A 121,896-nucleotide genomic window follows, 5' to 3' on the forward strand; every position below is an offset into this window, starting at 1 on the left:
AATTTATATCCAGCTAAATCTGTCCCTAGTGCTGTAGCTGGGCGAGTTATTTAGTGTCCGTTCAAGCACATTTCTTGTTCTGGGTTGAAATACAATTCTCAATTTAGCAATTTCATAATTTAGTGGTTCCTGCTATATCAGAGCTCTTTGAAATCTATCCCAAAAAGGGTATATAATATTGAAGGTGCACATAGGGTCATTCAGAGTAACTTCACACACACCCGCTACTGTGTATTTCCAAGTCTAATTCTGTCACTAAATCCATACCGGTGACCCAGCGCCTAAATACTAGGCCTCAAATTTAATTCCCTCTAAATCTCTCGTTACCCACCGCTGTACTGTTGTTGCTGGGCAAGATATTTAGTGTCCGTCAAAGCACATTTTTTGTTCTGGGTTGAAGTACAATTCCCAATTTAGCAATTTCATAATTTAGTGGTTTCTGCTATATCAGAGCTATTTGAAATCTATCCCAAAAAGGGTATATAATATTGAAGGTGCACATAGGGTCATTCAGAATAACTTCACACACACCCGCTACTGTGTATTTCCAAGTCTAATTCTGTCACTAAACCCATACCTGTCACCCAGCGCCTAAATACTAGGCCTCAAATTTAAATCCCTCTAAATCTCTCGTTACCGTTGTCCTGTTGTAGCTGGGAAAGTTATTTAGTGCCCGTCAAAGCACATTTTTTGTTCTGGGTTGAAGTACAATTCCCAATTTAGCAATTTCATAATTTAGTGGTTCCTGCTATATCAGAGCTATTTGAAATCTATCCCAAAAAGGGTATATAATATTGAAGGTGCACATAGGGTCATTCAGAATAACTTCACACACACCCGCTACTGTGTATTTCCAAGTCTAATTCTGTCACTAAATCCATACCGGTGACCCAGCGCCTAAATACTAGGCCTCAAATTTAATTCCCTCTAAATCTCTCGTTACCCACCGCTGTACTGTTGTTGCTGGGCAAGATATTTAGTGTCCGTCAAAGCACATTTTTTGTTCTGGGTTGAAGTACAATTCCCAATTTAGCAATTTCATAATTTAGTGGTTTCTGCTATATCAGAGCTATTTGAAATCTATCCCTAAAAGGGTATATAATATTGAAGGTGCACATAGGGTCATTCAGAATAACTTCACACACACCCGCTACTGTGTATTTCCAAGTCTAATTCTGTCACTAAATCCATACCGGTGACCCAGCGCCTAAATACTAGGCCTCAAATTTAATTCCCTCTAAATCTCTCGTTACCCACCGGTGTACTGTTGTTGCTGGGCAAGATATTTAGTGTCCGTCAAAGCACATTTTTTGTTCTGGGTTGAAGTACAATTCCCAATTTAGCAATTTCATAATTTAGTGGTTTCTGCTATATCAGAGCTATTTGAAATCTATCCCTAAAAGGGTATATAATATTGAAGGTGCACATAGGGTCATTCAGAATAACTTCACACACACGCTTCTGTGCATTTCCAAGTCTAATTCTGTCACTAAATCCATACCGGTGACCCAGCGCCTAAATACTAGGCCTCAAATTTAAATCCCTCTAAATCTCTCGTTACCCACCACTGTACTGTTGTTGCTGGGCAAGATATTTAGTGTCCGTCAAAGCACATTTTTTGTTCTGGGTTGAAGTACAATTCCCAATTTAGCAATTTCATAATTTAGTGGTTTCTGCTATATCAGAGCTATTTGAAATCTATCCCTAAAAGGGTATATAATATTGAAGGTGCACATAGGGTCATTCAGAATAACTTCACACACACGCTTCTGTGCATTTCCAAGTCTAATTCTGTCACTAAATCCATACCGGTGACCCAGCGCCTAAATACTAGGCCTCAAATTTAAATCCCTCTAAATCTCTCGTTACCCACCGCTGTACTGTTGTTGCTGGGCAAGATATTTAGTGTCCGTCAAAGCACATTTTTTGTTCTGGGTTGAAGTACAATTCCCAATTTAGCAATTTCATAATTTAGTGGTTTCTGCTATATCAGAGCTATTTGAAATCTATCCCTAAAAGGGTATATAATATTGAAGGTGCACATAGGGTCATTCAGAATAACTTCACACACACGCTTCTGTGCATTTCCAAGTCTAATTCTGTCACTAAATCCATACCGGTGACCCAGCGCCTAAATACTAGGCCTCAAATTTAATTCCCTCTAAATCTCTCGTTACCCACCGCTGTACTGTTGTTGCTGGGCAAGATATTTAGTGTCCGTCAAAGCACATTTTTTGTTCTGGGTTGAAGTACAATTCCCAATTTAGCAATTTCATAATTTAGTGGTTTCTGCTATATCAGAGCTATTTGAAATCTATCCCTAAAAGGGTATATAATATTGAAGGTGCACATAGGGTCATTCAGAATAACTTCACACACACGCTTCTGTGCATTTCCAAGTCTAATTCTGTCACTAAATCCATACCGGTGACCCAGCGCCTAAATACTAGGCCTCAAATTTAAATCCCTCTAAATCTCTCGTTACCCACCACTGTACTGTTGTTGCTGGGCAAGATATTTAGTGTCCGTCAAAGCACATTTTTTGTTCTGGGTTGAAGTACAATTCCCAATTTAGCAATTTCATAATTTAGTGGTTTCTGCTATATCAGAGCTATTTGAAATCTATCCCTAAAAGGGTATATAATATTGAAGGTGCACATAGGGTCATTCAGAATAACTTCACACACACGCTTCTGTGCATTTCCAAGTCTAATTCTGTCACTAAATCCATACCGGTGACCCAGCGCCTAAATACTAGGCCTCAAATTTAAATCCCTCTAAATCTCTCGTTACCCACCGCTGTACTGTTGTTGCTGGGCAAGATATTTAGTGTCCGTCAAAGCACATTTTTTGTTCTGGGTTGAAGTACAATTCCCAATTTAGCAATTTCATAATTTAGTGGTTTCTGCTATATCAGAGCTATTTGAAATCTATCCCTAAAAGGGTATATAATATTGAAGGTGCACATAGGGTCATTCAGAATAACTTCACACACACGCTTCTGTGCATTTCCAAGTCTAATTCTGTCACTAAATCCATACCGGTGACCCAGCGCCTAAATACTAGGCCTCAAATTTAAATCCCTCTAAATCTCTCGTTACCCACCGCTGTACTGTTGTTGCTGGGCAAGATATTTAGTGTCCGTCAAAGCACATTTTTTGTTCTGGGTTGAAGTACAATTCCCAATTTAGCAATTTCATAATTTAGTGGTTCCTGCTATATCAGAGCTATTTGAAATCTATCCCAAAAAGGGTATATAATATTCAAGGTGCACATTGGGTCATTCAGAATAACTTCACACACACGCTTCTGTGCATTTCCAAGTCTAATTCTGTCACTAAATCCATACCGGTCACCCAGCGCCTAAATACTAGGCCTCAAATTTATATCCCGCTGAATTTGAATACAATACATTGGGCCAAATAATATATTTGTTGTTGTGGTGAACCATAACAATGAGAAAAACATCTAGTAAGGGACGCGGACGTGGACATGGTCGTGGTGGTGTTAGTGGACCCTCTGGTGCTGGGAGAGGACGTGGCCGTTCTGCCACATCCACACGTCCTAGTGTACCAACTACCTCAGGTCCCAGTAGCCGCCAGAATTTACAGCGATATATGGTGGGGCCCAATGCCGTTCTAAGGATGGTAAGGCCTGAGCAGGTACAGGCATTAGTCAATTGGGTGGCCGACAGTGGATCCAGCACGTTCACATTATCTCCCACCCAGTCTTCTGCAGAAAGCGCACAGATGGCGCCTGAAAACCAACCCCATCAGTCTGTCACATCACCCCCATGCATACCAGGGAAACTGTCTCAGCCTCAAGTTATGCAGCAGTCTCTTATGCTGTTTGAAGACTCCGCTGGCAGGGTTTCCCAAGGGCATCCACCTAGCCCTTCCCCAGCGGTGAAAGACATAGAATGCACTGACGCACAACCACTTATGTTTCCTGATGATGAGGACATGGGAATACCACCTCAGCATGTCTCTGATGATGACGAAACACAGGTGCCAACTGCTGCGTCTTTCTGCAGTGTGCAGACTGAACAGGAGGTCAGGGATCAAGACTGGGTGGAAGACGATGCAGGGGACGATGAGGTCCTAGACCCCACATGGAATGAAGGTCGTGCCACTGACTTTCACAGTTCGGAGGAAGAGGCAGTGGTGAGACCGAGCCAACAGCGTAGCAAAAGAGGGAGCAGTGGGCAAAAGCAGAACACCCGCCGCCAAGAGACTCCGCCTGCTACTGACCGCCGCCATCTGGGACCGAGCACCCCAAAGGCAGCTTCAAGGAGTTCCCTGGCATGGCACTTCTTCAAACAATGTGCTGACGACAAGACCCGAGTGGTTTGCACGCTGTGCCATCAGAGCCTGAAGCGAGGCATTAACGTTCTGAACCTGAGCACAACCTGCATGACCAGGCACCTGCATGCAAAGCATGAACTGCAGTGGAGTAAACACCTTAAAACCAAGGAAGTCACTCAGGCTCCCCCTGCTACCTCTTCTGCTGCTGCCGCCTCGGCCTATTCTGCTGCTGCCGCCTCGGCCTCTTCCTCCGCCTCTGGAGGAACGTTGGCACCTGCCGCCCAGCAAACAGGGGATGTACCACCAACACCACCACCACCACCTCCGTCACCAAGCGTCTCAACCATGTCACACGCCAGCGTTCAGCTCTCCATCTCACAAACATTTGATAGAAAGCGTAAATTCCCACCTAGCCACCCTCGATCCCTGGCCCTGAATGCCAGCATTTCTAAACTACTGGCCTATGAAATGCTGTCATTTAGGCTGGTGGACACAGACAGCTTCAAACAGCTCATGTCGCTTGCTGTCCCACAGTATGTTGTTCCCAGCCGGCACTACTTCTCCAAGAGAGCCGTGCCTTCCCTGCACAACCAAGTATCCGATAAAATCAAGTGTGCACTGCGCAACGCCATCTGTAGCAAGGTCCACCTAACCACAGATACGTGGACCAGTAAGCACGGCCAGGGACGCTATATCTCCCTAACTGCACACTGGGTAAATGTAGTGGCAGCTGGGCCCCAGGCGGAGAGCTGTTTGGCGCACGTCCTGCCGCCGCCAAGGATCGCAGGGCAACATTCTTTGCCTCCTGTTGCCACCTCCTCCTTCTCGGCTTCCTCCTCCTCTTCTTCCACCTGCTCATCCAGTCAGCCACACACCTTCACCACCAACTTCAGCACAGCCCGGGGTAAACGTCAGCAGGCCATTCTGAAACTCATATGTTTGGGGGACAGGCCCCACACCGCACAGGAGTTGTGGCGGGGTATTGAACAACAGACCGACGAGTGGTTGCTGCCGGTGAGCCTCAAGCCCGGCCTGGTGGTGTGTGATAATGGGCGAAATCTCGTTGCAGCTCTGGGACTAGCCAATTTGACGCACATCCCTTGCTTGGCGCATGTGCTGAATTTGGTGGTGCAGAAGTTCATTCACAACTACCCCGACATGTCAGAGCTGCTGCATAAAGTGCGGGCCGTCTGTTCGCGCTTCCGGCGTTCACATCCTGCCGCTGCTCGCCTGTCTGCGCTACAGCGTAACTTCGGCCTTCCCGCTCACCGCCTCATATGCGACGTGCCCACCAGGTGGAACTCCACCTTGCACATGCTGGACAGACTGTGCGAGCAGCAGCAGGCCATAGTGGAGTTTCAGCTGCAGCACGCACGGGTCAGTCGCACTACAGAACAGCACCACTTCACCACCAATGACTGGGCCTCCATGCGAGACCTGTGTGCCCTGTTGCGCTGTTTCGAGTACTCCACCAACATGGCCAGTGGCGATGACACCGTTATCAGCGTTACAATACCACTTCTATGTCTCCTTGAGAAAACACTTAGGGCGATGATGGAACAGGAGGTGGCCCAGGAGGAGGAGGAGGAGGATGAGGAAGAGGGGTCATTTTTAGCACTTTCAGGCCAGTCTCTTCGAAGTGACTCAGAGGGAGGTTTTTTGCAACAGCAGAGGCCAGGTACAAATGTGGCCAGCCAGGGCCCACTACTGGAGGACGAGGAGGACGAGGATGAGGAGGAGGTGGAGGAGGATGAGGATGAAGCATGGTCACAGCGGGGTGGCACCCAACGCAGCTCGGGTCCATCACTGGTGCGTGGCTGGGGGGAAAGGCAGGACGATGACGATACGCCTCCCACAGAGGACAGCTTGTCCTTACCCCTGGGCAGCCTGGCACACATGAGCGACTACATGCTGCAGTGCCTGCGCAACGACAGCAGAGTTGCCCACATTTTAACCTGTGCGGACTACTGGGTTGCCACCCTGCTGGATCCACGCTACAAAGACAATGTGCCCACCTTACTTCCTGCACTGGAGCGTGATAGGAAGATGCGCGAGTACAAGCGCACGTTGGTAGACGCGCTACTGAGAGCATTCCCAAATGTCACAGGGGAACAAGTGGAAGCCCAAGGCCAAGGCAGAGGAGGAGCAAGAGGTCGCCAAGGCAGCTGTGTCACGGCCAGCTCCTCTGAGGGCAGGGTTAGCATGGCAGAGATGTGGAAAACTTTTGTCAACACGCCACAGCTAACTGCACCACCACCTGATACGCAACGTGTTAGCAGGAGGCAACATTTCACTAACATGGTGGAACAGTACGTGTGCACACCCCTCCACGTACTGACTGATGGTTCGGCCCCATTCAACTTCTGGGTCTCTAAATTGTCCACGTGGCCAGAGCTAGCCTTTTATGCCTTGGAGGTGCTGGCCTGCCCGGCAGCCAGCGTTTTGTCTGAACGTGTATTCAGCACGGCAGGGGGCGTCATTACAGACAAACGCAGCCGCCTGTCTACAGCCAATGTGGACAAGCTGACGTTCATAAAAATGAACCAGGCATGGATCCCACAGGACCTGTCCGTCCCTTGTCCAGATTAGACATTAACTACCTCCCCATAACCATATATTATTGGACTCCAGGGCACTTCCTCATTCAATCCTATTTTTATTTTCATTTTACCATTATATTGCGATGCTACCCAAAGTTGAATGAACCTCTCCTCTGCCTGTGTGCTAGGCCTAAATATATGCCAATGGACTGTTGCAGTGGTGGCTGACATGAAGCCTGATTCTCTGCTATGACATGCAGACTAATTCTCTGCTGACATGAAGCCAGATTGTCTGTTACGGGACCTCTCTCCTCTGCCTGGGTGCTGGGCCTAAATTTATGACCATGGACTGTTGCAGTGGTGGCTGACGTGAAGCCTGATTCTCTGCTATGACATGCAGACTGATTCTCTGCTGACATGAAGCCAGATCGTCTGTTACGGGACCTCTCTGCTCTGCCTGTGTGCTAGGCCTAAATATATGCCAATGGACTGTTGCAGTGGTGGGTGACGTGAAGCCTCATTCTCTGCTATGACATGCAGACTGATTCTCTGCTGACATGAAGCCAGATTGTCTGTTACGGGACCTCTCTGCTCTGCCTGTGTGCTAGGCCTAAATATATGCCAATGGACTGTTGCAGTGGTGGGTGACGTGAAGCCTCATTCTCTGCTATGACATGCAGACTGATTCTCTGCTGTCATGAAGCCAGATTGTCTGTTACGGGACCTCTCTGCTCTGCCTGTGTGCTAGGCCTAAATATATGCCAATGGACTGTTGCAGTGGTGGGTGACGTGAAGCCTCATTCTCTGCTATGACATGCAGACTGATTCTCTGCTGTCATGAAGCCAGATTGTCTGTTACGGGACCTCTCTGCTCTGCCTGTGTGCTAGGCCTAAATATATGCCAATGGACTGTTGCAGTGGTGGGTGACGTGAAGCCTCATTCTCTGCTATGACATGCAGACTGATTCTCTGCTGACATGAAGCCAGATTGTCTGTTACGGGACCTCTCTGCTCTGCCTGTGTGCTAGGCCTAAATATATGCCAATGGACTGTTGCAGTGGTGGGTGACGTGAAGCCTCATTCTCTGCTATGACATGCAGACTGATTCTCTGCTGTCATGAAGCCAGATTGTCTGTTACGGGACCTCTCTGCTCTGCCTGTGTGCTAGGCCTAAATATATGCCAATGGACTGTTGCAGTGGTGGGTGACGTGAAGCCTCATTCTCTGCTATGACATGCAGACTGATTCTCTGCTGACATGAAGCCAGATTGTCTGTTACGGGACCTCTCTGCTCTGCCTGTGTGCTAGGCCTAAATATATGCCAATGGACTGTTGCAGTGGTGGGTGACGTGAAGCCTCATTCTCTGCTATGACATGCAGACTGATTCTCTGCTGTCATGAAGCCAGATTGTCTGTTACGGGACCTCTCTGCTCTGCCTGTGTGCTAGGCCTAAATATATGCCAATGGACTGTTGCAGTGGTGGGTGACGTGAAGCCTCATTCTCTGCTATGACATGCAGACTGATTCTCTGCTGACATGAAGCCAGATTGTCTGTTACGGGACCTCTCTGCTCTGCCTGTGTGCTAGGCCTAAATATATGCCAATGGACTGTTGCAGTGGTGGGTGACGTGAAGCCTCATTCTCTGCTATGACATGCAGACTGATTCTCTGCTGTCATGAAGCCAGATTGTCTGTTACGGGACCTCTCTGCTCTGCCTGTGTGCTAGGCCTAAATATATGCCAATGGACTGTTGCAGTGGTGGGTGACGTGAAGCCTCATTCTCTGCTATGACATGCAGACTGATTCTCTGCTGACATGAAGCCAGATTGTCTGTTACGGGACCTCTCTGCTCTGCCTGTGTGCTAGGCCTAAATATATGCCAATGGACTGTTGCAGTGGTGGGTGACGTGAAGCCTCATTCTCTGCTATGACATGCAGACTGATTCTCTGCTGTCATGAAGCCAGATTGTCTGTTACGGGACCTCTCTGCTCTGCCTGTGTGCTAGGCCTAAATATATGCCAATGGACTGTTGCAGTGGTGGGTGACGTGAAGCCTCATTCTCTGCTATGACATGCAGACTGATTCTCTGCTGACATGAAGCCAGATTGTCTGTTACGGGACCTCTCTGCTCTGCCTGTGTGCTAGGCCTAAATATATGCCAATGGACTGTTGCAGTGGTGGGTGACGTGAAGCCTCATTCTCTGCTATGACATGCAGACTGATTCTCTGCTGACATGAAGCCAGATCCTCTGTTACGGGAGCTCTCTCCTCTGCCTGGGTGCTGGGCCTAAATTTATGACAATTGACTGTTGCAGTGGTGGGTGACGTGAAGCCTGATTCTCTGCTATGATATGAAGACTGATTCTCTGCTGACATGAAGCCAGATTGTCTGTTACGGGACCTTTCTCCTCTGCCTGGGTTCTGGGCCTAAATTTATGAAAATTGACTCTTACAGTGGTGGGTGACGTGAAGCCTGATTCTAGGCTATGATATGAAGACTGATTCTCTGCTGACATGAAGCCAGATTGTCTGTTACGGGACCTTTCTCCTCTGCCTGGGTTCTGGGCCTAAATTTATGAAAATTGACTCTTACAGTGGTGGGTGACGTGAAGCCTGATTCTCTGCTATGATATGAAGACTGATTCTCTGCTGACATGAAGCCAGATTCTCTGTTACGGGACCTCTCTCCTCTGCCTGGGTGCTGGGCCTAAATTTATGACAATGGACTGTTGCAGTGGTGGCTGACGTGAAGCCTGATTCTCTGCTATGACATGCAGACTGATTCTCTGCTGTCATGAAGCCAGATTGTCTGTTACGGGACCTCTCTGCTCTGCCTGTGTGCTAGGCCTAAATATATGCCAATGGACTGTTGCAGTGGTGGCTGACGTGAAGCCTCATTCTCTGCTATGACATGCAGACTAATTCTCTGCTGACATGAAGCCAGATTGTCTGTTACGGGACCTCTCTCCTCTGCCTGGGTGCTGGGCCTAAATTTATGACAATGGACTGTTGCAGTGGTGGCTGACGTGAAGCCTGATTCTCTGCTATGACATGCAGACTAATTCTCTGCTGACATGAAGCCAGATTGTCTGTTACGGGACCTCTCTCCTCTGCCTGGGTGCTGGGCCTAAATATATGCCAATGGACTGTTGCAGTGGTGGCTGACGTGAAGCCTCATTCTCTGCTATGACATGCAGACTAATTCTCTGCTGTCATGAAGCCAGATTGTCTGTTACGGGACCTCTCTGCTCTGCCTGTGTGCTAGGCCTAAATATATGCCAATGGACTGTTGCAGTGGTGGGTGACGTGAAGCCTGATTCTCTGCTATGACATGCAGACTGATTCTCTGCTGACATGAAGCCAGATTGTCTGTTACGGGACCTCTCTGCTCTGCCTGTGTGCTAGGCCTAAATATATGCCAATGGACTGTTGCAGTGGTGGGTGACGTGAAGCCTCATTCTCTGCTATGACATGCAGACTGATTCTCTGCTGACATGAAGCCAGATTCTCTGTTACGGGACCTCTCTCCTCTGCCTGTGTGTGTGCTGGGCCTAAATATATGCCAATGGACTGTTGCAGTGGTGGCTGACGTGAAGCCTCATTCTCTGCTATGACATGCAGACTAATTCTCTGCTGACATGAAGACAGATTCTCTGTTACGGGACCTCCCTCCTCTGCCTGGGTGCTGGGCCTAAATATATGCCAATGGACTGTTGCAGTGGTGGCTGACGTGAAGCCTCATTCTCTGCTATGACATGCAGACTGATTCTCTGCTGACATGAAGCCAGATTCTCTGTTACGGGACCTCTCTCCTCTGCCTGTGTGTGTGCTGGGCCTAAATATATGCCAATGGACTGTTGCAGTGGTGGCTGACGTGAAGCCTCATTCTCTGCTATGACATGCAGACTGATTCTCTGCTGACATGAAGCCAGATTCTCTGTTACGGGACCTCTCTCCTCTGCCTGTGTGTGTGCTGGGCCTAAATATATGCCAATGGACTGTTGCAGTGGTGGCTGACGTGAAGCCTCATTCTCTGCTATGACATGCAGACTAATTCTCTGCTGACATGAAGACAGATTCTCTGTTACGGGACCTCCCTCCTCTGCCTGGGTGCTGGGCCTAAATATATGCCAATGGACTGTTGCAGTGGTGGCTGACGTGAAGCCTCATTCTCTGCTATGACATGCAGACTAATTCTCTGCTGACATGAAGACAGATTCTCTGTTACGGGACCTCTCTCCTCTGCCTGGGTGCCGGGGCCTAAATATCTGAGAATGGACTGTTCCAGTGGTGGGTGACGGGAAGCCAGATTCTCTGCTATGGAACCTCTCTCCAATTGATTTTGGTTAATTTTTATTTATTTAATTTTTATTTTAATTCATTTCCCTATCCACATTTGTTTGCAGGGGATTTACCTACATGTTGCTGCCTTTTGCAGCCCTCTAGCTCTTTCCTGGGCTGTTTTACAGCCTTTTTAGTGCCGAAAAGTTCGGGTCCCCATTGACTTCAATGGGGTTCGGGTTCGGGACGAAGTTCGGATCGGGTTCGGATCCCGAACCCGAACATTTCCGGGATGTTCGGCCGAACTTCTCGAACCCGAACATCCAGGTGTTCGCTCAACTCTACTCCCGACCTATGTAGAGATCTATAACTTACCTTAAGATGATTAAGGGTCATGCCTTTGTTGTATAATATAGTTATACATGGAATAGTTCACATTTATACAGATTATGGGACACATTTATTAAGACCGGAATTTCCCCACTACCCAGCTGTCTTACAATCAGACCATTTTCTACACTTAAACCGGGCATAGAAAATGATGAATGAGACGGGGCTGCCGACCCATTCCCTTCCCACGCCACACCCATTATTTTAGACCTGGCATGAGTGGGGAGAAGTTGCAGATTGCAGCACAAATGACTTTTGTGTCGCAATCTGCGCCTGAAATACGCCTAATTTTTTGTATTTCTGTTTAGTAAATGACCCCAATGTCTTCTTTTGTAGATTTGATGCTTACTGTGGTGCTCACTGTCTTAGTCAGTGTTTTCCTTTGCGTCTTACTTGGTGCCATCTGTTTCTTTCTGAGGTAAGTGAATGATGTCCTCCACACAGGAGACAATATTGTACTAGAAATCGCTTCTCTGTCTCTCACCATCATAGGTAGAAGATGGAATTGTGTTCCCTTAGAAGACACCAGGTTGTCTACCTTGTCCATGAGGGTAGAAGTATCTGAGGGTCTATATGAGAGCTCTCCACTGTCTCCCCTCCACCACATGGCCTCATTGTCTTCTATATTGGATTATTACTGATGTCTTATTATTTTCTTATTTTAGAATGAAAAAGGAAAGATACAAAGAGGAAGATGATGAACTGAAAGAAGTTCTCATTGACAAGCCAAGTGACATTCAAACAATACTGATATGGAGAAGAATGGAGGAAGGAGAAGAGGACGAAGAGGAGGATGGAACAGGAGTACATCCAACATGAAAAATTCTAATTTCCCATTTTCGGCACCATCCAGAATTTGGCTTCCTTTAATTCTTTTTTTTTTTTTCACCATTAAATAATTTTCTTCATTCCCTTAAATAAAACTATTTAAAAAATCTGATTTTATTTTTGTTGTTTGATTTTGCAGCATGTGAATAGAGGATTTTTTAAAATATTTTTTGCAGGAATGACAATGTGACAAATCTCTGCACTGAGACCTTTCACCTCTAGCTCCTCTTTTTACTGCTACCTTCCTCTTTGTGTAGATAGTTGGGTTTAGGACTTAAGGTACTTTAACACTTGCAGCAGAGGATTCCGGCAGGCAGTTCCGTCGCCGGAACTGCCTGCAGGATGTGGCAATCCGGCTCGCAAACTGATGGCATTTGTCAGACGGATCCGGATGCGGATCCGTCTGACAAATGCATTGCAACACCGGATCTGTCTCTCCAGTCATCCGGAAAAACGGATCCGGTATTTATTCTTTTTGCATTGCATGCGCAGATCGGAAATCCGGATCCGTTTTGCCGGAACACTTAATTCCGGATCCGGCACTAATACACTTCAATGTAAATTAATGCCGAATTCATAATTCTGGCAAGTGATCAGTATTTTTGGCCAGAGAGAAAACTGCAGCATGCTGCGATATTTTCTCTGTCCAAAAAAACGTATTAGGGACTGAACTGATGTATCCTGATGCATCCTGAACGGATTGCTCTCCATTCAGAATGCATTAAGATAAAACTGACCAGGTTTTTCCCCGGTATTGAGCTCCTGTGACGGAACTTAATACCGGAAAACAAAAACGATAGTGCGAAAGTACCCTTAGCTGGGTGTAGTCTGCACAGATGACATCTTCCAAGTGGTCTCTAATAGTAAATGCTGATGGTTCGCAGGTGGTATTCAAGTGTGGGCGTACATAGCAAAGGTCAGGGATGACAGAGTCTATGCATCATGATAAAAAGTATTAGTAAACAGTCTGGGTCAAATCCGAAAAGCTTAAAATAAGCCCCTTCACACATGATCAGGAGCCCAGGAACTCTGTTGCTCTTACAAGTATAGATGGCCTTGCAGTTCGCCCGGTGGTCATTTCACGGCGAACTTTGCTCGTTCGCGATTCGCCGAACATATGTCGATGTCCGGCAGCGCCATATTCTTTTGCATTACGCCGAACTTTGACCCATGACACATCCATCAGGTGAGACAGGACAGCCAATTGAGATGTTTCAGCACATGGACAAACCCCCACCCTATAAAAGAACCCGATCTGGCAGCCATTTTACATTCTGTGTTTTGCCAGTGTAGGGAGAGGTTGCTTTGTGGAGCAGGGACAGACTGTTAGGGAAATCAGACGCTAGCTAATAGGGCCATTAAAGTCCTTTTAAGGACTGGTATAGGTGTTCTATCGGTAGGTGTGATATACTGAGGGGTGTGATATACTTATAATATACTTTCTAACATAGAAAGTATATTATAGTGGATTTGTATTGTGCAGCAGGTGTGTGCGGTTCTGCTGCGATACCGCAGCTATATAGAGGGACAAGCGCTATTGGAACTAATTGCAAAAAAAAAATGATTGAGGGGTGTGATAAACTTTCTTCCACAAAATACTGATTGAGGGCTGCGATATACCTGTTGCCCCAAATAAACAAGGTGGTGTGATATAACTGTTGTGGCAAAAAATAACAATTGAGGGGTGTGATATACCTGCCTCCACAAAATACTGATTAAGGGGTTTGATATACCTGCTTCCTCAAAACAGTGATTAAGTGCTGCGATATAACTGCTTCCACAAAATACTGATTCAGGGGTTCAGTATACCTGTTTCTACCAAATATTGATTGAGGCCTGTGTGACAACAACCCGCCAATCCCGTCGTTCTATGCCACAGTTGCCAAACAGGTCTCGTCCACTAGAGACTTCTGGAGGCGAATCCACTGTGAGCACAGTAGACGTTTAAGATTGGTTGGTGTGCCCATACGTGATACAATCGCAATTGTATGTACAATCGGTAAAATAAAATGATTGATTTCGCGCTGGAAATCAAATTAATTTGCTGCCACCACTCTTCGTATTGAATCGGGGCGAAGAGACCCCGGCTAGCTAATCCTAAAGCGAAGAAGCAGTTATTTGCAACCTAGCTAACCAAGAACTGGACGTCCCTCCAAAATTGATCAAAAGACGAGAAGAAAACTGGTCTAGGAGGCTGCCAAGAGGCCTACAGGAACATTAAAGGAGCTGCAGGAATATCTGGCAAGTACTGGTTGTGTGGTACATATGACAACAATCTCCGGTATTCTTCATATGTCTGGGCTATGGGGTAGAGTGGCAAGACGAAAGCCTTTTCTTATGAAGAAAAAGATCCAAGCCAGGCTACATTTTGCAAAAAAACATCTGAAGTCTCCCAAAAGCACGTGGGAAAAGGTGTTATGGTCTGATGAAACCAAGGTTGACATTTTTGGCCATATTTCCTAAAGATATGTTTGGCGCAAAAAGCGTTTGGCGAACGCATTCCCTGAGAGCCTATCTGTGAGGTCCCCACAAGGCAGAGAAGTAAAGAGAAGTGCAGAAGATAAATTCCTGCCACAGTTACAGAGCTACTAAGCAGACGTCTTATCCTGCAAGCTCCAGATTTATAGTGCAGAAGATTTATTCCTGCCAACCATTGCCAAAACCTGCTGGGACCAAAGACCACAGCTGTATTTTGCTTGGATACCAGTTATCTTCAGTAAAGAAAAGTTTGAACTTCACCTAAAGGTCTGGACATCATTTCTGCTGCAAAATTCCTCTATTACTCCTACTATCACTATACTCAAATTTATTACAAGTGAGCCAGGAGTCCAGCCGTACCAAGGTAAAAGACTCCACTACCATACAGAGACATTATAGGCATTTACACCACTCTGGCATTCCTAACCTGGGGCGTGAGTTATAACACCTTGGAAGGGCCCTGTGATAGTACCCTGCGCACGCTGCAATTGGCGTCACAAGCAAAACATAGACTATCATCTACACCTAACCCAGTCATTGCATAATTTGGCATCAGCGTATACCTATATCCTGCTCTATTGCACATCCAAATCAACAAAGGAATGGCTTCACCAGAAAAAGGATAACGTTTTGGAATGGCCCAGCCAGAGCCCAGACCTGAATCCGATTGAAAATCTGTGGGGTGATCTGAAGAGGGCTGTGCCCAGGAGATGCCCTCGCAATCTGACAGATTTGGAGTGTTTTTGCAAAGAAGAGTGGGCAAATCTTGCCAAGTCAAAATGTGCCATGCTGATAGACTCATACCCAAAAAGACTGAGTGCTGTAATAAAAACAAAAGGTGCTTCAACAAAGTATTACCGTAGTTTAAGGGTGTGCACACTTATGCAACCACATTATTTTATTTTTATATTTTTCTTCCCTCTACCTAAAAGATTTCGGTTTGTTTTTCAATTGAGTTGTACAGTTTATAGGTCACATTAAAGGTGGAAAAAGTTCTGAAATTATTTATCTTTGTCTCATTTTTTTACATCACAGAAACCTGACCTTTTCATATCCACTGTATATATATATATATATATATACATATATATATATAAAAGCGAAAAACGGAACAGCACCTCCTGAGACAAATAGCAGGTGCAAGCTACCCGGCAATAATACAGCAAACAAATAAAGTAGCAGCACACCACTAAATGCACTAAGACTGAATAAACAGGTGAATGTATGAACAGGGTCAAATACATGACAGTAAGTATTAACACACATGCTGGGTGAGAGAAATATCTCGGCAAAAGACAACTTTTCCCATTTTTTTATACAAAGTTGACATTTGACCAAGATATTTATCTCACCCAGCATGGGTATATGTAAAATGACACCCCAAAACACATTCCCCAACTTCTCCTGAGTACGGCGATACCACATGTGTGACACTTTTTTGCAGCCTAGATGCGCAAGGGTGCCCAAATTCCTTTTAGGAGGGCATTTTTAGACATTTGGATCCCAGACTTCTTCTCACGCTTTAGGGCCCCTAAAAAGCCAGGGCAGTATAAATACCTCACATGTGACCCCATTTTGGAAAGAAGACACCCCAAGGTATTCAATGAGGGGCCTGGCGAGTTCAAAGAAAAAAAGATTTGGGGGCACAATTTTTTCTCACAAAGTCTCCCTTTCCGCTAACTTGGGACAAAAATTTAAATCTTTCATGGACTCAATATGGCCCTCAGCGAATACCTTGGGGTGTCTTCTTTCCGAAATGGGGTCACATGAGGGGTGTTTGTACTGCCCTGGCATTTGAGGGTCTCCGTAATTGAGCATACATGTAATGAGATGTTTTTTTTTCCGTTCAGCCTCTGGGCTGAAAGAAAAAATTTACGGCACAGATTTCTTCATTCACATTGATCAATGTGGATGAAAAAATCTCTGCCAAAAAAAAAAAAAGGAGGGGAAAGGAGTCTGCCAGGACATAGGAGCTCCGCCCAACATCCATACCCACTTAGCTCGTATGCCCTGGCAAACCAGATTTCTCCATTCACATCAATCGATGTGGATGAATAAATCATTGCCGGGATTTTTTTATTTGTTTATATACAAAGTGTTTGCCAAAGCATATGAACACCGCCGCCTCCTCAGCTCATATGCCTCGGCAAATGTATCTTTTACTGCAGAGGAGAAATCTCGTCTTGCAGCGCCGCAATACACCGACTTTTGTGTAATCTGACAGCAGCGCAATGCTTCTGTCAGAATGCACATCAGTGCTGCAGCTAGTCGATCGGTTGGTCCACCTAGAAGGTAAAAAAAAAAGAAAAAAACAGGCCGCAACGCAATAATTTTATTAACTTTATAATAACTTTTGAACAGAACATATAAACTTTAACTTTTTGAACTGAACGTTAACTTTTTTGCTTACTGGTGATTTTTTTTATTGATTTTTTTACCTTTATAGGACAAACCTCTCCTTCCCCATGGGACAATGTGCAAAGCGCAAATCGCCCAAAGATGTGGCGAAGTACATTATGCACTTTGTCCCAGGTGAATGGAGAGGTTTGCAGCAGCTGTGAGTGAATGGGCCCTAATAGCCCTGTGTGCCTGTCCTGTGAGATGTGATCCCTATGCTAAGTGTACCTGTGTGTGGTACTTCCGGAAACACTCTCCAAAGCATAGGGCAGGGTGGTCAGGGCAGAAATAGCGGGTGGCATGCCTTATTCCACTCCTGCTACAGACACATCTTTTTCGGGGTGACGGTTGGGTTTAGGTACCGGCAACGACACTGGTGGATGGGGCCACGGAACCTCCTGGATACAGGAGGTTCTCGATGATCTCTTCCTGAAATTTGAGGAAGGATCCTGTTCTCCCAGCCTTACTGTAGAGAACAAAACTATTACCGCATTTATCGGCGTATAACACGCACCTTCATTTTAAGAGGGAAATTTCAGGAAAAAAATGTAAATTTCAAATAAAGAACTTTGAAGCAAAATATAGGTAGCTCAGAACTTTTTTTTATTAATATTATTACCACTTATAAGGTAAATAATGTAAAAGGATGACACTTATGGGGCTCTGTGGATGACACTTATGTCATCCACAGATCCCCATAAGTGTCATCTACAGATCCCCCATCAGATGGATCAGTGTGGAGAGAGGAGGCGGGGACACTCATGGCGGGGCCCGGTGCAGTGACTCTACTCTAATACACCGGGCCCCGCAACTGTTAAACATTCAATCTGATCTCTATATCTAATTGTAGACGCACTGTACGATACTTACTGTAGTACCGGAGGTATACCATTAAGACGTCGCAGACCGGCATCTCCCTCGGTCATGCGCCGCCTGTCTCAGCTCCCTCCTGATGCGCCGCCTGCCCCAGCTCCCTCCTCATGCGCCGCCTGCCTGCTTATCTCACTTTATGAATGAACAGGCAGGCGGCGCATGACAGAGTGAGCTGGGGCAGGCGCCGCATGACAGAGGGAGCTGCGGCAGGCGCTGAGCCGTCTTAATGTTATACCTCCGGTATGTAAAAACATGGCTTCTTAACATTATATCGGCGTATAACACGCATACATCATTTGCCCCCTATTTTCAGGGGGAAAAAGTGCGTGTTATACGCCGATAAATACGGTATATACAGCCAATTGAATTAAATATACAGACACCTTCTTATACCAGCGTCTGGTGCGTCGGGAAACTAAATACGGAGACAACATCTGGTCATTGAAGTCCACCCCTCCCATGAGCAAATTATAGTCGTGGACTGAGAGGGGCTTTTCAATGACACTGGTTGCTCGCTCAATTTGGATTGTCGTGTCTGCGTGAATGGAGGAGAGCATGTAAACGTCACGCTTGTCTCTCCATTTCACCGCGAGCAGTTCTTCATTACACAAGGCAGCCCTCTCCCCCCTTGCAAGATGGGTGGTAACGAGCCGTTGGGGGAAGCCCGCGCGACTAGTTTGCGCGGTGCCACAGCAGCCAATCTGTTCTAGGAACAAATGCCTGAAGAGAGCCACACTTGTGTAGAAATTGTCCACATAAATATGGTACCCCTTGCCGAATAAGGGTGACACCAAGTCCCAGACTGTCTTCCCACTGCTCCCCAGGTAGTCAGGGCAACCGACCGGCTCCAGGGTCTGATCTTTACCCTCATAGATCCGAAATTTGTGGGTATAGCCTGTGGCCCTTTCACAGAGCTTATACAATTTGACCCCATACCGGGCGCGCTTGCTTGGGATGTATTGTTTGAAGCCAAGGCGCCCGGTAAAATGTATAAGGGACTCGTCTACGCAGATATTTTGCTCAGGGGTATACAAATCTGCAAATTTCTGGTTGAAGTGGTCTATGAGGGGCTGAATTTTGTGGAGCCGGTCAAAAGCTGGGTGGCCTCTGGGACGGGAGGTGGTGTTGTCGCTAAAGTGCAGGAAACGCAGGATGGTCTCAAATCGTGCCCTGGACATGGCAGCAGAGAACATGGGCATGTGGTGAATTGGGTTCATGGACCAATATGACCGCAATTCATGCTTTTTGGTTAGACCCATGTTGAGGAGAAGGCCCAGAAAAATGTTTAATTCGGAAACTTGGACTGGTTTCTACCGGAAAGGCTGGGCATAATAGCTTCCCGGGTTGGCAGATATAAATTGTGTGGCATACCGGTTTGTTTCTGCCACGACTATGTCCAAGAGCTCCGCAGTCAAGAACAGTTAAAAAAAAAAACAGTGCCGATCCGATCTGAGCTGTCTCAACCCGAACTCCAGACTGGGCGGTAAAAGGGGGAACTAATGGTGCGGCTGAAGTTGGGGACTGCCAATCAGGATTTGCTAGCACCTCAGGGATTCTAGGGGGTCCACGGGCCTGTCTGTGCGTGGGTGCGACGGGGTAACTACTGCACGTGCCACCGTACCAGCTTCAACTGCCCTTCTGGTGCTCGCCACTTCACCATGTTGTACGGCAGTGCTGGTACTAGGTCCAGGGAGGGCTGCGCTGCTGGTGTATGCCTCACCACGTAATCCGACAGCGCCAGCCCCACTCTGCTGCCCTTGAAGCGGATCCTGCGCAACCTGTGGTCTAGCGACACAGGGCCGGGTACGCCTGGTGGTTTCAGGGACCTCAACCTCCTCGTCCGAAGTTTGTGTCAGACTGCCACTGCTTTCTACAGGTTCATATTCTGACCCGCTAGATTCATCAGATGAGGGTTCCCATTCCTCATCCGACTGGGTCAGAAGCCTGTAGGCCTCTTCAGAAGAATACCCCGTTTGACATTTGGGCTACTAAATTTAGGGGTATTCCCTGAGACTACCCAAGAAAAAAAGCAAGCCTGTCTTACAAATGGGAGGCTAGCGAAGTACCGGAGGCCGCTGCGGTTGATAAAAAATATCAAAACTGATTTTTTTATCGCCGCAGCGCTTGTAAAGTGATTGTGCACTGATCAAAAAGAGGAGATTTTTGTGAAACTCACCTGTAAAATCTTTTTCTCGACTTTTCCATTGGGGGACACAGACCATGGGTATAGCTTAGAGGTATTAGTAGGAGGGACACTATGCAAATACAAAAGAGCTCCTCCTCCTCGGGCTATACCCCCTGACTCCACCAGGAGAAGCTCAGGCGTTGCAAAGCAGTAGGAGAAGGAGACAAGAAAAAAATAACGGAAGCCATCGGATCAAGCCTAAAAGGCCCAACCACAAATAAACTGAAAAACCCCTCCTGCAACAGGCAGAATGGGAGGGAGCTGTGTCCCCCAATGGAAAAGTCGAGAAAAAGATTTTACAGGTGAGTTTCACAAAAATCTCCTTTTCTCGTACTTTTTTCCATTGGGGGACACAGACCATGGGACGTCCTAAAGCAGTCCATGGGGTGGGAAAAACATCAGCACTGCCAGGAGGAATGTCCAACGGTCAAACAGGAACCACAGCCTGTAAAACCCTGCGGCAAAAGACAGCATCAGCCGAAGCCAGGGATGCAGCTGATAAAACTTCGTAAAGGACCGTAAGGACGACCAGGTGGCCGCCTTACACAGCTGACTCGCAGAGGCACGATTGCGCCTTGCCCAGGAAGCCTCCACCACCCTAGTGGCGTGAGCGGCAATTCGAGCCGGGGACCCTACCACGAGCGCGATAACAGCCGAGCGGATCCATCGTGCCACAGTGACCTTGGAGGCCGCCAGACCCATACGAGGTCCCTCGGGAACCACAAGGAGGAATCAGAACTGCGAACGTAAGCGGTAGCCGTTAGATACACTTCCAAGGCCCGGACGTCAGCCAGGGAGTGTAGAGCGTGTTCCTTTGAGTTTACCAGAGAAGGGTAAAAGGAGGGCAGGACAAGATCCTTGCTAAAGGTGGAAGAAGAGACCACCTTTGGCAAAAAGGAGGGAACCGGACGGAACACAACCATATCCTGGAGAAAAACCAGAAAGGGGCTCCTGGCGGGAAAGAGCGGCAAGCTCCAACACCCATCTAATGGGAGATGTGGCCAAGGAAAACCACTCTCCAGGTGAGAAAGGTCAGGGAGACCTCTCCCAGAGGTTCGAAGGGGGCCGTCTGCAGAGCAGGCAGGACCAAGTAGAGATCTCAAGGAGGCAAAAGGGGAACATACGGGAACCAAATGTGCCACCCTCTGAAGAAAAACCTTCACAGGACCCATAAGAGCAAGTCCCTTGAAAAAGGAAGGCAGCGCCGAAACCTGACCATTCAGGGAACTCAGCGACAGTCCCATCTCAAGTCCAGACTGAAGAAAAGACAGCACCATCAGGATGGAAAAGTGAAGGGGAGGGAACCCCGAGTTCTCACAAAAAGTCATGAAGGCCTACTAGGTACGATAGTAATCTGTGAGGAAGCCGGCTTCCCCTGATCATGATTCTAACCACCGAATCCGAGAATCCCCTCATCTTCAGGATGACGGTTTCAACAGCCACGCCGTTAAACGAAGAGACCGTAGATTCCGGAGGAAGAGAGGACCCTGAGACAGTAGAACCTCCCTGTCGGGAAGAAGCCATGGAGACACCAGCGCGTCCACCCCATATGCCTTCGGACCTCGGGCGCGAGCCGGAGACCTGGGAGCTTGTTGTTGAACCTATGACGAAATCAGATCCACATTGTTTCGACTTAGAAAGTCCGCAGCCCAGATGCCTATTCCCGGAAGGAATACCGCTGACCACACCGGAACGTGTGACTCCGCCCACAGCAGAATAATTATTATATATATATATATCAACAAAAAAAAAAATTTTAATTTTTTTTTTTTTTTAACCTCCCGCATCACTGTCCGGCTGCGGTCCCACCTTGATGGCTGAAGTAAGTCACTCTCAGCTCAAGGATGTTGATAGGGAAACGATTCCGTTGTCGACCAAACCCCCAGGATCGAGTGGGACCGGAGAACGCCGCCCCAGCCAGAGGCAGGCATCAGTGTTCCAGGACAAGAACGGGAGTAACGATCTTCCCGCCTTCAGGTTCATAGGGAGCCCACACCACAAAAAAAAGCTTCCTGAACCTGTAGAAAATATAAAACAGAACGCGGCACCTGCAGATGTAAGCGTACAGACCACGAGAGGTCTCATCCCAGAGGGAAAGATCTCTTGTCGCAGCGACAGAGTGTGAGAAAAAAACTGGGCATATGGTACGGCCTCGGAAGAGGCCACCACAAAACCCAGGACCCGCAGGTACTCCTGAAAGGAGAGACACGGGGAGCGCAGAAGGTGCGACACCGCAATTTGGATCCAGAAGACCTAGTAGTCTGAAAGAAAAAAATCTCTCGGTCAAGGCATCCAAAAATATCTCCAGAAGGAGAGCTTCAGGGAAGGGAGGAGAAGGATCGTGGAAGTCGATCAACCATCCGAGCTGTTACATTTGAACAGTGATCCGGACGCTGTTCCAGGTAAGGCCGCCAAGAAATGTCCTTGGTGCGAAGAAGAGCCATAAAAGGCGCTAGGATCATGGTAAAGACCCTAGGGGCAGACGCTAACCGGAAAGGGGGGGGCGACAAAAACACATAGAGTCGGTGTAACGGATCTCCTAGCACCCCGACCGGGTACCTCCGTCGATAGATGCTCCTAGTGCTTTCCGTGGACTCCAAGCACTCCACTTGACACCGTACGCCCTACAGACCCCACGAACCGCCGCAGCTTGGTTGGGGTCTCACCGTCCTCCACCCACGCTGGACCTACGACAAGGCTCCAGGCTCCAGTGGGTGAACCTCTCCTCCAGCCAGAGAGCAGGAACAGCTCTTACAAGAGCTAGTAGTTATGCCAGGGGAGTATAGCAAACCTTCAGCGTATAGAAATCCCCCAGTTTGATCAGTTATCCAAACACCAGTCTCAGCATGATGAAGGATAAAACAGGAACACTTTATTGAGGGCTACCCACCCGTATTTATGCAGGTCCCCATCTGGTGGCCACGCCCTTAGGGGACCAGAATGGAGACTGCGACACAGTACAGATATGCAGAAATTCAGGATACACAGACACAACACATCCCCACAATGCATCATGGTTTCCTCCTCTCTGCCTGGCGACACCCGAGGAGCAATCCAATTATGTCTCAGGACAAAGGGAAAACACCAATACACATGTGGGAACAACAGGACAGGAATCACCACCCAAATACACAATGGCACACCCCCACAGCAAACACAGACATTTAACATATCCCCAGATAGCTCAAGTCTGAGTGCATATCATTAGGTGAATGGCACTCAGAATGCACGAATACAATAATATTAGCTATCTGGGTGACCTCACATAACATACAATTTAACTGAACGCATAATAACATAAAACACAATTCCAAAGACAGATTTAAGCTGTGCGGCCGGCCTGTTTTCTTTAAAGTTAGTATGGGCCATAATCCTGAGGCAAGAGGCTAGCAACCAGCCCCCTCCAAAACACCGTGGCCAGTGGCGTACACACAATCCATGGGGCCCCTGTGCGAAACTGATCCATGGGCCCGGTCATCTGCCAGGGCCCAAGGGGGGGGGGGGTGCCTGGGGGGGCTGGGGGCCTAGTGTGTCCTGCTGCTGCTACCCCCCCCCCCCCAGTCATCTGCCAGGGGGGCTGTAGTGTGCCCTCCTGCTGCTGCCCCCCCCCCGGTCATCTGCCAGGGCCCAGGGGGGGGGGCTGGGGGCCTAGTGTGCCCTGCTGCTGCCGCTGCAACCATCCCCCCCCCCCCCCCAGGGTCTGGTCAGGTCCGGTCCAACCTCCCCCCCTGGCTTTTACTTACCGACTGTCGCGTTACCGGCTGGCAGGGCAGAGGAACTTCAGCTCTTCTTCTGTTCTTCCGGTCGGCGAGATCAGGCGCGTGTTCCCGCGAGACCTGCACAGGAGTTCGCACAGGTCTCGCGGGAGTTCACGGGCCCGGCGCCGGCGCTGACGTGAGTGACCGCAGGAAGGAGGAGGGAGGAAGGAGGAGGGAGGAAGGAGGAGGGAGGAAGAAAGGAAGGAGGAGGAGCGAGGGCGGGCCCGGGGGGCAACTTATGTGACAGATGGACCATGGACGCCAGACTGAGACGCAGCTGCAGCAGGGGCCCCAGGGGTCTGCAGGCGGCCGGGCCCCCTGGGGTGCCGGGCCCGGTCGCAACTGCGACCCCTGCGACCCCTATATGTACGCCACTGACCGTGGCGAGGTTGGTTTCGTCACACATCTCCCCCTTCCAGGGAAGACTAACCAGATACCTGACCTCACGGTCAGTACCTGAGTTAGTCTGGCAGTCCAACCACAACCCCATACTGGACCTGTTGAATTTTGGGGCCTGACTCTGTTCCGTATGTCCCCAGCTGTTGAGCGGGCATCTGCGACTCCTTGCTGCCTTGTGGTTCTCCAGCTTGGAGCTGTAGGTACTTGGTGGGCAGAGGCCGACTGCGCTATGCCCAGATGCCAGCTCTTCCGCTGGGGTCGCTTGTGGGGAGTCCGGCTCTGAAGAAGAGGATAGGGGAGGGCAGAGGCCGACTGCGCTCTGCCCAGAGGCCAGCTCTTCCGCTGGGGTAGCCTGTGGGAAGTCCGGCTCTGGAGTAGAGGATAGAGGAGGGCAGAGGCCGACGGCGCTCTGCCCTGATGCCAGCTCTTCCGCTGGGAAGAAATCAGTGGGTAGCACAGGCTCATCCCCTGCCCCCAGAACTCTGTTGGGAAGTAGCTGGGAAGGGGAGGGCTCGCTTACCTCCTCCTCCTGGTATCCCTGCGGAGATGGATGGGGATCTGGACCGACTGTCCAGCATCCCTGTAGGACTGGCACCGAGCCCGCGGTCTCATCTGCGCCCATGCAGAGGGGCTTGTGTTCCCCTTTTCCCGGTATCTCCGGCTGCTGGTGGAAGGTGAGGCCGGTTGCCTCTCCTCCCCAGGACTCTGGTTGCTGTAAGGCAGAGGGACCCCGCATCTCCTCCCCCTGGAACTCAGGTTGCCGCTGGGGAGAGAGACCGGTTGTCTCCTCTCCCTGTGATATGTACTGCCGCTGGAGATCTGGGCGGGCGGCCCAGCATCCCTGTAGGGCCAGTAGAGAGACCTCGGTCCCATCTCCACCTGCCATCTGTGGGTCCTCCCAGGACCAGTCTGTGAGGTCCCTCAACATTTGCGAGTCAGGATCACCTGCGTCCACACCTGGCAACTCCGGCTGCCGCTGAGGGTCTGGGCCAGCATCCCAGCATCCCGGTGGAGAGCCCTCGGTCCCTTCTCCACCTGCCTGTTGTGGTTCCTCACAGGACCAGTCTATGAGGACCCCTACCTCTGTAGCTGGTACTGAAGCAGGGGATACTTCAGTCGGGTCTTCCCAGCTGTAGGGTTGTAGGTCTGGGACTGCCACCCAGCTCTCTGGCAGTGTATATTGGGACCGAATTGAGCTGAAGAAGTATTGGTAGTCCTGCTCCAGCTCCCACTCCTTTGTGACTAGAGATGCCAGGTCTTGTCTCACCTCTCTCGCTGTAGCCCAATCATGCATAGCCTCTCTGTAGTCATAGATATCCCAGAACCGGGACCCTCCAGCATCTCTGAACTCCGGTTCTGCGAAGGCCTCAAACAACAGGCCAGGGCCATCATAATCCTCACCCTCGGGTCTGTCGTGCTCAGCCATCCAGGGAGAGTGCCGAATCACATACCACCAGAGTGCCTGGTAGGCGTCATCTAGCCAAAGCTCCTTCCATACCAGGCTCTCCAGTTCTGTCACCCACTCATTCAGGGGCTCCTCTCCCAGAAGGGGCATTCGCAGGGCCACTCGCATCTGCAACTGCTGCTCCTCACTGGGGAGACACTCGCCCCACCGACGCTGTACATCTTCCAGGGCCTTGTGCCAGACGCCTTTCCGGACTGCATCCCTCCAGTCCGGGTCATCATCCTCCTCGTAGTGGAACGCTGTTCGAAGACTAGCCGATTCCATCCTGCTGTAGCCAGGGGCGCTGTACGGATACTAGCGTTGCCCTCAATATACTCCACGAACGGTGTCTCCGAGCTGCTTCTCCTCACACTAGGACGCCATCCCACTGCTTGCCACCAATGTAACGGATCTCCTAGCACCCCGACCGGGTACCTCCGTCGATAGATGCTCCTAGTGCTTTCCGAGGACTCCAAGCACTCCACTTGACACCGTACGCCCTACAGACCCCACGAACCGCCGCAGCTTGGTTGGGGTCTCACCGTCCTCCACCCACGCTGGACCTACGACAAGGCTCCAGGCTCCAGTGGGTGAACCTCTCCTCCAGCCAGAGAGCAGGAACAGCTCTTACAAGAGCTAGTAGTTATGCCAGGGGAGTATAGCAAACCTTCAGCGTATAGCAATCCCCCAGTTTGATCAGTTATCCAAACACCAGTCTCAGCATGATGAAGGATAAAACAGGAACACTTTATTGAGGGCTACCCGCCCGTATTTATGCAGGTCCCCATCTGGTGGCCACGCCCTTAGGGGACCAGAATGGAGACTGCGACACAGTACAGATATGCAGAAATTCAGGATACACAGACACAACACATCCCCACGATGCATCATGGTTTCCTCCTCTCTGCCTGGCGACACCCGAGGAGCAATCCAATTATGTCTCAGGACAAAGGGAAAACACCAATACACATGTGGGAACAACAGGACAGGAATCACCACCCAAATACACAATGGCACACCCCCACAGCAAACACAGACATTTAACATATCCCCAGATAGCTCAAGTCTGAGTGCATATCATTAGGTGAATGGCACTCAGAATACACGAATACAATAATATTAGCTATCTGGGTGCCCTCACATAACATACAATTTAACTGAACGCATAATAACATAAAACACAATTCCAAAGACAGATTTAAGATGTGCGGCCGGCCTGTTTTCTTTAAAGTTAGTATGGGCCATAATCCTGAGGCAAGAGGCTAGCAACCAGCCCCCTCCAAAACACCGTGGCGAGGTTGGTTTCGTCACAGTCGGCCACCCATAGCAAGCGCAGGAATCGTTGTGAGATTCTGCGATCGGGCCATGCGGACAGGTGTCCCGGAAGTCTACGGAGGCGAGGAATTACCCTGGAGAAGAGAAACAATAACGGAGCGGAGGGATGCCAATCTAAACCTCCTTATCCGGAGGAAAAAATTTTGAGCAGCTCCGAATCCAGGTTCGGACGCACTGACTCCTCCTTCCTTGGAATGATTAACAGGTCTGAAAAGAAACCTGTGCCCTGTTCCTCTGGAGAAACCGGGGTAATAACCCCCCTGGTCCAGAAGGGAAGAAACTGCCATCCAGAGATCCGAGGCACGGAACGGATCCCCCGGAACGCTGGATGTAAACTTTACCTTGTAACCCGACGTTACAATTCTTAGAGCCCAGGCGTCCTGAACATGAGCCCTCCAAATCTGTGGAAGTAGCAGGGAGGCCGACTGCGCCCTTGGACACCATAACGGCTGGGGCTTGAAGGGAGGGGGGGTTCCTGCAGGAGTCCTGTAGCCCCCCAGCGACGGGGCAGCGAAAGGACTGGTACTGGAACCGGAGGACCCGGTTCGAAAGGGACGTTAGGACGTAGGTGTGGAATGTTAGAGTTCTTGCCCCCAGATAGCGGTAGAGAAAAACTCGTCCAGCTGAGCCCTAAAAAACCTGGAACCCTCAAAGGGGAGGCTAGTAAGGGGACACTTTGAGAGGCGTCAGCGTCCCACACTATCAACCCGACCTCTCTGTGCAGAATGACGAGAGGGCTACAATGCGGGTAACGAGGGAATCAATGTCCATGGAAGCCTCGCAAAGGAATTTGGAAGACTGAGACACCTGGAGAACCAAATCTGGTGTGTCAGTAGACGCATCATGTTCCGCCAGGTTCAGGTGGTGGCGCTGCAACCACACCTGGGGAGAACACTGGCCTATCGTGCCCGCCAGAGATAAATGGCTCTTGAGAGAGAATCTAGGCGCCTGTCCAGAACGTCCTGCAGAAAGGATCCGGTAAGCACAGGGAAGGCAGTGATCCTGGACACTGGGGGATCCACCCTAGGGCAGAAGACCAGCCCTCCCCACTGCTCAGTCGTAATGATCCTGTCCACAGGATGATCCTGTCCCAGGTTCTGGGTATGACCGCGGAAATCCCTCATGGATAGGAAAAAACGCGGCAACCTATGGCTTCTTGGACGGAAAACAAAAAAGGGGGGAACTCCCGCGTAGAGGAGAATCCCCTTGGAGATTACAGGTGTCCGCCAAACGTGGAGAGCTTAGGCGGAGGGACCCGCTCCATGACCTCGTCCGAGCCGGACAATCCCCCTTCAGACCTGCGCTCCTTAGGGGGGGAGAGTCGTCTGAACACATCTCTAGAAGAGGGGGGAAAACTGAGTCATCCAGGGATGGATGCTACCGCTCACGCTGCCTCTTATTAGTCAGGCGACCTCAGCGGGAACCACTGCGGGGAGACGGAGTGGTAGGGGCCACTGGATTGGCAACTGCCATACGGTCCAAAAAGGACATGGCTGCCTTGGCGACTCAGGACAAATCAGCGGCCGCGCAGGACCTGGCAGATGCCCAAGCGTGTACCGCCGGGACAGAAATAAAAAATTTTCCCCCTTTTTTTTTTATTTTTTATAAAAAAAAGGCTTAAAGTGGTTTGAACTCAGAAAGTCTGGACTGGGGCAACAGCCTTATCACTGAGCTACCAGCTTGCCTTAGGAGCTGGGTTGGGCAGGAAGGAGATCCTGTCCAGGGCCAGGGCAGGAGGCACAAAAACCAGTGGTCTAACAGGACCCATTGGAGCCTGAGAAGGTGACTAGGCTTAGGCATGATAACTATGCAAGAAATCTACAGTTGTAGTTAGAGAAAAGAAACCTTAACAGTGTCTTCTGGGCAGTGGCGGATTACAATTGGGGCGTTTGGGTCTGTAGCCCCGGGCCCGGCAGCGCTGGGGGGCCCAATGCCGACCCAAACTACGGCATGGCACAGGAGCGCATAGTTCCCTGCCCCCCGAATCACCACTATAGGCTTCAGGCCTAGCAGGCCTGAAGCCTATGCGGTAGTAAAATCCCGGGGCAGGCGGGGGTGATGACGTCATCGCGCGCCTGTGCCCGGATGCAGCACACTTACGTGTGTGCGCAGCGCACCTGCCTACCATCTACGAGTGAGCGGTGACTGGGACACAGGTAAGTATTAGCTTTTATTAATTTTGGGGGACATTACTGGGGGTCACAGGAGAATATTACTGAAGGGACAGTGGGGGGGGGGGGGGGCAAACTACTACATGTGGAGCAAACTACTACGTGGAGACAAATTACTAGTGTGGGGGAAATTAATACTGTGGGGGAAGTGTGGGGGAAAATTACTACCGTGGGGGGAATTATTACTGTGGGGGAGATGTGGAAAAATTAATACTGTGGGGGCAAACTACTATATGGGGGTAGTGTGAGGGATGTTGCTATTGGGTAGGAACTATAGGGGCATTTATATTACAGGGACATATTAGGGGACATTATTTAGGCATTATTACCTGGAGCACAATATAGGGTGTTATTATTACTGGGGGAACTCTAGGGGGCAATATAATTGCTGTAGACACTATAGGGATATTTAGGGGTCATTTATCAAACTGGTGTAATGTAGAACTGGCTTAGTTGCCCATAGCAACCAGATTCCACTATTCATTTTAGACAGCTCCTTTTGAAAATGAAAGGTGGAATCTGAGTAGTTGCTATGGGCAACTAAGCCAGTTGTGCTTTACATCAGTTTGATAAATGACCACAATTATGAGAACTCTAACGTGTCTGTGTAACAAACTCTGTAGAGACGAGATGCGGCTGAAAGAATTAGTCATGGCGTTCTGGGGCAAATGGAGGAGAAGAGGAAAGAGAAGATCTACATGACAAGAGATGTCACTGGAAGTAAGAGGTATGTGGTGCTGTATTCCATTATATGTAGAGCTGGCTCACAGTTGTATCCCATATTGTTCTGATCCTTCTGTATTTGATAAAGGATGACTTTCGGCTCCGCTGAATCCGGGAGGCTGTGTGGTGATAGGAACATCTATTGTTTCATCCAATTCAATTATGCTAATACCAAGTGTTGGGTCAACTGGGTTCTTGTGGTATTGTTTAATAAGATAAACCCCAATCTTCACACAAGCAAATCCGTCAATCCCAAGGAAATGTATGGAGGTCTAGAGATAAAGTCTCTACTCACAGCATGAGGTGGACAGGCTGTAGGACTACATAGGAATATGAGTAAATATACATATTAGGTCTCATGTACACGGTCGTAAGTGTTTTATTGTCTGTAAATGGTGCCATTTATTTTTTTATCTTCTGTAGAAATGTCCAATCCTTGTCCACAAAACACACAAGAATAAGACATGTTCTACCATTCTACAGTTATTGGAGTGACTGTAAACACATTTGTGTGATCCTCTGAGGTGGAAGCAGGTAGACACTGACCCTGTTTTATGCTTAAAGGGGTTATCCCATGACTAATGTAAAAAATCTAAATCACACATCATATAGCACATGACAACATCTTTCTAACAAAGCTAGAACCAGCCCTGTACCTCGCATGGATCCAGAAATCTCCCCATTCAATGCTCTGCTAGATTTATATCAAGCTGACTGCTCAATGGGAGTGTCCTTTCTGCTGCAGCTAAGGGGGCATGTCCATGCTCTCCCTATCACAGCTCAGTAGCCAGTTGAAGGATGAAACTGAGCATGTGTGGCCATCTCAGTGAGCAGGTCAAAGAAATAAGAAAAAAAAAACTGCAGGTGGCGCTACACAGATACATTTTATTGAATAACTCTGTGGCTATGCAAAATTTTTAATTACATATAAATACAAAAGTATTCAGACCCAGGTGCTGGTTTGAAAACTGTAGAATATTTTCTGTGAGACAACCCCTTTAAATGCTGTGGGGGGAAAAAAATGTTTCCCTCTGTAACAGCTCTTTTTTATATAAACGTAACTTTCTTTTGTAAAATGAAACGTAGGTCAGCATCCTTACACAGGACAAGTATGGATTTGCAGATGATTGCCACAATATCCTTACAGATATGGCTGAAATGTGTACTAATGGTAAATTTGTCACATGTAGAGGCACATCGCTGTGGGGTAACTAAGCCCACCACCGAGGGCCAGGCAGAAAATTGGGTATCTCGGCCAATGGTCTTCAAATTAATTGACATGATAAAGCTTATTAATTGTTTGCAAGACCCATTTAAACACAGTTTTAAACCTCTGGCCCAGGATGTATGGCCCCTGCTGGGATGGATCGGCAGTCTACCGCCTGCTTTTTCTTTCCGCAAACTCTAGGAGCCAAGATCCAGGCATTGGCAAAACCTCAGTTTGGAACCTGAGGCTGCAAAACTCTGCCCTAGACACAGCTTCTGCTGATGCTCCATAAGGGTGCAATTTCAGATTTCCTCCTCCAACGGCAAATTAGAACCTTACCTCTTTGAGCTTGCTTTAAAAATCAACATGTGCCATGCTATGAGGAGACGGTTCCCAAGCACCGTCCCCCTCCATTGTCCAATACCCAACCGTTCAGGGTCACTGGGGGGAAAAACACCACTGGTTCCCGGAGACAAGGAACTCTGGTGTGGGCTCAGCGACTGCTAGGGTCCGATTACATTTCCAGGAGAAGATTACAGGGTTTGTGCAGAAGAAATATATTAATGACCTATCCTCAGGACAGGTCATCAATATCTGATGGGCGGGGGTCTGACAACCCAGCTGATCAGCGGTTTAAAGAGGTGACGCTCCATGCGAGAGCTGCTTCCTCTTCATTACACTCAGCGGCGACTCCTTTGCAGTGGTGGCATTCAAGTGAATAGAGCGAGTACTTGTGATTACACTTCACTTCCGAGACCACGGGCAGTGGAGCACTGTCTCCTCTTCAAACAGCTGATCGGTAGGGGTGCCTGGTGTTGGACCCCCACCGCTCAGATATTGAAGACCTATTCTGTGAATAGCTCAATGTATAGCACCTACACAAACCCTTTAAGCCCCAGGGAGGAAGATGAAGCAGTCCTCTCGGCATGACTGACCTCTATTGAGTTTGAGCTAGCATCCTTTCGAACCCCCAGTACCTGAGGTCCACACAACAAGAGAATGGGAGGTCAGTACCCGGGGCCATGGAACTGTGGTCAGGACACAATGAGCAGCCATGTCCGTTTAACTACCAGGGTTGAAGATTATGCACTTAGCTAGAAAATTAAGCCACAAGCTCACAGTGTCAGGCAGCTTGAGGACCACAGCCACCCTCACTGCCTCAGTCACCGCTCCTTCCCTCTCCTCACCTAGTGTCTTTTCTATGAGCCAGGGCGCTGAACATCAACTTTATCATGACACGAGTTCCTTTTTGATAAATTTGTCATTTCTGAAAACCTTGTCATCTCTGCTCCATCCTCTTGCTGCACAGATTTAAAAACGCACCACTGGATATCTGGCTTTGTCGCTATGCAGTATTTAATGAACACTCACTCCGAAGCAATACCACCCAAACCAAAGATTATGAAAGAAGTGAAAAAAAAACACTTAATTTGGGTGTAAAATATAGAGAATTTATTTAACATCAAATGACTATTTTTATTCAGTGCCTCAAATTTATTCTCAGGCCAATCGCTATGAATAGGGCACTGAACATGGCACACCCCCGACTCACGAAGAGTCACCCCCCTGCACTCAGGAGAGGAAAACCCCCTGTGGGGGAAACCTCTAGGGAACCATGGCTGGAGGGTTGCCCTTCCCTTGGGCTTAGAAGGTTAATGCCAAAACAAGATATTTTATCAGAAGGTGCACATTTTCAATGAGACATGATAGAAATTCATTAAAGATATGACAGAAAGGACATCAAATAGTCATACATGTTAAAGAGTTAAAGAAACAGATTAGTAAGCAGTTACACAATATTAAACACTCTGTGCCAGCCTCTTACGGAGATAGCCAAATTCGACCACTCCTGGCCTTACACGTAAATTTTCAGCAGCTGGCGCTGGATGTGAGGGGGATCTGGCTGCAGCATCTGTCGACCCATTGATGGCTAGGGCTAATTTGCATGATCTGGCTGGCTAGGCGGATAGGGCTGATCTAACTGGCTAGGTGGATTGGGCTGATCTGGCTAGCTAGGCGATGGGGCTGATCTGGCTGGCTAGGCGGGCGTCCCCTTCCTCCCTCTACAGATGGTGAAGCTCCAGGTCTCCAGACACATAAAGCATGGCTCTGCAAATGGCCGTTTGTCCTTCTGTTATGGAACCTTCATCTGTGGGTACTTTATGTCATAGACTATGCATCTATGACATCAGCAGCACAATTGCCATAGTTACTACAGGGGCTTATTATTGATACCTACCTAAAACACTTTAACTATGAAGTCAGCCACAGTGGTCCCAAGTATTAACCCTTTCTTGACTGACTGGAGACTCTACAATGTACTTGTCACTAGAAAGGCCCCTAATCACTATGGCATTTAAAAGCTGCCCTAACAATAGTAAGTTAGGGAGTGTAATGACAGATTTGAGGTGTAATATGCACATCCATGCCCTTAAGTCCATTTGCTACATCTGAATTTGCACAGATTCCAGTGGACTTTTCTTTTGGTGCCAATAAGTAGCGATCTACCAAACTATCACATTATCAAGATTTTAGTATAACCAGTTTCTTATACATTGTCTTTGAAATGACCAATAACTCATCTAAAAAAAATCTGCATGGAAGCTTCCACAAAGAGTACACATTTAAAACGAATATGCATCATGATTGGTACAGAGAAGAATTAAGAGGCTCATTTATCAAAACAGGTGTAAAGTAGAACTGGCTTAGTTGCCCATAGCAACCAACCAGATTCCTCATTTCATTTTCCAAAGGAGCTGTCCAAAATAAAAGATGGAATCTGATTGGCTTAATTTATGCTATAGATTTCCACTGTATATTTCACCATTTGCAATGCGTAGATCTTTGGTAAATCCGCACCGAAATCCACTGTGGAATGTCAGCAAAATCTGCAGTAAAATTTCCATGTTGGGCAATCTTCCCCATGTGGCCATGCCATAGCAGCCAGAACTGGTAGTGTACGTGCGTATGTCCTACCAGCCCTACAACATAATGAAGGTGACATTCCAGGATCTTCTTAGAGGGTGCTGTGTCCTCTGTTATTAAAGGGCTTGTGCTATCTGGAAATTTATGGCACATTCCCAGGTTACAGTGTCTAGGTTCCTACCTCTGACACCTGCTGCTGTCTCAAGAACGGGACCCTGTCACACATGGCCAGGAAAGGGGAAAGTGGCCGACGTTGTGCTGCTCTCTCCTTTCACTTTAGTGGGGCTTAAGAAAATAGCCAAGTAGGAGAGCTCCGCTCTTTTCGGATGTGACATTATATATGGATATGCCGTTAATGGGCAGATATTTTACCCCGCAGGGCAGGCTTTTTCTATCAATCTGAAACAGTTGGTTTCCAACCACATATTTACTATGCTTTTCTGTGCTTCTATAGGAACTCGACTTTATGGATTAAACACACAGAAGTCATAGCATCACCAAAATTTATGATGCAGCGACCAAGCAGGTTCAATCACCAACAACACTGAGATGGTTAGAACAGTCTTCCTATCTGTGTGGCATGCCGGTGGAGGCCAGGCTGATAGTTAAGGCAAGAGGCTTTCAGGGTACAAGCCCCAGACCAGCGTCCCAGATGGAGAAACCAAGAGTCAACAGAGATCACAACAGTCTTCGTCTCCGTGTGCACATCCAACATGGAGGACAGATGGGCACATTTCAATATATTTCCATCCTTCACAATAGGTAAGTGAGATATACAGGTAAGTAGACCCCAACCAGGTGGAATTATCAATGGCTCTGATCCAGGGTCTTCCGACCGATGGCCTTTTCTCAGTCAAGAAGGATTTTTTTTCCCTGTGACACAAACTTGCCAAATGTGTCTAGGTTTTTGTCTTCTTCTGGATCACAAATTTTGTTTTAAACCTCTGGCCCAGGATGTATGGCCCCTGCTGGATGGATCGGCAGTCTACCTCCTGCTTTTTCCTTTCGCGAACTCTAGTAGCCAAGATACAGGCATTGGTAAAACCTTAGGGATAATTCACACGTCCGTTTTTTCTTTCCTGATCTGTTCCGTTTTTTGCTGACCAGATCTGGACCCATTCATTTTCAATGGGTCCTGAAAAAAACGGACAGCACAATGTCAGATTTTTTTTCAGGACCCATTGAAAATGAATGGGTCCAGATCTGATCCAGATCTGTTCAGCAAAAAACGGAACAGATCAGGAAAGAAACAACGGACGTGTGAATGGACCCTTAGTTTGGAACTCATATTGTTCTGATCCTTCTGTATTTGATAAAGGATGACTTTCAACTCCGCTGAATCTGGGAGGCTGTGTGGTGGTAGGAACAACTATTGTTTCATCCAATTCAATTTTGCTTATACCAGATGTTGGGTCAACTGGGCCCTTATGGTATTGTTTAATAAGATAAGCACCAATCTTCACACAAGCAAATCACTCAATCCCATGGAAATGTATGGAGGTCTAAAGATAAAATCTCTACTCACAGCATGAGGTTGACAGGCTGTAGGACTACATAGGAATGAGTAAATATACATATTAGGGCTCATGTACACGTTCGTAAGTGTTCTATTGTCTGTAAATGGCGGAGCCGCAAAAGCCGGATCCCAGCCGAGTGCATACCACCATTTATTTTCCATTCGTCTTGCTCTGCATCCCAGAAAGCACTCAAAAGCTGATTGCAGTGTTTTTGTGTGCGTCATTGGAACACAATGAAATGAAACGAGATGCATTTTGGTGCACTTTGTTCCCTTCAGTTCAGTTTTGTCCCCATTGACTATGAATGGGGACAAAACTAAAGCGTTTTCCCCATTTTTGAAATCCTATGACGGATCTCAATAGCTGAAAGTGAAAGCGCAGATGTGAAAGTATCCTAACTTTGCAAGGACACTCAGAAATGTCCTTGTGGAGTTAAATGCAACCCCCCCCCAGATGTATATAAATGGGCAGTCAACAACTGGTTAACGTTGCCCACTTTAATGAAGACAATTAACGCGATCATCTAGTTCAAGAAGAATTGCCTCTCCACTCATTTTAAGGGTCCCCGCAGGGGATTACAATAAAGTAATATGACAATATATTGTAATATGACAATATAGTCACATACAGCATGCAAAGAGCATGTAGTATTGAACATAGTAAACAACTAATTAGAATGCGAGCAGTCATATTCCAGAGATATGTGTCCTTGTCTTCTGTCTTTTGGAATGTGGGGGTGTTGATGGTAGGCTCGACGGGTCCTCAAGATATGAGATCTTCTTGTTAAAAAGTTTTTATGCGTATATAAGTATAATTTTCTCAAGCACAACAGAATATATGATTAATATGAATGAAATTAGATTACAGGCAGGCAGGGTATCAGAAAAATTTATTTCTTTAACGTTTTTCACAATTTTGATCATTACATTATCACACATATGTATTTCCCATTGATTTATAAGCTAACTATCTATCCTACCTGTCTAGAAAAGGCCCCTTAGACTGCCTGTACTGCATGAAGTATACAGATAAGCTGCATAGATCATGGGATGTTAGACATCCATTCCTGGCTGCCTCATAGTAGCCATTTCATCTGAACATTCACACATCTTTATGGAGTTGTTGACCACACACACACATATAATTATCTAACTAAAAAGATGACGACAGCCAGCCAGAGGTGCATCCCAACACAAGGACCACCCGGAGTAATCCCCGGTGAAATCACGCTTTTAGGGCATTGACTCTTCTTGTAGGAGTGGTGCTCAAACTGCTAGGGTGCATCTGTGGGACCCTCTTTCAGAGATGATGTCCTCCACCCAACTCTCAAAAAGCTGAGGGGTCTTCAGGAGAGGTGGGCAGTCGAGCTGGGCTATCAGACGGTCAACTCTGTAGCTGTGATGTCATCCTTCCTACAAAATGGACATGTCCATGCCCTTAACTAGGAATATAACATATTAATCATTTCCAGGTAATTATTGAATGTTATATCAATAGAGGAAAGCAGGAAAGTGGAAAGAAACCAGACATGAACCAAAACCCTAGATAATGATTGATACAAGAAATCAGAGTTATTCTTTCCTTTCACATTTTCTCCTCTTTTGATCATTACATTATCACTCATATATGCATTTCTCATTGATTTGTTAGCTAACTATCTGTCCTAGCTGTCTAGAAAAGGCCCCTTAAACTGCATGTACTGCATGAAGTATTTAGGTAAGCTGTATACATCATGGGATGTTAGATATCCCTTCCTGACCACCTCATAGTAAGCCATTTCATCTGAACATTAACGCTTCTTTATGGGGTTATTGACTAGCACTACACTTCATTATCTACCTAAAAGGATGACGACAGCCAGCCAGAGGTGCATCCCAACACAAGGACCACCCTGGAGTAATCCCCGGTGAAATCACGCTTTTAGGGCATTGACTCTTCTTGTAAGAGTGGTGCTCAAACTGCTAGGGTGCATCTGTGGGACCCTCTTTCAGAGATGATGTCCTCCACCCAACTCTCAAAAAGCTGAGGGGTCTTCAGGAGAGGTGGGCAGTCGAGCTGGGCTATCAGACGGTCAACTCTGTAGCTGTGATGTCATCCTTCCTACAAAATGGACATATCCACGCCCTCAACTAGGAATATAACATATTAATCATTTCCAGGCAATAATTTGAATGTTATATCAATAGAGGAGAAGCAGGAAAGTGGAAAGAAACCAGACATGAACCAAAACTCTGATAATGATTGATACAAGAAATCAGAGTTATTCTTTCCTTTCACATTTTCTCCTCTTTTGATCATTACATTATCACTCATATATGCATTTCTCATTGATTTGTTAGCTAACTATCTGTCCTAGCTGTCTAGAAAAGGCCCCTTAAACTGCATGTACTGCATGAAGTATCTAGATAAGCTGTATAGATCATGGGATGTTAGATATCCCTTCCTGACCACCTCATAGTAAGCCATTTCATCTGAACATTCCGCTTCTTTATGGGGTTATTGACAGCACTCACTTCATTATCTACCTAAAAGGATGACGACAGCCAGCCAGAGGTGCATCCCAACACAAGGACCACCCTGGAGTAATCCCCGGTGAAATCACGCTTTTAGGGCATTGACTCTTCTTGTAAGAGTGGTGCTCAAACTGCTAGGGTGCATCTGTGGGACCCTCTTTCAGAGATGATGTCCTCCACCCAACTCTCAAAAAGCTGAGGGGTCTTCAGGAGAGGTGGGCAGTCGAGCTGGGCTATCAGACGGTCAACTCTGTAGCTGTGATGTCATCCTTCCTACAAAATGGACATATCCACGCCCTCAACTAGGAATATAACATATTAATCATTTCCAGGCAATATTGAATGTTATATCAATAGAGGAGAAGCAGGAAAGTGGAAAGAAACCAGACATGAACCAAAACTCTGATAATGATTGATACAAGAAATCAGAGTTACTTCTTTCCTTTCACATTTTCTCCTCTTTTGATCATTACATTATCACTCATATATGCATTTCTCATTGATTTGTTAGCTAACTATCTGTCCTAGCTGTCTAAAAAAGGCCCCTTAAACTGCATGTACTGCATGAAGTATTTAGGTAAGCTGTATACATCATGGGATGTTAGATATCCCTTCCTGACCACCTCATAGAAGCCATTTCATCTGAACATTCCGCTTCTTTATGGGGTTATTGACAGCACTCACTTCATTATCTACCTAAAAGGATGACGACAGCCAGCCAGAGGTGCATCCCAACACAAGGATCCACCCTGGAGTAATCCCCGGTGAAATCACGCTTTTAGGGCATTGACTCTTCTTGTAAGAGTGGTGCTCAAACTGCTAGGGTGCATCTGTGGGACCCTCTTTCAGAGATGATGTCCTCCACCCAACTCTCAAAAAGCTGAGGGGTCTTCAGGAGAGGTGGGCAGTCGAGCTAGGCTATCAGACGGTCAACTCTGTAGCTGTGATGTCATCCTTCCTACAAAATGGACATATCCACGCCCTCAACTAGGAATACAACATATTAATAATTTCCAGGCAATAATTGAATGTTATATCAATAGAGGAGAAGCAGGAAAGTGGAAAGAAACCAGACATGAACCAAAACTCTGATAATGATTGATACAAGAAATCAGAGTTACTTCTTTCCTTTCACATTTTCTCCTCTTTTGATCATTACATTATCACTCATATATGCATTTCTCATTTGTTAGCTAACTATCTTTCCTACCTGTCCATAAATGGCCACCTAGACTTCCCGTACTGCATGAAGTATCCAGATAAGCTGCATAGATCATGGGATGTTAGACATCCATTCCTGGTTGTCTGATAGTAGCCATTTATCTAAACATTCACAAATCTGTATGGGGTTATTGACAGAACACACCTACATCATTATCTTATAGAATGATTATAGTCAGCCAGAGGTGCATCCCAACACAAGTATCACCCTGGAGTAATTCCCCAGTGAAATCACTCAGGGCATGGACTCTTGTAGGAGTGGTGCTCAAACTGCTAGGATGCATCTGTGGGACCCTCTTTCAGAGATGATGTCCTCCACTTGACTGAAGGGTCTTCAGGAGAGGTGGGCAGTCGAGCTAGGCTATCAGACGGTCAACTCTGTAGCTGTGATGTCATCCTTCCTTCAAAATGGACATGTGCACACCTGCAAGGAAGAATACAACATATAAATCATTTTCAGGCAATTGTGGAGGCAATAGAGGAGAAATATAAAATTTGATGTAAACTAGAAATAAACCAAAACCCTGATAACGATTGATGCAAGAAATTATTTCAACTTCTAGAACAATGGTCTCCAACCTCTGGCTCAGCAAGTGCTGCTGTAGAAATACAACTTCCATCATCCCATAATAGCCAGCAACTGTCAGAACATGTTTGGAGTTGTTTTCCACTCACCAAATATCTCAGGGGAAATTTATCAAGAGCAGGGGGGATGCATTTAATTTATCATGAAGTTCATGCCTGGTTAAAAATTAAGTGCATCCTCTGACAGTCTATGCGCCCTGAATTAATTCTTGGCCAGCTCACAGCTGCCATAGATTTCGGTCATCATTTACAGCAGAAAACTGGCATACATTAAGTAAATCTTCAGGGGCTGATGTCCAAGCCCACCCCTTTCAAAAAATGGAGAGGCTGGCAATAAACCGCCATTTACAAACATTTTAAACAGAATTTGCAACTTTTGTTTATCAGTTTTCTGGTGTACAAGAATGATAAATCTCTCTGTGTGCTGTGGACTACCAAAAGCAGTGGACTTAATAATTAGGCTACTTTCACACTCACGTTTGGTGCGGATCCGTCATGGATCTGCACAATGGATCCGTTCAGATAATACAACCATCTGCATCCGTATCTTTAACATAGGCAAGACGAATCCGTCTTGAACACCATTGAAAGTCAATGGAGGACGGATCCGTTTTCTATTGTGCCAGATTGTGTCATAGAAAACGGATCCGTCCCTATTGACTTACATTGTGGCTCAGTTTCGTCAGACGGACACCAAAGCGGAATGGAGCCGGAACGAAGGCAAACTGAGCCATACTGATGCATTCTGATAAGATCCTTTTCCATTCAGAATGCATTACGGCAAAACTGATCAGTTTTGGACCGCTTGTGAGAGCCATGAACGGATCTCACAAACGTAAAGCCAAAACGTCAGTTTGAAAGTAGCCTTAATCATCGCCTCTCCTTACCTTGGTGTTATCATGGTTGCTGTTGTTTGTGTGACCAGTGACAGTGACCAGTGAAATAGGGGGAATATTGACCAGTAAGATAGAGCAGCATCCAGGAAGAGAGGGGAGATAGTAAGCAGTAAGATAGGACAGAGACCAGTAAGATAGGATGAATAATAACCAGTATGATAGGGTAATGACCAGTAAGACAGAACAGTGGAAATGTCAGACTATTAAGACCACTGATATATACGATAATGGGCGATACAGTAATTAACCACCTCAGCTCCCCTAGCTTAATCACCCTTAATGATCAGACCACTTTTTACAATTCTGCACTACACTACTTTCACCGTTTATTGCTCGGTCATGCAACTTACCACCCAAATGAATTTTACCTCGTTTTCTTCTCACTAATAGAGCTTTCATTTGGTGGTATTTCATTGCTGCTGACATTTTTTGTTATTAATCACAATTTAACGAACTTTTTGCAAAAAAATGTCATTTTTCACTTTCAGTAGTAATTTTTTTTTTAAGTCATCTGTATATAAATTTCTCACTAAATTTATTGTTCTACATGTCTTTGATAAAAAAAATGTTTGGGTAAAAAAAATGGTTTGGGTAAAAGTTATAGCGTTTACAAACTATGGTACAAAAATGTGAATTTCCGCTTTTTAAAGCAGCTCTGACTTTCTGACCACCTGTCATGTTTCCTGAGGTTCTACAATGCCCAGACAGTAGAAAAACCCCACAAATGACCCCATTTTGGAAAGTAGACACCCTAAGGTATTCCCTGTTGGGCATAGTGAGTTCATAGAACTTTTTATTTTTTGTCACAAGTTAGCGGAAAATGATGAAATTATTTTTTTCTTACAAAGTCTCATATTCCACAAACTTGTGACAAAAAATAAAAACTTCCATGAACTCACTATGCCCATCATGAAATACCTTGGGGTGTCTTCTTTCCAAAATGGGGTCACTTGTGGGGTAGTTATACTGCCCTGGCATTTTAGGGGCCCTAATGTGTAGGAAGTAGTTTGAAATCAAAATGTGCAAAAAATGGCCTGTGAAATCCTAAAGATGCTCTTTGGAATGTGGGCCCCTTTGCCCACCTAGGCTGCAAAAAAGTGTCACACATGTGGTATCGCCGTACTCAGGAGAAGTTGGGCAATGAGTTTTGGGGTGTCATTTTACATATACCCATGCTGGGTGAGATAAATATCTTGGTCAAATGTCAACTTTGTATAAAAAAAATGGGAAAAGTTGTCTTTTGGCGAGATATTTATCTCACCCAGCATGGGTATATGTAAAAAGACACCCCAAAACACATTGCCCTACTTCTTCTGAGTACGGCAATACCAGATGTGTGACACTTTTTTGCAGCCAAGGTGGGCAAATCGGCCCATATTCCAAAGAGCACCTTTCGGATTTCACAGGCCATTTTTTACAGATTTTGATTTCAAACTACTTGTCACGCATTTGGGCCCCTAAAATCCCAGAGTAATATAACTACCCCACAAGTGACCCCATTTTGGAAAGAAGACACCCTAAGGTATTTCGTGATGGGCATAGTGAGTTCATGGAAGTTTTTATTTTTTGTCACAAGTTAGTGGAATATGAGACTTTGTAAGAAAAATAAAATAAATATTTTCCGCTAACTTGTGACAAAAAATAAAAAATTCTAGGAACTCGCCATGCCCCTCACGGAATACCTTGGGGTGTCTTCTTTCCAAAATGGGGTCACTTGTGGGGTAGTTATACTGCCCTGGAATTTTAGGGGCCCAATGCGTGATAAGTAGTTTGAAATCAAAATCTGTAAAAAAAATGCCCTGTGAAATCCGAAAGGTGCTCTTTGGGATGTGGGCCCTTTTGCCCACTAGGCTGCAAAAAAGTGTCACATATCTGGTATCGCCGTACTCAGAAGAAGTAGGGCAATGTGTTTTGGGGTGTCTTTTTACATATACCCATGCTGGGTAAGAGAAATATCTCGGCAAAAGACAACTTTTCAAAATTTTTTATACAAAGTTGACATTTGACCAAGATATTTATCTCACCCAGCATGGGTATATGTAAAATGACACCCCAAAACACATTGCCCAACTTCTCCTGAGTACGGCGATACCACATGTGTGACACTTTTTTGCAGCCTAGGTGGGCAAAGGGGCCCACATTCCAAAGAGCACCTTTAGGATTTCACAGGCTATTTTTTACAGATTTTGATTTTAAACTACTTCTCACGCATTTGGGCCCCTAAAATACCAGGGTAGTATAACTACCCCACAAGTGACCCCATTTTGGAAAGAAGACACCCCAAGGTATTCCATGAGGGGCATGGCGAGTTCCTAGAATTTTTTATTTTTTGTCGCAAGTTAGTGGAATATGAGACTTTGTAAGGAAAAAAGAAAAAAAAGAAAAATCATAATTTTCCGCTAACTTGTGACAAAAAATAAAAATTCTAGGAACTCGCCGTGCCCCTCACGGAATACCTTGGGGTGTCTTCTTTCCAAAATGGGGTCACTTGTGGCGTAGTTATACTGCCCTGGCAATTTAGGGGCCCAAATGTGTAAGAAGTACCTTGCAATCAAAATGTGTAAAAAATGGCCTGCGAAATCCAAAAGGTGCACTTTGGAATATGTGCCCCTTTGCCCACCTTGGCTGCAAAAAAGTGTCACACATGTGGTATCGCCGTACTCAGGAGAAGTTGGGCAATGTGTTTTGGGGGGTCATTTTACATATACCCATGCTGGGTGAGAGAAATATCTTGGCAAAAGACAACTTTTCCATTTTTTTTATACAAAGTTGGCATTTGACCAAGATATTTATCTCACCCAGCATGGGTATATGTAAAATGACACCCCAAAACACATTGCCCAACTTCTCCTGAGTACGGCGATACCACATGTGTGACACTTTTTTGCAGCCTAGATGCGCAAAGGGGCCCAAATTCCTTTTAGGAGGGCATTTTTAGACATTTGGATCCCAGACTTCTTCTCACGCTTTAGGGCCCCTAAAATGCCAGGGCAGTATAAATACCCCACATGTGACCCCATTTTGGAAAGAAGACACCCTAAGGTATTCAATGAGGGGCATGGCGAGTTCATAGAATTTTTTTTTTTGGCACAAGTTAGCGGAAATTGATTTTTATTTTTTTCTCACAAAGTCTCCCTTTCCGCTAACTTGGGACAAAAATTTCAATCATTCATGGACTCAATATGCCCCTCAGCGAATACCTTGGGGTGTCTTCTTTCCAAAATGGGGTCATTTGTGGGGTGTTTGTACTGCCCTGGCATTTGAGGGTCTCCGCAATCATTACATGTATGGCCAGCATTAGGAGTTTCTGCTATTCTCCTTATATTGAGCATACAGGTAATGAGATTTTTTTTTTCCGTTCAGCCTCTGGGCTGAAAGAAAAAATGAACGGCACAGATTTCTTCATTCGCATCGATCAATGTGGATGAAAAAATCTCTGCCAAAAAAAAAAAGGAGGGGAAAGGCGTCTGCCAGGACATAGGAGCTCCGCCCAACATCCATACCCACTTAGCTCGTATGCCCTGGCAAACCCGATTTCTCCATTCACATCAATCGATGTGGATGAATAAATCATTGCCGGGATTTTTTTATTTTTTTTATATACAAAGTGTTTGCCAAAGCATATGAACACCGCCGCCTCCTCAGCTCATATGCCTCGGCAAACGTATCTTTTACTGCAGAGGAGAAATCTCGTCTTGCAGCGCCGCATACACCGACTTTTGTGTAATCTGACAGCAGCGCAATGCTTCTGTCAGAATGCACATCAGTGCTGCAGCTAGTCGATCGGTTGGTCCACCTGGAAGGTAAAAAAAAGCAAAAGAAAAAACCAGGCCGCAACGCAATAAATTTATTAACTTTATAATAACATTTGAACGGAACATATAAACTTTATTTAACTTTTTGAACACAACGTTAACTTTTTTGCTTACTGGTGATTTTTTTTTTTTTTTTTTACCTTTATAGGACAAACCTCTCCTTCCCCATGGGACAATGTGCAAAGCGCAAATCGCCCAAAGATGTGGCGAAGTACATTATGCACTTTGTCCCAGGTGAAAGGAGAGGTTTGCAGCAGCTGTGAGTGAAAGGGCCCTAATAGCCCTGTGTGCCTGTCCTGTGAGATGCAATCCCTATGCTAAGTGTACCTGTGTGTGGTACTTCCGGAAACACTCCCCTAAGCATAGGGCAGGGTGGTCAGGGCAGTCAGGACAGAAATAGCGGGTGTCACGCCTTATTCCACTCCTGCTACAGACACACATCTTTTTCGGGGTGACGGTTGGGTTGAGGTACCAGCAACGACATTGGGGAAATGTCGCTCGTGTAGACGGCTCACTACACTGGTGGATGGGGCCACGGAACCTCCTGGATACAGGAGGTTCTCGATGATCTCTTCCTGAAATTTGAGGAAGGATCCTGTTCTCCCAGCCTTACTGTAGAGAACAAAACTATTATATACAGCCAATTGAATTAAATATACAGACACCTTCTTATACCAGCGTCTGGTGCGTCGGGAAACTAAATAGGGAGCCAACATCTGGTCATTGAAGTCCACCCCTCCCATGAGCGAATTATAGTCGTGGACACAGAGGGGCTTTTCAATGACACTGGTTGCTCGTTCAATTTGTATTGTCGTGTCTGCGTGAATGGAGGAGAGCATGTAAACGTCACGCTTGTCTCTCCATTTCACCGCAAGCAGTTCTTCATTACACAAGGCAGCCCTCTTCCCCCTTGCAAGACAGGTGGTAACGAGCCGTTGCGGGAAGCCCCGGCGACTAGGTCGCGCGGTGCCACAGCAGTCCAATCTGTTCTAGGAACAAATGCCTGAAGAGGGGCACACTTGTGTAGAAATTGTCCACATAAAGATGGTACCCCTTGCCAAATAAGGGTGACACCAAGTCCCAGACTGTCTTCCCACTGCTCCCCAGGTAGTCAGGGCAACCGACCGGCTCCAGGGTCTGATCTTTACCCTCATAGATCCGAAATTTGTGGGTATAGCCTGTGGCCCTTTCACAGAGCTTATACAATTTGACCCCATACCGGGCGCGCTTGCTTGGGATGTATTGTTTGAAGCCAAGGCGCCCGGTAAAATGTATAAGGGACTCGTCTACGCAGATGTTTTGCTCAGGGGTATACAAATCTGCAAATTTGTTGTTGAAGTGGTCTATGAGGGGCCGAATTTTGTGGAGCCGGTCAAAAGCTGGGTGGCCTCTGGGACGGGAGGTGGTGTTATCGCTAAAGTGCAGGAAACGCAGGATGGCCTCAAATCGTGCCCTGGACATGGCAGCAGAGAACATGGGCATGTGATGAATTGGGTTCGTGGACCAATATGACCGCAATTCATGCTTTTTGGTTAGACCCATGTTGAGGAGAAGGCCCAGAAAATTTTTAATTCGGAAACTTGGACTGGGTTTCCACCGGAAAGGCTGGGCATAATAGCTTCCCGGGTTGGCGGCTATAAATTGAGTGGCATACCGATTTGTTTCTGCCACGACTATGTCCAAGAGCTCCGCAGTCAAGAACAGCTCAAAAAATCCCAGGGCCGAACCGATCTGAGCTGTCTCAACCCGAACTCCAGACTGGGCGGTGAAAGGGGGAACTAATGGTGCGGCTGAAGTTGGGGACTGCCAATCAGGGTTTGCCAGCACCTCAGGGACTCTAGGGGGTCTACGGGCCTGTCTGTGCGGTGGCTGCGACGGGGTAACTATTGCACGTGCCACCGTACCAGCTTCAACTGCCCTTCTGGTGCTCGCCACTTCACCATGTTGTACGGCAGTGCTGGTACTAGGTCCAGGGTGGGCTGCGCTGCTGGTGTATGCCTCACCACGTAATCCGACAGCGCCAGCCCCACTCTGCTGCCCTTGAAGCGGATCCTGCGCAACCTGTGGTCTAGCAACACGGGGCCGGGTACGCCTGGTGCTATCAGGGACCTCAACCTCCTCGTCCGAACTTTGGGTCAGACTGCCACTGCTTTCTACAGGTTCATATTCTGACCCGCTGGATTCGTCAGATGAGGGTTCCCATTCCTCATCCGACTGGGTCAGAATCCTGTAGGCCTCTTCAGAAGAATACCCCTTGTTTGACATTTGGACTACTAAATTTAGGGGGTATTCCCTGAGACTACCCAAGAAAAAAAGCAAGCCTGTCTTACAAATGGGAGGCTAGCGAAGTACCGGAGGCCGCTGCGATTGATAAAAAATATCAAAACTGATTTTTTTTTATCGCCGCAGCGCTTGTAAAGTGATTGTGCAGTGATAAAAAAAATTACATTTTTGTCACTGCGGCGGGGCGGGCGTGGGTGAACGCACGTGTGGGCGACCGATCAGGCCTGATCGGGCAAACACTGCGTTTTGGGTGGAGGGCGAGCTAAGGTGACACTAATACTATTATAGATCTGACTGTGATCAGTTTTGATTCACTTACAGATACTATAAAAGTACAAATGCTGATTAGCGATACGCTAATCAGCGAATCAGTGACTGCGGTGCGGTGGGCTGGTTGCTAAACGATCGCTAACTACCTAACCAAGGGGCCTAAACTATCCTAAAACCTAACAGTCAATACCAGTGAAAAAAAAAGTGACAGTTTACACTGATCACTTTTTTCCCTTTCACTAGGTGATTGACAGGGGCAATCAAGGGGTTAATTGGGGTGATCTGGGGGCTAAGTGTGGTGTTTGGTGTACTCACTGTGAACTGTGCTCCTCTGCTGAGACCAACCGACGAAAAGAATCAGCAGAGGAGCACAGCAGCCATTTAACACCTTATATTTATAAATATAAGGTGTTAAATGGCCTGTGATTCGTTTTTTTTTAAATCATCAGCCTGCCAGCGATGATCATTGGCTGGCAGGCTGATGATGTAACCCCCCTCGAACTTTTGCCGGCCCGCGATGCGCGGGTCGGCTGTGAGCGTCATCTCGCATCGCGCGAGATGACGCATCCCTGCGTGACTCTGCCTGAGACTGCCGCCTCCAGACCGCGATCCTGCGTTAGGCGGTCCGGAGGCGGTTAATAATGGGTAAGTTGTGAGAGTCACCCACAATAAATATCATCCATAACCCCAATTGTAGTATCAAAAAACTGATTCATGATCATACCCAAAAACAGGACATTGAGATAACCCATAATTCCCAACATATCTTCTTTGGTGTTCTTTATCATCAATCTCAGTGAATTGAAGATAGGACAGTTAGCAGTAAAATAGGGTGGATAGAGACCAGTAAGGTAGGGTAATAACCAGTAAGTTAGGACAGTGACCAGTAATATATGGAAGTGAATTGTAAGATAAGGCAGTGATCTGTAAATTAGGGTGGGAAGTGACCAGTACGATGAAGGGGGCAGTGAATAGATGAACCAAAGGCGCTGGAACCTTATTGCCTGCTATGAACAGCTCCACTCGTCTTATGCAGTGGTTTAGATGAACCACTTCATACACATAAATCATCCCATACAGTTCCCTGGTACAGTAATGATCCCCCTACTGCAATGTCTGACTGAGAACTTACAGGATTTAAAGAGGGGTCGCAGACGTCACTACAGACACACGGCTGCTTCTCTCTTGCAGACAGAGGGGGGGATGCAGCAAAGCTGGGAGACATCTTCCTCCTCCAGCAGCCGGCAACCAGGAATGACAGTTAGAGCAGTTTGTAACAGCAATTATCATTCATGTCTCTGAGGGGAAGTGCTGATTGGTTGATGAGATTCTAATCCACCAATCAGCAGCTCTCTGTTCTCTACAGCCTGGGACTGGAGGAGCACACAACAGCCCGAGCCCTGAGCGCAGCACAACTGATGTGTGCGACTGCGCAGGGCCGTAGATTATTTTTTTTCCTGGGGTGGGGGGTTCAGCTTTCTCAAATTATAAGACTTTATCTACCAGACACACCAGGGTTTGAAAAAAATATACCAGCCATATAATCCCTAAACCAATCCTTTACCTTGAGCAATACTGATTTAGTTGTTTGACACCATATGGAAAAAACATGTTTTAAAAAGATTTGGAATTGGTACCTACCCACTCCAGTCTGGAGTGACAGTCTATGGCACGCATGACACATCACATGCTAGCTTACTCTTGTAATTTCCATAAGAAATTGCATTTCTTTATTGTTGAGGAGACCAGAGTGTGAGAGACTAGAAAAAATACATCAAACCATGCAGCCTGCACAATAAGTGATGTGGACCAGCATGGTGGTGGCCAGTTCCCTCAATTCATAAGAGTCTGGGGGCTGGACTAAATATATGAATTGACACTGTCTGTAGCCTGGTGGGGGTGGGCTTTGAATCTTCTTGATTTTCTTTTTTAACTATTACTTTTACTTACACTAGTTCTCCAGAGTCTCTGTCTGTCTCTCTCTCTCTCAAACTACTTCTTTTTCTTTCTTCTCTCTTTGGGTTTCCCGGGTTGGCGGCTATAAATTGAGTGGCATACCGATTTCTTTCTGCCACGACTATGTCCAAGAGCTCCGCAGTCAAGAACAGCTCAAAAAATCCCAGGGCCGAACCAATCGGAGGTGTCTCAACCCGAACTCCAGACTGGGCGATGAAAGGGGGAACTAATGGTGCGGCTGAAGTTGGGGACTGACAATCAGGGTTTGCCAGCACCTCAGGGACTCTAGGGGGTCTACGGGCCTGTCTGTGTGGTGGCTGCGACGGGGTAACTAATGCACGTGCCACCGTACCAGCTTCAACTGCCCTTCTGGTGCTCGCCATTTCACCATGTTGAACGGCAGTGCTGGTACTAGGTCAAGGGTGGGCTGCGCTGCTGGTGTATGCCTCACCACGTAATCCGACAGCGCCAGCCCCACTCTGCTGCCCTTGAAGCGGATCCTGCGCAACCTGCGGTCTAGCAACACAGGGCCGGGTACGCCTGGTGCTATCAGGGACCTCAACCTCCTTGTCCGAACTTTGGGTCAGACTGCCACTGCTTTCTACAGGTTCATATTCTGACACGCTGGATTCATCAGATGAGGGTTCCCATTCCTCATCCGACTGGGTCAGAATCCTGTAGGCCTCTTCAGAAGAATACCCCTTGTTTGACATTTGGACTACTAAATTTAGGGGGTATTCCCTGAGACTACCCAAGAAAAAAAGCAAGCCTGTCTTACAAATGGGAGGCTAGCAAAGTACCGGAGGCCGCTACGATTGATAAAAAATATCAAAACTGATTTTTTTTTTATCGCTGCAGCGCTTGTAAAGTGATTATGCAGTGATAAAAAAAAAAATTAAATTTTTGTCACTGCGGCAGGGCGGGCGTGGGTGAACGCACGTGTGTTCGACCGATCAGGCCTGATCGGGCAAACACTGCGTTTTGGGTGGAGGGCGAGCTAAGGTGACACTAATACTATTATAGATCTGACTGTGATCAGTTTTGTTCACTTACAGATACTATAAAAGTACAAATGCTGATTAGCGATACGCTAATCAGCGAATCAGTGACTGCGGTGCGGTGGGCGCTAAACGATCGCTAACTACCTAACCAAGGGGCCTAAACTATTCTAAACCTAACAGTCAATACCAGTGAAAAAAAAAGTGACAGTTTACACTGATCACTTTTTTCCCTTTCACTAGGTGATTGACAGGGGCAATCAAGGGGTTAATTGGGGTGATGGGGGGTGATCTAGGGGCTAAGTGTGGTGTTTGGTGTACTCACTGTGAACTGTGCTCCTCTGCTGAGACCAACCGACGAAAAGAATCAGCAGAGGAGCACAGCAGCCATTTAACACCTTATATTTTTATGGAAGTGAATTGTAGGATAAGGCAGTGATCTGTAAATTAGGGTGGGAAGTGACCAGTACGATGAAGGGGGCAGTGAATAGATGAACCAAAGGCACTGGAACCTTATTGGCTGCTATGAACAGCTCCACTCGTCTTATACAGGGGTTTAGATGAACCTCTTCATCCACATAAATCATCCCATACAGTTCCCTGGTGCAGTAATGATCCCCCTCCTGCAATGTCTGACTGAGAACTTACCAGGATCTAAAGAGGGGTCGCAGACGTCACTACAGACACACGGCTGCTTCTCTCTGGCAGACAGAGGGGGGGATGCAGCAAAGCTGGGAGACATCTTCCTCCTCCAGCAGCCGGCAACCAGGAATGACAGTTAGAGCAGTTTGTAACAGCAATTATCATTCATGTCTCTGAGGGGGAAGTGCTGATTGGTTGATCAGATTCTAATCCACCAATCAGCAGCTCTCTGTTCTCTACAGCCTGGGACTGGAGGAGCACGCAACAGCCCGAGCCCTGAGTGCAGCACAACTGATGTGTGCGACTGCGCAGGGCCGTAGATAATTTTTTTTCCTGGGGTGGGGGGGGGGGGGGGGGGTTCAGCTTTCTCAAATTATAAGACTTTATCTACCAGACACACCAGGGTTTGAAAAAAATATACCAGCCATATAATTCCTAAACCAATCCTTTACCTTGAGCAATACCGATTTAGTTGTTTGACACCATATGGAAAAAACATGTTTTAAAAAGATTCGTAATTGGTACCTACCCACTCCAGTCTGGAGTGACAGTCTATGGCACGCATGACACATCACATGCTAGCTTACTCTTGTAATTTCCATAAGAAATTGCATTTCTTTATTGTTGAGGAGACCAGAGTGTGAGAGACTAGAAAAAATACATCAAACCATGCAGCCTGCACAATAAGTGATGTGGACCAGCATGGCGGTGGCCAGTTCCCTCAATTCATAAGAGTCTGGGGGCTGGACTAAATATATGAATTGACACTGTCTGTAGCCTGGTAGGGGTGGTGGGCTTTGAATCTTCTTGATTTTCTTTTTTAACTATTACTTTTACTTACACTAGTGCTCCAGAGTCTCTGTCTGTCTGTCTCTCTCTCTCAAACTACTTCTTTTTCTTTCTTCTCTCTCTCTTCTAATCTTCTGAGATCTCCAGGCTCTGTGCTCTGTCAGCCGCCGCCCAGGAGGAGCAGGCACGCGCAGGCAGGAGGGAGGAGCCTGAAGGCAGCATGCATGCCATGTGATCATCAGCGTCATCCCTACCTGGCTGCCCTGTGTGCGTCTGTGAGTTACTTGTGCCGCCATACCTGCCCCCTGCGCTGCCCGGTCCTGCCCTGCAGCCTCCATCACCTCTCTGTGTGCCGCACTGCCCACGCCGCTATTGCAGGCAGCGGCACGCCCGGGCCGTTCTCTGGCAGGTTAGGAGGACAGACACTCTGGGGGGGGGGGGGTTTGAATCCCCCTATCCCCCCCTTATCTACGCCCCTGCTCACTACTGTGAGCTGCGTCTCATCTTCTCCTCAAAGTCTTTTTTATTTTAATTTTCTGTATTTTTCGCTTTATAAGACGCGCTTCCCCCCCCCCCCCCCCAGTCAATTGGAAGAAGTCAATGCGTTTTATAAAGCGAAGGTGCCCAGAATAATGGCCGTCACATTGCAGGCTGTTATCTAGAGACGCACCTCCAGTGTTATTAATGTGAGGCGGCGCCCTGTAGTAGGAAGTGTGGGGCGGGCGGCCGTCATTGAAGCTAAATGCCACCAGCACGCATGTTTAATAGGACGTGTGAGCGCTCAGTCTGCTGTTGCTTAGCAGCACTGACGCTGTGCTGTCCTCCGAACCACACCTCCCTCCCCTACTGTGACGCGCTCTGGCACTGCTGCCTTGTATGTGGAGCTGATTGGTGGTGAGCACGGCGGGAACTGCTGCTCTGCAAACTCCGGCAAAAAAAATTAGCGCAACTCTGTACCAGCTCATATCTGGCTTAAATTTATTTTTCTGTCACATGAAGAGGCAAAGATGCAACAAATGTATTAGCAGGCCCATACTCCTTAATACAGGGTGGCCTACGAAAAAGTAGCCCGCCTCCAGCGATAGTATGGACAGGATGAACGAGCAGGTTGATTGTGTTTTTAAGTGGTCCCATTCACGTATCTACCTCTTTGGGCAGAAAGGATTATGTTGGCTGATACTGCTTGTGATGTTTTTTTCTTGAGTTCCTCCAGGGAGAGGTGGATTGTTAGTGGACACTTTCGTTTGAAATTTCATCAGATAAAAAATGTTTCCCCATCTTGTTGTAAAAAGCAGAACTTTTTTTTCTTCTGCAGCATCACTGTTGAAGAGCTGCAAGCCGTATCAGCCAATATAATCTGACGTGGCCAAAGATGCATAGGCTCTGACGGGGGGGCCTAATCTGAGGCTAAGGGTCCATTCACACGTCCGTTGTTTCTTTCCTGATCTGTTTCATTTTTTGCGGAACAGATCTGGACCAGTTTTGTACCCATTCATTTTCAATGGGTCCTGAAAAAAATCTGACATTGTGCTGTCCGATTTTTTTCAGGACCCATTGAAAATGAATGGGTACAGATCTGGTCCAGATCTGTTCCGCAAAAAACGGAACAGATCAGGAAAGAAACAACGGACGTGTGAATGGACCCTAATGGAGGCTGGAGGGGGTCTGATCGGAGGCTCATAGAGGTTGAGGGTCTGATCTGAGGTGTGATGAAAAATGGGGCTCTGCTCTAAGGTCTGATAGAATTTTTTTTTCTTATTTACCTCCTCCAAATTCTAACTGCATCTTATAGTCCAAAAAAAAAAAAAAAGGTACATTTCACAGCAAGGATACAAATAAAGATAATCCTGATAATGTATGGGCAAGTGGATAAATACCTAGTATACTGATCTGTAAATTTCCATATAATTTAAGTAAATAGTCAGTACACACTCAGGTACCTCAGGGGTCAGTATTGGGCCACATTCTGTTCAATATAGATCTTGTTAAAGGCTTGCACAGTAACATACATTTTTGCAGATGACCCTAAACTGTGTAAAGTATTTAACATGGAAGAGGACACTATATTGCTACAGATGGATCTGGATAGATTGGAGGCTTGGGCAGAAAAGTAGCAGATGAGGTTTAACACTGACAAATTGTAAGGTTATGCACATGGGAAGGAATAATGCAAGTCACCAGTACATACCGTATTTTTCGCCCCATAAGACGCACTTTTTCCCCCAAAAAACTCGGGGGGAAATGCCCCTGCGTCTTATGGGGCGAATGCTGACAATTTAACATCGCTGGATGCGATGTAGCGTGAGCGGGGGCGGAACTGGGAGGAGGAGCTGGGGGCCGGGAATAGCGGCGGGGCGGTGCAATCAATGTACTATTGCCCCGCCCCGCCATACTAATATTAAATGTCTTATTCGATTAAAATGTATTAGATATGCCCCCTCACTCCTAAATTGCTAATCGTACCTTAAATCCTATTCCTAGGTGCTGTAATGCAGGCCGGGCGGGCGGCAGCGTAACTCCTTGATGTCACGTGCCTGCGCCGCCTACTTTATGAATGAAGCAGGCGGCGCAGGCAAGTGACGTCAGTGAGTGACGCGCCGGCCGCCCGGCCTGCATTACAGAAGCTAGGAATAGGATGTAAGGTACGATTAGCAATTTAGGAGTGAGGGGGCATATTTAATACATTTTAATCGAATAAGACATTTAATATTAGTATACTGGGGGGCGGCAGAGGCGGGTGGGCGAGCTGATCCGTGGATGGCACAGTTAAGGGGGGGGGGGGGGGGTCTGTGGATGCCACTGTTTTGGGCTGGGGGGCTGTGGGTGGCACTGTTATGGGGTGGGGGGGTCTGTGGATGGCACATATATAACAGTGCCATCCACAGATCCCCCCTGTAACAGTGCCATCCACAGATCCCCCCCTGTAACAGTGCTATCCACAGATCCCCCCCTGTAACAGTGCCATCCACAATCCCCCCCCTGTAACAGTGTGTCAGTCATCCACAGATCCCCCCCCATAACAGTGTCCGTCATCCACAGATCCCCCCCATAACAGTGTCCGTCATCCCCAGATCCCCCCATAACAGTGTCCGTCATCCCCAGATCCCCCCCATAACAGTGTCCGTCATCCACAGATCCCCCCATAACAGTGTCCGTCATCCACAGATCCCCCCCATAACGGTGTCCTTCACAGATCCCCAGTAATAGTGCCACCCACAGACCACCATTAGTTCCAAACCCACCAAAAGCACACCTTTTGGTTAAAATTTTTTCTTTTCTTATTTTCCTCCCCAAAAACCTAGGTGCGTCTTATGGGCCGGTGAGTCCTATAGGGCGAAAAATACGGTACTAAATGCTAAAACACTGGGTTAGGCTACATGCACACAAACAGATTTTGTTTCCGTGTCTGTTCAGTTTTATTTGCAGATAGGATGCGGACCCATTCATTTCAACGGGTCAGCAAAAAATGCGGACAGCACACCGCTGTCCGCATCAGTATGTCCGTTCCGTAGCCCCGCAACAAAAATAGAACATGTTTTATACTTGTCCGTTTTAGGCATTGTTACAATGGATCCGCAAAAAAAAAAAAAAATTGGCATACGGATATCATCTTTTTTTTTGGGGGGGGGGGGGGACAGCAAAACACATAGGTTTGTGTGGATGTAGTCTTATACTGACATGGAATAGGATTTAGGAATTTTAGTGAACAGCAAACTAAGCTGTAGAAACTAGTGTCAGGCAGCTGCTGCCAAGGCCAATAAGATAATGGGTTGCATCAAAAGGGGCATAGATGCCCGTGATAAGAACATAGTCCTACCACTTTACAAATCACTAGTCAGACCACACATGGAGTACTGTATACAGTCCTGGGCTCCTGTGAACAAGGCAGACATAGCAGAGCTGGAGAGGGTTCAGAGGAGGGCAACTAAAGTAATAACTGGAATTGGTTTACTACTGGTCCCAGAAAGATCATCAACATTAGGGTTATTCACTTTAGAAAAAAAAACTGAGGGGAGATCTAATAACTATGTATAAATATGTAAAGGGTCAGTACAGAGATCTATTTATTCCCAGGACTGTGACGAGGGGACATCCTCTGCGTCTGGAGGAAAGAAGGTTTTTACACAAACATAGAAGAGGATTCTTTACGGTAAGAGCAGTGAGACTATGGAGCTCTCTGCCTGAGGAGGTGGTGATGGTGAGTACAATAAAGGAATTCATGGGGGACCTGGATGTATTGGATTCGGGAAGGAATTTTTACCCCCCTAAAATGAGGAAAAATGTCTTCTACCTAAAGGTTTTTTTTTTTTTTTTTTAGCATTTATATATTTAATGACTTTTGGGATTCCCCCCCTCTTTGGCCATCTTTTTTTTACAGATCTTATTAAGCCCTTGGTACATTTCAAAGGCTACAGCTGACCCCTCAGTTTTGTATTTTTAAATGCCCTTTTACAGTAGCGGCATGCCATGGGGGGTTTAATTTTAGCCATTCATACTTGTTACCCTACATGAAAAATTGTGCATTATAATTAACAGATATAATGCTCTCTCATTTATCCTTTGTATTATGGGACAATAGTTGCTCTCAGTCTATGCCTTGAAATGCTAAAAACCAACTTGGGGAACTTGGGGCTTTTTTTTTCTTTTTCTTTTTTTAACTTGGGCATGTCTGGAGAGGGGACAGCTCCTCTATTTTAGTAACTACTTGCATCCCCCATGTAACAACAATCCTGGAGAATCTGTTCTTATGACTTATTTCTACTAGAACTTTATGAATGAATTTCTAGCAGCTTGCAGTAAAGGTACAGTCTGACACGAGCAGTACTGATTGGACAGTCAGACAGACCAGCTACTGGTAACACCCAGCAGTACCTTTACTCCAGACTGCTGGCAATTTCATTGTAAACTTCTAGCAGGAATAAGACAGGAATGGCACAACATAGAGTCATAAGAATAGATGCTGCAGAATTGTTATTACATGGACGATACAATTAGTTAGTAAAACAGACATTTAAGGAGAGGGGATAAGTCCTCTAAGTGTTTTTGCTCTCCCAGCCCGACGTTGCTTCTTATAGTTCAGAGGGAATATAATTATATTGTGGTCACTATTACCAAGTGGTTCACAGACGAACATTTCCAATCTCTGCATTATTAAAAATTACCAGATACAACAGAGCGTCGCCCCCTAGTAGGATCTTCTACAAAGTGGTCCTGCAGAAAGTTGAGGAATTTTCTCCCCTTTGCAGTTGAGACAGAATGATGACCCGAGTCAATATCTGGGAAGTTAAAATCTCCCATTATGACCACTGTACCAGCCTGTAAAGTCCGCTCTATTTCGTTATACAGCTGGACTTCTATCTCCTCCGTGATATTAGGGGCTCTTTAGATTACACCAAGTATTTTTTTTTACAGAGTTTATTTCCCTATGTAATTCCACCCATAAGGTTTCAACATTCTCACCCACAATTGCCTCTTTCACACTCGCCTTCATATCACTCCTCACATAAAAGGCACACACTACTGCCTTTTCTATTGGCCCTGTCTTTCCCAAAGAGTGTAAAACCCTGAAGATTAACAGCCCAGTCATGTGAAGAGTCCAGCCATGTCTCAGGCACACTAACCATAAATATTGGTACATCGACACAATTCTAACATTTTTGGCTCTATACACCACCACAATGGATTTGAAATGAAACAAACAAGACATGCTTTAACTGCAGACTGTCAGCTGACATCCAAATCAGGTGAATAATGTAGGAATTACAACAGTTTGCATATGTGCCTCCCACTTGGTAAGGGACCAAAAGTAATGGGACAATTGGCTTCTCTGCTGTTCCATGGCCCGGTGTGTTTTATTCCATCATTATCCCAATTACAATGAGCAGATAAAAGGTCCAGAGTTCATTTCAAGTGTGCTATTTGCATTTGGAATCTGTTGCTGTCAACTTTTAAGATGAGATCCAAAGAGCTGTCTCTATCAGTGAAGCAAGCCATCATTAGGCTGAAAAAACACAACAAACACATCAGAGAGATAGCAAAAACATCAGGTGTGGCCAAAACAACTGTTTGGAACATTCTTAAAAAGGAACGCACCGGTGAGCTCAGCAACACCAAAAGACCCGGAATACTACAGAAAACAACTGTGGTGGATGACCGAAGAATTATTTTCCTGGTGAAGAAAACACCCTTCACAACAGTTGTCCTGATCAAGAACACTCTCCCCCAGAGTGAACAGAGGGTTCACCACAAGATGTAAACCATTGGTGAGCCTCAAAAACAGGAAGGCCAGATTAGAGTTTGCCAAACGACATCTAAAAAAGCCTTCACAGTTCTGGAACAAAATCCTGTGGGCAGATGAGACCAAGATCAACTAGTACCAGAGTGATGGGAAGAGAAGAGTATGGAGAAGGAAAGGAACTGCTCATGATCCTAAGCATACCACCTCATCAGTGAAGCATGGTGGTGGTAGTGTCATGGCGTGGGCATGTATGGCTGCCAAAGGTACTGGTTCTTTTGTATTTATTGATGATGTGACTGCTGACAAAAGCAGCAGGATGAATTCTGAAGTGTTTCGGGCAATATTATCTGCTCATATTCAGCCAAAGGCTTCAGACCTCATTGAACGGCGCTTCACAGTGCAGATGGACAATGACCCAAAGCATACTGCAAAAGCAACCAAAGAAAAGGGAAAGAAGTGGAATGTTATGCAATGGCCAAGTCAATCACCTGACCTGAATCCAATTGAGCATGCATTTCACTTGCTGAAGACAAAACCGAAGGGAAAATGCCCCATGAACAAGCAGAGCATCACCAGGGATGAAACCCAGCGTCTGGTGATGTCTATGCGTTCCAGACTTCAGGCTGTAATTGACTGCAAAGGATTTGCAACCAAGTATTAAAAAGTGAAAGTTTGATTTATGAATTTTATTCTGTCCCATTACTTGTGGTCCCTTAACAAGTGGGAGGCACATATGCAAACTGTTGTAATTCCTACACCGTTCACCTGATTTGGATGTAAATAGCCTCAAATTAAAGCTGACAGTCTGCAGTTAAAGCACATTTTGTTCATTTCATATCCATTGTGGTGGTGTATAGAGCCCAACATGTTAGAATTGTGTTGATGTCCCAATATTTATGGACCTGACTGTACATTTTAAGTTACTATTTAATTTTCCACATTCAGTTCCAGAAATGTGAATTCTTGAGATTTTGTGGGTTTAACATGTTGTTGGTTTGTAGCATGTTTATTTGACCAACAACTATTTTTCATGGGTGTACAGTTATTCCTAGTCAACGCCCTACTTTCCTTACTAACCTCAGTCCCCACTGTCCTCTCCTATATCTACCTCCCTATTAGTATGACTACACTCCCTCAGATCCTAGTTTAAAAGCTCCTCCAGGCATTCTTTCCCCCAATACAGCTGCACCCTCCCCATTAAGTTTCACTCCGTTCCTGCTGTAGAGCCTGTAGCCAACAGAGAAGTCAGTTCTCCATGATCCCAAACCCTTCCGCCCTGCACCAGCTTCTGAGCTGCTTAAAGGTGTTGTCTCACCTCAGACATTGGAGTCATAGCTCTAGCACCGGTGTTTTCTGCTATTTCGGCAGTCCCATTGAAATGAATAGGAAGCTCACTGAGCAAGCGAAGCCACAGCTCCATTCAGTTCTATGGGGCTCAGCTATTATCAGTGCTCCCATAGAAATGAATAAAGAGCAGCCCTTCACTTTGTGGGCTCCATTCTAAAGATAGGTGGGACCCGCCCCTAATAGACATTGGGAGCATATCCTAGTGATATGACTCCAATGTCTGAGGTGAGACAACCCTTTTAACTCCCTAAGCTCCCACTGTCTTTCTAGTGACACTGCTAGTATTTCTGAAAACACTACCTTGGAAGTCCTGGACTTGAACTTCTCCTAGTTCCCTTAAATAATTTTTTAGGACCTTCCATTACCACCCATCTTTGGTACCAATGGGTACCATGACTGTCAGGTCTTCCCCAGCAGCACCTAGCAATCTGTCTATGCGATCCGCAATATGCCAAACCCGAGCACCCAGAAGGCAACTCTGTTTGCCATTTGCGGTTTCTGCGACAGATGACCCTGTCTGTCCGCCTAATAGCAGATTCCCCTACCACTAGCATCTGCCTGACCAGTATGTGCTGCTGCAGCCAATGACTGGTCTCAGATGTGTCCCCAAGCAAAATATGACCCAGCATTAATGTGGTGTTTGGAGACATTCACCACTGTAGCCAGTCGATGGCTGCAGTAGCACACATGACCCCATCTGTGCAGGAGCTTGAAGGACGGCGAGTGGAAGTTCAGTGAAGACAGCATGGGACCGAGAGGCACAGGAGACGCTTGCTAGGGGTAATTAAAGGGGTGATCCAGAGATGGGAGGAAAAAATAAATAAAAATAGTTAAGAGCCCAAAACAGACATTGTAGAACCACATTGTTGGAGCGTCCCATCACATTGTTTATAGTGAGAAAATGATGCAAGTGTATACAAATTATAAAGTATTTAAATAGATCATAGATTGAGCATTTCACAGCAAGGATACAAATAACGATACTCCTGATAATGTATGGGCAAGAGGATAAATACCTAGTATACTGATCTGTAAATGGCCATATAGTCTAAGTGAATGAATGCCATTCATTTACTGGTGACTGATCAAAAAGTGACCACGTCTTCTGCAGTCACCTTCCCCTTCCTATGGGTTCCACTTTCCAATTCGTGCCAAGATTGATGTGAATGAACACACTGTAGCTCTGAGTTCTTCAGGTCCATGGGAATAAATAATAAAAAGTTTCTATAGTAGAACGTACATAAACATGGAGGATGATTTATACAATTAGTATCTAAAATACAGTACGTGATTATCATACATACAAGAGCATCTCAAGTGAGACAAAATGCAAGGTCGTTTGCTGTAGATTTTCTTTTTCTTTTAATCATATATTTACATGAAAGACTCCTCAATTCCTCAAGCTTCGGTCTCGGTGTCACATGTGGGAAATAAACATGCTGAGAAACACACATAATCCTGAGTCTTTAAGAAAAGCAGCATTTGAGAGCACATGTTCCAGGGCATTTCCCGTTTCCGCTTGAGATCAGACGCCGCATAATGATCAGCAGTTGAAAAGTTCAGTAGGATGAAACGTGTATAAAAACAAAACAAAACAAAAATTAAAAACAATTGAAAAATACTTGTGTGGTAAAGTTCTGTACAGTATTGTCAAACAGCACCAACTCTGTTCGGTTTTTACACAACAGGTAGAACGGGCGAGTGAACTGGTCTTTATCGATTCGGCCAGGAGAGTCTGGTAGCGCATGGACAGAAGACAAAAAGCATGGACTCCAATATCGAATGCTGCATCTAAACTAATGCCAATAATAAAAAGGGCAATTCAAATTAAAATAAGGAAGATGTGCATGGCTCATAACCAGCTGTACACAGCATGAATACCATCAGAATGTCCTAATACAGATGGGATACATCCTGTCCGGATGTTCTTGTACAATTGACCTATTACTATCTAAAGTTGAGCAAAAAAAAATATTCTACAACAGATTGTGTGTCATTTGCTCTCATGGCTGAGCTGCCTAACAGGAACAGAGAACAGGATTGAATTCCTCCCCCCCATTCCTGTCAGGCTGCTCAGCCTACAGCATATCGCATTGCAGCCTACTGCAGAGCAGAGTTCTTACAGTAGACAGTAAAGGAGCAATTGTACATTAGATATGCTGTCAGGCTGCTCAGCGGTGTGAAGTGAATACAGCGCGGGCGTGCAGTCTAACACAGACCCCACACTCCCTCTAAGCAGCTGTATAAGTGGAGGCTACCTGTTTTAGTCACGTTATAGGATGGGATGCCGGACATGTTTATACAGTTCCCAAAAATAACTATAAGCACACTATGGTCTTCCAGATATGGTTATGTAACTCTGATTAGAAGTGAAAGATTTGGAGAACTTGTCCAAAACAAAACAATTGGCAGAAAATTCCATAAAAACAAAAACTAAGAAAAACCCTGGTAGTCAAAAATGTGAAATAAAAAAAAAGGAGGATGTCTGCGGTAGTTTAAATGCAGCATTTCAAGGTGTTTCAGTGGAGTCGATTCCATGCAGGAGATGCTACGTCTTTACAGTTCTAAAGAGGAAAAAAAAAAAAAAAGGAAAAATGATGTTACAAAGAAAGTAAAATAACGGTCACTCACATTATATACATGGTGTACAAAGTTATCGGTGAGGCAAAGAGGGCACCTGGGGTTCAGGAACAAAAACAAAATGTGGCATAGCTAGGCAGCTGTATTACTACCACAGAATCCAGTTATGCCTCACAGTAAAACAGGCTGGGACTTTTCCAAGACCTCCTCCAGCAAACAAATGGAATGATTGCAATTAAGAGTGTTAGGCTACTTTCACACTAGCGTTCGGGGCTCCGCTTGTGAGTTCCGTTTGAAGGCCCTCACAAGCGGCCCCGAACGCATCCGTCCAGCCCTAATGCATTCTGAGTGGACGCGGATCCGCTCAGAATGCATCAGTCTGGCAGCGTTCAGACTCCGTTCCGCTCAGCAGGCGGACACCTGAACGCTGCTTGCAGCGTTCGGGTGTCCGCCTGGCCGTGCGGAGGCAAGCGGATCCGTCCAGACTTACAATGCAAGTCAATGGGGACGGATCCGTTTGAATATGACACGCTATGGCTCAATTTTCAAACGGATCCGTCCCCCATTGACTTTCAATGTAAAGTCTGGACGGATCCACCGTCTGCATTATATGAGCGGATCCGTCTGAGACGGATCCGCTCTGAACGCAAGTGTGAAAGTAGCCTAAGAAGAAACAGGGACTAGTCAGCAAGTACAGAAACGGAGGACCAGGATTATTTTATGCCGGTTTAGGAAATCTCCATTCTGCGTGATGTGGACAAACTATGGAGTGAGCAATGCCTGCAGTCACACCATTATTGTGACAAGGTCATCATTACTTAATTTATTTTAAATAGGGTGTAAACAGCACATGCAATGATGCCACATGCCTTATGCAATGGACCAGAACTTCCTTTGGGCTTCACATGCAGTCAATACAAAAGGCAAGTTCTCCAGAATCCAAAAAAAGATGTATCCTATATGAACAGAGATAAATCATGCCTCACCCCATAATTGGGCCTTTTTTTTGCGCTTGAAAGAGACCCTTCTGTGGGTCAGTATGTGGTGTGCACCATGCATCAGTGTCAGCTTAGGATACATAATTTTTTTAAGCGGGAAAACCTTCCATTTGTATGACCATCATTATTTTACTTCTTCACATTATCAGGGTCAAGTTGTCATAAATTGATAATAAACATCTACCCACCATAAAACTGATGCTGGGGGTCCGACCGTCAGTCACAAGAACAGAGGTCTTAGAGTCCCCTATGTGTTTAAAGCAGTGGTGCACATGCACAACACCCCTCCATAGACTTCTATGAAACTGCAAAGTACTGCACTCAGCTATATCAGTCAGTCCAAATGCACTAGTGAACTTGCATGAGTGCTACTACTCAAGATATACAGGTTCATGTGAGTGGTGGGGGGTACCAGTGGTCATACCCCTAGTGATCGTAAATTTGTCACCTATGGCTATTGACCACCGTGAGAATAAATTTAGAGATCTTTGAAATAGTTTGCACTGAAAACTTCAACAGTTCTTTCCTATAACTCCAATACAGGCCTGTCTCCATGGTAACAGACAACAAACGAATCCTGTGTAGTCTGATCCTGCAGTCACGTTCTCTTCCTTTTGGCTTTTACTTTATGCTAGTGTACGTTTGGAATGGACACGGAAGAAAACGGCAATGACTACAGGACTGGACTGTGCAGGGATCAGAAACCTTTGGCACTCCAGCTGCTGTGAAACTACAACTCCCAGCATGCAAACATCTAATTCCCACAGAAGTGAACGGAGCACTCTGGGAGTTGTAGTTTCAGAACAGCTGGGGTGCTGGGGATTGCTGATCCCTGGCATAGGAGCTTTATACACAAAACGATACGAAATCTTTAATGAATGGCAAAGTTGTAGAATTTTTCATTTCAGAGGCACCGAGACAGAAAAAAAAACTAAACATTTCAAAGGTGGATAAATATTCAGACAGCAGATCTGACAGGGTGAAACTTACACTTTCCTTTCTTCCATTCGGAACATTTGTTTTTCCATAGAGTTCCCTCTTTTCTTGCAGTCAGGCTCGTAATAATCCTCCCCCGTGCTGCTACTGTACTCTGGTTTTCGTTTCTTACTGTTTTCATAATGTTGGTGGCTAAACTTTCCATGGTGATGATGAGAGTCAGAGTGCCTTGAGAAAGAAGAGTAGTGAGAGTGCTTGCTGCTGTAGCCATGATCACGCTTGTCTCTAGAGTTATGGTACCAGTCATTCCTATGGTACTTGGAATCCCTGTAGTGATAGTCTCGGTTGTCGTATGAGACTCTGTCCCGATCATCTCTATAAGAGGAATGAAAATGATCCCATCGCTGATGTCTGCTGTAATGGTTCCTCTCGCGGCTGTGTGAACGATCCCGTCTGGACAGATAACGATACGGATCGTCCATTCTCCCCTTGCTCCTTGACCGATGTCTCCCATGGCTCCTGTGACTTTCACTTCCTCGAGAGAAATTATTCCTGTGTCTGTATTCATCACTGTGATGGTATTTATGGCGATCATACTTGCAGCTGTCTCTGCTCCGCGAATACAGTTCTCTCTTCCGGGAGTCTCTCTCGTGCACAGATCGAGACCTCTCGCTGCGGACATGTTTCCTGTCACTATGTCCATTGTGGCATGTATAATCATTTCCACTCTTCACATCTTGAGGTGTAGTGCTAGCTTCCCTTTGGTGCTCCACAGGTACAGAAGATGGTGACGATCCATTCTGATGCTCCTCATAGTCACCTGCGTTGTGTTCTGGAAGACCTCCTGGATCAACGGCCTGGTTTAGGTTTTCTGTATTCTGCAAACTAACAAAGAAAAAAAAAGAAAAGAATAAATTAGAACGACAATTATACTACTTATAAAGGGAAAGCTTTACGTGTAGTACAATTCCTCTTGATGCAATCTACTTACAGTTCTTCTACTTCTGTTCTTTCATTCCCCGGATGATGAGATATGGCTGCTGCTGTTTCTTCCTTGGTCACAGTTTGGAGGTCAACCTGAAAATAGAAATATAATAAAACTACAGCAACTCCTTATTATATAAAATAAATGCTATACAACATAAAGCAAGTCCGCTAAAAAGGCCTCTGAGCATTAGTGCCCTTCAAACAGCTAATCAGTGGGGTTATAAGAGTAAGACCCCACCAATCAGATATTGTCATCATGAGGATAGGTCTTCAATATGACATGGCTCCTTCAAAGGGTTCTGTCAACTAACAACACAGAATAGATGATAAATGTATGATTGCTGGGGGAACTGTGGGGACCAGGGGTGTGTGAATGGACGGGTTCACATATCAATTTCCAACTTTGATGGTTTATAAGGCAAATTTTAAAATGTGCTGTACAGTTAAAAAAATAATAATACATTGGAGGATTCAAGAAATCATCAGAGCTGTAATGTGTAAAATCTGACCATACAGCTTAGATAGCAGCAGTGGTGGCAATAATGCCTGTACAAGTAGATGCCCATGCAGTCAATTTTACTCCCTGAGAAAAGGCAGCATCTTGGCTGTTAGGAGAGGGCTCCCTGTCACCTATGTGCCTAACAAAGGCCCCCAGATCTGACACAGGTATACATCTATTAGACTGTGCCACAGACACAGCCTAATTGACAGCCTGACACAGATACAGAGACATAGACGAGCGCACGGGGTGTGCCTGGGCACACCCTAATCAAGCTTGCTGGCCGGCGAATACTAAGGAGCGCTTCCATTTTGGAAGCGCTCATTAGTACCGGAGGACCAGGAAGCGGTGAACACAATGTATTTACCGCTTCCTGGTCCTTGGCTGTGCAGGGCTGCGCACAGTGTGAGGCAGAGGATCGCAGGTGGCGTCCAGGAGCAGAGAGGTGAGTGTTTTTTTATTTTATAAAAAATTAGTTGCATAAATGCTAAAAAAAAATTATATATATATATATATATATATATATATATATATATACACATACATACATACACACACACACACACACATACACACAAACGCGTGCGCGATGTGTGCGTTTGTTCTTTAGGGTGCACACCCTAAAATAGGCTGCGCATGCCTATGTACAGAGATAGGCTATAATGTATTTATATAAAAGGTATACCAGTACATTATAAAAGCTCTAGTGAGAGTAAAAAAAGAAAAAAGTTAATAAATATTGAAAGTTAATAAAGTTTGTTTAAATAACGTTATCACACCCAGCTTGCCTCAACGTGTATATCAAAACATGTTAATTATACCGCCAAGTGAACAATATAAAAAAGCAAAAAGTACAGAATTGTGTTTTCCTATTGAAACCACCAGAAAAAAATAAAAAATGTTAGTAAGTCCCACGTACACCCAAAAAAATTGTACCAATGAAAGATACAACAATCAACTACCTTAGGTGTCTACCCCAATTCCTAATAGATTGTGAGATCTTGCGAGCAGGGCCCTGACTCCTAGTGTTTCAGTTGCATATTATCCAGTTATTTTTGTCGTGTATATGAACCCTATGAACTTGTAAAGCGCTGTGGAATATTGTGGCGCTATATAAATACATTTTATTATAAGATACATCTCGCCCTCTACAACAGAGTAAAAAAGAATGAGTTCTGGCTCTTGGAACGCGGGGATGTAACAAAAAAAAACACAAATTGATGCATATTTGGTATCATGGTAATTGTACTGACCTATAGAATAACAGTAAAACGCTAGTAATACCACACAGTGAGCACCGTAAATTTAAAGTGCAAAAAGCAATGGTGGAACCGCTCTCCCCCACAATTATCATCCCCCAAAAAGTTTATAAAAGTTAATAAGGTATACATATCCCAAAATGGTGTCACTGAAAATACAATATGCCCCACAAAGAACAAGACCGAAAATGGAAATATTGTCAGAAAAATTATAAAAAGTCTAGAATTTTATTTCATACTACACTTGGCTTAAAATACTGCTCAAAGAGTATTTTTAGTCTTCCGGGGGAGAGAAAAAACAAAACAAAAAGGAGTGCGACCTTGGATAGCAGTTAGCCGAGCTATCCCTCCTGACCCTCCCATACACGTGCGGTTTGGTTGAGTATGCAAGTCTCAATAGGAAATGAGGAATAAACAGTTGCCAGACCCCCTCCTGTGAGAACAAAAGATCGGTAGAAAAGATGTAGAAATCAAATCCAACACGCCCAATCCTAGTTGGGATACCCCTTCATGGTCAGTACATGACAAAGAAAGACCTTACAAAATATGTGAAAATCTGCTCAAATGGATGTTTTTCTTAACATTTCACCCTAATTCAGCCCTGAATCTGATTACTCACATAGGTAGGTCTAAACTGCAATTCGGTCTCGTGTGAAGGTGCACTATTTTAGGGCAGGTAAAAATCCAGGGGGATCATCTATCAAACTGGTGTAAAGTAGAACTGGCTTAGTTGCCCATAGCAACCAATCAGATTCCACCTTTCATTTTCCAAAAGAGCTGGCCAAAATGAAAGGTGGAATCTGATTGGTTGCTATGGGCAACACCCATAGATGACCCCCCACCACCATTTATTACTACGGTTTACATGGAAATATCCCCCAGGAACACAACATACATCTATTCATGGAATTCTCCCCCATAAAAACGTTGGGCAGTCAAATACCAGATGTAGGTTAGGCAAGGTTAAAATATCAGGCTTTTTCATCTTTCAGAAAACTGGAGCAATAGAAAAGTGGAACAGTTGCCCATGGCATCAGATTGCAGCTCTCACTTTCCAAAGCTTCTGTATAGAAAGAGTAACACACAAAACTTACTTCCACAGAGCCGTTGTGTTTACCGGGACTGGCAGCGTCGGTGGACTCATGCACTTCTTGGTCAGTTTGATTAGATTTAGACGCCGGTTCTTCTTCTGTCCGAACAGAGTTATTATTCAAGTCAATGGTAGCATGTCCATTAGTGATGACAGATGTGTTCACCAAGTCAGCACTAAATCTTCCTTTCCGTACACCTTTACTCTCCTCTTCAGATTCCTCCTCAGATTCTGCCCCATAAGGAACCAGCACGGTGGAAGATACTGCTGGACTGGCACTGGCCAGAGGCCCACGTTTCAACTTATATGGGAGATCACTGGTGGATGGGGGTGCAGAGGTAGACTGGGATGGGCCGTTCTGTTTAGCTTCAGAGGAGATTTCTTGGGCAGGAAGGGGTTTATTAATGTTCACTACGATTTTTTGTTTTTTGCCGTTCACAGTCATTTGTCTGTTCATGGGCAAAGGGCCGATACATCTTTTAAGAATGTTGCCATTTATTCCGTTACCATTTAGAGATGTTTTTGGTGATCTATTACCATTCATGTTCTTTGCGTTCTACAAAAAAATTTAATAATATTGTAGTTGTAACTGATACACTGTTCATATAATCTACACATTTAATGCTTTCAATAAGGAGACGAGAATTGCCTCTCTGGGCAACAAAGGATTGGGGATGTTGAAATCCAGCCAGCTAGAGGACACCACTGCCATGGGGGGAGGGGGGGTGACAGTCAGGGGGCCACCAAATACATGAACCGGTCCCCGGTCCCAGATCCCACAGATAGTGGCACGTCTGGCCTACATTTCTCCTATGTGTATGATGAGCTTAATAGTAAGATTGAGCTAATATTTCTTAATTTACAGAAAAAAAGTAGAGGGGCAAATTACCATTGATTTTAAGGGGTTGGCCGATTACCTATATTGATGACCTACATCAGATCGGCAGAGGTCTGACTCCCGACACACCACGGCGATCAGCTGTTCGAAGAGAACAAGTGCTGAATTCTCTTCAACGTTTACCCACTCACTGTAGACATCGTAGCGGCGAACAGGGGGTAATTTCAGCTCCTCCGTCCCATTCACTTCAATGGGAAAGAGCAGACGGAGTGTAACTGTATTTGTGGTCTCTTCAAGCAGCTGATAACCGGGGGCGCCGGCAGTTGGACCCGTCGATCTGATACTGATTACCTTTCCTGTGCAGAGGTCATCAATATAAGAAACATGACAACCCCTTTAAAGGACTAGCCCAAGATTAGAAGAACATTCCTGCTGTCTTCCTAAAACAGCATCATACTTGTCCATGGGTTGGGTCTACTTTTGCAGCTTAGCCTGAGATGGGAGTGTAATGCTGTTTTTGGAAGAAAGCAGCCATGACTTTCCTAATCCTGGAGAAAGCCTTCAACATGCCCATTGACTTGAATGGGTTTGTCCAGGCATACATTCCCACCTGATCTAAAATTGGGTTCGGGAAGATGTATGCGTCCCATTTTAATTAACGGGACCTGTGCATAATACTCGCTGGGCATCACCAACAGTCTATCTAGCGCGTAGTTAGGTCTCTCCACACCTGATGTTAGATTAGAAGAGTATATGTGAATACCCTCTTTAAATGTTATTTATCTGACCATAAATAACAAGTCACTCTCTCAGAAAACACAAGAAAACAAAATACTGTTCAAATATAGGACACAGTGCAGTCTTACTTTGATGATCTGCTGGGGTCCTATGAAATCGGACTTTGTGCCTCCAACTTGATGGCTGCTGCTGGGCTGAGGAGAGTTGGGGCTGGCAGACTGATGGGAGTAAGGCGAGTCTCCGCACTGTACATTCTGCGATCTTGGGGAAAGAAAGAGAAATTAAACCTCTGAAGAAAATACAAGAGAGCTTTTTTTGTTTTAAGATGAGTAAAGCCAAGTGTGAAATATATACCGGATATAAAACAGAAGGTATGCCTGCTGGTTGAGCACAGTCCGAATATCTGCACTGGACACGATTGAGTCGTTCATCAAGTACCATTGGTCATTACTGGCCTGAAATAGATCAGAATTTACAGTAACTATTACTGAACAAGAAGTTACAGTAAACGGTCTGAATTTGTACTGATTGCGGGTTGTACTTCTTATGCTATTGGCATGATCTGTACTTGACACCCAAAAGGTTATCACTGCTCACACGTGATAAGGCTACTTTCACACACGTGTTTGGTGCGGATCCATCATGGATCTGCACAGACGGATCCGTTCAGATAATACAAACGTCTGCATCTGTTCAGAACGGATCCGTTTGTATTATCTTTAACATAGCCAAGACTGTACAGTCTTGAACACCATTGAAAGTCATTGTGCCATAGAAAACGGATCCGTCCCCATTGATTTACATTAAGTGTCAGAACGGATCTCCCAAATAGAAAGCCAAAACGCCAGTGTGAAAGTAGCCTAACTTTTAATGGAAACAACGTTAAGGACTATTATTGAGTAGCTCTGGAGACAACCTTGTTTTTATAGGACGAGAAACCAGAGGATTCTACTTACTGGACTTTGTAGTAATATATGATAAGTTTCCTAGAATTCGCTCACCTTTACATAGCAGAAGTAGTGCCCGGTGTGACAACTTAGGCCTGTATGCACAAGAACAGCATATAAAGAGTACATGATTGGTTCTCCATGGGGGTTGGATGTGAATGGACGGATGTTAAGGTATTCTGGGTACTTTATTTCCTGAATACAACAAGGGAGGAATGAGAAACAAAAAAAAAAAAAAAGAAAAGATAAGATTAAAGAGCCCATAAGAACATCTGTCTGTCGATCTCACATAACTGAGCTGAGATTTACAAAGTATAAACTGCTGGTGGTGCTTGGTCAATGATCATACAACTTTTTATTTTGGGTTCTGCAGCAGGGTATATGTTGGGACAGGGTCACATTAATACTGGGTGGCATCTCCCCCTTGCTGTCATACAGCCTGCCACTCTGGCATGGTAGCGGCCATACAGATGCAGGATAGCCTCCTGTGGTAGGGTTGAGCTGTAAACCGGTGTCAAGATATACCGCGGTATTAAGAAACAGCAATATTGCCGTTTTCAAATAACCGCTGTATTTTGTGGTGTCATTGGAGCGATCATATGTGCGCTGACCGCTCCTAAATCTGTGTCAGCCCGCCCCTACATACTATATTAGTTCCTGCAGCGGCCGCCCCGTCTCTTTCTCGCTTCCTTATTCAAGTCTCCGCCCACTGGCGGAGCACTGGAGCGAGGCGCGCAACGTCAGTCAGCAGTCAGTGTCCAAGCCAAGGTGGGGGAAGAGGAGTGAGAGACCCAGGTGTCAGAAATAAAGGTTATACCGTCTGTATTCTATGGCCCTGGCCCTGCCTGCAAGCTGCACTGCACATGGTGATGGCACTTGATCTCTCATAGCAGGCATTAGGGAATAATAGCCTCATACAGTATAATGTCGCCCCATGGAGTATAGTGGCCCTTGTAGCCCACTGCCTGCCCAGCCAGCCTATATACAGCATGCAATGTCTCCTTGTGGGCCCCATACAGTGTGCAATGTCTCCTTGTGGGCCCCATACAGTGTGCAATGTCTCCTTGTGGGCCCCAAACAGCGTACAAACGTCTCCTTGTGGGCCCCATACAGCGTGCAAACGTCTCCTTGTGGGCCCCATACAGCGTGCAAACGTCTCCTTGTGGGCCCCATACAGCGTGCAAACGTCTCCTTGTGGGCCCCATACAGTGTGCAAACGTCTCCTTGTGGGCCCCATACAGTGTGCAACGTCTCCTTGTGGGCCCCATACAGTGTGCAACGTCTCCTTGTGGGCCCCATACAGTGTGCAACGTCTCCTTGTGGGCCCCTTCCTGTGTGAAACGTCTCCTTGTGGGCCCCATACAGTGTGCAACGTCTCCTTGTGGGCCCCATACAGTGTGCAACGTCTCCTTGTGGGCCCCATACAGTGTGCAACGTCTCCTTGTGGCCCCCATACAGTGTGCAATGTCTCCTTGTGGCCCCCATACAGTGTGCAATGTCTCCTTGTGGCCCCCATACAGTGTGCAATGTCTCCTTGTGGCCCCCATACAGTGTGCAATGTCTCCTTGTGGCCCCCATACAGTGTGCAATGTCTCCTTGTGGCCCCCATACAGTGTGTAATGTCTCCTTGTGGCCCCCATACAGTGTGTAATGTCTCCTTGTGGCCCCCATACAGTGTGCAATGTCTCCTTGTGGCCCACATACAGTGTGCAATGTCTCCTTGTGGCCCACATACAGTGTGCAATGTCTCTTTGTGGCCCCCATACAGTGTGCAATGTCTCTTTGTGGCCCCCATACAGTGTGCAATGTCTCCTTGTGGCCCCCATACAGTGTGCAATGTCTCCTTGTGGCCCCCATACAGTGTGCAATGTCTCCTTGTGGCCCCCATACAGTGTGTAATGTCTCCTTGTGGCCCCCATACAGTGTGTAATGTCTCCTTGTGGCCCCCATACAGTATAATGTCTCCTTGTGGCCCCTATACAGTATAATGTCTCCTTGTGGCCCCCATACAGTATAATCTCTCCTTGAGGCCCCAAGTTTTTTCTAAATGGGTATTTATCGCGATATATATCATCGTTATCGTGATAAATTTCTTAATATTGTGGGAATATTTTTGATATCGCCCAACCCTATCCTGTGGTACATAATTACAAGCTCTTTTAACTTGGACCCCTAGTTCAGCCAAGGTGGGTGCTGGGAGCTCGGTCACCCTATCCAAGGCCAGACTTTCTTGATGGAGGAGAGATCTGGTAATGGACCTGGTCAGGGGATACCCTGAGAAGCACTTTGTGTAAAGCAAGCAATGCGTGGGCAAGCGTTATCTTGCTAGATCATCACATTTAACCAAGTTTAAAAAATAAATAAAAAGCAGTAGCACTGGTTCCATGATGTCCTGGACACAGCAAAGGCTGGTCAATGTTCCCTCCACAAATACCAGATGGGAATCGCCAAACTATGCATCTCTGAAGCAAACCTGGAGGTTAAACCACAATCAGAGAACCCCCTACTTGGTCGTCAAACCATCAGTTTTAAGATGATCGGCAGTAATAGGAAAGGTAAGGACTCTTTGCAATGAGTGAAATAAAGAGCAGTTTAAATGCAGGGAGATTTATGGATTTCAAATCACAACATCATATGTGCCAGAACAGAAAAGTGACAAAGGGATAAAGAAGAAGATTTACCTTTGAAAGCTTCCCACCACTGAAGCTTGCAAACCTCTTCAAGGACAAAGTCAGCACATTGGATATTCGATGTACTGTGAATCTTTTTGTTGCGGTAACCAATTGTTTACACCTAAAAAAACATAAGAAGGGAGATATGGACAAATTAATGTTACTTTATGCTAAGTTTTCCAAATGTTGTAGGCTATAATGATCGCATGATCTGCATTGCCCCCCCTGCTGTGCAGCGCCAGCCCATCGTGCCAGCAGCCAGCTCTCATTTATACATAAATCCTCAGTAATTCCACAGTAATTCTGCTACGTGTAAAATGGCCTTATTCATAGGGCCATTTTACAGACATATTAATAGGAGATTAAATTAAAACTAGAGACCTGAAAGTCACAGCAGATTTCAGCCCGTTTCAACTACAGACCTCTATGTCATAGACTAGAACTTAGAAAAGGATAACACTGAGTGTTCAGCGTGTAACTACAAGCTGTGAAATTACAGGAACCCTGTACCAAGATGCTGTCTAATCAGTGGGGATCTGACCCCTGGGACACTCCTTAGTGATCACCAGAACAGAGGTCCTTGATGTGACACTAGGGCTGGGCGAATCAAGCTTCGGATACAAGATCCTAAGGCTACTTTCACACTGGCGTTTTGGCTTTCAATTTGTGAGACCCGTTCAGGGCTCTCACAAGCGGTCCAAAACGGATCAGTTTTTCCCTAATGCATTTTGAAGGGAAAAGGATCCGCTCAGAATGCATCAGTTGGCCTCCGTTCCGCCTCCATTTCGCTTACAGCGTTTTGGTGTCTGCCTGACGAAACTGAGCCAAGCCGATCTGTTTTGACACACAATGTAAGTCAATGGGAACGGATCTGTTTTCTATGACACAATCTGGCACAATAGAAAACGGATCCGTCCTCCATTGACTTATAATGGTGTTCATGATGGATCAGTCTTGGCTATGTTAAAGATAATACAAATGGATCCGTTCTGAACGGATGCAGACAGTTGTATTATCTGAACTGATCCATCTGTGAAGATCCATGACGGATCCGCACCAAACGGAAGTGTGAAAGTAGCCCAAGTCGATTTGTTGCAAAACTTCATTTTAATGCTGTCTTTAAAAACATTTTAAAGGGTTTCTGTCATCTGAAAAATGGATATCAAGCTGGCTGACATTAGCGATGTGCTAATGTCAGCTGAACATAACTATATTAGTGCCATCTCACTGCCTGACGCCGTTATTGAGAAAAACAAACTTTTAATAATATGCTAATTAGTCTCTAGGTGCGGGGGGGGGGGGGGGGGGGGGGGAGAGGAACTTGCCCCTAGAGACTCCGTTCTCCCACCTCTGGCTACGGCCTGCTACACTAGATAGACAGGGGCAGGCATCATTGGTCTCCTACCTCCGGCCCTGTCTGCTGTGTAAATCTCGCGCCTGCGCCGTCCTGTTCAGGATATGGCGCAGGTGCATTGAGTGAAGGGCACTCGCTGGCTGCCTGTGCCTCACAGCCAGCTTAATACCCATTTTTCAGGTGACAGAAACCCTTTAAAACAGGAATCTAAAGTCGGCTTTACTACCTCGGTACTGATGCAGACTTTGGATTCCAGTTTTAAAATGTGGTCACACCTACTGTTTAATAGTTATATTCCCCTTGAAGGAAAAAATATATATATATATTCTCGAGCACTACTTCTTGGAACTCTGCATTACATCTTTCCTGTATTATTCAGACTATAAATATATTAATACATTGACAACTGGGTGTTACCGTTCACCTTGCATTGACAGCACTCAAAGTGGACTGTCTCAGGCAGGCAAGTAGAATATTGACACCCAGTTGTGTTTGGAAGTAAAACTAATTTAAGTAGGGTTGCCAACATGCAGAATGCCATCAAATTCACACACAAAAAAAAAAATATTATGTAGTCTTACTCACTTGCTGCAATTATATGCGTTATCCCCATCAAGCTGTTCTGCTTTCACAAACTGTTCCAAGGCTTTAGTTACACTATGGGAAGTCTAATAAAAAAATAAAAAATAAAAAAAAAAGGATTTTCATTACCAAACAGAAGCCTATTGATGAATGCAAATAATTTACACATTTAATATGAAATCTGCTCCGAATCAAGAAATGAAACTTAGGATGTTCTGCAATGTCACAAATTTATGACGTGTCATAGCGACACAACAGAAGTGTGAATGAGGGGTCTAGGTGATCAGATTGCTGAAAAGAAAGGCAAGAGAACGGAGCTCATGGTACCAAAAGTAAAAATATATTTTATTGTAACATGATTAAAAGAATATATATATATATATATATATATATATATATATATATATATATATAAATATATAAATATAAAGAAAAGGGTAAATGATATGCCATTAAAAAAGTCAATGGGAGCAGAAAAAGAGCGCCACCCTGGGATAGCACACGTGTCAATTGTAAAAAATGTATATATTGATCAATGGAATATACATGGTACAATGACCAACCAAAGACCAGGGAACAGTATGATAACCTTGATATACAGGTGAGTCAGCAGTCAAAGAATGAACCTACACGGCACAGCAGGGTTTGTATTGCGAATGCGACATGAACAATGGAAAACAAACCACAATAAAGCCAGGTATAAAATGTAACCTGAATCAAATGCCGTATAGGTAGAAGGACGACGCTGTAGCAGGCTTTGGGATTGAACGTGTACAAGTTGGTTCATAAATTATATATATATATATATATATATATATATATATATAGTATAGAAAAATGAAAATGTGTGGATGCCTGTGTGTACAATTGTAGTCTTACGTTTCTACACACAAACGCAAATATTTGAAATGTTTATTATTATTTAGCTACATTATTTAATGCCTGTGCAGACGTTTATATCTATATTTAAAGTCTATAGTATTAACTATTAAATGTCACAATGATTAACCAATTTATTTCACTCACTAACATTGTATAATTCAATCGCTCTATTTAACAAATGAAGACAATACGAAGAAACTGATATAAATGTTCTGTTTATCAAATGTTATACAAACATATGAAATATAACTATATATATATATATATATATATATATATATATATATATATATATATATATATATATATATCTCTCTATCTATTGAGGGGGGGGAAATCAGCTGGATTAAGATGCGACAAATTCATAAAGTGATGTAGCCATTCTTCGTAAATTTGGGGCATCTTGGGGCTGTCTTTGTGTCAGAAACTGAGCTATGAACCAGTTTTCTGGTGAAAATTCTTTCAAAATACAGAGGGCCCACTTCTCTTTAGCCAAGCCCGGCTTGTTTTGTGCTATTTTTTTTTCTACTGCTCATCTCATGTTTAAAAAAAATTAATAAATCCCTTGGCCGAAATGCTTTTGCAGAAAAGGAGATTTTTGTATAACTTACCAGTAAAATCTCTTTCTCGCTCTTCATTGGGGGACACAGAGACCTTGGGTATAGCTATGTCCTCTAGGAGGCGTTGACACTAGATAAAGCTGTTAGCTCCTCCCCTGGTAGCTATACCCCCTCCAGCCTGGAGAGAGAGCTTCAGTTTGTGAGAAGCAGTAGGAGAAGCAAGCTAAGAAAAAACACAGAACACCAACCATGGCAAGGACGCAACAGGCTCAAACCATCAACTGCCACAACTGTGACCAAACAACAATACTGGGTGGGTGCTGTGTCCCCCAATGAAGAGCGAGAAAGAGATTTTACTGGTAAGTTATACAAAAATCTCCTTTTCTCGCCCATATTCATTGGGGGACACAGAGACCTTGGGACGTCCAAGAGCAGTCCACAAGGGGGGGGGAAAGAAACACAGACCCATGGAGCCATCGCCCCTGCAGGCAACAGAAAACTGCTGCCTGCAAGACCAAGCCTCCAGAGGCGGTGCCCGCCGATGCATAAGTATGCACTTGGCAAAGATTCGTGAATGAGCGGAGGAGGGCAGTAGCCGCCCCGCACAACTGCGGCTGAACCTTGAACCATCCGAGCCCAAGAGCGCTAACCCCTCTGGTGAAAGGAGCCGCAACACTGAAGGGTGGAACCCTGTCCCGGGGACAGAAGTTCAAACAAATGCAGACGTGCAATTGACACCCTGGAGGCCGCCAATGTTATGCGAGGACCCTCCGGAAAGACAAAACCAAGGCGAGCACGTACGCCGGAAGGAACTGGAGGCTGACAAATAAACAGAGCCCTGACAACGGCCAAACGACCCAACACCTGTTCCTGAGGGTGTGAAGGGGAGGTACGCAGTGATAGAAGGCCAGATTCTTCATTGAGATGAAAATCAGAGAACACCGTCGGGAGAAAGGAAGAACGGCCCCAGGGAAGCTCCTACCCCTGGCAAAACCAGGACAGGTTCAAGGGGAGAATTCCGGAGTGCTAAAAAGACCAAGGTCTGATTCCAAGGCGGTAAAAGGAGGACGGCATGGAGGAACCGTACGGCTATTCCCAGTAGGAAGGAATTGAGGACCCTGGGTGGGTCAGAGGACGCTGGAAGGCCACACAGTGCCGAACCTACCCAGCTAAGAACCAAAGCCCAAGCAAAAAAAAAAAAAAAACCCCGGATCCACCCCTGCTAAGGGGAAGCGCTCCACGGAAACGGAAGTGGTCCACCAATGTCCCCCCGAGCCGACCAGGTGTGACGGGAGACTGAGAAGCTGCCTGAATGAGGCATGCCCAACCGCAAGCCAGGAATCAACACATTGGATAGTCAAAGGTAGTGACGATATGAGAATCATTGACGGAAGAACTCCGTTAGCGACCGTGTATCGACGGTGTAGCAAAACCGCTTGACGGAAGCAAACAACCAAACCAGGATTAGAGAAAAACTTCTGCCTTAAGGAGGAAGAAGAGAAGGGGTGTCCCGTTCCAGGAACAAAACTCCATCAACAGATGCGACAGCACCCCCGCACATCCTGGCGTGGGGAGTCTCATAGTTTAGTCACGGAATGCGTAGCGAAAAGGCATGACTACATCGGACAGACATGCCGACACCAGTCAAGTATCGAGAGGTAGAGGTACACACCGGTAGCGCGCCCAGGACCAACGGTAGGAGTCACCTGTAGAAGGAGGAATACAGGAACGCCACAGGCCAAGTCATTCCGGAACGAGACCGAAAGAAAAAGAAAAAACCACAGAACCAAAAACCCTGCATCACATAGATGAGGGGGAGTAGCAACAGAGGAACCACCAAGGTTTGCGGAATGGCCGTGAACCCCGAGCCAGAGAAGGAAGAACGGAAAGAGAAGGGGGAAGGACGAAGTCCGTTCCCCATTCGAGACTAGCAGTATACAGAAGTAGCCACCGGATGAAGCAGGGATGCCATACCCCGCCAAGGAGGAGCCTATGCAGCGTACGCCACCGAATACGGAGACAGAAGAATCCGTCAACTGACGAAGGAGCCGTACAGGAGGAGCCAGATTACGCAATGGCTACTACAGGACCCCCATACCGTAGAGGAATCCGGTAGAAGCCACGGTACCATACCGCCCCAGGGAAGGAGAGCTAACTTTAAACGCTCCACCCGGGAAGGGCGCTGAACAGGAACAACTGCCCAGCAAGCGTCAGGGTAGAACCCCTACCTGATAGAATGCCCCACTGTAGCGACTGCGAACGCTAGTACCCGCACAGGCTGAATAGGCTGCAAAGCTAAACCAGAGTGCCAACCCAAACACTTCCCACAACAGGAATGGTGGAAGAGAGTAAGGCGTCAGTGTAACACTTGGCCCGTCGGCACACAAACCAGATATGTGCAATGGTGAACGCACCACTACTGATGCGGACAACACCGTTCCCGATTGGGACAATGGAAACCCATAGAGATGGGAGCCCCTAGGACACAAGTGGGTTTGGGCAGGAGTTATAATCCTGCCCAAAACCAGCTCCAAGGAACACAATGAGGAATAGCCACGTATGCACTGGCGGAACTCATATAGTACTAGAGTAAGTGTACCGAGCACCGTCAAGTACCGACTGTCGCCACGCCCCCAATGAAATAAGCGCAGGCACCTAGAGCCGTGGCGCCGTTGAATTGCAGAATCTGAAGATGTAGAGATACTCCCCCGCTAGTGATCACTAGCGAAAGAGGGTAAGGCAAGTAGTAAGAACAATGACGCGCAACACTCCGCCTAAGGAAGGATAGTGCGACAGTCGGACCGTATCCAAACTGGTGCCACAGGCAGACACCCCACCAGAAGGGGGGTTAATATCCACGGTGAAAACTAGTGCATATGGCAATCCTGTACCCTATGGGAGAGCAATTAGCACCCGAGACAGGAGGTAATGGATACAGTACCCCTTGTGACCAGTGAGAATGGAATCGCTCCACCAATGGAAGGAGCTAATGAACACGGCAGGCACAGAACCCAGTGGAGGTACAATTCCACCACCTACAGAAGGGGGAATGCACTGAAAATAGTGTTATTGTACCTAGTCCACCCATGGCAGGGGACAAAGTATAAAGGTGAACACCGTATCGTAGTGGTGCAACTATACCGCCTAAGGAAGGGGGTAATGCCCACGACAAGTGCCACTGGCCACCGTAGACGCAACCTAAGGAGATTGATTCGGATTCACGTCAAGGCCCGAATCAGTGATACTCCTCACCCCCCCCCTTCGGGCGGACCCACTCCCGTGAGAGAGGGTGCATCCGAGCGTGACCCTGGGAGGAAGGGAGGGGGTGTGGAGATATCGAGGAGAAGAAGACCTGCTGTGGTCCGCTTGCGCGCAGGTATATGCATTAGAAAATCGCCCCTAGCAGTCGCGGACTGCGCAGTTGGGGCTTATCAACCAAACTACCTGGGGGTGGATTGGGAACAGAGGTCCCGTATACAAAAAGGAACCCGCGGAAAATTATCAACCCAACAACCCTAGAGGGTGGATTGGGAATTTCCAGTCTTTTCCCCCCACTGGAATCGCGCAGGTGGGGAATTATCAACCAAACGACCCCATGGGGTGGATTGGGAATTCCAGAGGTTCTCCACAGTATGGCTCAGGTAGAGAATATCGACCAAACGGCACCGGAGGACGGATTGGGATCCCGCAGAGATCCTTAACTGAATTGCGCAGGTGGAGAATTACGGGAATACTTCAGCTGTCCTCCTGTGAGTTGCGAAGGTGGAGAGTTATCAACCAAACGACCCCAGAGGGTGGAATGGGAATTCCAGAGGTTCTCCGCTGTATTGAGCAGGCGGAGAATTATCAACCAAACGACCCCAGAGGGTGGAATGGGAATTCCAGAGGTTCTCCGCTGTATTGAGCAGGCGGAGAATTATCAACCAAACAACCCCGGAGGGTGGATTAGGAATTGTGGAGGCTCTCCGCTGTATCGAACAGGTGGAGAACTACCAACCAAACGACCCCGGAGGGTGGAATGGGAATTCCAGAGGTTCTCCGCTGTATTGAGCCGGTGGAGAATTATCAACCAAACGACCCCAGAGGGTGAATTGGGAATTGCGGAGGCTCTCCACTGTATTGAACAGGTGGAGAATTATCAACCAAACGACCCCGGAGGGTGGAATGGGAGTTCCAGAGGCTCTCCGCTGTATTGAGCAGGTGGAGAATCATGACCAATGACCCCGGAGGGTGGATTGGTAACTGCAGCGGTCCTCAACTGCATTGCACCGGTGGACAGAATCAACCAAGCTTCCCCTGAGGGTGGGTTGGAAACTGTCAGAGGTCCTCCACTGGACTACGCAGGTGGAGGATTATCAACCAAACGGCCCAGAGGGCGGAGTGGGAAACTACGGTAAGAGAGGTCGTCACATGTCCGGGGCAGGACACGGGCCCATTTTTGTGCCGCACAGTCAGAGTGGACATGACTGAGGGGAGTAGGGCCTGAATGGAGGTAGACATTTATTTCCAGCTTCATTTAACCTTTTTTTTTTTTTTTTTTTTTTTATTAAACTGGTCTGCCTAGCCTCAAGTGGATAAGAGGCAGGAAGGGGTTAACAGTGCAATAAGCAATTTTATTTTTTCCCAGGCCATCCAACCCCTGATAATCCGGAGCTGGCCCAACAGAAGTGGCTGGCCGGAAAGGGTTAACCAATAACGACATTAGGTCCAGGGGCGGTGCTGATGGGGGCGGGGCAGCGGCAGCTAGGCGGGAATAATTCGCGCCAGCCCGCCACCCTCCCCCTCTGAGTCGCGGCCTAGCAGGTCGCGAAACCAGGGCCTAAAGTACCGATGCACAGCCACCCCGGACCCTCCCCCTCTGTACTGAAGTCAGCCGGAGGGTGGAGGGAGGGACCGGAGCGCGACACACATCCCGCCTGAGAAGCCGCACCGCGGCCGGGATGACAACAGGGGAAGGAAGCCTATAGGCCCCAAGAGAAGCCGGGGCCTAAATTTGCAGCGGCGCCCGGAGGACCGGGATGTTCACCCCGCGGCCGGAATCGTGACAGCCGGAGGACCTTGTTAAGTAAGTGCCCCTCGGCGCGAGACTACCGCAAGGGGTCAGATGTCCGCGAACAGCCAGGGGCGTTAACCCTTTCGGAGCTGCGTGTGTGACGCCTGCTCCCGAAAGAGTAAATTAAAGGATACTGCAGCCAGAGACGGACTGCGCCCAGTCTTTCGCCGGAGGTGCCCGGGGAGAAGATACATTAACCCTCTAAGAGCCGGAAACAGTCGGCCTAGAGGGCAAGTGAAAGGGGGACCGCGTGTCGCATGGCGCCCGCCGGATTAACCCCTTCTCTCTTTTAGGGGTCTTGTCATAGTTGATTAAAGCCCCCTGGCCGTTAACCATAGGGCGACCCAGACTGTCAAAGATGGAGGGAGGGGGAAGAGGTCTTCATACTCACCTAGCCCCATGTACTCACCTCTCTCATCCTCTTCTCTTCACCCTCCCGAAGTGGACCCTCAAGGTCACCTTTTCCAGCAGGGTCACCTCCTCAGCAGCTGGCACCGGAGTGGCAGGCGTCTGGTATGGCGGGAGGGTCTTCTCTTTGGCGGACCTAGGTGACCCCTTGGCTGGCGGGATGCAGGGGAGCGAGGCTGCCCTGGTCTACTTTGTCTTCTGTGGGGGAGGCAGCAGTGCGGAATCGGCACTGGCGCAACTCGACCCCGGGAGAACAGGGAGGCGAGGCGACCCTGTTGTCCCATCTGAAAAGGAAGGAAAAAAATAAAATCTTCAGGAGATCCCTGCAGAGCAGGGAGGTCTTGCCTCCTATTGACACTAGAGAAAACTGAAGCTCTCTCTCCAGGCTGGAGGGGGTATAGCTACCAGGGGAGGAGCTAACAGCTTTATCTAGTGTCAACGCCTCCTAGAGGACATAGCTATACCCAAGGTCTCTGTGTCCCCCAATGAATATGGGCGAGAAATTGTTTTTTTGGGGCATAGTAAGTTTCTATACATACATATATATATATATATACACACACACACACACATACATATCTCTCTCTCTCTCTCTTGGACTATCTACTATATGTGTATTTACCCATGTTACACATACACAATTTGTCATCATATTTATGCATATATGATACGCATAATATATTTGTAAGGACAGTAGTGTACATATATACACAATATATACACACATATATGCATTTATCTTAAGTATTAATGAATTGGTTATTATATATTTTTATAAAATAAATATGACAGGTAAATAATATCAACGTCAGTCTAGAAAATCATCTATAGTTAAGGGAAAATCAGTTTGGTATGGCGTTTAGGTAGTTCGGGTTCCATAGAGACCAGAATTTTTTGTTTTTTTCCTAAAGATAGATGGTGAATATGATGCATATATAATTTCCATACTGTGTGCGTATGACACCGATGTCCAAATTTCTGTGATGGTAGGGATTTCTGGGCTTTTCCATTTTTGTGCTATGAGGCTTCCTGCGGCTCGTATTATATGGCATCCCACTGTTTGGTATGTTGTGGAATTGGTTGATTTGGTAGGAAACATACGGCAAAGTCTGGAGATGGTTGGATATTTATATGGAGCATCTTGTTTAGTTTTTCAAATACCATTTTCCAAAAAGTTAGCATTTTTGGACATGTCCACCATAGATGTAGATAGGTTCCTTGGACTTCACAATTTTTTCAGCATAGATCACAGTAGTTGGGATCCATATGGTTTATTTTTACCGATATTAGGTGCCATCTCAGAAGTATTTTTCAAGAGAGTTCACAGTGGTGCATTCCTTTGGATATTTCATTAGTCCAGTTGAATGCAGATCTCCAATTTTTGGGAGAATAGGTTGTTCCTTGGTCTCTTTCCCATTGTAGTATATATATTTTTTTAACTTATCTTCACTATTGTTAATAATCAGCATAGAAGTTAAAAATGGCTTTCGTTATAAGATTTTGAGTACAAAAACAAGATTTTTGTGAACTTGCCTGTAAAATCTCTCTCTCACTTTATCAATTGGGGGACACAGGACCGTGGGTATAGCTTGCTGCTGCCACTAGGAGGAGACACTAAGCTGAAATCTGTTATGCTCTCTCCAGGCTGGAGGAGGTATAGCCTGCAGGGGAGGAGCTATCAGTTTGTGCTCCAGCAGTAGGAGAAGCAGAATTAAACTAAAAACCAACAAGAACTGCACACTGCCATAAGACCGAACCAAAACAAGGCCCCAACTGACAAGTACTGTATGCGGCTCCCAAGGAGTCACGACCATAACCGTGGCCGTGACACCCACTTGCTGTAGAAAGAACATTGGGTGGGTGCTGTGTCCCCCAATGAATAAAGCGGGAAAGATTTTACAGGCGATTCACAAAAAATCTTGTTTTCTCGCTCACATCATTGGGGGACACAGGACCATGGCATGTCCTAAAGCAGTCCCCGGGGCAGGAAAAACAACCCCCAGAAACTAACTCCCTCATAGAAGTCACTACACTGTGGCCTGCAAGACTCTGCGGCTGAGAGCAGCATCCGCTGAGGCTAAAGAATGCACTCGATAAATTTTTTTGAAGGTGTGTAAGGAGGACCAAGTCGCCGCCTTACACAATTGAGACGCAGAAGCGTGGTGGAGGTGCGCCCAAAAAGGACTGACAACTCTGGTAGAGTAAGCCGTGATCCCAGGAGGAGGTGCCTTGTCCCTAGAGCAATAGGCCTCGGCAATGGCCGACCTAATCCACCGGGGCAATAGTTACCTTGGAAGCCGCCAAACCTCTACGAGGACCTTCCGAGATTATGAACAGAGCGTCCGTGCGCCTAAAGGCAGCCACGACGGACAGGTATATCTTCAAAGCCTGCACCAGACCGTCCAGACGATTGAGAGAAACCTCCCGTGGATGAGAAGGCTTAGGGTAAAACGAGGGCAGAACAATGTCCTCGTTAAAGTGAAATGCAGATACAACCTTTGGTAGAAAAGACGACACTGGGCGGAGCAACACCTTATCTTGATAGAACACCAAGAAGTGCTCCCTGCAGAAAAGAGCCGCCAGTTCCGAAACCCTTCGAATAGATGTAATAGCAACCAAAAACACCACTTTCCAGGAAAGAAAACAAAGGGAGACCTCTCTCAGAGGTTCGAATGGAGCGGCCTGGAGCGAACCCAGAACTAGGTTCAGGTCCCAAGAGTGCAACGGCGGCTGATAGGGAGGCACAGGGTGAGCCACCCCTTGCATAAAGGTTTTGATCGGACCTCAGAAGGCCAGTGTACGCTGGAAAAAAAAAAAATGGATAGGGCTGAGACCTGCCCCTTTAGGGAACTCAGAGCCAGACACAGTTCTAATCCGGACTGAAGAAACACCAGCACCGTAGGAAGAGAAGACAGCGTTCCTCACAGAAGCGCAGGAAGGACTTCCAAGTCCGATAGTAAATCTTGGAAGAGGAGGGCTTCCTAGCCCTAATCATAGGCCGAATGACCGCATCAGAAAAACCCCTTTGTTTAAACAGCCACGCCGTTAAACGTGGCGTATCTAAATTCTGATGGAAGACTTCGCCCTGGGAGAGCAGGTCGGCCCTGAGTGGAAGGGGCCACAGTGCATCCCCCAGAAGAAGAATGAGTTATGAGTACCAAGCTCGTCGAGGCCAGTCTGGGGCGATCAGGATTGTCTGGATGCACTCCATCCTGATTCTGCGCAGGATCCGAGGTAGGAGTGGGAAGGGTGGGAAGACGTAAAGGAACCAGAAGCTGTCCCATGGTGCCACGAGAGCGTCCACGTCGTACGCCACCGGGTCTCTTGCAGGAGACAAGAAGCATGGGAGCTTGTGATTGAGCCTGGATGCCATCAAGTCCACTTCCGGACGTCCCCACCAGAGACAGAGAGTCTCGAACACCTCCTGATGGAGAGACCACTCCCCTGGGTCCACCGTCGTCCAGCTGAGAAAGTCTGCCATCCAATTGTCCACTCCCGGAATGTAGACTGCCGAAATCACAGGTCTGACTGACTGTACTCTGTCTGACTGTACTCTGACCGGACGACCCTGCAAGAGGGGAGTCCAATGGCGAAGGGAGAGGTAGATGGCCCGGAGTTCCAAGATGTTGATGGACAGTTTGGACTCCGATGGAGACCAAACGCCCTGGACCGTCCGTGTGGCGAAGACCCCGTCCCAGCCGTGGAGGCTGGCGTCTGTTGTAATGACAGTCCATGTCACTGGGAGAAAGGATTTCCCTGAAGACAGGTGCGCAGTCACGATCCACCAACTGAGTGCCGAGCGCATTTGCCGAGATCCAGAGATTTGTCCCAGGATGACAAAATGGCCAGCTGAAAGTACCTGGGGTGGAATTGGGCGAAAGGGATTGCCTCAAATAAGGCCTAGCATCCGCATACAATTGCGGATAGACTGCGGCGCTGGAGTAGCAGACGCACTGACCTCTGAATGTCCAGACTCTTGTCTAGTGGCAGGCGGAACACGGCTGAACCTGAATCTAACGTCATGCCCAGGAACCTGACCCAAGTGGCCGGAGACAGGAAGGACTTCCGCAAATTGACTAACCACCCGAAGCGGGATAGTGTGCTCAACGTGATCTGAAGACTTTCCTCGCATTGAGACGCTGTAGGAGCCTTGATCAAGATGCCGTCCAAATATGGGAGCAAAGTAATGCCCCTGGATCGCAGATGGGCCCATAAGGGGGGCGAGTACCTTTATGAATACTCGCAGAGCGGTCGCCAGGCCGAATAGTAGGGTGATAAATTGGCAATTGCACGAATGAATGGCAAACCAAAGAAAACTTTGGTGAACGGTTGCGATGGGAACGTCTAGGTAGGCATCCTGGATGTCTATGGACCCATAAATTCCCCTTGTACCAATGAAGCAACCATGGAACGAAGGGACTCCATCCTGAATCGCTGGATACGGAGGAAGCGGTTCACTATCTTGAGGTCCAGTACTGGGTGGACATCGCCCTCTTCTTTGGGAACCATGAACAGGTTAGAATAAAAACCCGTAAACCGGCGTTATCACAACCCCCCCCCCCCCCCCACCCCGTGAGAGAAGGGAGTTAACTGCGTGAAAGAATGCCGCAGCTCGAACTGGATCCCTGGGAGGCTGAGAGAGGAAAAAACAGTTGGGCGGGATAGACTTGAACTCTATCTTGTAACCCGAGGTGACATCCTCAAGTGCCCATGCGCCCAAAATATGGGTCCGCCAAATCTCCTAAAAAAGTAGGAGACGCACCCCCACCCGTGAGGGCGGGGACACACCTTCATGTTGAAGGCAGTTTTCCGGGAGCAGAACGAGGTTGCTGAGCCTGCGGACGCCATGCCTGCTGGGGTTTAAAGGACGGACCCTTTCGTTGGTCCTGAGTGGACAGCGCAGCCATTGATATGGCTGCTGGACGGGTGCCCAAGAACCGGCGAAAGGACTGGTAACGGGAGAAGGAAACTCTAGGACGAAAGGAACGGTTCGCTTTGGGTTGGGGCAGATGGATGCTTTTCCCACCTGTTGCTTCCGAAATAATCTCGTCCAGCCGGGCACCAATAAGTCGAGAGCCGGCAAAGGGAAGTCTCAAAAGCGAGCGTTTAGAGGATGAATCTGCCGCCCCAAACCTTGAGCCAAAACTCTCGGCGGATAGATATTGCAAGAGCCAAGGAACGGGCGACCATCATCCTAGCGTCCAGAGCCGCTTCGCAGAGCAGAGCCATTTCCCTTCCTGAGATATTTGGAGTGCTAAGGACTGGAGCTCAGCAGGGGAAAAAAAATTGGCCGCTAGGTCTTTGTTCAAACGGAGGGCCCACTCTGAGACCGCCTTGGCTATCCATGCCGAGGCAAAAATTGGTCGTAAGGCCAAACCACTAGCTGCAAAGATGGACTTGGAGAGCGTCTCTATGCGACAGTCTACAGGGTCCTGGAGAGAGGAGCCATCCGCCCCCGGGATAGTCGGTGTTCTTAGCAAGGCGAGTGACCGGTGGGTCCACCCTCGGAGGAGAAGCCAATTTTTCCACGCAATTGCCTGGAAAAGGATAGAGTAGGTCCAATCGCTTAGGAACAATGAAGCGTAGACCTGGCTGGTCCAAAGCTTTTGCCACAACTACAGAAAAGTCATTGTGTAATGGGAAAGACTTAGGGGTCTGCCTTGAACGCAGACATGACACCCCCTAATGGCTGGTGGAGGGGAGTTCCTCCTGAACCTGGAAGGTGTCACGTATAGCAGATATCAGGCTATCCACCATGGATGCAATCTGAGAAGAGTGCTCCGGGGCCATTTCAGATTCAACAATCTCACCCTCCGACAGCGCGTCACCTAGGAGGGAGGACACCTGTGATCGGGAGACAGGAGGGGATGTTGAGGCGTCAGAGGAGGAACAGTGGCCTGCTCTGGGACGCTTTTCTAGGAAGTCTGCTTCTGGATTGTACGCCGACGGTGTGGATTGCACCGGTGGCGATTTCTCAACCAAACAAACCAGCAAAGAAAGGGTGGAATGGGAGATTTTAGAGAGGTCATCCACTGACCGGGACAGGGACCTTGCCCAGTCAGGTTCCCCACAGCCAGGATGAAGGGCTGCTGTAGAATGGAGGGAAGGCTCTGTGCAGGCGCATGGCATGCAGAGCATAGTGAAAATGACCACGAGGAAACTTTACCGTGCACGAAATGCAGGCATAGTAGGTGGCCTTGAATGGTGCCTGAGGGGAGGTATTGGCTGGATGAGACATTGTGATGCTCTATGCTGGAGAGGGTAGCGATCTTCTACCAGAAAATGGCGGTCGCAGGTCCTGTGTCATCCTGCAGCTGACAGGAAGGAGGAAGAAGCATTGCCGCAGCGGGAGAATAAGCTACTCCCCCTCCAACTCTGAGATGGACGGCAGAGTGGGCTGATGTAGAGGAAGCCATGCCCCCGCGTTCTCACTGTGCGGCGCATGGAGCCGCCATTAGCCGGGGTTGTAGGTAAAATTTATGGCGGCCGAATGTGGGAAGTAGCCGCCGAAAGAGTGCCGCCTGCTGCTATATGCACCCTGAGGCTATATGAGCCAGTACTAAAAGAGTGCCGCATGCAGTGATATAAGCCGGTTCCCCTGGAACCTGAGGGGATGAGGGTGGTGCGCTTGTTAGCAAGAGATGACGGCGGCGGCATTAACCCCTACCGTACCGAATGTGGAGAGGCCAAGATGGGTCACAGGTGGATGGGATACATCGCTACTCCCTACAGCCAGGGATGGGAGACAGGGAAACCCGTCTTCATCAGTGGTCTTCGCCCTTTAATCTTGTACCAGCAGGGCCACCACCACGACCGCTGGCACAAGGCAGCAGGGGTCCGGGCAGATCAGGGATGGAGAGTAGGTGGCCCTCTTACTGGCGGGACGCAGGGGAGCGAGGCTCTCCTTTGCCCTGCGTCAAATCACGCATGGCTAAGGCATTTTTCTGGAGATCCGGTAACGTATCGGGCCTCTCCATGGGGCTGCCAGGATGCCCGGTGACGTCACCGGCTCTGATGGGCAGCGCTAAAGCCCGCCCATCAGAGCCGGTGATGTCGCCAAACAAACTGCCGGGCGGAAGTTTCCTTCTTTAACAATGAGGTTATGCATATTGGAGTTTTGTCTAGATGGGGCAGTGGAGTCTAAGGCTCCTTTCACACTAGCGTTCGCTGGTCCGCTCGTGAGCTCCGTTTGAAGGAGCTCACGAGCGGACCCGAACGCAGCCGTCCAGCCCTGATGCAGTCTGAATGGAGCGGATCCGCTCAGACTGCATCAGTCTGGCGGCGTTCAGCCTCCGCTCGCCTCCGCACGGACAGGCGGACAGCTGAACGGATCCGTCCAGACTTACAATGTAAGTCAATGGGGACGGATCCGTTTGAAGATGCCACAATATGGCTCAATCTTCAGGCGGATCCGTCCCCCATTGACTTTACATTGAAAGTCTGGACGGATCCGTCCGAGGCTATTTTCACACTTAGCTTTTTTTTTGCTAATATAATGCAGACGGATCCGTTCTGAACGGAGCCTCCGTCTGCATTATTACGATCGGATCCGTTCAGAACGGATCCGATCGAACGCTAGTGTGAAAGTAGCCTAAGTCTGGGAACATAATATCGATTATGCGATTTTCTAAATTTTTGAGAATATTTTGGCAATAAATTCATTTTGTTTTGGGGGAGTATATATTTACTAAGGTGTATTTAATATGGTTTAATTCGCATATCATTATTATATAACTTCCTTGTTGATCACTTTTAAGGTGTATAATTTTAAATTTATGGTTTTTATTGCGATCATAACTTTTTTTTATTTTTTTTATTGATGCTAGGAATATGTGTGGGAAATTAGGATGTTGGCATTTATGGGTTTTATCTTTATGGAAATGTGTTTCTTGTGAGAAAAGAATACCACATTTTAAAGATATTGCCTCAGTCCACAATAAGAAACGTTTAGTAGGGCAGTTTAGTCCTTTAGCGTTAATAGAGGTAATTTTTATAGTCATGTTCTATAGTAAAAAGAAAAGAAAAAAAAAAAAATACATAAAAATGAAATACATTTCACTTTTTCATTCAATATATGTTCAGGTAGTGTGTGCAGTGGTGTATATTTACTCATCTTACAGGACAGTAAGTTGAGTGGTGTTAAGTATCGGCATGTCTAACCATAGAAAATTCTTATCCCAACAAATATAGTAAGAAGTATTACATAACATAAGAATAAATGTATATATAAACGGTTATAGTCTATATTGCCTATAATAGCCATATAATCTGTGTGGCGGAGAAATCAGATTGGGCGGATCAGCACCATGTAGTGGTGTTGTTAGTTGGTTAGTTCGGATGTTTTAGGAGGGATTTCCTCTTTTTCCAACCGTCTTCTATTCTTGAATGATTTTTTTCTGAGTAAAGTTTTGGGCTGGTGTTTGTCTGGATGCTTGCATTAGGTTCCATTGTTGTAGTAGTTTTTCCCCCTTCTTCTTGGTTCCGTATTATATATGTGGTATCTTCTTTTTTTATGATCATTTTCGTAGGGAAGACCCATTTGTATCTGATTTCATTTTCCCGGAGAGCGCTGGTGATGTTAGATAGATCTTTTCTTGCCTGTAGTATCGTTGCTGAAAGATACGGGAAAATTTGGATATTTTGATAGGGCTCAGGTAGGGTATTTCTTCTTCTGTTTTCTTGTAGAAGTTGGTCTTTTATGTGGTAAAAATATATTCTGGCTAGTACATCTCTATTAGGAGCAGCATATTGTCACGTGTTGGTAGGATTGATTTGATAAGTTGTTGTATGTAATTTTCTAAATTGAAGGGTTCAACTTCTTCAGGTATTCCTCTTATTTTTACGTTATTTCTGCGCGATCTGTCTTCCAGATCCGTAATTTTTTCTTTCAACCCTTTTATTTCAGAGTTAGCATTTTCATATGCGTCTGTTAGGTCGTTATGTGCTGTAATAATTTCCTCCATTTTGTTTTCTATATGAGGGGTACGTGAACATAGATTTTCTATGTCTTTATGGATATTTTGCATTATTTAACCAATGTTATTGGTTTGTAGTGATGTTAGCATTTATTTCAGTATATTTTCTGTAATAGGCTGTTCTTCTGCCGACATTTTATGGTCTGTAGATTGTTTTGAGGAATTGTGAGAAGGAATATTGCGTTTTTTTTGCAGGTTTAATAGAATTTGTGGGAGTTTGTGGAGAAAAAAAAAGTGATTTGGGGTAGTGGGGTAGTTTGTTATTTGGGGTAGTTTTTAGTGTTAATAGCCAGTTTGTTAGGGGTTAATATCGGCATTTACTATTATTGCTGCCCCTGCTGGTTTCTTCAGCAATAACAGCCGTTGTTAGGCTGTTTTGTGAGGGACCAGCGCCATCTTGTGGAGCTTTTGTCACTGTGACAAACTCAGTAATATGACGCGGTGCCCGCTCATTCCTCTTCCCCATCGCAGGACACCGGGAGTCGGTAAGTAGAATAAAATACTTGTTTTATGTCTGTATCTGGTTTTTTTTATTTTTCCATTTTGTGCCGTTGTATCGGCGCTGATACACGGAGCTGACGGGTCAAGTGGCCATACTATCACACTGCCAAGCTCCGCCACTAATTCAGCTGAATTTTATTAAGACTGGTGTATGAAACGCCCATCTGAGTAGTAATATATATATATATATATATATATATATATATATATATATATATATATATATATATATTTATTTTTTCTTACCTTTATCTCCAGAGGGATATCGAGATATTCATCGTAGGTGTCAGAAACGGATTTACAATTTAGACATTTCACTGTAACAAACAAATATAAAAATAAAGAATGTGATTTAAGTTATGGTAAACTTTTCTTTTTATACAAGTAGGAGGAAGGACTCTGAACTCCATGCATATAAATGTTCTGAACACCACATCTTACCTCGAGAACGTAGACAACCACCAAATATCTGATGTACAAAAGTTGTTGTTTGTGTGTGCCTGTCCACACTGAAAGAGAAAGAAATGCAGCGACTGAGCATCCGAGAATAAAATCTGCATTAATGTGTACAGTGAAACTAAATAACACAGTCCCATCTTAACATATAGGCAGCGAGTAAAATATAGCCAGTTGGTAACTGCGTGCTGAGAATTCCCCTCTCATAACTTGTACTCCATTTTCAGGAGGAATACCAGGCATGTAAAGTATAACAAGTTATAAAAGAAAAATCCTATACTCCAGTAATTGCTACAATCTTTAAAGGGCCAGCAAATAAAAAAAACTATTAGCGTTGGGCTTGTTTTCTGACCACCACGCATACCCCCACTATGCAATCCTAAATGATAAGTATTATAGCTTTCCATTTTTTTCATTGTTGATGGATTACATGTTTAGCTGCTGCTTATTTGCACATGTGGGGGAATGTTCATGCCCTTGTGGTGAGTCAGGGGGACATGTGTCTATATTCAGTTCACATGACCCAGATTGATTGTATACAATGTTTTTAACCCATTCTCTGTTGTGTCTGTTGCTTTAAATAAATTTGATATTTTTATAGATGTGCGGCTACTATCTCAGCATTCTTTTCTCTTCGGTGTACCAAAAAAAACAATTATCCACAGGTTATATGAAAAATATCGCACTGCTGGGACCCTACCGATGACAAACACAGTGCTCCCGAGCCTCTATTTGACTGGGGTGGTGGATGCATGCACACTTCAGACTGAGACTGACAGAGATAGCTGAGCATTGCAAAGAACCACTGCTTCATGCAACTGGGGAACATGGGATTCTCGTTCTTGTAATTGGTTGGGGTATCAGCAGTTAGACCCCCAGCAACCATAACTTATCTGTCCTGTGGATAGGTGAGAAATGCTAATGTGCTGCTGGAGCTCAGGAAGGGAAAGAAGCAGGCCGCTGCAGCTGAACTACTGTACACTGCAAAGTTACAGCTCACTGTACTGTATGCTCATGTATCATATGATGCTTCTCATAACTGGCAGTTCCACAAAACTGCGGAAAGGATGAGGACTCATTCATACGGCCGTGTGAATGAGCCTTTATAGTCAAGCAGGCAGCAGTGCTGTTGGATGAAACTGCCTTTCCCAACAAAAATGGCATGGAAATATGCAGCTATTTCACTGAAAGTATAGGGTTAATAAAGTTTTATTGGATGTCCGTCCAAAGCACTTAAACAAGATAAGCCGGTTTAAGGAAATGGTTATAAAAAATAAATAGAGATAGATAGATATATTTATATATCATGTAAGCTGCAGGATTGTCCTCAAAAGAAAATAATAATTATCATGCACTGTTATGTCACAAGAACACTCATAATAGATCACTGAACTCTTCTGCATATTTCTATAGAGTTGTGTATATATATATATATATATATATATATATATATATATATATATATATATATATATACACACATACACACACACACACACACATATACACATATACACACATATATACACACACACACACACACACACATTTATTGTGAGGCAGTGACAGACCTCATGGCTGTTAGGGGAGGTGCATGTCAGGATTTTTCATATCTTCCCCATCAGCTGCCAGGCTCAGAGTGAGAGAGGGTGGAGAGTGGGATCATGGAAAGTGTGGTCCTGGAGAGTGTGGAAGCAGAGTCTGGCAGGGGCTCTGGATGTGTGGTTTCAGCCAGGAGGCTGAGAGACCACGAGGCTGGGAGAAAGCCTGGAGTTGGTGGACAAAGCGATGCCTGGGAGGGTCGCAGGGCCATAGTCAGGCAGACTACTAAGCCTTAATCCCCCACAAGAGACATTGGACTTGAGACAGTGGGTGTACTGTGCTCTGTACAGCCAGGAGGCTGTGGGACATTGGCTGGGAAAGTCGCATCGGATCACAGGGTGTGAACTGTACCTAATAGGCGAGTCAGGGACTTTATGTATTAGCCTGAGATGAGTCACGTACAGGACTCATCTCAGGTTAATGTCCTCAGCTCTATACACAAAATCCAGGTGACAGGTTCCCTTTAAGGAAGGTATTTGTGAGGATGATCCCCTGAAAGAAAGCTACCCTCTCACTTATTTTTTTTACACACTAAAAACATGTGCTTTAACACAGCAATGTTGTGTGATATGGAAACTCACAATATCACAAGTGACAAATTGCCGTGGACCCTAAGCCTAAGGCCTCATGCACATGAACTTATTTTGTTTCCGTGTCAGTTTAGTTTATTTTGCGAATAGGATGCGGACCCATTCATTTTAATTGGTCCGCAAAAAATGCGGACAGCACACCATGCGCTATCCACATCCGTATGTCTGTTCCGTAGCCCTGCAAAAAATAAATAGAACATGTCCTATTCTTTTCCTTTTTTTGGCAAAGTTACAATGGATCAGCAAAAAAATGACAAAAAAAACGGATGGCATACAGATGTCATCCGCTTTTGTTTTGCGGACTTCAAAACACATACGGTCGTGTGCATGTAGCCTAAGGATGAAACGTTTAATAATATATCAGTCTGGACCATAGAACTGTATTGGCACTGGTAAATCTCACTTACTTAGAGCAACCTTTAAGACAGGATTTCTGCATTTCCTCTACCGTATATCTAAGAAACTCATGAGCATCCTCCTGGCTTCCGTAACGAAAGTGCTTTGCAATACCTAAAACAGAAGGATAAATAAGTGATAATTAACGGACTACTGAGCAGCTAAGATTGTAACAAGCACTCGACTGCTATACAATAGAGGAGATATCATCCAAAATTGAAATCAGAACCCTTTTGCAAAGCATGTCAGTTCTTAATTATTACAAAGTGTTTTTGAGCACTGATTTTCAGTGCTGGACATGGCTGAGATGTATTCGTAAACCTCCGTTCCCATGGAAAAAATGACTTCTGCTCTTGAAAGCTTCACTGCAAAGACATTGAAGCCACTAAAAAAACTGAGGTGCTCCAAGGGGCTCGACCTCTTACCTCCGTGCACTGAAGCCTTCATTTGCATAAATAATTATATTTTCTTCTCAGGAACACCACAACCAATTTTCACAAGAAATGCATCATTTTTGAATTTTTTCAGCATCTTCATCCCTACCAGGCAGATTGATCCTGCTGGCAGGTACTTTATTTATTTTTTATAGGGGTTGTCTCGTCTCATCTCACAATGGGGGCATATCGCTGGATTCGCTGGGACCCACACCTATATCGAGAACGGAGCCCCGCAAGTGAAGGAGGGCGCACTGCGCATGCGCCCTCTGATCATTTCTATAGGGCTGCCGAAAATAGCAGAACACTGGCTCGGCTATTTCCGTCGGGCCCATAGAAATGAATGGGAGCCTGGGCCGTGCATGCGCTGTACGCTCCCATTTACTTCTATGGGAGCAGCGCTTGGTGGAAATCTGGGGTCCTCCAGCCACAGCTCTCCCCGCTCCGTTCTCATTATAGGTGCGGGTCCCAGCAGTGGGAACTGCACCTATCAGACAATAAGGGCATATCCTAGCGACATGCCCCCATTGTCTGAGATGGGAATAACCCTTTAAGTTGTGCAGCAGCAAAAGGCATATGAAAAATATACCCTCAGCGGGAGCACTTTATATCCCTTCCATTTTCTTCTTCTCTAGCTTGCCCTGGTAAGTGCTTGTCAGAGGATGTGCATATTAGACAGTAGGAGGCCTATGATGCTTTATGTTCAGTTCAGGCTGCCTAACTGGACAGCAAGGTTTAGTCTTTATAGGTAATGATTTTGATGGAGACTTACGTCTAAGATCATTGATAACACTGGTAGGCTTGATGACTCCTCCGGAGTTACAAAGGGCCTGAGTCACGTGAGCTTGCATCACACACATCATACAGAAGTCTTGTTCACGACCTGAAAGCAAATGGATGGAGGAAGAGACGTTAAAAGGCGGAAAGAAAAGATTGCCAACTATAAAGCCATTTCTGTATTTTACTGTGTGGACGTTATTAGTCACGTTGGGGAAAGTCAGAGTCAGATATTCAGGCTGCCAGGCTTCTTGGGCTAGTAGTTTTACATCAGTTAAGACGCCTTAAAGGGAACCTGTCACCGGGATTTTGTGCATAGAGCTGAGGACACGGGCTGCTAGATGGCCGCTAGCACATCCGCAATACCCAGTCCCCATAGCTCTGTGTGCTTTCATTGTGTAAAAAAACGATTTGATACATATGCAAATTAACCTGAGATGAGTCCTGTACATGAGATGAGTCAGGGACAGGACTCATCTCAGGTTAATTTGCATATGTATCAAATCGTTTTTTTTACACAATAAAAGCACACAGAGCTATGAGGACTGGGTATTGCGGATGTGCTAGCGGCCATCTAGCAACCCATGTCCTCAGCTCTATACACAAAATCCCGGTGACAGGTTCCCTTTAAGCCTTCTCACCCAGGTAATACTTTGTGGCAAACAATGCTTAAAACGTGGAATCGTCTATTTTCAGTATTCAAAGGTGGACCCAGTCTTGTTTCAAGAGGACGGCTGCTCTCTGCTGACATCCCCATTTTAGTAATCTAATGTTGAAGCTCTAGGGTGTATCAATTCATTGATACAATTCCGGGAGGAATTACAGGAGGAACAACACAAGGCAGCATTTCCATTTCAACAGTTATTACTAAAACAGACATGCCATAAGAGCCGACAGCTCCTCTAAGCGGGAACACTTTGCAGAGAATACCTTCGGATATTACAAGCCTGCAGCGATACAATCTGGTTTTGCAAGGTGTGCTGTGCAGGTAATCTACACCCATACCAGCTCAACTCTACATGTTAGTGCATTTTAACAATTCTCTGCTCTCCCTTCCTCGGCTGCATATTATACTGGACTGGTTAAAGGTTTTTTCCAGGATTATGATATTGATGGCCTATCGTTAGGAGAGGTCATCGATATAAGATTGGTGGGGGTCCGACTCCAGCACCTAAGCTGATTAGTTGCTTGATTCAGCTGCGGTCTGTGGGGGGCGAGAGCTGTGGCCTCCACACACCTGCATGTCGTACAATTAGTCACCGCAGTGCTGAGTATTGCAGCTTTGTCCAATTCAAGTGAATTGGACAAAACTGCAACGAAAAGTACAGCTATGCATGGGGTCAATGGGCATGGGTAAGGAATGAAAAGGCCGGACCTCCAGCCTGAGCACTGCGGGCCCATCAAAAAGCTGATCAGCAGAGGTGGCGACTAGTGTTAACCTGAACGCCGAACTTGCAAGTTCGCTCATCTAAGAATTCAATAAGGGATTCCGTTTCCACAAACCATAACAGAATTCTATGACGGAATTCATAAGAGGCATTCCGTATTGCATTCTGCATGCTGGCCATAGACTTCTATTATGACGGAATGCCTGTCATAGGCTTCCGTGATGCATACTTTCTGGGAGAAGGAGGAGACCTGCACGCCCTTAGCGGTGGGTGCTCGTAGAGGTCACAGATCTCTTGATAAAGGTAGTGACCTGACCAAAACATTGGGGTTTCTTTCTTTTATGGCCTGTTATATTGGCACTTTCTCTGGATGGAACAAAATGATGTAAATCGAAACGTTAGGTATTAAAAGCATTATTTGAAAAATAACTTTTGGTGTGACATGGATTTCTCCTTAGAATTCCGTTATGGTCCGTGGTAGCAGAATCGATAACGGGATTCTTAGATAACCCGAACTTGCAAATCAGAAGTATGCTCAACACTAGTGGCAAGTGTTGGACCACTACTCATCTAAGCCATCAATATTGCAATCATGAAAAATCCCTTTAAGAAGTGCTTTATCTATAATGATCACCATTGCATAGGTCACAGCAAAAAAATGTAAAAAAAAGGAAACACAGAGAGGGGCACGCTTAAAATTAACTATAGTAATATCTATAAACTGCACCTTAAAGCGCAAGAATCAGGTCCGCTGAACGGCATAAAGGGTTCACCGGAAGAGCTGCTGTGTTATCAATGGCTATAAACAACTCATGGAAGTATACAGGTATGGGGTCTCTTAGCCGAGGATAGCTATACAGACGGCTCAGAAAAGCAAAGGCTGAAAAAAATAAAAATAATATAAAGTGCAAGGAGGGCACCATCAGGGAAACGTATTAAACATAAGAAGAGTGCCTCACAGTACAGAAAAAAAACAAGCATTCAGAATCGATCCCATACCTGTATTTCATCTCAGGATTTGGGCTGTATTGGGAATTACATGTGCACAATTTACTAGACTCCAGTAACTAAGCCCAGTATACAGAAGGAGGACATTTCTCCTATATATAGAGAGTATAGGCGGGCACTCGGGGCATACAGGATTAGAGGGGGGGTAGGGGGCTCGACTTAATTTGAACTATTCCACCATATCGAAACAAACCTATATAGATGATTCAAATTGAGGTGGATGTCGTTGGACATTGATGTGCAGAAAATATATACCTGCCCAAAATGGTGGCTGTATCATCCAAAACCCGGTGCTGCTCCTTGAGTCCAGGGCCAAAAAACTCCAAAAGAGCTTGCAGGTGTTGAAGAGCAAGATAACGTGAGCATTTGCTCTCCTGAGCCTTTGCTCTAGGAAGGACTTAAGTGTCACAGCACAGCGGGGCAAAGTTTGCGGACACTGGCAAGGATTATAGTGGACAAGTTTAGCAATAGGTTGCAATCTTGCTTGAAGCCAGTGCTGCTTAGCATCAAGAACTTACAGCTGGAAACATTAAAGGAAACGGGAGATCAGAGTAGAAATTGAATTGGAAAAAAAAGCAACCCACTTTCCTCCAATTTCCCTCGCTGCAGGTTTTCCGCTTCCCACTGGGGTACATTTAGACTGGATGTATACAGGACTAGTTTCGTCAGGAGATGGGCCTGTAAGACGCCATACCCCATACTATTATTTTCTACACAGGTGCAACCATCTGATCACTGGGTGTTACTGCACTACAACACCCAGCATGCTATCGCTCAAGGTGCTATGAATAACATGCCACGAGTAGTCTTGCAGCAATAAAAGCTGAATGGGAGGTTGCCCTTTAAAGGGGTATTCTGATTGTTTGAAGTTATCCCCTATCCACAGGACAGGGGATAACTATTAGATCGGTGGGAGTACTAGTGCTGGAACTCCCACCGATCACGAGAATGGTCACCACATACCAACTGCTGCCCATCTGAAATGAAGAGAGCGGCTGGTCGCACATGTGTGGTCGTTTCATTCATTTCTATGGAAGTTCTGGGAGTACCGCGCTTGGTTATCTCCGGAATTCCCATAGAAGTAAATGGAACGGCTGCACACATACCCGACAGGCCGCTATGCTCATTTCAGGGGAGGTCTGCAGGGAGTACAGGGCGCCCGTCCTTGTGATCGTGGGGGCCGATCTAATAGTTATCCCCTATCCACAGGAACTTCAAACAACTGGAATACCCCTTTAAGGACCTCACTAACCAACTGAGCAAGCTCAAAAGTATAAGAAAAATCGTACTCACAGGTCTTGGAGTGCTCGCGAGTGAGCATGTAGTTCGCAAGAGGTGCTGTGTATGTTAAACACTGCAGAACAGAGTTCACAAAGCAAGTATTGCCAAGGTTTTGGAGACCAGCGCCAACCTTTTGTATACGTTGCCATTTCAGTCTCAGTTTTTCGGCCGGGAAAAGGATCTTTTGTGGTGGATTGATGCCATCTCCAGGAACGGCCAGTGCTGAAAAATACAAAGATAGTAATATTCATGAGGCTCGTTCCAAAGGTAAATCTCATGTAAAATAAATTACCTATCCGCTGTGTCCAAAAGGTTATGTAAAGGGACACAAACAGATAAAGTACAACAGCAAGTGCATCATACAAAGCAGGGCAACACTTTACATTAGTACCTTAAAGTGGGTGTCCACAAATGAAGACCTCCTCACTGCAATGCATCCATGACCACTCTTTAAGGACCAGTTCAGGAGCTGCTGGTTCTCACAATTACTGTGTGTGTCCCATCTGAAGAGTCCTCAACTATTTGGACTTTTGTTACGTCGCTATAAAGCTTCATGTATAGAAAAGTATTGAAAAATATAATTCACTCACAGCCATATCTGATGGGCCTCCAGACTTGTAAGCAAAATGTATACAGTATTGGGATAACGTGGCATCTTAAAAAAAGCAAATTTTTAAGAATACTAATTTGACGGCCGGCCACCCCGAAACTCCGCTGGCGGTGGATCCCCGTTTCTGCCCCCCCATACACCTCAAAGTCTGTGCCACAATTAACTGTAAAACCTGCCATGTGAACATCCCCTCAGAAATCCAACAGAGAACATGGGGGTTAAGGTCCTGCTGGTCCTCTTACATTTTTGTCTGGGACTGGAGGTGCATCTAAATCTTTTCCTACTACTGCAGACAGTAGGCAGCAAAGACAGCAACTAGATGGCTCGGGGGTGACTCAGTAAGGTCCTGGTAGGTTGCCACAGGTATCTGAAGCCATGCTGACTGCAGGGCATCCCACAGCTGGGGACGATTCATGGAGTCAACACAATGATCGAGATGATCACTTGTGTTCAAGTCTGGGGAATTAGTGGACCAGGGAGTACTTGGAAGTCTTGGTCATGCTCTTCCAACCAATGTTGGACATTTCTGGCTGTCGCCAGTGTCTTGTTGGAAGTTCCCATACGCCCCAGGGAAGACAAGGAGCATGTATGGGTGTACGTGATCTGTAAGGATGGGTTCATACCCAAATTGATTGCGAGTGCCTTTCACTTGGATGAGTGGGCCCAGAGAATGCCACGAGAACATCCTTCACTCACCACCAGCTTGTGTTCTTCCAGCAATGGTTGCAAGGTGTTTGTTCTCGGGTGTTTCTCGCCTGACACACCAACGTCCATCTGTCTGATTGGGCAGAAAAACGAGATTTTTGTATAACTTACCAGTAAAATCTCTTTCTCGCTCTTCCTTGGGGGACACAGGAACTCTTGGGTATAGCTTATCTCCATAGGAGGCGTGACACTAAGTAAAATACTGTTAAGCCCCTCCTCCAGCAGCTATACCCTCAGCCTGGAGAGAGAGACTTCCAGTTATGTGCCCAAGTAGTGCAAGACAAAGGCAAGGAGTAACCAAACCAATACCAACAAGTCAGAAAAAAACACCCGAAGGCCAACAAAAAACAATGGGTGGGCGCTGTGTCCCCCAAGGAAGAGCGAGAAAGAGATTTTACTGGTAAGTTATACAAAAATCTCGTTTTCTCGCCCAATTCCTTGGGGGACACAGGAACTCTTGGGACGTTCAAAAGCAGTCCACAAACAGGGAGGGACCACAACCAAAAGCGAACCAGGCACCGTAAACATTAAGGCACTGCCGCCTGCAAGACCAAGCGGCCCAAAGCAGCATCCGCCGATGCATAAGTGTTCACCCTGTAAAACTTGGTGAACGTGTGCAAAGAAGACCAGGTGGCCGCCTTGCACAGTTGTTCAGCCGAGGCACGATTACGCTGAGCCCAGGAAGCCCCGACCGCTCTGGTAGAATGAGCGGTAACACCAAAGGGCGGATCCCTGCCCCGAGCACGGTAAGCCTCAACGATAGCCATCTTGAGGAAGCGGGCAACAACCACCTTAGACGCCGCCAGCCCCCTGCGCGGACCCTCCGGAATCACAAACAGAGAATCCGAGCGTCGAAAGGGTCTGGTCACATCCAGGTAGATCCTGAGAGCCCGAACAACATCCAGACGGTGAAGCTCCCGCTCCCGGGGACGGACACAGAGAAGGAAGGACAATATCCTCATTCAGGTGAAAGGCAGACACCACCTTCGGAAGAAAATCCGGAACAGGGCGGAGAACCACCTTGTCCTGGTGAAAAACCAAGAAGGGCTCCACGCAAGAAAGAGCCGCCAACTCAGACACACGCCGAAGAGACGTGATAGCGACGAGAAAGAAAACTTTGCAAGACAACAAGCGAGGGGAAACCTTGCGCAGAGGCTCGAAAGGGGAAGATTGGAGAGCCGCCAACACAACGTTAAGATCCCAAGCAGGAACGGGAGGGCGATAGGGGGGAGCACAGTGAGCAACCCCCTGAAGAAAGGTCTTAACCGGACCGAGCGGAGCCAGAGGACGCTGAAAAAGGACCGAAAGAGCCGAAATCTGACCCTTCAGGGTACTGAGACCCAAGCCCAGAGCCAGACCAGACTGCAAAAAGGATAAAACCGTAGGAAGGGAAAACCTCAGAGGGGGAGTCCCCAAGGCCTCACAGAAAGCCAAATAGGCCCGCCAGGTACGATAATAAATCCTGGCCGAGGCCGGTTTTCGTGCACGAATCATGGTACGGACCACGTCAGCCGAAAACCCCCGCCGCGTCAGGACCGCGGTTTCAATAGCCACGCCGTCAAACGTAGCGACCCTAAATGCTGGTGGAAGATCGGCCCCTGAGAGAGGAGGTCTTCTCTGAGAGGCAGAGGCAAGGGAGCGCCTGCCAGAAGCAACATAAGGTCGGCGTACCACGGACGACGCGGCCAGTCCGGGGCGATTAGGATTGCTGGCGTGCCCTCCGCCGCAATCTTCCGAAGGACACGCGGAAGAAGAGGCAGGGGCGGAAACACGTAGAGGAGCGAAAACTCCGTCCAGGGGAGGACGAGCGCGTCCGCGCCGTAAGCGTCCGGATCCTTGGCCCTGGCCACGTAGATGGGAAGTTTGTAGTTGAATCTGGAGGCCATGAGATCCACGTCCGGACGACCCCAGCGGAGACAAAGAGACTCGAAGACGTCGGGGTGCAGAGACCACTCCCCCGGGTCGATTGTCGTCCGGCTGAGGAAATCCGCCGCCCAATTGTCCACCCCCGGAATGTAAATGGCCGAAAGGGCCGGAACATGAACCTCCGCCCAGCGAAGGATCAGAGACACCTCCCTCATCGCCGCCGCGCTGCGAGTGCCCCCCTGGTGATTTATGTACGCCACAGCCGTGGCATTGTCCGACTGGACCCGAACAGGGCGACCCTGAAGCAACGAAGTCCAGTGTCGGAGCGAGAGGAGGATGGCCCTCAGCTCCAGAACATTGATCGGCAGTCTGGACTCCGATGGAGACCAAGTGCCCTGGACGGACCGAGGAGGAAACACTCCCCCCCAACCCCGCAGACTGGCATCGGTGGTAATCACCAGCCAAGTCATTGGCAGGAAAGACTTCCCCTGAAGAGGGGTCCGCAGCCACCAGAGGAGAGAGGAACGAACCTGGGGGGAAAGGGGAAAATGCCGATCCAGACTCTCCTGGGACTTGTCCCAGGCGGACAGAATGGCCGTCTGAAAGGTGCGGGAGTGGTACTGTGCGTAAGGAATCGCCTCGAAGCAGGACACCATCTGACCCAGGACCCGCATGCTGAACCGGAAAGAAGGACGGCGGTGGGACAGAAGGCTCTGAACCGACCGATGGAGGAGCAGGCGCTTTTCCAACGGAAGTCGAACCACCGCTGAATCCGTATCCAGCAGCATCCCCAGAAAGACCAATTGCCGGGAAGGAACAAGAGAGGACCCAACCGAACCGGCGCAAGGTCTGCAGCGAGAGATCCACGCTGGCTGAAGTCAGTGACAGAGAAGGCGCCTTGATTAGGAGGTCGTCTAGATATGGAAGCAGAAAAACTCCCCTGGAACGAAGTAAGGCGAGGACCGGGGCCAGGACCTTCGTGAAAACACGAGGGGCCGTCGCCAGCCCGAAGGGAAGGGCAACGAACTGGTAGTGGTCGGACCCCACTGCAAAACGCAGAAAGCACTGATGACACCGTGCGATTGGAATGTGAAGGTAGGCGTCCTGGATGTCGATGGAGGCCAGGAACTCCCCCTGTTCCAGAGAGGCCACCACCGACCTGAGAGACTCCATCCGGAAACGCTGAAGACGAAGGAAGCGGTTCAGCCGTTTTAGATCCAGAATGGGTCGCACCGAACCCTCCTTCTTGGGGACCACAAAAAGGTTCGAATAGAACCCCTTGAACCTGTCTCCCATAGGAACCGGGGTGATGACTCCTTTGTCTAGAAGAGTCTGAACGGCAACAAAGAAATCGGCCGCCCCTCGGGAATCCCGGGGAACCCGAGAGCGAAGGAACCGAACTGGGGGAAGGGACGCAAGCTCGAGTTTGTACCCGGAAGACACAACTTCGAGAGCCCAGGCGTCGGAGACGTGCGCCTGCCAGAAGTCCCTGAACAGGAGGAGACGTCCCCCCACCCGGGTGGGTGGGGGCGCACCTTCAGGCGGGGGCCTGCTTGGTCGCGGGAGCGCGAGCAGGTTGAGATTTGCGCCAGGAGGGCTGGGTCCGAAAAAAGGGTTTCTTACGCCTGTCCTGGACAGGGTTAGCGGACGGACCTGAGGCGGAGCGAGGAGCGGAAGCCCTACGAGAAGACCTGAAACGGGAGAAGGTGGGACGACCACGAGTGGAGCTCCTAGCCTTGGATTGGGGAAGATGGGTACTCGTCCCCCCCGTGGCTTCAGAGATGATTTCATCCAAACGGGTCCCGAACAAACGAGCACCAGAGAAAGGAAGGCTAGTAAGAGACCGCTTTGACGCGGCGTCCGCCGACCAAACCTTCAACCAAAGCTCCCTCCTAGCCGACACGGCCAGGGCAGACGAACGGGCAATAAGAGCCCCTGCATCCAGGGATGCTTCACATACAAATTTTCCAGCCTGAACGATAAGTTGAGCCAGGGCACGGAGGTCTTGAATAGGGACGTCGGATTCAAGCTCCAGATCCAGCTGAGACGCCCATTCTGAAACCGCTTTACCAGCCCAAGCGGAGGCAAAGACTGGCCTAAGCGCGGATCCGGAGGCCGAAAAGATACCCTTTGTAAGGGCCTCTATACGGCGATCCTCAGTGGATTGTAAGGAAGAACCATCTGCGACGGGAATAGCCGTGCTCTTGGACAAACGGGCCACAGGGGGGTCGACCTTAGGAGGAGACGCCCAGTTTGTGATGCAATCCGCCGGAAACGGATAACAAACATCTAACTTTTTCGGCGGGGTAAACCGTGCATCAGGACGGGCCCAGGCCTTAGAAACCACTGACGAAAAGTCAGCATGGAGGGGAAAAACCGCAGAAGCCTGCTTCTGGCGAAAAAAGGAAACACTGGTTTTCTCAGGATCAGGAGGATCATCGCGAATTTTAAAGGTATCACGGATATTGTTTATAAGGTGGCCCACAGCGGAAGCCAGCTTTGAAGGCAGCGCCGAATCCATATCCCAATCGGAATCAACCAGCTCCCCTTCAGAGGGCAAATCCTGTAAGGAGGAAGGACCCGACTGAGAACGCACCCTTGGGGGGGATACCGAAGCATCCGAGGATGACCGGTGATCCGCCCTTGACCGCTTCTGGGATTGGCGGGCTCTGGAGGAATCGCCTGCAGAGAGAGACGGGTCGGCCAGGACAGCGGACCCGGAGGGCCCAGCAGGGGAATCATCCGGCTGCGACAAGGGCAACACATCTGCAAGTCGGCCCACAACGCTAGTGAGACTAACCACAGCCTGGGAGAGGGATCTAGCCCAGTCAGGGGGATCCAAGAGGCCAGGGGGTGACACAACAGATGGCGGACCCTGCGATGGGTCTTTGCAAAGCGAGCAATGCGGGTCAGACTGCCCTTGAGGAAAGGGCGCCTTACATGCGGTGCAGGTATGATACCAAGGTCCCACAGGCACTAAGGGGTCAGACATGTTGGTAGGAGCAATAGAAAAAAACCCGAGTCCAGGCCAGGGGGCTACAGTGAGGAAGGGTCAACAGTCCTACCAGGTCACAGAGGAAGCAGAACGGCAGCGGCAGCAGCAGAAGAACGGCGGCGGCAACTAGAGCAATGGTCCGTCCTGCAGTGAGTTCCCAGAAGCACGCAGGCACGAGAGTGGGCGGGACTAAAGAGGCGCGGGAAGAAAGGCGTCCGGCCCCTGACTGAAGACCAAGCAAAACGCTGGGCCGATCCGAAACTCCCGCTCTGAACCATCACAGGTCTCCCCAATGGCCCCCGCCGCAGCGGAAGCGAGAGGTAGGAAGCCGAAAGAGGAGGACCGGGTGTAGGCGTCCTGCAATGCAACGGCACAGCGGCCGCATACCCGGCCGCCCCCAAACAAGCCTCCCCCATGAGCGCCGCTCAGCTCTCCTGGGACTTGTCCCAGGCGGTACAAACAGGGCGCCAGGCCGCCTCCTAATCGAGCAACGAGGCCATCAGCAAAGGGGAGCCTAGAACGGAACGGAGAGGAGGGGAAAGGAAGGGAGGGGGAGGGGAGCGGAACGGCTGCACTAGCCACCTCACCTGCGACGTCTTCACCCTCTAGTCCATCCAGCTGGGACGCCCCTTCAGCCACTGGCACAAGAGTGACAGTAGCTGGAGAGGGGCTTGCAGGTGGGCGACCCAGTGCTGGCGGGATGCAGGGGAGCATGAGCTGCCCTGGTCCTCCTTTTCTTCTGTGGGGGAGGCAGCAGGGCGGATAACCGGCCCTGGTGCAGCTCAACCCCGGGAAAACAGAGAAGTCTACTGCGACTCTGTTGTCCCTGTGGAAAAATCCAAGTGAAAAAATTAAAATAAAAAATTAAAAACTCTAAAATCTTCTCAAGACAACTCTGCAGTGCAGAGAGTGTCTTGCCTCCTTGACACTAAGCAAAAAACTGGAAGTCTCTCTCTCCAGGCTGAGGGTATAGCTGCTGGAGGAGGGGCTTAACAGTCTTTTACTTAGTGTCACGCCTCCTATGGAGATAAGCTATACCCAAGAGTTCCTGTGTCCCCCAAGGAATTGGGCGAGAAACAGGATTTATCGGAGAAGACAGCCCTTTGCCTATCAGCAGAGGCCCAGTTCCGATACTTCCAGTTTTGAAACCTTTTATGTCAATGCAATATTGTTAGCAAAGGTGCAGTGACCATCCGTCTGCTCCGGAGCCCAACACACAGTAGGGTTCGCAGAACGGTTGTATTAGACATACATACGTCTGGTAGCCTCCTGGTTCATTTTGGTGGAGAGCTGCTCCTGTTTGGCGTCGGTCCGCCCTTGAGCGCCGTCATTCACCTCTCATATCAATGGCACGTGGTGCTCCACAGCTTCCACATGGCTTATTCACAATGGTGCATTTGTCCACTCACAATAAACTTACCACAGCAGCACGAGAACAGTTCACACTGCGCAGTTTCAGAAATACTTCCACCCTTAGCCTGAAAGCCAATAATCATTCCTTTCTGCATCCCTGATAAAACGCCCCTTTTACCCATGATAGCCACGAGGTTTGTGTGTGCAGACAGCCTATCGCACACCTTATATACCCACCAAGCCAGGACACCACACGCGACTTTCTTCATGAGCTACACACTGCCGATGACGAAAGCGAGCAGGTAGGCGGTGGTTTCTGCTGCGGTATACGCAGTGAATTTTGACAGTAGCAAAATCTGCCTTGTGAAGGCCCCATAGTGTTCTCTTGAATCCTGTACTCTCTCAGAAATCCCTGCAGTCGCATGGAACTGGGAGGACCAAATATGAAAAACAGCAGTAGAGGACTCTAGAGCAGGGCTCAGCAACCTCAGGCACTCCAGCTGTTGGGAAACTACAACTCCTAGCATGCTCCATTCACCTATGAGGGAGTACTGAGAACAGCTGAGCAAATGTGCTTGCTGGGAGTTGTAGTTTTAAAACATCTGGAGTGTCGGAGGTTGCTGACCCCTGCTCTAGGGTTTGCCGAGTAGACTCATCACCCTCTTTAGGTAGACTAGGCACGTGCTCCTTATCTCAACTCCTATACAGGTAGTAATATACTGTAGTGAGGAGATAATATGGCTGTAATGTAAAGACATCCTTGGGGTCAGCTTAAGTATCTGGGGAGCCATATACAACAGGGCCCAAGAGCCGTGTGAGTTCGGTACCCCCAATAATCAGACCGTAAACTTCACTGGGTCTGCAGGCTGACTGAACCATTATACCCAAACCCTATGTAACAAGCAGCACTTTGCACTAAGAATTCACATTATGCTCTTGAACATAGATTTGTCATCAGAATAGGGTTGTTTTGGGTATCGAAAATTCGATACCCAATCGATACTATTACACCAGTATCGATTCAGTACAGTGATGTTAATTTTTTCGATACTAGACTGCGCAGCCTAGTATCTCCTCTCATAAGAGAACATGGCGTGTGTCGCGCCCAGCGAGCATGTTCTCTCCGGCCAGACAGTGGAGAAAGAGGAAGAAAGGGAATCCCTCCCAATTCTCTCCCTCCTATGACGCGGCCGCCGCTGAGCCCAATGAATGGGCGGGTAATTAATGCAGGAGGAGGGACGTGGGCTTTCACTATGCAGTGGGCTGTCGGCCCTGCTGCACTATCATTACCATACACTGTGTATGATGAGGACAGCCCTGACCTGCACTGTGTGCCACAGTCTGTAATACATATCGCAGGCTGCTGACCCCGCTGCGCTCTCATTATCATAACCAGAGCACAGCAGGGCTGTCATTACCATACACAGTGTATGATAAGGACAGCGCAGCACTGCAGGGCCGATAGTTCTAGTAGCTTTACTGTGCAAAACAGGTTACTAGAAGCTCCTGTGTTGCACTGAAAGAGTTAACGGGGACAGCTCCGATCTGGAAAGGGTTACCCAGGCGCTTCCACTCGCTGTAGTTCTGTGATTCAGGGCAGCAGGAATGAAGGACGAGCAGCTCAGCCAATACAAGAGAGAAGGCGAGTCAGGTCAGCCAATCAGATGAGGGACCCTCCCTGTCTGCAGTTTATACCGGAGAGTAAAGACACTTTCTGCCCAGCTCTTAGGATTCCTGGGAAGAGGGAGGTGGGGGGACAGTGCATTGTGTGTATGGGGGGATGGAGAGCAGTGACTGCATAGTGTATAGCGTGTGCATGTGAGCAGTGACTGCATAGTGTATGTATATGTGAGCAGTGACTGCATAGTGTATATATGTGACAGTGACTGCATAGTGTATAGTGTGTATATATATGAGCAATGACTGCATAGTGTGTGTATAGTGTGTATATGTGAGGAGTGACTGCATAGTGTGTGTATAGTGTGTATATATATGAGCAATGACTGCATAGTGTGTGTATAGTGTGTATATGTGAGCAATGACTGCATAGTGTGTGTATAGTGTGTATATGTGAGAAATGACTGCATAGTGTATATATGTGAGCAGTGCAAGAGTATTGGGCTAGGGCCACACTGACTTTTTGTAGCGCGACTGATTGATTTTAACTATTGAATGACAGCAGCAGTCCATAAGATTGCAATCAACTGAACGCTTTCATTTGGATGGCTGCTGTCATTCAATAGTTAAAATCAATCAGTCGCGCTACAAAAAGTCGCAGTGTGGCTCTAGCCTAAGCCTGCCTCAAAATAAAGGCAGGCAAAAAACATGTATCAGGCATTCAGCAAGATTTGGGGTTAATGTGACTCATTAACCCCAATCTTGCTACTACCATGATGGGGGGGGGGTCGGGTCACTTATTATTTACATTTAAATAATCAAAAGTTTTTTCCCCGCGTGGTATCGAATGGCATCGAGTATCGCAATACTTTTTTATGGTATCGAAACAGAATCCAAATTTTGGTATTGAAACAACCATACATCAGAATATGCAGCCATCTTAAAGGGCAGCATACTATTGGGATAGGCACAAATATATTGTGCGCATATGGCTGTCATGCCCGTGTTGTGGACCGCAAATCGTGGTCTGCAAAACATGGGCACTGGCCGTGTGAACTCCACATCGCAGACCCACTGACTTGAATGGGTCTGCGATCCGTAAGATATGTCAAAAGATAAGACATGTCCTATATTATGCGGTGGGGAGGCGTGGATCGGAAGCCCACGGAAACACTCAGATGCCCTTCCATGGGCTTTCAGGTCCGTGCCTCCGCACTGCAAAAGATAGGACATGTCCTATCTTTTGCCGTATCTTGTGGATCGTAGACCCATTCAAGTCAATGGGTATGAACCGCAGCACAGAGTTCACCGTTTGCAGTCCGTAACACTGGCATGGCGATCATATGGTCATGTGAATGAGCGCTTCGTTAGATGGGGCAAAAAAATACTGCAGACTATTATTAATTTGTTTCAGTGCATTCATGAGTAGAGTGCTCGTCCTGCCTCTCCCTGTCCATATGGCAATGATTGAATGGATGCTGTGCATCTGCATGTACATCCAAACAAACAGACCACCAATCACTGCTGACAGTCCCTGGGGGCGCAATCCTTTCATAAATGCAGTGAGCTCATAACGTAGTGCGTTGCATTGTTGATTGCTCCTAATAACCAAAAGGCACAACTCATCTTTATGCCATTTTGGCTAATTAGAGAATAGAGCTGTCACCATACTATACAGAGCTTAAAGGGGTTGTCTCACTTCAGCAAATGGCATTTATAACGTAGAGAAAGTTAATACAAGGCACTTCCTAATGTATTGTGGATTGTCCATATTGATTCCTTTGCTGGATCCATTCATTTCAACATCACATTATACACTGCTCGTTTCCAGGGGTTACGACCACCCTGCAATCCAGCAGCGGTGGTCGATCTTGCACACTATAGAAAAAAGTGCTGGCCTGTCTGGGGGCCATGACCATGGTAGTGTGTATAGACATACATGCGCAGCAGCTCCTGTCCTGACCACCTCGTATCTGCGCTGCAGCAATGGTCCTAACACCTGGAAACAAGCAGTGTATAATGTGATGGAAAATGAATCCAGCCAGCAAAGGAGGCAATATGGACAATCACAATACAATAGTAAGTGCCTTGTATTAACTCTCTACATGATAAATGCCATTTGATGAAGTGAGACAACCCTTTAAAGGGGTTGTCCAGAATTAGAAACACCTGGCTGCTTAATTTCAAAAACAGCGCCATAACCGTCTATAAGCTGCATCTGGTATTGCAGCTCAGCGCCACTGATGTAAATGGAACTACAGCACCACACACACAACCTGGGGACAGGCGAGGCACTTTTCCCCTCAATCAGCCATGTTTCTCTAGTACTGGACAATCCCTTCACACAGGGCAGCATATTCCGATGACAGATCTCAGTTAGGGATCATATTCACAGATACAAATGCATACACCTTATTTAGCATTTGCTGGCCTGTAAAGGAATAGTAATACCCAAAATGTGCCATCAGTTACCACTCTCATGCTTACATAGCTCCAGGGGCGTTGCTAGGGTCTCAGAAGATCTGGGGCCCAAGCCCCAATGCATATGGCCCAATTCTCCCGGAAAACACTAGCACTGAACACATTTTGCTGTACTTGCTATACAGCCGCACATACAGTACCTTTCACATCCAGGGCCTCCCAGGTGACGTCTCCTCTGATGTAGATCTGCTCTGTCATCATCTTCTCCATTCGGTCCGTACAACTTCTCTCAGCCGCCTCGTCTCTGCAGAGTGTGACACACAGACATCTTAGCTTCTTCAAATTTCTATCATCATCTCCCAACCTGGAGTCCCCACTGTGTTATCGTGCTGCTCGCTGTACCCCCCAATACTATCCATAGTAATAGTGCTTCTCATAGTCCCACCAATTGCAATTCCCTTCTAGAATGTCCTCATTAGTAATACTGCCCCCTACAGTGATAGTGCGCCCCAAGAGTGCCCCCATTAGTAGAAGAGCCCTCCAGTATTAATACCCTCCCAGAGCCCCCAGTAGAAATATGGCCCCCTATTGTTCCCCCACTGGTAATAAAGATCTCTACAGACCCCTCAGTAGTAATAAGGCCCCCACAGCGCTCTTAATAGAAATAATGTGGCTCTATAAGTCCCTCCTATAGAGCCCCCAGTAGTAATAAGAACGCCTAATGTGCCCAGTATTTATAATGCTCACCCTGAAGTGCCTGAGTATTTATATCGCCCCCTACTGTTATAATGCCCCCACAGTGCCCCCAGTATTTATATCGTCCCCCTACTGTTATAATGCTCGCCCTGAAGTGCCCCCAGTATTTATAATGCCCCCTGCAGGTCTATTCCTCCTTTACTGTCCTCAGAAATTATAATTCCTCAGCCCCTCCACTATACAGTTCCATGTAAATACCATCACACCATCTCTCCAGGCCCCCCAATATACAGTCCCATGTAAATAACACCCCTCTCCATCTACAGCCCCCTCCAAAATACAGTCCTATGTAAATACCATCACACCATCTCTCCTGCTTCCTCCAATATACAGTCCCAATTAAACATCACCCCCTCCCCAGCCACCTCCAACATGCAGTCCCATGTAAATAGCATTACCCCTCAACTTTCAGTCCCATGTAAACAACATCACTCCACCCACTGTCCTATATAAATAACTTCCCTCTGTTCAGCCCTAACATACAGTCCCAGTTAAATAACTACAACTCCCAACATTGCTCTGCCTCTCACACTGAGTAATCTACCCCTTCACTTACCTCTCCTGGTGTACAGACCTCATCACAGCTTCTTCCCAGGACTTCTCTTCACTGCTGAGCCGTCCTCTCCTGCACTGGTCGCATGATGGTGACATCATCCCAGGTCCTCTTCAGCTACTGCATTAAGAACTGATCACATGACCTGTGATGTCACCACAGGTCCTTCAGCTCTTGCAGGGCATTAGATTCAATTGTATTGCCGTCCTGAGGACAGCAATACAGTTGTATCTATCTGGCAGGCAGGACATTCGGGACCTGGGACAATACCTCAGGGGCCCAGGCCTCGAATGTTTTAACTTAGCAACGCCCCTGCATAGCTCTCTATACTTCTGCTATAAAGCATTGCATAATTATAGTTTTCTTCTATAACCATAGACATTAGATGTGGAAGTGGGCAGGAATCTATATGGTACTAAGCAGCTTTACAGCACGGCTACAAGGTTTGAAGAAAAACGCATTAAAAGAAATCTGGACGTAAGCCAGGTCTTACGTGGATCATTCTGCTCTGAAGCCACAGTCTTTTCAGGAACATAGGAGCTGGAATAGACGGCAGCACCAGGTACTGGTCCAAGAGAGGTTTTAGCTGGAGAGGATACCATGCTCCAAATTGGCGAACCTGTGTCTTTGTCTCCAGTTGACGGTGCCATTGGCTTGTAAAGCTGGTTCCGGCATGCTGCAGTCACTGAAGACACTTTATCGATTATGGTCATGGTTCGACACTGGGAAAAAATAAATAGGATGAAAAGAAGAGATTAGCAAGAAAACTAATTATGGCAAATTTCATTTACACTGCATCATCATCTGAGCACAGTACAATGGACCCATGGCCAGATAGGAACTCACTGCATCATAAATCACCTTCTCTGCTCTGGTTACCCGCTTGCTGCAGCAATTGCAGTGGTAAGTATGTCGGCCCATTCACTTCTAATTACACTGCTCACCATTGCAAATGCTGCATTGAGCAGGTACACAGAGCAGAGAAGGCAGCACTTATAAGAGCGCTGCCTTCTCTTCAAACAGCTGATTGGCGAGGGTGCCAGGAGTTGGACCCCCGCCTATCTGATATTGATGAGCTATCCCAAGGATAGCTCAACAATGCTAAAAAGCGGACAACCCCTTAAGGACCCTCGCCGTACATGTACGGCGCTGGTGGATGTGACTTTAGGACCAGCGCTGTACATGTATGGCGGGCTGATCGGGCGGGTGCAGGAGCTGCGGCCATCCAATCAGCGGCACGGACCCGGCAGTCGCTGACAGCTGGGCCCCTGCTGCATACGCTGGCATCGGTGAAAACACAGATGCCGGCGTGTTAACCCATTGTATGCCACGTCAAAGCTGACAGCGGCATGCAGAGGGTTCGAGGAGGGTAAGGGTGCCCTTTGCTTCCCCATCGGGTCCCCGCGCTGCAGTGGCGGGGACCGGATGGCAGAGAAGGCAAGCCCGATGCCTTCCATAGGCACCGGAGCTTGCCTTCTGCGGAAGCCTGTGAGATCCAGCCCTTATGCTGGGTCTCACAGGCAGGCTGTCAGCATAAAAGCTGACAGCCAATGCATTACAATACAGGTTGTATTGTAATTCATTGCAGAGGGGATCAGACCCCAGAAGTGGAAGTCCCAGAGTAGGACAAAAATAAAAAGTAAAAAAGTGTTTTTCATAATAAAAAAAAAAAAGAATACAGTAGAAAAAAAAAATATATATAAAAATTTCCCAAAATATAAACATAAAAAAAGAAAAAACAGACATATCGGGTATTGCCGCGTCCGTAACAACTGGCTTTACAAAAATATCACATGATCCACCCCCTCACCTGAACGCCATAGAAAAAAGTAAAATAGAAACTGTGCTAAAATCATTTACATCACAAAAAGAGCAAGACCAAGAGATCAAAAAGGCGTTTGCCCCTCAAAATAGTACCAATCAAACCGTCACCTCATAACGTAAAAAATGAGCCCCTACATAAAACAATCGGGCAAAAAAAATTCTAACTATGGCTCTTAAAATATGGAGAAACTAAAACATGATTTTTTTTTTGTTTCAAAAATGCTTTTATTGTGTTAAGTGTTTTTTTTGTATTTATTTAAAGGTAGACATATTAGGCACGAATACAGAATGCATAGTACAATAGCGCTGGAGGGGTTAAAAAAAATAATTTAACTCACCTTAATCCACTTGATCGCACAGCCCGGCTTCTCTTCTGTCTTTGCTGTGTGCAGGAAAATGACCTGTGGTGACGTCACTCCGGTCATCACATGATTCATCACCATGGTAAAAGATCATGTGACGGACCATGTGATGACCGGAGTGACGTCACCACAGGTCCTTTTCCTGCACACAGCAAAGAAGAAGACAGAAGAGAAGCCGGGCTGCGCGATCAAGTGCATTAAGGGGAGTTAAATTCGTTTTTATTTTATTTTTAACCCCTCCAGCCCTAATGTACTATGCATTCTGTATTCAAAATGCTATTATTTTCCCTTATAACCATGTTATAAGGGAGAATAATACAATCTACAGAACACCGATCCCAAGCCCAAACTTCTGTGAAGAAGTTCGGGTACCAAACATGCCGATTTTTCTCATGCGCGTGCAAAACGCATTACAATGTTTTGCACTTGCGCAGAAAAATCGCACATGTTCCCGCAATGCACTCGCACCTTTTCCCGCAATGCCCATGTGAAAGGGGCCTAATAGCAAGCTATCAAAAAGTCATACGCACTCCAAAATCATACCAAAAAAAAAAACATCTCATCCCGCAAAAAATGATACCCTAAGACAATCTCCCAAAAAGCATTGTTTCAAAAATGCTGTTATTGTGTAAAACTTAAATAAATAAAAAAGTAGACATATCCGATATCGCCGTGTCCGTAAGAACCTGCTGTATAAAAATACCACATGACCTAAGCCCCCAGGTGAACACCGTAAAATAAAAACGGTGTAAAAAAAGCCATTTTTTATCACCTTACATCACAAAGTGTCATACCAAGAGATCAAAGTCATATTCACCCTAAAATAGTACCAATCAAACCATCATCTCATTCCGCAAAAAATTAGCCCCTACATAAGACAGTACCCCAAAAAATAAAAAATAAAACCGACTTTCAGAATATGCAGACACAAAAAAAAATCATAAAAAAATGCTTTATTATGTAAAATTTAAAAACAACCAAAAGAAGTAGTCATATTTGGTATTGTCGCGTCCGTAACAACCTGATCTAATACCACATGATCTAATCTAAAAATAAAAACAGTGCCAAAACAGCTATTTTTTTACCTTGGTTATAAGGCGTTATTACTACGGGGGGCTGTATAGAAGGGACTTATAGATCCACAGCCTAGGAGAAGGAGACGCCCAGGAGAACAAAGGCAGTCTCCGTCTACTATAACCAAGTCCCCGAACGTACCGGAGGGCATAGCAGGAGAACGGAGCGGCGCCCAGGGATAATAGTAAGTGCAGTGAGATCCCTGGGTGCCGCTGTATACGTCATGATACTTAGTTCACAATGTTTGGACCGATGAAAGGTCCTTTTTAAAGGTGAAAAATGGCAGGGTCCTGAACGTTCCAATAGTCAGAATCCATCTTTCATAATCTCCTGATTAACAAATTTGCACATTTATGCTGTAAATCACATGCAGACCCTCAGTTCATATCTCCGGACTGCAGCCACAATTACATTAGCCTTGCTACAAGCGGAAGTGCCCTTCAGGTAAAGCCCAATTCCCGCACAATGATACATACGGCTGTATGGTGGCACACCTGTCCTGTTGTATATAATCTGCCACAAGTACGAAGCTATGCACCCTGGAGGCAATGTGGTTCTGTAGAGCAGCAGGGACAGAAGAGGACACTGGAATGCCAAAGTGTCCTCAATTATTCATATTAGTCATCCCAATCCAGTGCTTTATATGGAATGCCATCTCTGTGTTAAATGCCACACATGAGAAAAGTGGTATAGTGGCCTACATAAGATGCCAAAGGACAGGTCCACGCAGTACTTTGCTGCACAGTTCGGGTACAACTCTACAGTACGGCTAGCTGCATACGGCCGAGCCACACTTACCCACGGCAGCCAATGGCCACACAATTGTGTGTGAGCTGAGTTTATCACAAGCGTGTACCAACCAGCGCTGGAAGACCCGACTGACGGGGTATACATTTTCTTTTTCACAAAATGGGCCAAAAAACATTCAAACCATATTCATCTTCCAGATCTGCTGGCGCTCCAGTCCTCTCTTCTCATCGCTTCCTGGTCCAGAGTCATCACACAGAAATGCAAGGAAAGCCCCGCTCAGCCGATCACTGGCGATACGCCTTAGGCTACTTTCACACTTGCGTTCGGGGCTCCGCTTGTGAGTTCCGTTTGAAGGCTCTCACAAGCGGCCCCGAACCCATCCGTACGGCCCCAATGCATTCTGAGTGGATGCAGATCCGCTCAGAATGCCTCAGTCTGGCACCGTTTGACCTCCGCTCAGCAGGCGGACACCTGAACGCTGCTTGCAGCGTTCGGGTGTCCGCCTGGCCGTGCGGAGCCAAACGGATCCGTCCAGACTTACAATGTAAGTCAATGGGGACAGATCCGTTTAAAGTTGACAATATGGCTCAATTTCAAACGGATCCGTCCCCCATTGACTTTCAATGTAAAGTCTGGACGGATCCGTCTGACTAACTTTCAGACTTAGATTTTTTTTCTGAACTATAATGCAGACGGATCCGTTCTGAACGGATCCCATCGTCTGCATTATAGGAGCGGATCCGTCTGTGCGGACACCAGACGGATCCGCTCCGAACGCAAGTGTGAAAGTAGCCTTAGCTGCTGAGCAGACCTTTCCTGCCATTTATAGTGTGGCTGAGCTGCGTCAGGATGGAAGTGGATCGGGGACTGTGAATATAAATCTATTTCAGCAAGTGAGTTCAGGGCGAGATCCCATTCTGAACCTCTGGCAGGATCGCACAGCATTAGGGCTCATTCACATGACCGTTGGTGTCCCGTGCCCATGCTGTGGACCGCAATGCACGGGCACCTTCCGTGGGTCCGCGATCCCTCCGTTCCGCAAAAAGATAGAACATGCTCTATCTTTTTGCAGTGCGGAGGCACGGTACGGAACCCCAGAAAACACTCTGTAGTGCTTCCGTAGTGTTCCGTATCTCCGGACCATTGAAATGATGCGGAATTACAACGGAACGGTGCCCGTGTATTGCAGATCTGCAAATTAGGTGTCCCGTTCCCGTATTGCGGACCTCCAGTCGTGTGAACGAGCCCTTAAAAAGATTTATAATGCTGTATGACCCTGAGTGTCCTGGAATCGACTGTATTACACTGACGGCATTATGTCAGTGTAATTCAAAAGTGTCCAGGTCTCGTAGAGTTCAGAACGGGACCTCACACTGACACATGCAGCAAGTTTCTTGCACTGAACTTGCTCGTCTGTCTAGCCGTAAAATAATTTTCCAAGGCTTTACCGCTTATGACCCATTGTATGGATAGGTCATCAGTATCTGATCGGTGGGGGTCTGACATCCGGGACCCTAGCTGATCAGCTGTTTGAGAAGGCACCACAACCTTCTCCGTGCTCACCAAGCACAGCACCATCCATTGTATAGTGGTTGTGCTTGGTATTGCAGCTCAGCCCCATTCATTTCAATTGGGCGAAGATGCCTAGGCGGCGTGATGTCATTGCGAGCGCCGCTGCCTTTTCGAACAGCTAATCGGTGGTGGCCCTGAGTGTCGGACCCCCACCAATCAGATACTATAACCCCCAGTAGTAAAGTCTTGGAAAAACACCTTTAATGTGGTCCTGTTGTGGTGACTGGAGGACTGGTCTCTCAAAATCTGAACACAGGGGGTAAGGGGCATTTTCATGCAGATTTCACTGCAGATCCAACACGAAATCCACAAGGAAATGATTTTTGTCTTGCAGATTTCAGAACTCCATTGACTCCAATGGAAAAAACCTGCAGCAAATCTGAAAGATAAGGGTATGTTCACATGTGACAGACACGCTGCAAGAAAAAGGGATTTAAGAAACACCATCCACACACTGCCAAAAAAATGAGGCATAAATGACCCGCGGTGCAGGTTTGACATCTGCAGCGTGCCAGTTTAAGCCTTGTTCACATTTCCAATTTTCTCGGACATGCGGTATGCGCATTTTCTGCTGACAGCACAGGTATCCATTGATTTCAATGTATCTGCTCACAGGATTAGTATTATTTTTATTTATTTTTTTTACTGTCAGTGGTTCCGTGGAAAAAAAAAAAAAAAAAGGGACACGCACACTACTTATGTGGACCGAACATGGCCATTATAGTTTATGCATCAGTGAAAAAACACGGAGACAACGCTGATGGCATCTGTGTTCGGTCAGTGTTTCACGGACCATTGGTAGGAGATGCTTTGGAAATTAATTTCCAGCCTAGCAGCGTCCGTGGAATAAGGATGACACACCGAGGGCAAAAACGGACCAAACATTACACCTTTTTTGTAGACCGTATGTGGAACCAATCATTTCAACGGGTCCGCAGAAGAAAACAACGTGTCCTATTGTTGTCCGCATTACGGATAAGGATAGGACTGTTCTATCAGGGGACAGCTGTTCTGTTCCGCAAAATACAAACGGTCGTGTGCGGGAGGCCTTATCCGGCGGATCTCTACTGTGGATTTCTTCCGCTGCATTTTCTGTCACGTGTGAAAACGCCCTAACGTACAGTACAGACCAAAAGTTTGGACACACCTTCTCATTCAAAGAGTTTTCTTTATTTTCATGACTATGATAATTGTAGATTCACACTGAAGGCATCAAAACTATGAAAATAATCCCCCTCATGCAGCTAAACCAGACAGAATTACAAGTTGCCCAAAGTGTGGAGTGGGTTTCTCTGATTTATTCCATGGGATTTGGACGTGTCCCAAGAGTAAAAGGCTGTGGGAGGAAGTGGGGAATTTGATCCGGGGGATCTGGGGAAGGGAGTTTCGATTGTCCGCCAAATTATACTTATTTGAGGAGGGAGAGGTAGGACAAGGTGGGTTACCCCGCTTGTTCAATACTGTGTGCATGATAGCGAAGCGTAGTCTTCTGCAAAAATGGCTTCAAGACGATACTCCAGGGTTACAGTCCATAATAGAACAACTAAACCATGTTTTTCATATGGAAAGGCTAAACTCTCTTGCGGCGAAGGAACGACAGGCTAAAGGGTTGTTTCAGAAATGGAAACCGTTTATTGAGCATTGTATGTCGAACGCAGAAATACAGCTAATTTTGAGGCCGTTCACACTTACGGAATGGTACCTTGTGGGCCAATTGAAGGGGACACTAGGTCGTCTGTTGCTCAGATCCGCTAGTACTTCTTAGTTCTACATGGGAGGATTGCTTAAATATGTCATTATATATTGATTGTGTATATTGACTGTTCTTTATCAGTGAATGCATAATGCCCTTATGTATGTATTGAATTATCTATTGCACTTGCAGTGCTGTTTTGTGTTCAGAGATGTACACTAAATGTTTTGTATGTCTTGTTGGAGGGAAAATAATAAAGAATTAATAAAAAAATAAAAATAAAGAAAACTCTTTGAATGAGAAGGTGTGTCCAAACTTTTGGTCTGTACTGTACACACTGTAGATTTCAAAATAGAGTTGGCGTTAAAATTTAAAGAACAACATGCACGGTGCACACCGTGATAGAGAAACTCCACTGACTTGCACAGCAAATCCTGCGCTGCAGATCCGCAAGGTGTGAACATGACAATATACTGAACACTAGGGGTGCACCGAAATTTCGGCGGCCGAAAATATCGGCCGAGAATGCACCTAATCTGTTTCTGCCGATATTTTTACATATCGGCCGGAAATAGCGGGGAGGGACTGGGAGGAGGAGCTGGGGGCCGGTGCGTTCACTGTGCTCCGGCCCCCAGCTCCAGTAGTTATAAAATGTTGTACAATTAATAAGCATTCTATTAATTTGGCCCCCCTCTGCAGTATTACATTCAATACAGCCACATCCTACTCACAGGGCTGTGCTGGCCGGCCGGGCAGACGAGCGGCAGCGTCACGACTGACGTCACATGCCTGCGCCGCCTCCTTCATTCAGAAAGTAGGCCGGGCACATGACGTCAGTTGTGACGCTGCCGCTCCTCTGCCCGGCCGGCCAGCATTAAGATGACAGCCCTGTGAGTATGATGTGGCTGTATTGAATGTAATACTGCAGAGGGGGCCTCATGAATAGAATGCTTATTAATTGTACAACATTTTATAACTACTGGAGCTGGGGGCCGGAGCACAGTGAACGCACCGGCCCCCAGCTCCTCCTCCCAGTCCCTCCCCGCTATTTTGAAATATTTTCTATGAATCTATTAATTGTACAATGGGGGCTGTGGATGGCACTGTTATGGGGTGGGGGTCTGTGGATGGCACTGTTATGGGGTGGGTGGGGGTCTGTGGATGGCACTGTTATGAGGTGGGGGGGGGGTCTGTGGATGGCACTGTTATGGGGTGGGGGGTCTTTTAAAAGTATTTGGGCAAAAAGCCATTTTCGGTTTCGGTCAAGGGGTATCCTGAATTTTCGGTTTCGGACCAGAATTTTCATTTCGGTGCACCCCTAGAACACACACACTGTGCAGATCACAGGGCACTGCGGTCATATAACCTATACAGTATATATCCACCTATATGTGCTGGTTAGGCCCAGTTCACACATCAGTTATTGTCAGCCGGAACCAGGAGTGAAGCCATCAGACACTTGGGTTTGGCTCACAATAACTGATCAAGTAGCTGAAGTGTGAACTAGGCCTTAGAAAGACATAATAAAAAAATAATTAAATTAAATAAAGGGGGGGGGGGCGCGCACGCTCCCTCTGGTAGTCACTGACAGCCGCAGCATGCAGTAGCCGGAGCTGCCAGCAGCACTGTGGAGCGGACACATCGGCACATGCGCTCCTCAGGCCCTCCAGTCCCAGACACGAGAGGCTGCTGACAGCTCCGCCGACCTGCAGCGAACAGCCGGCACAATAGACAGAGCAGCAGGAGGAGGAGGCCCTACAGGCCTCACCATGGAGACCGCCTCAGCGCCGCGTTCCGGCCCCGCTTTTCTCCAGGTGCCGGCCCATCTCCGCCCCCTTTTCACGCTGTATCCACCTCTCACCTCGGTTGCTGTAACGGAATTAAATTCGCCGAACGTCCCCGGCCGCCTCCATGGCCTCCTCTCTCCGCCGGGGGAAGTGCTCGAACAATGACGTACTTCTCACACCGCCTACATCCGGGTAACCACGGAAACGAGGGGTAACGCTCGATAGGGCGGGGCTAAGGCGGAACGTCAAAAGTCTGCCCAGAGGTCCAATCACAGCCGTTCACTTCCTATTCGCCTGTGTGGGAAAACAAAGGCAGCGCGGACAGCCTATCCTGGAAGGGAACATTGGTGACGTCACAGTCATGTGACCAGGCCTCTCCCTCTTTTTTTTCTTCTCCTCAGCGAACCACGTGATTTCCCGTCGGCTAGCATTGTGAGAATAGGCGGGAGAATGCAGCCGTGTGTGACATAGTCTGGTGTCACGTGTGCTGCATTCTACTTTCTCGTGCGTGGCATTGGGGGACACAGCACCATGGGTATATGCCCAGCTGCCACTAGGAGGCTGACACTAGAAACAAAAAAGTGTTGGCTCCACCCAGGTGGGCTATACCCCTCTGCTAGAGCCAGAACAACCCAGTCTAGTTCTAGTGTCCGTAGGAGGCAGACATGACCTGCTAGCAGGTCCTTTTTCTGCTAATTTTTTATCTTTTATTTTTATTTTTATTTCTTTTAATTTTTTCCTCTACAGGTAGCAGGGGCGGCTCCATCGTGTTCCACCTTAGTTGTCCCCCTGCGGGCGCGTACTCGGTACCTTGCAGCCACCCAGTCCCCAACGTGACCTGCTTCCGCAGTGGATT

The 121,896-nt window shown here is 46.8% G+C and overlaps 1 protein-coding gene across 4 annotated transcripts; it reads right to left on the reverse strand.

Annotated features, from left to right (window-relative positions):
* Window positions 1–60,552: 60,552 nt before the first annotated feature.
* LOC122944568 (ubiquitin carboxyl-terminal hydrolase 42-like) lies at window positions 60,553–121,249 on the reverse strand. 4 transcript variants are annotated; one of them, XM_044302979.1, is made up of 16 exons: window positions 121,115–121,249; window positions 112,472–112,700; window positions 99,115–99,324; window positions 95,421–95,531; window positions 94,226–94,328; window positions 91,612–91,679; window positions 91,417–91,487; window positions 74,795–74,877; window positions 72,865–72,976; window positions 70,238–70,378; window positions 69,591–69,691; window positions 69,365–69,497; window positions 67,665–68,216; window positions 64,817–64,902; window positions 63,880–64,710; window positions 60,553–61,875 (listed from the first exon to the last, which is right to left on the reverse strand). In XM_044302979.1, exons 2-16 carry the CDS (start codon window positions 112,689–112,691, stop codon window positions 61,860–61,862), a joined length of 2,838 nt encoding a protein of 945 aa, XP_044158914.1. In that variant the 5' UTR covers window positions 112,692–112,700; window positions 121,115–121,249; the 3' UTR covers window positions 60,553–61,859. The 4 variants fall into 4 exon arrangements, with proteins under 4 accessions (XP_044158914.1, XP_044158916.1, XP_044158917.1 ...); XM_044302981.1 differs by lacking the exons at window positions 112,472–112,700; window positions 121,115–121,249 and adding exons at window positions 97,541–97,693; window positions 98,077–98,341 and having other exon boundaries at window positions 99,115–99,248; XM_044302982.1 differs by lacking the exons at window positions 112,472–112,700; window positions 121,115–121,249 and adding an exon at window positions 97,541–97,693 and having other exon boundaries at window positions 99,115–99,252.
* Between the last annotated feature and the right edge of the window lie 647 nt (window positions 121,250–121,896).

Source organism: Bufo gargarizans, chromosome 8 (genome assembly GCF_014858855.1).
Source record: "Bufo gargarizans isolate SCDJY-AF-19 chromosome 8, ASM1485885v1, whole genome shotgun sequence".
Taxonomy (NCBI): domain Eukaryota; kingdom Metazoa; phylum Chordata; class Amphibia; order Anura; family Bufonidae; genus Bufo; species Bufo gargarizans.

Bases quoted from the DNA above. Each gene is read 5' to 3' on its own strand.
- LOC122944568 (XM_044302979.1), bottom strand. From the start codon at position 112,691: ATGACCATAATCGATAAAGTGTCTTCAGTGACTGCAGCATGCCGGAAC. The intron at 99,325-112,471 runs GTAAGACCTGGC...TGTATTTTTCAG, and splicing joins TTCAGAGCAGAATGATCCAC to CACTGGCCGTTCCTGGAGAT. The intron at 72,977-74,794 runs GTGAGTAAGACT...ATGTTTTTTTAG, and splicing joins AACGCATATAATTGCAGCAA to GTGTAAACAATTGGTTACCG.